The 122,095-nt window shown below is 39.2% G+C and overlaps 10 protein-coding genes across 12 annotated transcripts; 7 read left to right on the top strand and 3 right to left on the bottom strand.

Moving 5' to 3' along the window:
* The first annotated feature begins 17,796 nt into the window (after positions 1-17,796).
* Positions 17,797-19,732, top strand: LOC146636122 (macrophage mannose receptor 1-like). The gene is made up of 4 exons (XM_085350721.1): positions 17,797-17,869; positions 18,035-18,427; positions 18,567-18,923; positions 19,386-19,732. The coding sequence occupies exons 1-4, from the start codon at positions 17,797-17,799 to the stop codon at positions 19,730-19,732; spliced, it is 1,170 nt and encodes a 389-aa protein (XP_085206847.1).
* Positions 19,733-28,108: 8,376 nt separating this feature from the next.
* LOC146636121 (macrophage mannose receptor 1-like) lies at positions 28,109-29,895 on the top strand. The gene is made up of 4 exons (XM_085350720.1): positions 28,109-28,181; positions 28,550-28,936; positions 29,074-29,424; positions 29,549-29,895. Exons 1-4 carry the CDS (start codon positions 28,109-28,111, stop codon positions 29,893-29,895), a joined length of 1,158 nt encoding a protein of 385 aa, XP_085206846.1.
* A 12,696-nt stretch (positions 29,896-42,591) lies between these two features.
* LOC146636120 (C-type mannose receptor 2-like) lies at positions 42,592-44,419 on the top strand. 2 transcript variants are annotated; one of them, XM_085350719.1, is made up of 4 exons: positions 42,592-42,625; positions 43,004-43,393; positions 43,547-43,888; positions 44,073-44,419. In XM_085350719.1, the coding sequence occupies exons 1-4, from the start codon at positions 42,592-42,594 to the stop codon at positions 44,417-44,419; spliced, it is 1,113 nt and encodes a 370-aa protein (XP_085206845.1). The 2 variants fall into 2 exon arrangements, with proteins under 2 accessions (XP_085206845.1, XP_085206844.1); XM_085350718.1 differs by having other exon boundaries at positions 43,535-43,888.
* A 9,211-nt stretch (positions 44,420-53,630) lies between these two features.
* Positions 53,631-63,619, top strand: LOC146636119 (protein mono-ADP-ribosyltransferase PARP14-like). Its single transcript, XM_085350717.1, has 15 exons — positions 53,631-53,822; positions 55,376-55,539; positions 56,177-58,246; positions 58,781-59,017; positions 59,100-59,324; positions 59,473-59,539; positions 59,830-59,973; positions 60,096-60,155; positions 60,254-60,427; positions 60,612-60,750; positions 60,853-60,908; positions 61,847-62,542; positions 62,715-62,848; positions 62,935-63,112; positions 63,219-63,619. The coding sequence occupies exons 1-15, from the start codon at positions 53,648-53,650 to the stop codon at positions 63,497-63,499; spliced, it is 4,800 nt and encodes a 1,599-aa protein (XP_085206843.1). The 5' UTR covers positions 53,631-53,647; the 3' UTR covers positions 63,500-63,619.
* A 524-nt stretch (positions 63,620-64,143) lies between these two features.
* On the bottom strand, positions 64,144-66,150 carry LOC146636118 (complement C1q-like protein 2). The gene is made up of 3 exons (XM_085350270.1): positions 65,775-66,150; positions 64,633-64,761; positions 64,144-64,427 (listed from the first exon to the last, which is right to left on the bottom strand). Exons 1-3 carry the CDS (start codon positions 66,148-66,150, stop codon positions 64,144-64,146), a joined length of 789 nt encoding a protein of 262 aa, XP_085206396.1.
* On the top strand, positions 65,006-72,822 carry LOC146636117 (kelch-like protein 33). Its single transcript, XM_085349461.1, has 4 exons — positions 65,006-68,592; positions 68,672-69,620; positions 69,722-69,892; positions 70,641-72,822. Exons 1-4 carry the CDS (start codon positions 67,773-67,775, stop codon positions 71,158-71,160), a joined length of 2,460 nt encoding a protein of 819 aa, XP_085205587.1. The 5' UTR covers positions 65,006-67,772; the 3' UTR covers positions 71,161-72,822.
* A 6,109-nt stretch (positions 72,823-78,931) lies between these two features.
* Positions 78,932-83,105, bottom strand: LOC146636116 (kelch-like protein 33). Its single transcript, XM_085349458.1, has 4 exons — positions 81,773-83,105; positions 80,368-81,304; positions 80,112-80,279; positions 78,932-79,978 (listed from the first exon to the last, which is right to left on the bottom strand). The coding sequence occupies exons 1-4, from the start codon at positions 82,836-82,838 to the stop codon at positions 79,456-79,458; spliced, it is 2,694 nt and encodes an 897-aa protein (XP_085205584.1). The 5' UTR covers positions 82,839-83,105; the 3' UTR covers positions 78,932-79,455.
* A 5,269-nt stretch (positions 83,106-88,374) lies between these two features.
* Positions 88,375-101,464, bottom strand: LOC146636115 (uncharacterized). The gene is made up of 7 exons (XM_085349457.1): positions 101,228-101,464; positions 99,369-99,473; positions 98,795-98,884; positions 98,465-98,539; positions 91,776-91,846; positions 91,520-91,691; positions 88,375-89,817 (listed from the first exon to the last, which is right to left on the bottom strand). Exons 2-7 carry the CDS (start codon positions 99,435-99,437, stop codon positions 89,608-89,610), a joined length of 687 nt encoding a protein of 228 aa, XP_085205583.1. The 5' UTR covers positions 99,438-99,473; positions 101,228-101,464; the 3' UTR covers positions 88,375-89,607.
* A 5,895-nt stretch (positions 101,465-107,359) lies between these two features.
* On the top strand, positions 107,360-110,796 carry LOC146636114 (FH1/FH2 domain-containing protein 1). Its single transcript, XM_085350716.1, has 9 exons — positions 107,360-107,827; positions 107,958-108,098; positions 108,235-108,417; positions 109,076-109,195; positions 109,271-109,432; positions 109,554-109,804; positions 110,167-110,395; positions 110,488-110,596; positions 110,768-110,796. Exons 1-9 carry the CDS (start codon positions 107,360-107,362, stop codon positions 110,794-110,796), a joined length of 1,692 nt encoding a protein of 563 aa, XP_085206842.1.
* Positions 110,797-113,840: 3,044 nt separating this feature from the next.
* Positions 113,841-120,541, top strand: hnrnpcb (heterogeneous nuclear ribonucleoprotein C b). Of its 2 annotated transcripts, XM_085349455.1 has the most exons (9): positions 113,841-113,849; positions 116,400-116,445; positions 117,076-117,347; positions 118,108-118,180; positions 118,268-118,315; positions 118,445-118,611; positions 118,702-118,815; positions 119,189-119,340; positions 120,291-120,541. In XM_085349455.1, exons 2-9 carry the CDS (start codon positions 116,441-116,443, stop codon positions 120,378-120,380), a joined length of 921 nt encoding a protein of 306 aa, XP_085205581.1. In that variant the 5' UTR covers positions 113,841-113,849; positions 116,400-116,440; the 3' UTR covers positions 120,381-120,541. The 2 variants fall into 2 exon arrangements, with proteins under 2 accessions (XP_085205581.1, XP_085205582.1); XM_085349456.1 differs by lacking the exon at positions 113,841-113,849 and having other exon boundaries at positions 116,408-116,445; positions 118,445-118,615; positions 118,676-118,815.
* Positions 120,542-122,095: the final 1,554 nt, after the last annotated feature.

Below are 122,095 nucleotides of genomic sequence, written 5' to 3'. Positions count from 1 at the left end.
ATAGAAATAGCAATTGAATAAATATAAATAAAGTATTTTAATATTTTTAATCTTTAATATTTACCATATGATATAAATCAATCTCACTGAGAATTCAGGACAATTCATGGCAGAAAAGACTTAAAACTACTCTTTTTTTCATAATTATGTATTTGAAGCGACATGTTGTAAACGGATCATTTGCGTCTGTGAGGACAAATAAACTGAGTTGCAGGTGTAACAGTCTACACTACTTACAGTAGTCCTCTGAGCACCTATTTCTACACAGATTAGCATATTAATATTTATTTTAAATCATTAGGAAACCAATTGCACTGTGTTTTCAAATAACATTTAAAATTAGCCAACACAAAACTCTCCAACAGACACACAGAGTGAACTGAAACAGAGTTCATGACAACATCTTTTCTAGTGTTTTATCACGTTTTCCACCAATAGAAACCTTCCACTTGTGGTTCATTCATGGCAAGCTTTCACCTGGGGTGAGAGTTGAATATTTCAGCAGTGAAGCTCCAAGATTTAAAGCCACCACATCTACAGCAACAACAAAGGAGTTGAAAAAGCAACAAATAGCAGCGTCAACCACAGACCTCTCTAAAGACAAATATGAGCTATTAAAAAGAAAGTCATCATTTAAATCAATGTATTTAATTGTTATTTTACTGTAGTGTAGTTCAGAAACCAAAACAAATTCGAAAGTATTCACATAGACTATGACAGCCAAACAGTACCATCTAGTGGCTTTACAGGTTCACACCAGAGTAAACATGTATTACATTTCTAATGCGTGTACAGATGTGACTGTTACACTTTATCCACAGCAAATAATACACGATGCTAATGTGATTTTACAGGTTTCTACTACAGACCATGTTAGGAAACACGAATATTTAAGTCCTTCCCCAACTCACCTATGGTGGGCTTTTTAAAATGTAAAATGAGTGCTAAAGAAACCTGTGCATGAAGATAGAAGTGAAATGTTTGGTGTAAGTAACCAGGTCAAACCAGATCTTTTATAGGATGTGAGCTGGAAAGAGTAGGAGTTTGGTTGTTCAACCATTTGCAGAAATTTAAAGTAATTCGAGAAGTGTGAAATTACCTTTAAATTGTGTATGTGCATATATGACATGTGATTTATAATGTTATGATTATTTGTGAAAACTCATGTTCTTTGTCTCATAGGCCAGTTTGAATTGAGAAGGCTTTGCTTGAGAGTGTGTAAAGGTGGACTGTGGGATGTGGGAGAGATTAGTGGGTTGCAGTTTTGGAAGTTGATGTGTGAAAGATTGTCCAATAAACTAATGTTGTTGTCTGTTCAGAGTGATGTCTGCTGTTTTCCACACCACACCTCTCTGCGTAACAATGGTGCCAGAAGTGGGATTAATTATGTCTGTGAATTAAAGATGAAAACAGGCTAAAAGAAAGGAGTAGGATGTAGAAAAATCTGTGAGACAAGGATAAGCTCCCTTGCTGACATGGAAGAAGGAGAAGGTGGAAAACAGCTGAGCCAGATGGCTGATGAGGATGATTTTGAACCAGCGGTACGACCTAAGCAAATAACAGTTGGGGTTGTGAGTAAAGAACTTTCTGAACCTGATCTCTTTGATGAAATTTGAGAATTTATGTGATGATCCAAAAGAACAGAAACAATACTGTTAATAAAAACATTAAACAGCTGAGCGATAATTAGAGATGGACCGATCCGATTTTAGTATTGGTATCGGTCTGATACTGACCTAAATTACTGGATCGGATATCGGAGAGAAATAAAAAATGTAATCTAATCCATTAAATATCACAAAAGCGCCTCACAAAACTTGCGTCATAGCGTAACCCAGCTCATGAGCTTAGCAGTATGCGTCTGGTGATAGAGCGGCTGTGGCATGCCAGACCTGTCAGCGGTCTGGTTGAGCATTTGGAGCCTCGTTTCCAAACCGGCATTTCATCTTGGAGGAAGTTATCCCAGAGAGAAGTAAAGCAAGTGTGTAAGTTCATCTCTGAATGTTTGTAAAGCATTCCCACGATAAGCTTAACAACCGATATATGGAGCGACTGCCTCTCTCTCCCTCCCTCTCCATGAAACTGCTTAATGATCAGCTGATCGGCTTTTCTGTCGTGAGTCCATCTCTCTTCTTTGTTTTTGGCCCACTTTGCGCCAGAAAGAGGAAACCAGCAGCTGAACAACAGCAGCACGTTTAACCTTGATAAGCTGCTGTTAGAATTTATTTAATATTACTTTCTACACCAGGATCTTTTTCTACGTAGCTGACGGCTGGTAACTGTGCAGGGGCGGATCTAGCACAGTTTAGCCAGGGGGGCCGATAGGGCATGAACAGGGAAAAGGGGGCACAAAGACATACTTTTCTTTCTAATTGTCATGTCTAGCTTTTAATAAATAATTATCTGAATCTTACAACCAAAGTTGTCATCTGATGTAAAATGTATAGAAGTCCATTACTGTATAACTATTAAGTCAAATTTATAATCTAGAAAGCTACAGTACTTTTTCCTTTGCAATTCTGTTGAAGAAAGATGTTGAATCTATTTAATTATTGTAGAACAATGATTGACTTCTGTGCATTTTTTTTACACGCGCTTTAAATTGAAGTCGATTCCGTCAATTAAGCATTATGAGGGTGCACTGAAAATAATGTTATTTTGGCTCTGTAGTTATTATTTCAATTAGCTATATAAATTTTACAAAAAAAATACAAATTCAGTGCTATTACTCTAAAATAGCAGTTTTTCTTGTAGTGCATTACTTGAGGATTGTTTGTAATTATGTGTCCTCAGTTTTGTATGTAAATTGAATCATTCGATCCAAGTAATATTCACTAAACCAATTCATTGGCTTAATTAGTTGATATTTCCAAGTAAAATGTAATGGAGTGACATCAGTGAATATGGCCACCTTCTCTGCATTCGGAGCATGACGTCAAAGCCCCTCCCCACATTTGAGCGGTCTTTCTTCAGACATACCATGGTCCACATTTCGACGGTTGGCAGACTTGACGGAAACGGGAAGAAGTGGAACCATGAATGTAATTTTTAAGCAGAACAAACTTTGTACGTTCCTGTTGGCTCACCTACTTAAGTCAGTTTCTCCGCACTGAAAGCAGCTGCGCTAGCAAATAGTGTATTTTCCTGCTAGACTTGCTGACTAACTTTCCTGGCAGGAGGTATGTCCAGAATTTCCCACAGCACTTTACAGCTTAGATGGCCACCTAAACAACACACGCCTGCTGCCTTAACTAACGTCTTTGTGAATAAAACGACCACGGTCCAGTTTAAAATAATTGCTGCACCGCTGCCATGAGGTGTATTTTGAAAAAAAAAAAAGCCTATAGATAACCTTTTTTCTTTTTTTTTCTTTTTTTTTTTTTTACAGAACATAGGACCTTCTGACTGCTAATTTGAACTCAATCAAATTAGTAACAATTAGGTTTAACTTGTCACATAATTGCTTTGTGTGGCAGTTTGGTTTAATTTTGAGATGGTCAATTTGTCTGTTTAAGGTGCCACAACATGAGATGGATGTGTAAGATATGTAGCTTTGAGTCAGAGAAGAGGTTGGGATTGTTAAAACACTACAGACTAAAGCATGGAAATGGTGGTCGCAGCCAGTCAGTCCCTTGTCTTCACACTGATTGCCCTTGCTCGTTTAAAACATTTAATGCCCTTAAGACCCATTTGTCTCGACACCATGTGAAGATGGTCACACAAAGTGGACCTCTTTCATTTACTTGTCTACTTTGCGGCTCTGTTTTTTTTAATTCAGAGAAGCAGTTTTTTGAGCATCTTAACAACCACTTAAGGAAGTTTGAAGTAGTTGCATGTGTTTTCAAAAACTGCAACTTCAGTACAAATATTTATTCCACCTTTGCTACACATAGACACAGAAAACACCAGTCACACACCCTTGAGGATTTTAAAACTGAAGTATTAAAAAGCAAACCTAATGAACCCATGTTTGCTCAGGATGAGACCTGTGTGGAAGCGAGCTTAGAGCTTTGGGATGGGGAACCACAGGAGTTGTTTCAAGATATGAAAGAGAAATTTGGCCATCTATTTTTAAAGTTAGAAAGCATGTTCAATGTTCCAAACAAATGCATTGATGAAATAGTAGATGAGCTTCAGTTTATATCCACCTCTGCATCTGGTCCACTTTTAAGAGATGTGGTGGTGTCCACCTTGAAAAGCCATAATTGTGATCTGGATCCAGCCATTATCTCAGATTTAGTGAAAAATCTTTGTGAGACACACCCTATAAGTACTGCCTTGGGGACAGGTGGCCCTTTCACAACTTATTACAAGAGAAGAGAGTTTATGAAGAAGCATTTTTCAGTTGTTGGAGAACACATACTTGATATTAAAAAAAAAAGGGCAAAACCTTCCAGTATGTCCCAATATTGCCCTCCTTGGTGCAGGTCCTAAGTAAGTCTTTTCAAGAAAACACATTTGAAGGTGAAAAAAAAACTGAAAATGACTTTAAGTACCAGACATTTCGTGATGGATCTCACTATCAAAACAACAAGTTTTTCTCTGTAGAGGAGAACAGAGTGAGTCTCATCCTGTACGTTGATGACTTTGAGGTATGTAATCCTCTTGGGACATCTCGAAAAAAGCACAAAGTCACAGCTGTCTATTGGGTGTTGGGAAACATTCCGGTGCAGTTACGTTCCACATTGACATCAATCTACCTTGCAATTCTGTGTAAGGCTGAAGACACCAAGCAGTTTGGATTCCAGCGAGTTTTAGAGCCACTGTTAACAGATATCCAAAGCTTGGAGAAAGATGGTCTTTTTGTTCCAGCGTTAGGGAAAGCCAATAAAGGGACTGTGGTCAGTGTGGTGGCAGATAATTTGGGGGCGCACTCTGTGGCAGGATTTGTCGAAAGCTTTGCAGGGTCATACATCTGCCGGTTTGTGTTGGGGAGCGATCCAAGTTTCAGTCCAATGAAGTGAGATCTGGGTCTTTTCATCAAAGAACCAAAGATCAACATACACTGCATGTACAGACAGCTGTGTCTAGTCCAGATCACCCTCATTGTTATGGTGTAAAAAAACAGTGTGCATTGTCAGAAAATCTTGAGCATTTTCATGTTACATCTGGTTACCTTCCAGATGTTTTACATGATCTGCTGGGGGGCATTGTTCCAGTGGAACTGGCTTTGGCATTTGATAACTTGATCAAGAAAAAATATTTTTCTCTCATGGAACTGAATGATGCCATTTCCAATTTCCCATACAAGTGGAGTGATAAAACAAATCGCCCTCATGTCATTCCTGCTAACTTTTCGACTCGAAAATCAGTAGGGGGCAACGCACATGAAAATTGGTGCTTATTACGTCTTTTGCCTCTGATTATAGGTTTAAAAGTACCCCAAAAAGAGCCTGTATGGCAGATGCTGATGACACTGAAAGACATTGTGGACCTTGTCATGTCTCGAGCCCATACTGAAGAAAGCATTTGCTATCTTGACAGCATCATTTCAGAACACCGAAGCAGATTCCTTGATGTTTTCCCCCAACATAAGCTCATTCCCAAGCACCATTTCCTTGAGCACTATCCTCAGCTCATTCGGGAATTTGGCCCCCTAGCTGCCCTCTGGACAATGAGATTCGAGGCCAAACACAGCTTTTTCAAGAAGGTGGTAAGACACACTGGTTGTTTCAGGAATATTTTGCTGTCCCTTGCAAATAAGCACCAGCTCATGGTTGGATATCATCAATCACATTCTGTCAAACCATCACTTGCAGTCACAAAAATAACAGAGGTCTCTTTAGATGTGCTTAAGGATGATCTAAAAGACCTGGTGAAATGCAGATTCCCTGCTGTTACAGCTGTGCATGTTGCCAATAATGTGTGCAGTTTAGGCACCAACTATGCAGTGGGAATGTTGTTGTGTTGTGGTTCCACTGCAGGACTGCCTGACTTTTCTGAAGTGTTACAAATAATGGTGATTTGTAACAAACTGACTTTTTTCGTGAGACAACAAAATACATGGTACAATGAACACCTGAGGAGTTATGAGCTGGAGAACACAGGGAGTGTGCAGTTACTTGAGCAAAGAGAGCTTAAACATTTTTATCCTTTACTTCATACACCCTTGCAGGAAGACGCCTGACAACTTTAAAGCACCACATTTGCCTATCCTTTTGAAATGTGAGGAGAGAAGCTTGTGAATAAATGTCTGTATTTCTCTTCTGTTGTTGCAGCTTCTTCCTGTTGATATGGCACCCTCAGCGAAACTGCGGATCATTTTTGGGGAGGTTGATGTCCACAAATTACTTTTACCTGCAGGCATCCCAAGCACACTTCAGGACCTCAATGATGTTCTTCGAGAGACATTTGATATTACAGGACCATTCACTGTTATGTACCAGGACATGGATTTCGACAGTCAGTTCTTCACTTTGACCTCGATTGAGGAAGTACAAGATAAAGCTAACCTCAAAGTAGTAAAAACTGAACCAGTAATTTTGAGTCTCACTACTGTGGACATGTCAGAAGTCGAATCTCCAGTTCCACTATCTAAAGAAGCAAGCTCCTCCTCATCTGTATGCGACACAATCCTGTTGTCCTCCCCAGATGAGAGTGGACCATCCTACAGGTCTAAGCCATGGCCATTTAAGTTTGAAAAACCAGACTTCTCTTATGATATAGACCTTGCACTGGAAGCAGGAAAGCAAGCTTATGAAAATGATGGCACACTTTTGAACAACCCAAGCGTAACTAGTAGCATTCTTGAGAAGCTTGCAGAGACTATATTTGGCTTCACAGCATATCCAACTGGTGTCCAGATTTTAGCTGTTGCTGAAGCCTTGGTAGCAAAATACCCATGCCTCAAAGAGCCAGGGTCTTTTAATGGCCTTATATGGTTGGCAACAGAGGATAAAGTATAAAATGGGCAACTACAGGGCAAAGTTAAGAGGTCGCCAATTAGCCATTCCAGAGCTCGAGGTGAACACACTGAAGAGACGATGCTCCAGTGAAGAGGGTTCACTTAAAGGCTTTAAAAGGGCAAAAAAAGCTGAAGTCAACTATCTGCAAGCACTGCCATTCGGTGAGACTGAGGAAACCTTAGAGATGGAGAGACTAGATTTGCTGAAGGAAATGAAGAAGAAGAACAATGAGAGGGCAATTAATGAGAAAATGGAGAAGTCTTTCGCTATGAGAAGAAAAGAGGTTGTCAAGGATTGCCCCGCAATCCAAGACCTCTTAGAGAGGTGGCCTTCTCTGTTCTGTGAAAATCAGGTAAATCCAGTTCTTGTTCATGCAGCAACTAAGTGTATGTGAGATCTCATGAGTCATCTTTGACATGATTTTGTGTTTTATCTCTCATTTCAGATCAAAGAGGAGTTTAAGCAAATAACCACAATTCATCTGGAGCGAACGTTTTTGTCCAGATTGGACGGGTACACCACCAAACTCCTGGAGATATTTCGAAGGAAGGGCGGGACTGCAGGGACCAAAATAAAACCAATGTTGGACTCACTGAATAAGGTAAAATTTTTAATTATTTTAATTACATAATCTAATGGAAAAGATGAGGTCATACACACTGAGAATGTATCACTCTTATTTAAAGGACAAGTTTGTTATTTTACACTTAAAGCTTTGTTTTCAGATTGTTTATGATGAAATCAGACGATTTTGATTGAAATTTGGACACATGCTGCTGGCCCGAGCTTTTTTGGTTTCTGTGGTAGCACACCCCCACCTCCACAATTATTACTTATTATTATATATTATAATTATTAATTACTTAGAAATAGCCCGAGTAAAGATTACAAGCACTTTCTGTGTGGAAAAAGTTGCCTAGCTTTTTTTAAGTAAATGTCACTCCAATTTTTTTTCAGTGTGGGGGGTGGTTCCCTTTTTTCTTTTTGCTGGGAGTTGATAACCCTATTAGTTAGGTTGTTTAATATTTCCACTAAGTACTCTTTAAAATACCAGAATAGGGAGGATGGTGCAGGTTTAAGTTTATTAGATTGGTCAGTTTTGCTGAACTATGAAATAATTTGGGTGCAGTGTATTTTTTACATACAGGTATAACAGAATAGCTTTTGTTTTGTTTTGTTTTTTAAACTTGAGTATGAACTTATACAAAATGCAGCAAGATATTTAAAAGATATTTAAAAAAACATTTTATTGATTATGAAATACGCTATATCGGCAGTTATCCAAATATATGTTATCGGTATCGGACATAAAAAAGTGGTATCGTGCCATGTCTAGTGTGGGGATGAACAAAAGTATTTTACCAGCACAATATAATCTGCAGTGTGATCATTGCTTTAACAATGTAACAGATAGCTTTAAGATGGCCTTAAGATGTTTATGCATACTGTTATCATATTAACCTTGTATTCCAGATGCAGTTATAACTATTTTATACATATTGCATATCTGTGCTTATTTTGAGTTGATGTTCAGTTCATTAAGGGTTTTAAGCTTCACTGGCGTGACTGTCCAGGTGATACATGCTGAGGGAAACTAGAACATAGAAGGAATTGCAATACATGCTTACAAAACACTTATATCAGGTCATTTTTATTATCGTTTATAAGTTCATATTCTTGTATTAAGCCTTTAGTAGAGGTTCTGGATTAAAACATTTATTTAGTAGATGACATATACATAGTTTCAGTTCGGTTATTACATATATGAGAGTGGCTTCTGTCTCTCTGTCTGGTGAGAGGTCAGGAGCTAGTCGGCGAGGTGAAATAGGGTGCAATTGTGGTTAGCACACAGACATACACACACACACTCAGTTAGAGAGAATAATTTATAGGTGAGAGGTTAGTTATGTTTGCTCACAACTGCGAAAGAGGAACAATTTCTTGTTGTCTCTGCAAAAAGAGGAATAGTTTCTTGCAGGATGTGTGTCTGGTGTTCTAGACGAGAAGTGGAAGTCAGAAGGGAAAGGAAGCACCTGGCGTGGAGACGGAGACAATGTTCTTTGTAATTGTGTTAAAAGTCATTGTGGTTTTGATCTGACCTATGTATGAAATGGATCTGACGTTGAGGGGGCGTCATTAAATTCAAGCCCTGATGGTATAAAATATCTGTTTATGCTTTGATTAAGTCGGAGATCAGCCCTGTCGGCGAACTGAGCTGGTCCCCCCACGCGTGTATTTCATTAAAGTCAATTGTTTGACCAAGTTCTGGACCATGGTTGTTTGTACTCTCCTTCCTCAATATTTGAACCTTAACACTAGCGATAGTAAACCAAAGTTGCAACATGATGTATATTCTGAACTTCATCAGCCTTCTGTCCAGAGGGACGTTTCTACAACAGCAGCTTTCCCAAAGCAAGAGACTGAGACTCAGCTATCAGCTTTGCAGCTACCTCATAGAATCGCTTCTCCATCTCAACCACTCCATGCACAGCCTCAGCTGCATGTTGTACAAACTGCTCTGGTACAGAGAGCAGAAAACCTTCATGTAGGTGAACCAAAAATACCTGACTTCAAGGAAGGTTAGGATCTTGAAAGTTTCTTTGTACAATTAGATGGCAAAGCTTAAAACCACCATAGGTGAGATTGAGGACTTAGTACTGAAGCTGCAGCTGATCCCACATGATGTGGGGTGAGAGACAGAGTGCAGCATATCTGAATACTGATGCTGGCAAGCTGCATCCTGTTGTCTCCATAATTTAGATTACTTTATAAAAATGCATTTTCATGGACATTTTCATGGGTTTGGTCTTCTTTTCATGTTTATTGATTTATTTTAGACTGTTTATCTGTCCTTGATGTCTCTACATTTCAAGTGTTACAGTGCAGAAAAAATACCTAATACTTAAAGTGCAGCTCAATGTAAAAAAAAAAGAAAAAAAGAAAAAGAAACTAAACAAAATATAACAAAAAATTTCAAACGTTTAACTGTAATGTTACATCACCTCACCGCTCTTAGTTTATGCTTATGTGAAACAGTTTAACAGAAGCAGATTACACCTGGTGTTTGTTTAAGGAAAGCAGAAGCAGAGCTAATATTCATGAAGTCATTTAGAGTAACCTGATAAAATACTCAAGTTTGAAATGAGAGTGCTGAAAGTAGAGAGCTGACAGTCTTGCACATTCAGAGCATGATCTTCATCTCCCATTTCCAGCACAGAATTTATTACAACTGAAAGCAGAATTAGAGTTAGAAACTCAATCTAATTTCCATCAATGTACAAATTATTTAAAATTACTCAAGTTTTTATGTATATAAAAGTGCAAAGAAATACTTTTAATTTATCATTTTGATTTGATAGTCCAATATCCGGGCAGCACGGTGGCACGGTGGTTAGCACTGTTGCCGCACAGCAAGAAGGTCCTGAGTTCAATTCCAACATCAGGCCGGGGTCTTTCTGTGTGGAGTTTGCATGTTCTCCCCGTGTTTGCGTGGGTTCCCTCCGGGTACTCCGGCTTCCTCCCACTGTCCAAAGACATGCAGCTTGCGGGGATAGGTTAGTTGGAAAATCCAAATTGTCACTAGGTGTGAATGTGCGAATGAATGAATGTGAGTGTGAATGGTTGTCTGTCCCTGTGTGTTAGCCCTGCAACAGACTGGCGACCTGTCCAGGGTGTACCCCGCCTCTCGCCCTATGACAGCTGGGATAGGTTCCAGCGCCCCCCGCAACCCTGAAAAGGATAAGCGGAAGCGAATGGATGGAGTCCAATATCCCCCTTTAACATTACATGTTTTGTTAAACAATATATGAATAATAATAAAATAAATGCAAGCAGCCTCACACACACACACAGCTGGAATATCCTCCAGGCTGGCCTGCAAGTCTGAGTTGGATAAGTTTTTAAGAGGATGGATGTTATCTACTCATTTTATGTAATGTTCATGCTCTCCCTGTGCCTCACTCCCAGATTAAGATAATGGATGAAGTTATTAAGCAGCATAAATAAGGAAGACGTGTTTATATGTTTTTGCTTCTTGGACTGTTAGCAGTGCAGCGGTTTCTGCACCTTTTTTCCTGTTTCCTCATCATGTAAATGACACCTTTTATGAGTCTTGTATAAAATTCCTCCCCCATCTGTGAGTCAGTCTGTCAGAGGAAACAGATGCACTTTTTAAAATTTAATATTCAAATCCTGACCTGGACAAAGAGAGCTCTCTTTGAGTGTATTTTAATATTTACTTGAGAGCTGTCCTCATGAACACATCGAATAGAGAATAATTTATCACATGTAAGTTTAAAACATTTAATATTATTACATATTTGTGGTACAGAGGTGATGTGTAATGCACATTTGTGTATTCAAAAAAGAAAAAAAAAACATATATTATACATAATTATTACTAATATTAATCAAAGTACCAAGAGATTTCAAGATAAGTAACATTAATGGTTCAATCAGCTTGTTCATGAGCTGCTGAATTATTAAAAAAAACATTAACGTCGATTCTGGTTTATAATGGTTCACATATATTTCATATTCCCTACCATCTTGTCTTTCTTTCTTGGAATAAAGTGAATCGAAGAAGTTCTGTTCAAATCTTTGTTTCCTTGCGCAATAAAATATCACTTTCATCTGTCAGATCAAAGATGGAGTCTGTATCTGCTTATTCTGATGGGTAAGTGGATTGTTTTACCAAATATACTGTTTAAAATTTAAAATGAACACAGATCAATGCTGATTCATTAAACTTTTGCAGTATTTTTTCCAGAATATATACTGAATACAGATCATTGTTTATCTGACCAAGATTTTTCTATCATCTAATTTTTGTATTATTTTAGGTCAGTGTTGCTTCTTTACATGCCGCCTGTATGAGTACCACTGCACAGCTGCTAACATAGCCGCTAGCGTAGCCTAGCATATTCACTAAGCTCTTGTTCTGCTCTGTTTTTATTTATTAAGCTAATGCTAAGATTGAATGTTATCGCATGTGAATTGGCATTTAGCGGGGTTGTGTGATTCAGTAGGAGGAGACAGACGTCCTGCTGGCGTGTCAGAGATGTCCCTTCTGCTGGTGTGCTGGAGTTATGTGTTCACGTGGGAGCACGTGGAGAAGGTGACTGTGAGTGCTGCTGCCGCGGCCGGCTGGTAGCTTTGATCCAGTTTCCCCGCTATCCCCTTGAACTGCCTGGAGGTGGGAGTACTGTTATTTGCATGTGCTTTTTATTTTACTGCTTGGCAACAAGTGAAGCGACCGTATTGTTTTAGGTCCCAACGCACCCGAGCCATGACTCAGGCCTGCAACGAGGGGTTTGCTAGCAGACAGACTGTAGCACTTGAGGTGTGTGTGTGTTGGTGAGAGTGCGTGTGGGCCCACAATATTATTTGATTATTTTGTTTCTGTTGAAGTAGATACCTTACCATTGTTTAACAAACTTTATCTATTTTACTTATTTTCTTTTGTGTTGTTAATTAATCATTCACTAAAGTGGAGTTAACTTTATAATTGACCTGCTTGTGTGTGATTTATTTCCATATAGTGTAGTTTTATTGCATATTTTATACCATAAGCATTAAAAATCAGTAGAAAAGTAACAACAGGAACCCAGGGCCCCTCTCATTAGAACGTGGGACGGGTGTTACATTACGTTACTATTCTATGTGCTTCATTTGATCTTAATTATCTACATTATATGTTTTCTTAAGTTCATTCCTAAAGGCAAATCAACTTGAATGTTCTCCATGTCTCCGTGCTTTATCACACCTAATTTGACTGGTCTGATAGTTTAATCAATGTGTGTTTGGGTGATCACAAAAAAATTTAAGTTAATACTGCAAATATACACAATCTAAGGTATTACAGTTATCAAGGATGGTTAAGTTTGTTTTAATAGGGAGAGAGTAAGCCTGTTCTATACTCCTGTCTGGCTCTTCCATGAACATGATATTCCAGTTCTAACTTTTGTTCTTTCTTCTTAATTTAAGCTTCCAGATTCATTGCCTGTGGTACTGACACATAGTCAGTGCTCCCGTGTGCCAGGCACTGTTACGTGCAGTCACACAGTGGCACTGCTCTTCTGAACAGCACACTACTCACAACTCAGAGTGCCGGTCGTCCCCCCTGACCAAACAATGTGATTGGTCACTTGCAATGTTGAACCTGGAACAACATTTTCATGATGATCTGGGAACAACACCAACACGACGATATCAGATCATCCATTAACACATAGTGAGTGAGAAAGGTGACTGGAAAGAAAAAACTCAATGCATCATGGGAATCCCTGGCAGCCTACGTCTATTGCAGCATAACTAAGGGAGGATTCAGGGTCACCTGGTCCAGCCCTAACTATATGCTTTACCTAAAAGGAAAGTTTTAAGCCTAATCTTAAAAGCAGAACGTGAAGTGCTCTAATAGGGTGATATGGTACTACAAGGTCATTAAGATAAGATGGGGCCTGATTATTTAAGACCTTGTATGTGAGGAGCAGGATTTTGAATTCAATTCTGGATTTAACAGGAAGCCAATGAAGGGAAGCCAAAACAGGAGAAATCTGCTCTCTCTTTCTAGTCCCTGTCAGGACTCTTGCTGCAGCATTTTGGATTAGCTGAAGGCTTTTCAGCGAGTTTTTTGGACATCCTGATAATAATGAATTACAGTCGTCCAGCCTGGAAGTAATAAATGCATGAACTAGTTTTTCAGCGTCACTCTGAGACAGGATATTTCTAATGATGCTGCCTAAGGGAAGCATGTATAATGTAAACAGAGTTGGTCCTAGCACTGAACCCTGTGGAAACCATAAAGCAGAGAACTTTCTAAACCTGATGTATTTGATGAAATTGGGGAATTTATGTGAACTGTCCTTGATGTCTCTGCATTTCATTGTGGACCATTGCTATATTTCATTGTTGAATCTATGATTTCTGTGCTCTAAGGGAGAGTTAGTTTTATCTGTTTTGTTTTCAGTTTTCAGTTCAGTCATGTTTAATATTTACTCTTCTTACCTTCATTGTGTCCCCGTGTCTCAGCAATTAACAGAAAACTAACAGTCACTGAATATTGTATGATGAAATTAACCTGGAACATTTTGCAACCATAAATGGGAAAGATTTATTTATAGTTTTACATTTTTTTTCCTGTTCCTGCTCTTGCTCATTCAATGTTCAACAGTGCAGTGTTATATTTCTGTTTCCACAGCATTACATAAAATCCCCATTTCATCCTCGAAATATAGACTGGATCATTCTGGTGGAATATGTTAATATTCAAATGTTGACCTTTGGCAAACAAGATCTCTGTGTTAGTGTCACATACAATCTTCTTTTGACAGCAGTCTTTACGAACACACTGAGGAAAGACATCAAGGAGAGAACTAACCAGATGTAAGTTTAAAGTTTTTTAAGTCATTTAATCTATGTGCATATGCACAGGTCGAGTGTAGATGATGTCGTTACTGAGTATTTCTGACAGTGTTTCTATTTTTCTGGTTTTTAAATTTTGCGACCAAATATAAAAACTAAAATATTTTACATGAGTAATTTTTTAGTGCAGCAGAGCACTTAAATTTGTCCACGACACTCATCTAGTATGGAAGCTGTCCAGAAGACAAGAGCTAAAATTTGGGACTGATTGTGGATAAAGTTTCACTCATGATTAGCACAAAAACACAGGATCAGACCAAATCACAAAATGAGTCTGCACTGCTTTAACCAAACAAAATTTCTTCTTGAAAAACTTAAAAGTCACTGAAATATATCACACAATATAAGACGCATACAAGTGTATTAAGTGGACATGAACTTGTGTTTTTGAATGACCTGGCATTTGGCACTAATTTACAAGCATTTAGCTGCACATCTTTATTCTTTCCCTCTGTCCTCCCTTTTTATTCCTCTACATTACGCCGGGTGACTTGTGTACTGTAAAGTGTGGAGTCAGTTTAAAGTATTTCAGTTATTTTTATATTACTGCTTTAAGATTAAGAATATTGCTGTCTATATGTCAGCTCAAATATATCTGACATAAAAGATGCTGTAGAGTTTCTTTCTTTTAATTCTAACTGGCAAAGGGATTTTCTCTATTCATCAGCTTTATTTCAGCTGGTTTCATGAAACCATTTAGACTACTGACACTATTTATGAACCCTGTGGCTCAAGCCGCTCAGTTCTGATCAGTTTGATTGTATGATTTATCAGATTCTTTCTCCTATCAGCAACATTAGGTCAGTGTTTCTTCTTCATGTCTCACCTGTACCACTTTATTAAAGACAAGAAGTCAATTCAATACAAATCTTTTTATATATATATCACAACAACAATTTCCTCACAGCCCTTTATATTGTAAGGTTAAGACCCTACAATAATAAAAATGAAATGAAAACAGAGAAAACGAACATTTGCAGACCTTGCCAAAACGTTTGACATGGAAGACATGACACTCCACACAGCATAAAGTTGAAGCCTGGACTGGACTTCACGACAAACAGATAGAAACATGACAAGCCACTGGTCTCTGCCAGGCGTCAAATTATTATTTTTAAGTAGTTAGGAAAGTTTGGAGTCATAATCTTTGGTTTATCTGGGGCCAGCAGCCTAAGCAGAGAAGAGCAGACTTGCCTCTCCCCAGCCACCTAATCCAGCTCTCTTTTCACCTCGATGTTTTGGTACAGTGTCCACATCACTGCAGCCACAGCACCAATCTGTTCATAGATCACTCTCTGCCCTCACTCATCAACAAAATACTTAAACTCCTCCACTTGGGGTAATAAGTCATCGCACTCTGGGAATGCTGGTGAAGAGTTGTGAGCTGAAGATCTTGACAGTTGAGACCATGTCAGGCACCTGTCTTTGTGCCTGACATGCTCGTCCTGTGATGTTTGTCATCACATCTGTGTTATACCTGTGTCACTGGTGTATTTTCTCGGCGGTGTGGGTCACTTCAGCTCAGTTTTCTCTGTTTTTTCTTTTTTATATGAGGTATTCAGATTTGATAAGACGAATGGAATACTTAGAATGTTTTATATCTTGGAATGTAGCAACCCGCCCCTCCATGTGTTACAGTGCTGAACAAAATATCTAATACTGGAAGTGCAGTTCAATGTAAAAAAACAACAAAAAACCCAAAACTAAAAAAAACTAAACAAAACATTTCAAACGTTTAACTGTAATGTTACATCACCTCACCGCTCTTAGTTTATGCTTATGTGAAACAGTTTAACAGAAGCAGATTACACCTGGTGTTTGTTTAAGGAAAACAGAAGCAGAGCTAATATTCATGAAGTCATTTAGAGTAACCTGATAAAATACTCAAGTCTGTTTGCCTTACACATTCAGAGCATGATCTTCATCTCCCATTTCCAGCACAAAATGTATTATAAAAGCAAATTGAAGTTACAAACTCTGTCTAATTTCCATCAATGTACACATTATTTAAAATTACTCAGGTTTTTTATGTATATAAAAGTGCAGTGTAAACAAGACTACTTTAATTGATCATTTTGATTTGATAGTCCAATATCCCACCTTAACATTACATTTTTTTAAACAATATATGAATAATAATAATAAAATAAGTGTAATCAGCCTCACACAGACACGCAGCTGGAATATCCTCCAGGCTGGCCTGCAAGTCTGAGTTGGAGAAGTGTTTAAGAGGATGGATGTTATCTACTCATTTTATGTAATGTCCATGCTCTCCCTGTGCCTCACTCCCAGATTAAGATAATGGATGAAGTTATTAGCAACATAAATAAGGAAGACGTGTTTATATGTTTTTGCTTCTTGGACTGTTAGCAGTGCAGCAGTTTCTGCACCTTTTTTCCTGTTTCCTCATCGTGTAAATGACACCTTTTAAATCCCCCCCATCTGTGAGTCAGTCTGTCAGAGGAAACAGATGCACTTTTTAAAATGTAATATTCAAATCCTGACCTGGACAAAGAGAGCTCTCTTTTAGTGTATTTTAATATTTACTTGAGAGCTGTCCTCATAAACACACCGAATAGAGAATAATTTATCACATGTAAGTTTAAAACCTTGATGTAATGTACATTTGTGTATTCAAAAAAGAAAAAAAATGGTATTGGGTCATTTTTTATTCATTTGTGTTCTAGTTTCAGTTTAGCTCAATTTCTAGGTTGCTGTTAGTACTTTGTTTCTTAATTTCTTTGTGTCGTCTTCTCCTGTGTTAAAGTTGTTGTTTATTGAGTGTTATTGGTCATGTCTTTTGACTGCCTGGTTAATGTTGTCAAGTTCGTGTCACGCCTGCGTCTTGTCATGTTTTCCTGTTTATTTTGAAAGTCCAGTTTTCATGTCTTTATGTTTTGGTTTACAGTTCCTGTACAGCATTATGTTCATCCTAGTCAGCTGAATCCTCTTGTGTTTCTCTACCTCCCCTGATCACCTCATTTTTATTTAAGTCCTTTGTCTCTTACTGTTCTTTGTCAGATCGTCTGTTATCCTCACCACAGATTTCATAGTTTTCCCTCATTGTTTCACTGTGTTTCATAGCACTTTCATAGTTCTTTCACAGAGTGCCATAGTCCTTTAGTTTACACAGTGTTCTTAGTCCCCTTAGTTTTCCCAGTTCCAGTGTGTCTCTAGAGTTTTTCTCATGCCATCAGCCACAGTAAAGGCTCGCTTTATTTTTTGGGAAGTTAGTTCTGTCTCCACCATGTCTGCTTTTGGGTCGATCTCATCTACACACCGTGACAAGATTTCAAGATGAGTAACATAAATGGTTTAATCAGCCTGTTCATGAGCTGCTGTATTATTATCTATTCTGGTTTATAATGGTTCACATTTATTTCATATTTCCTACCATCTTGTCTTGATCCATCTTTTCTTTCCTGACATAAAGTGTGCATCAAAGAAGTTCTGTTTAAATCTTTGTTTCATGAGCAATAAAATATCACTTTCATCTGTCAGATCAAAGATGCAGTGGAGTCTGTATCTGCTTATTCTGATGGGTAAGTGGATTGTTTCACCAAATATACAGTTTTTAATTTAAAATGAACACAGATTAATGTTGATTTATTAAACATTTGCAATATTTTACCAGAATATTCACTGAATATAGATCATTGTTTATCTGACCAAGATTTTTCTATCATCTAATTTTTGTATTATTTCAGGTCAGTGTTGCTTCTTTACATGCTGCCTGTATGAGTACCACTTTATTAAAGAAAACAAGAGCTGGTCTGAAGCACAGAGATACTGCAGAGAGAAATATACAGACCTGGCCAAAGTGTTTGACATGACAGACATGAGCAGACTCCGTAACTCCGCACAGAATCAAGGAGAAGCCTGGATTGGACTGAACAACAACACAGGTGGAAACAGGACGTGGCATTGGTCTCTGCCAGGAGTGGAATACATTCATAATGACAGCAGCTGGAATCAGAGTGGAAGAACTGATACTGTTAAAGAACTGCCTGGGAACTGCGGGAGGAAAAGATACAATAATGGAGATAAAAAGCTGGCAGATGTTTCATGTGACATTACTATGTGGTTCATCTGCTACGATGGTGAGGAGATGTGAATACTACTAAACGTTATTATAGTATCATGATATTAAGTAATCACATAATTGTCATTTCAGAAAAAAAGTTTCAGGATACAAATAATTGAAGGATGTCATTGTGTTTTATTCTGTTGGTTTCACAGGAATGAAGAAAGACAATAAAACATTCCATTTGATTGAAACATTTATGAACTGGACACAGGCTCAGAGCTACTGCAGATCAAATCACACTGACTTGGCCAGTGGATTCGATCAGGTAGATGGAGAAGAAATGAAGACCCTGGTTACGGCTAAGCACTCTCAGTTTAGCGCATGGGTCGGTCTGTTCAGAGACAGCTGGAGGTGGTCAGATGGGAGTGATTCCTCTTTCAGATACTGGGATATGGAGTTATTCAATGATGAACAAAGCAACAAGACATGTGCTATGACTCTGTTAAACAGATCAGGAAAATGGAGCTCTGATGAATGTGGCAAAGAAAAACCCTTCTTCTGTTATGATGGTGAGTTTGTACAAACGTTTTCTCTGTTTTCCAAAATGAAATACCGCTGTCATTACTAGGGATGGGTATCATTTAGGTTTTATCCGATACCAGTACCAAACCGGTACTTTTGAAATGGTGCCGGTGCTTAAACGGTGCTTAAAGAATGGAGAACACACACTTTGTCCAAAAACCTCTCATGTTCAGCTGTTTTTTTGTAAAAAGATAACAATGTTAGCCTTTTCTAGAAAAGGCTAATATTGTTTTTCTAGAATTTTTTCTTGTTGTTTGTTGTTGTTTCATTGTTTTTCTAGAAAAGAAGACTTTTCTAGAAAATTCTCAGGAAGATATGTATAAGTGTAAACCTGGTCATCTATAATTTTCTTCTGCAGTTAACTTTTCTAATTTTAATTTTGGAATAAATTGAAAATAAAAGGAAAATAACTGAAACTGAACTTTAACTTCTCTTTTTAACTATTACAGATAAATTGATCCTGATCAAAGAAAACAAGACCTGGGAAAAAGCCTTGAATTACTGTGAAAACAACTACAAGGGGCTGGTTTCTATCACCAACCCTGAGGTGCAGGGATGGGTCCAGGAAACAGCCAAGGATGCTGACAGTCCCTACGTTTGGATCGGACTGAGCTACAGATGCACTCTGGGATTATGGTTGTGGGTCAGTGACTACGTAGTCTGCTATGACAAGTGGGCCACAGAGGGGAAGACTGAAGGGTGTGACATGTCTGCAGGCGTGGACAGAGGAGGACAGCATGAGTGGTTCAGTCACAGGAATAATGAGACGTATAATTTTATTTGTTCCAAACAGTAAGTTTTAAACTTAAACTCACTTGCTGCTGGGTTAACCTGAATCTTACAGCTACTGGGTTGCCAAAGTAATCCCTGCATTTAATCTATGTCCAGTTAAAATCAAGAATGTACTCAGCTTTATAACCTGGTAAAAGAAATATATTGTTGTGTTTTTTTTATGTGCAAAGATATTTACTCAGTCGTTTTATGAACACAATGTCTCCAAGTTGTGTAGTTTTTGTAAATTTAAGTTTTCCCTGTGGATCAATGAAACCTAGCGGACATTTAAAAACACAGAATAGTTTGTTTCAGATTGATTAAATGTAGATAAAAATACTAAAACGATAAAGTAGATAATAAGTAGAGTGATTATTGAAATACTCTGAAATGTAAATACTGCTAAATTAAAAGGAAAATATAAATTAACAAAAGAGGAAGTGATGTGGACGTGAAGACACATCATTGGGTAGAAAGGTCTATCATGGTCCCCGAGTCTTTGACTGTCTTTAGATTTTCTCTACGTTTGTGTTTTTGCTGAACTTTGGATTATGGTTGTGTTTTCTGGGTTGTTGATATTTAACTTCCTGTTATTTCCTTTTTATTTCCTTTATAAATGATACAAATATCTTTGAGATTATTTGATGTCTTTAATTCTGAGCTTCTGTTCAAAGATCTTCAGATTCTTTCTGTGTTTTATGACGTCTTCGTGGTTTTAGGTTTGTTGATCTCCTTTTGTGCTTCATTCTGTTCTTCAGTCTCATGTTTGTCTTCTGTCTCTGTCAAGTTCATGTCTTTGAGTCTTGGTCTCAGTGTTTGTTATTTCCTGTTTTATTTTGATATCCTGTTGTGACTCGTGTTTTGTGTTTAGTTCTACTTCCCCTGGCTCATCCTCTGTCATTAGTTTCAGCTGTCCTGACCTGTTTCCTCTCCCCTCATTATCTGCTGTGTATTATTGTCTCAGTCTCTGCTTGTCCTTTTGTGGTTGTTTTGGAAGAGTTATTGTTTTGGATTATTTGTGGCTGATCTGTGGTGATTTTCTATCTTATGAAAACTTATCATTAAAGATCCTTAAGTTTATATCAGTCTCCCGAGTCCTGCATTTGGGTCCACATCCTGTCTGCCACACACGGTTTTGACAAAGTCACAGAATCCAGTATACTGCTGATCGATGTATAGCTGCGTTAATTACTTGCCTGCAGGTGGCTGCAAGGAGTGACTGATGACTATTAAGGCCTTTCAGCATGAAATAGTGCATTTATAAATGTATATAAATATAAATGTTTTCTGTAATTTGTTGAATAATTGTGTGAGTCAGCGTATAAAATAAGTAAAATGTTAAATACCTGCTAGACTGAAAAAAGTCTGCTCTAATGATAACCAGGGTGCAGAGGAATGATCAGGAAAGCAAAATAAATCTGTGGTTTTGTATTAACTGTGAGTGCTGAATGAGGTGTAATAATGTGAGACTGCACAGTTTATCTGAAAACTATTGATGACAAAGTGAATTTTACTTATTTACAGAAGACCTTTGGGTAGAGCAGGACAAAGAACGAGTAAGAAGGCTCGTCACATCCCAGACATGAATTGCTCATTTCTCCTCTGTCAAGTGCCCACTCATCTTTAGATATTCAATCTCTGTGTTTACATAAAATCCATGTTATCTAGCCAGGCCCTATGATCCTCTCCATCTCCAACCATTGTCTTGATCCTGGTGAGTAGCTGAAAAATTTCACCAGCTTCCTCAGTCGCCTTGGTATCCGCCCCTGGGCAGGGCCGTCAGATCTTCAATAGCTCCACTTGCCTGGAGGTGATTTGAGGTAACCAGGCTGGAGAGATTTAAGGCCTATGCTGACGTTCCTCCTCGGCCAGTTTGTCAACTACTTTAATGTTCAATGTTCTGTTTGCCAAGTCCCACTTTTACCTCCAAATTAAGCTCATGTCTTGGACCTTGAATAATCTACCTTTCCTCTAAAAATCTCTCCATGCCTCACCTGCCTGCCCTTCTTCCATCACACTCCCTACGGAAATCAAGTCAGCCAACTCACACTGTCTAACTCACCTGGACTCACGCCGCCTCTCCCTCCAAGCATCTTTCACTCTGCCTGCGAGTATACATCTGTGATCACCTTCTCTAGGGCTCATTTTTTGTCACTATTCAAACACTGCTCAACTCTCTCCTCAGTGTGATCACTGAACGTAACCAGCCACGCTCCAGTTACTCTTCCAAGCCCAATTTTCCCCACTCAGCCCCCACGACCACGTTAATATGCTACGCCAAGCCCCTGTTCAGGGCCGTGCAGAGAGGTTTAAAGGGGCGGGTGCTCAAAGTTAAAAAGGGGCACATTGAACCAGGCTGAATAACAACAACACACATTCATCAAGAATCTAATATGGGAAGGGCAGGGCTGTGTTGATCTGAGACTGTAGACATTAAAAAGTCCATAGGAGAGATGGTAGCTGATTAAACAAGTGTCATGAGATAATAACAAAATGCAAAGATTGGTGACATCTAATAGGCTCTGCCTATTCCCGAATAAAACCATTTCATCAGCAGTTTGGCTCCCTGGTCTGAAATCTACGTAAGAAATAAACAATACATATATGTGTATAATTATAGAAGTTATTGTATTATATATAAACATACCCGTCCACTGGTTAATTACATAATCACGTGAAGGAAGGGGCTTCATGGCACAAGCAATCTCCCAAACTATTATAAGATCATGCTCAACATTGTTAATATAGCAGAGAACACACAATGGCACATGTTTCAACAAGGGTGGTTTATTCATCTAAAGGATTTATTATGAAAATAGACATAACACAACCCCCTCCCCCTCCAAAAAAAGCCTGATATCAATCTAAGTTGTACATTCAAGCTGCTCTTTATATTATGGGCCATCAGAGGTCACCAAAGAGGACTGTTTTGACAAGTAATGAACTGTTTTTCTATACATGTTTCAGAAAGCTTAATGTGGCCATGACTACTAAAAGCCTTACCGTTACGCCTATCCATTGAATAGATAGTTTCCATTAAACACAACAAGTGGATGCTACACACTGATGATGTCACGACAATAAAATAATAAAGAGAGCACAATCATTCATGATCAAGCAACAATAATTTGAATTGGGAAAATGTTCCTTCTCAAGTTACTTCTGTTTCCAGTGTTCACATTGACTATGACAGTCAAACAGTGCCATCTAGTGGCTATATAGGTTAGCAGCAGAGTAAACGTGTATTACATTTCTAATGCGACTACAGATTTGACTCTTACACTTTATCTACAGCAAATACACATAACACACAACACTAATGTTATTTTACAGATATCTACTACAGACCACCACAGCGTCTTTAAAGGTTTAGAAGGAAACAATGGAAGTCTAATGAATGCTGATGTAGAAGCCAACAGACAGTTTATTCTCTATGCTTCATGCACATTTGCTGCTGTGAGAGAGGTCAGGAGAGAGCAGTCAGATTGTTGGAGCTGACTGAAAATCGAACAGGACTTTTTGGGACTGTGCTGAAACGTGTTTAACTGTGAGGCTGATAAGGCCAAGGTTATTGTACTGAACTAAAACTATAATCAAAACCTGGAATTGAAGAAAACAAACAAAAAACTAAAATAAAAATAAAAATTGACTTTTGAAAAAAAAAAAAACTTATTGAAACAATTTTATAAAGAATAGAAAAATTATCTATCCATCCACACATCAGCTCCCACGTGTTCCCACTTATTTCTCACTTGCACTTCCTACTTGGGTGTGCGGGCTAGAGTCGAGGCGACAGGCAGATTACATCATATCTGAGTATTGATGCTGACAAGCTGCATCCTGTTGTCTCCATAATTTAAATTTCTTTATAAAAATACTTTGTACATAGTAAAATATAAAATGTATAAATAAAATTGAATTCATGGAATGGAATGTACGTGTACATTTTCATGGGTTTTGATCTTCTTTTAATGCAAATCATTTTATTTTATGTCCTTGACGTCTCTGCATTTCATAGGGAACCAGTCCTATATTGTATTTTTGAATCTGCCATTTCTGTGCTGTAAGAGACACTTAGTTTTATCTGTTTCGTTTTCAGTTTTGAGTTTAGTATTTACTGTTCTTACCTCCTTTGTGTCCTCGTGTCTCATCATTTAACAGAAAACTCTAACAGTGTCACTGAACATTGAATTTAACCTGGAGCATTTAACTATAAATGGGAAAGATTTATGTGTAGTTATACATTTTCTTTCCTCTTCCTGCTCTTGCTCGTTCGATATTCAACAGTGATTGTTATATTTCTGTTTTCCACATGATTACATAAAATCCCTGTTTCATATCTGACATACACACTGGATCATTCTGCTGGAATATTTCAATATTCAAATCCTGACCTTTGGCAAACAAGATCTCTGTGTTAGTGTCGCATACAACCTGCTTTTGACAGCAGTCTTTACGAACACACTGAGGAGAGACATCAAGGAGAGAACTAACCAGATGTAAGTTTAAACTTTCTTAAGTAATATGCACAGATCGAGTGTAGATGATGTCATTACATTTCTGACAGTGTTTCTATTTTTTGGTCTTAATATGATTCAAACATTAAAATTAATGAATTTATATTCTTTGACCACATATAAAAACTAAAATATTTTACATGAGTAATTTCTTTAGTACAACTGAGCACTTATATTTTTCCACTACCCTCAGCTAATATGGACGACTAAAAAAGCTAAAATTTGGGACTGATTGTGGATAAAGTTTCACTCATGATTAGCACAAAAACACAGGATCAGAAAAAATCACAAAGGGAGTCTGCACTGCTTTAACAAAAAAGAAAAAACAAAAAAAAGAACTTTTCAAAGGATTATCTTTATATTTAACCATCATGTGCAAGTATGAAAAACTGAAATATTAGAGGAACATTAAACTGGCATTTGGCACTAATTTACAAGCATTTAGCTGCAGCTCTTTTCTATTCTTTCCCTCTGTCCTCCTCCTTTCTTTATTTCTATGTTATTCAATTCAATTCAATTCAATTCAATTTTATTTATATAGCGCCAAATCACAACAAAAGTCGCCTCAAGGCGCTTCATAGATACAGAGAAAAACCCAACAATCATATGACCCCCTATGAGCAAGCACTTTGGCGACAGTGGGAAGGAAAAACTCCCTTTTAACAGGAAGAAACCTCCGGCAGAACCAGGCTCAGGGAGGGGCGGGGCCATCTGCTGCGACCGGTTGGGATGAGAGAAGGAAGACAGGATAAAAGACATGCTGTGGAAGAGAGACAGAGGTTAATAACAGATATGATTCAATGCAGAGAGGTCTGTTAAAACATAGTGAGTGAGAAAGGTGACTGGAAAGGAAAAACTCAATGCATCATGGGAATCCCCGGCAGCCTAAGTCTATTGCAGCATAACTAAGGGAGGATTCAGGGTCACCTGGTCCAGCCCTAACTATATGCTTTATCAAAAAGGAAAGTTTTAAGCCTAATCTGAAAAGTAGAGATAGTGTCTGTCTCCCGAATCCAAACTGGAAGCTGGTTCCATAGAAGAGGGGCCTGAAAACTGAAGGCTCTCCCTCCCATTCTACTTTTAAATACTCTAGGAACAACAAGTAGGCCTGCAGAGCGAGAGCAAAGTGCTCTAATAGGGTGATATGGTACTACAAGGTCATTGAGATAAGATGGGGCCTGATTATTTAAGACCTTGTATGTGAGGAGCAGGATTTTGAATTCAATTCTGGATTTAACAGGAAGCCAATGAAGGGAAGCCAAAACAGGAGAAATCTGCTCTCTCTTTCTAGTCCCTGTCAGGACTCTTGCTGCAGCATTTTGGATTAGCTGAAGGCTTTTCAGCGAGTTTTTTGGACATCCTGATAATAATGAGTTACAGTAGTCCAGCCTGGAAGTAATAAATGTTATGTTGGGCGACTTATGTACTGTAATGTGTGGAGAGACTTTAAAGTATTTCAGTTATTTTATATTACCTTATATTACCTTATCAAATAAAAACAGGGCCTAATTTGGAAAAAAATAGATTAAAATAAATATGTTTCTGTGTTGATTGTTTTGATTGTGGTTTACATATTTCAGTCTGACATACACTGTTCATGCAGCACAGAAAAGAGTTGTTATCAAACTGTCTCTATGTCAGCTCAAATATATCTGATATAAAAGATGCTGTGGAGTTTATTTCTATTTATTCTGACTGGTGGTTCATGGTCCATGCCCCCAGTTCTACTTTTGTAACACTTCTGGAGTCGTTACAGTAAACTAGGACCAGTTAGGTTCGACTACTAGAGTAGTAATGAGTGTGGCGTGTAATAAAGACCACAGACCTGAAAATAAGTTTAAATTGCCGGCTTGTTATTTTGTAAAGACAGTTGACACACACACTACATAACACAGTGGTTTGGGAACCACTGTGAACAACCTGATTGGGTGTGGCTGGTCACAGGAGTCACGCTGCAGCGTGCCCTTTCACAATAAGACTCTGAACACATATTTTAGCCATTTAACCTGAATTAACATAAAAACACCATGAATTAGCAAGTTTTTAACCTTTTAATATGTTTTTAAACAAATGAAGTCCTATACCATGAATTATATCATTGCTGATGTTTTTAAATTAATTTTTTAACCATTATGATCTATTTATTGACTATTTATCACCTGTAATATATTTCTTATGACTGTTTTTACTAACAGGCTAACCAGGGTTACATTTATTCCTTTTTTTAACGTATCAGCTCTATTTCAGCTGGTTTCATGAAAACATTTAGACTACTGAGACTATTTATGAATCTTGTGGCTCATTTATGGCCCCATTTGATGAATTGAGTTCATGATTTATCAGATTGCTGACAATCAGATTGCCTTAATTAGCAAAATTATTGAAAGCAATGTCTTCAGTTGTAGGTCAGTGCTGCTTGTTTATGTGTGCTGAACATTACACAGACCTGAGTGTTTGACAGGACAGACATGATCAGACTTTGTAACTACACACAGAATCAAGGAGAAGCCTGGATTGGACTGTACAACAACAACAACAGCAAATACTGTAATGTAGCATCACATCTCTTGGTGTGTGCTTTTATATAGCAGTTCAACAAAAGCAGATTGCACCTGGTGTGTGTTTACAGAAAACAGAAGTTCAACTAATATTCACAGTTTTTCAGACAAATTTGGTATAAAAAAAATATGAAGTGTGATAACCTGACAGTATCAAAGTCTATATGCACAATGAGAGTCACCTTTTCATTGAGCATGATATTTGTTTCCCACTCACGGCACAGGATGTGTTTACAACTAAAAGCAGAAGTAGACTTAGAATCTCATCTAATTTGCATCAATACACAAATGTATTAAAATTACTCAAGTTTTGAAAACAGACACTTTTTATATAATAAAATATATAATAAAATGGAAATAAACATAAGCAGCCTCTCACACAAACAGCTGGAATAAGCTCCAGGCTGAGTTGGACAAGTGGTTAAGAGGATGGATGGTAACATTATATATTATGAGCACTGTTTATGTTTTTGATTCAATAATCTTCAATTAGTTGATCGGCTGTAGCTGAGTAACTGAAAGTGGTCAAACCTAGAGTTTAAGTTATTGTTATAAACATCATATTATGTCATGGGGGTCATCTCTATGGGGCTGATAACATCCAGAGCAAGTGTATATAAAGTATTATTGTACCTAGACAGACTTGTTTGCTCAGTAAAAAGTTACTTTTATGTGGAGTTTGGATTAAAAATGAGTAGATATCTTACTAGCTGCAGCTGAAGCTGTGATATATTCTCATTATTGAGTAGATCAAGTTCTCCCTGTGCCTCACACCCAGTTTAAGATAATGGATGAAGTTATTGAGCAACACAAATAAGGACGACATGTTTATATGCCTTTTGTTGATCTACGTATTTTATATTCTTTACATTATTTACATTTGATCTTTTACATTGTGTATAATGTCTATTGATTGTATTGTTTATTTTAATATTTGTGTGCAGCGCTTTGTGACTGCCTGTCTGTGAAAAGCACTTAATAAATAAACTTTACTTACTTACTTACTTTTATGTTCTTGCTTCTTGGACAGCTAGCAGTGCAGTGCTTTTTTGCCATGTTTTCCTGATTGCTCATAAACATCTTTGAATCGTATTTGTAAATGACTCCTTTCAATTCAATTCAATCATTCTTTCAGCTAAAACAGTCACACGCTCGTATTTTAATATTCAAATCCTGTCTAGGACAAAAAGAGCTCTCTTTACTGTAGAGAATAAATTATAACATGTAAGTTTACCTGTGATATTTCCTATCATCATATATTAATCAATTTTTTTCTTTCCTGACATAAAGTGTGCATCGAAGAAGTTTTGTTCAAGTCTTTGTTTCATGAGCAATAAAACATCACTTTCATCTGTCAGATCAAAGATGCAGTGGAGTCTGTATCTGCTTATTCTGATGGGTAAGTGGATTGTTTCACCAAATATACTATATAATATAATATAATGATAATTCATTAAAGATTTGCAATATTTCTACCAATACATTCACTGAATATAGATCCATCTTTATCAAGAAAAGCTTTTATCCATCATCTAATTTTGATATGATGATGGGATGATTAGTTTCTTGTATCAGCACTTTTTTTCTTTTGCTGTTTATAAGTCAGTCTGTCTTCTTGACATGTTAGCTGGATAATAATCATTTTACTGAAGAAGCTCCTAGAAAGGAATTCAACGATATGTTTGACTGATTTATTTGACAGTTTCAACCTGTAATGTTTGATTTCTTCATTCAGACTTTTATGTATATCATTTGTCTGTATTTCAGGTCAGTGTTGCCTCTTTACATGCCGCCTGTATGAGTACCACTTTATTGCAGAAAACAAGAGCTGGTATGAAGCACAGAGATACTGCAGAGAGAAATATACAGACCTGGCCAAAGTGTTTGACATGACAGACATGAGCAGACTCTGTAACTCCACACAGAATCAAGGAGAAGCCTGGATTGGACTGAACAACAACACAGGTGGAAACAGGACGTGGCATTGGTCTCTGCCAGGAGTGGAATACATTCATAATGACAGCAGCTGGAATCAGAATGGAAGAGCTGGTTCTGAGCAGCCTGGAAACTGTGGGAGGAAAAGATTCGATAATGGAGATAAAAAGCTGGCAGATGTTTCATGTTCCCATCCTAGATGGTTCATCTGCTATGATGGTGAGGAGATAATTTTAAATGATATTATAGTATTGTGATTTAAAAACATAAAGAAATCAAATAATTGTGATTTCAGAAAAACGACGTAGAGTTTCAGGAGGCAAATAACTGAGTGTGTTTTTCTGTTGGTTTCACAGAAATGAAGAAAGACAATAAAACATTCCATTTGATAAAAACACAAATGAACTGGACACAGGCTCAGAGCTACTGCAGATACCATCACACTGACTTGGCCAGTGGACTTGATCAGGTAGATGGAGAAGAAATGAAGGCTCTGTTTAACGACAATACCTTTGGCGCATGGGTCGGTCTGTTCAGAGACAGCTGGAGGTGGTCAGATGGGAGTGATTTCTCTTTCAGATACTGGGATATGGAGTTATTCAATGATGAACAAAGCAACAAGACATGTGCTATGACTCTGTTAAACAGATCAGGAAAATGGAGCTCTGATGAATGTGGCAAAGAAAAACCCTTCTTCTGTTATGATGGTGAGTTTGTACAAACGTTTTCTCTGTTTTCCAAAATGAAATCCCGCTGTCATTACTGAGAAGATTCATTATGATGTGTTTGTGTAGTCATTATTGTCTGTTGTACATTTAGTTTTTATAGCAGATAAATTGATCCTGATCAAAAAAAACAAGACCTGGGAAAAAGCCTTGAATTACTGTGAAAACAACTACAAGGGGCTGGTTTCTATCACCAACCCTGAGGTGCAGGGATGGGTCCAGGAAACAGCCAAGGATGCTGACAGTCCCTACGTTTGGATCGGACTGAGCTACAGATGCACTCTGGGATTATGGTTGTGGGTCAGTGACTACGTAGTCTGCTATGACAAGTGGGCCACAGAGGGGAAGACTGAAGGGTGTGACATGTCTGTAGGCGTGGACAGAGGAGGACAGCATGAGTGGTTCAGTCACAGGAATAATGAGACGTATAATTTTATTTGTTCCAAACAGTAAGTTTTAAACTTAAACTCACTTGCTGCTGGGTTAACCTGAATCTTACAGCTACTGGGTTGCCAAAGTAATCCCTGCATTTAATCTATGTCCAGTTAAAATCAAGAATGTACTCAGCTTTATAACCTGGTAAAAGAAATATATTGTTGTTTTTTTTATGTGCAAAGATATTTACTCAGTCGTTTTATGAACACAATGTCTCCAAGTTGTGTAGTTTTTGTAAATTTAAATTTTCCCTGTGGATCAATGAAACCTAGCGGACATTTAAAGACACAGAACAGTTTGTTTCAGATTGATTAAATGTAGATAAAAATACTAAAATGATAAAGTAGATAATAAGTAGAGTGATTATTGAAATACTCTGAAATGTAAATACTGCTAAATTAAAAGGAAAATATAAAGAGGAAGTGATGTGGACGTGAAGACACATCATTGGGTGGAAAGGTCTGTTATTGTCCCCGAGTCTTTGACTGTCTTTAGATTTTCTCTACGTTTGTGTTTTTGCTGAACTTTGGATTATGGTTGTTTTTTCTGGGTTGTTGATATTTAACTTCCTGTTATTTCCTTTTTATTTCCTTTATAAATGATACAAATGTCTTTGAGATTATTTGATGTCTTTAATTCTGAGCTTCTGTTCCAAAGATCTTCAGATTCTTTCTGTGTTTTGTGGGTTTATGACGTCCTCGTGGTTTTAGGTTTGTTGATCTCCTTTTGTGCTCCATTCTGTTCTTCAGTCTCATGTTTGTCTTCTGTCTCTGTCAACTTCATATCTTTGAGTCTTGGTCTCAGTGTTTATTTCCTGTTTTATTTTGATATGTTGTTGTGACTCGTGTTTTGTGTTTAGTTCTACTTCCCCTGTCTCATCCTCTGTGATTAGTTTCAGCTGTCCTGACCTGTTTCCTCTCCTCTCATTATCTGCTGTGTATTATTGTCTCAGTCTCTCCTTGTCCTTTGTTTCGTGCTCTCGCATAACTGTGTTTCTCCTCCTTTGTGGTTGTTTTGGAAGAGTTATTGTTTTGAATTGTCTGTGCCTGATCTGTGGTGGTTTTGTATCTTGTAGAAGTTCATCATTAAAGATGCTTAAGTTTATATCAGTTTCCCGAGTCCTGCATTTGGGTCCACATCCTGTCTGACACAGTTTTTGATAAAGTCACAGAATCCAGAGTACTGCTGATTGATCTACATCTGCATTTGCATTATATGTTAGCCTGTAGTTGCCAATAAATAGTGCCTTTGATGACTATTTACCTCTTATGGCATGGCTATTCAACTAAAAGGTTAGTTGGGACAGATTTTCAGATATTGGGCCAGATATTTTTTTTGCAGCCAGTAAGCAGCAGATCATGATCAATTTCAAACCCACACAACTGTATTGAAAAACAAGTAATTTTTTATTCAAACCTTCTTTTTTTTTTTTGCACATTTCAAATAATAACAAAAAACATTTTGATAATTCCCTTTCAAATTAAAATAAATATTTTGCTGACCACTCATTTTTCATGGGTTAGGGTTAGGGTAGGCCATGGATGGAGCACCCCGTCACAAGTATACAACGACCAGGACAGAGAGCCGAGGGATCGAACCAGGACAAGGTTATTATCGTTAACAAAAACTAACGAAATAACGAAAACTAGAAGTGAAAAAACATTTTTGTTAACGGAAATAAAAATGAAAACAAGCACTTTGCAAAAAAAGGAAAACTAACTAAAACTGTAATGAGTGTTCACAAAACTGTCTAAAATTAACTGAATTTAAATGTGTTTAGTTTTCGTTGATGTGTGTGTGTCATACAATAATCTATGGTGAAAATGAAGTGTGGTTTCCAGGTGTTTTTCTTGCTGTGTCTCATTATGCCAGCAGGTACGTTAGTCGAGTCGTCTGTGTTGCTGCTCCGTCCTCGCACAGAATCCTCTCAGCAAAAGTCAGGAGAAATCGCTAGAGTCCAAGTTGGGATTTCTTTGAATATGACTGTGTTTTAGATAAAGCAAGTGTCTTGTAGTGGAAAGAGAAAAATTATGTGGGACATTTCTAAAGGGAAAAAAATCCCACAAACCTTAAAGTGCACTTGAAAAGCTCGGACAAGAAGGCTAACCTAGCTTACCCGTTAAATGCTGACTGTTAACTGCGACCTATTGCATTAACTTTTTACTATTCCTTCATTCTTGGTGTTCTCTATCATGCGGCACTGGGTCTGCTATAATCTATGTGCTGCAGTCCATTTTATTAGTGGCTTTCTACTGTGAACATTGTCTGCTGTTCTTATTATATTTGATATTAATGCTCTTAACTGTATTATTTTATTGTTTTTTTGTAAAGCACTTTGGTATGCCTAGGCTTTTAATGTGCTCTATAAATAAAGGTTGTTGTTGTTGTTGTTGTACCTTGAGAAGGTAAGGGAGCACACTCAACCCTCATCCCCAGAAACAGAAGCTAACCCCAGGCAGGCAGCGTGATGCATCCTGAGACAACTCCACAAAAAACATTAATGCAGTGCTTCCAGCAGCGACCTGATGGCTGCTGGTTGGTCAATTCGCAGGAACATCACAAGCGAGAGGAAGCGTTAGAGAAGATGTTTATTGAGACTGGGATATCTACACAACTGTGTGAGTCAGTTGCCTTCAAAAAGTTTAGCAATTCACTTGAACAAAAATTATGAACACCCGGTGTTGCAAGAGTTAGTAGTCTCATTGGGGCCAAGATATATCGTTTATAGTTGCCTGGTATCAGTGGTTGTTCATCTGCCCTAATTTTATTTTATTTTTTTAAAGAACCCATAGGTGGGAATGTGAGTTGTCTGTCTCTGCATGTTAGCCCTGCGACAGACAGGCGACCTGTCCAGGGTGCAGGGTATGGTAGCTGGAATAGCAACATACCCACGGATAAGCAGAAGAGCATGACTGGTATGATGAAACTGGGATTTTGTTACACTTAATTATTGCAAAAACGACTAAAACTATAACTGAAACTAATCAAAACTAAACTGAAACTAAGGATTTTCAAAAATTAAAAACTAAACTAAACTAGCAAACAAATGGTAAAAACTTATTAAAACTGATATAAAATTGAAAATCTGAAGTCAAAACTAAATAAAAATAAAAACTAATGAAAATTGCAAAACTATTAAAACCCTGAACGGGCAACCTTGCGGTTACAGATGAGCTTCCCAACCCCCCGAGCCACGGTCGCCCCTGCTGCTAGACTGAAAAAAGTCTGCTCTGATGATGACCAGGCTGCAAATGAAATGATCAGAAAACCAAAATAGATCTTGGGGCTTGTATCAACTGTGAGTGCTGAGTGTGATGTCATAACGTGGGAAATGTTCTGTTAGACTGCACAGCATATCTGAAAACTATTGGCGACGAAGTGAATTTTACTTATTTAGAGAAGACCTTTGGGTAGACCAGAAGAAAGAAGGAGTAAGAAGACTGACACTTCCTACATGCAGTGAAGCAGAACAGCTTTAAGATTATAAATGTTTTGGGTTTTTTTTGGTTTTTTTGGTTTTTTTCACAAAAAAAAAAAAAAAAAAAAGTTAGTTCTTGTTGTCGCGTTGTTAACATTGGTTCCCCTCTCGTGCTGTGTTTTCTCTCGTGAGTTATATTCTTGGATTTCTCAGTTTAGTTTCTTATTGTTTTGTATTCCTTCCAAGCCTGCATTAAAGCAGAGTTTTTGAGTTCAAAAAAAAAAAAAAAAAAAAGATTATAAATGGGTGTGGGTCACACTCAGCCAAGATTTCGGGTGAGCTCATTGTGAATCCTAGCCCCACCCTATCATGTGATTTCCTGAGGTCAGGTGGCCCAGGATGTGAGTGGGCGTTAAGGCGTCTGAGAAGGGATCTCAAAACTGGATTATAGATGGCAGAGAGTTGGTGTCGTAAACCCCCGCCTCTGTTCAAAGATGGTCGCTCACAGTGGACATAGATGGCTTCTTTCACTCCTCTTTCAAACCATCTGTCCTCTCTGTCCAAAATGTGAACATTGGCATGTTCGAAAGAGTGACCTTTGACCTTTAGATGCAGATGGACCCGTGGAGGTGGCTCTTTTATGCTGTGCCATGTGTTTATGAAGTAGCTGTTTGGTCTCTCCAATGTAGAGGTCTGGGCATTCCTCGCTACACTGTACAGCATACACCACATTGTTAAGTTTGTGTTTTGGCGTTTTGTCTTTAGGATGAACCAGTTTTTCTCTGAGTGTGTTGCTGGTTCTGAAGTAAACTGGGAAGTCACACTTAGAGAAAACTCTCCTGACTCAAAGAAAATTAATTTTAGCAAAATGCCTTTTAAACCAGCGACACAGAATACTTTTTCATCAAAATTGTTTGTCAATCATACTCTACTTAATACACGATCACATTCTTACTGAATCCTATAGCTTAAATGTCAGAGAGTCAGAGATCAGTGTGTCCTGTGTGATCTCATTCACTCACAAAAAACCCCCTCATACACACTAGGTTTATTTTTCCTTTGAAGCAGGCTAACCCCCTGACAGCCTCCAATTTCAGCCCGCCTCCTTTATCTCCCCTTCATAGAGAATGGCTCAAATCATTACCAAACAGCTACTGCCACTAGTCAGGTCCACTCAAGTCAGTTGGCAGCTGGACTTGAGTGGACTGCCAAATGGCTGTGACATATATCTTACACAAAACACAAAAGGATGCAATAATTGATATGGAAAATAATGCCAAGCCAATGTTTACTGGGAGAGTCTCCCAATTATTCCACACATTCTACAATATCTCTGTCTCTGCTAACATATTGATCAAATTTATATTTTCATTCATTTTTTCAAGAAAGAATAAAGTCACCAGCAAAAGCACACAAAGAACAGAGTGATTTAGGCTCTATAAATCACATGTAACACTGGAGGTTGAGCCTTTCACTTCACTTCTGGCCGGAGAGATCTCAGTCTCCATGGCACTGCCTGACAGTCTGTGTGCCTTACACAAACATAGTTAGAATTTCACTGAGCATGATATTTGTTTCCACAGCACAGAATTTGTTTATGAGCAAAAGCAGAAGTAGAGTTAGATACTCAGTCTAGCGTGCCTCGATACACAAATGTATTCAAATGACTAAAATGTTGAAAGCAGAGACTTTATCCTGGTCATCCAACAGTCCTGCATCATTTCACTAAGCATAAATTATGGAGGGCCAGGGGTGACAAAATGAATTCATTAAATATGCTAGTAAATAATTAATTGAATGTTTCATTCATTCGTTTAAATTGAAATTAATTAAATAAATATTTCAGTAATGACTTTTTGTCCATTGGTTTAATTTAAAACATGTAATAAATTATTTATGTATTTATTAACTTATTTATTTATTGTCCAGTTTATTAACTCATTCACTGCCATTGACGTCTATAGACGTCAATTACGTTTTTCAATGGGAGGGGCTAGAATACAACCTCGGGCAGCTTGTCAGTGAATTTTATTTTTTCATATATTTGTAAATAAATTGTTTTGATAAAACATAACCTTTCTCAGTGTTATTTCTGTTTTATAGAAGTGAAGAACTATTTTATATGTTAGAGGTGTCACAAAGCAAGAAATATTAGTGTCAAAGGCACTTTTCTGCTTGAAATGTATTTTTCACAAAAAGCTCGTTTTCTCCCTTTTTTTGGTCAAAACAGGCATTTTTGGTGGAACCCACCTCTCTTCTACAGATGATTACTAAAGAATGGAAAATGGTAGAAACAAGCTTTTTTTTTTGGATGAAAGAAGAAAGTCTGTTCTTCATTTTGGTAGGTTCAGCGTTTATATGATCATAACACACAGTTTTCTGTGGCTCTTCAAAAATGAGTAAAAATGCTCAAAAACCCTGGCAGTGGGGAGTTACCTGATTTGAAAATGGCTGGCAGTGAATGAGTTAATTAATGATAGGGATAAACTGATCAGATATAAAGTATCGGTATCGGTCTGATCCTGAATTAAATTACTGGATCAGATATTTGAGAGAAAAACAAAAAAGTAATCCGATCCATTAAATATCCCAAAAGCACCTCATAAAACGTGCGACATGGCGTAACCTTAGCAGTTGGAGCAGTATACTTAGATTAAGAGTTCTTTCCAAAATTTTAAATAAAAAGATCAGTATCGCTGAACTGTGAAATATTTTTGGGTGCAGTGCATTTTTCGCATACAAGAATAATAGAATAGCCTCAGTGTTTTGTTTTTTAAAAAGCAGCAAGACATTGAAAAACAGTTTTATTGATTATTAAATGGATCGACTATAGCGGATTCATATCAGTATCGGCAGATGTCCAAATTTATGATATTGGTATCGGATTAACTGTGCCTCACACCCAGTTTAAGATAATGGATGAATGTTTATATGTTCTGGCTTGGTGAACAGCTAGCAGCATAGTGTTTTCTGCCCCTTTTTCCTGTTTACTCATAATGACGCCTTTCATAACTGGAACATACAAATCCCTTCATCAGTGGATCATTCATTCAGGGGAAAGTCACACTCTTGTACTTTGATATTCAAATCCGATAGACTACAAAGAGAGCTCCCTTTTAGTGTATATCAATATTTACTTGAGAGCTGTCTTCATGAAGACATCAAATAGAAAAAAAATGTCTCATGTAATTTTAAAACTTGTAATATAATTTCATGTTTGTGGTACAGAGGTGATGTGTAGAGAATATTTGAGATAGTTTTTCTCTTTGTACTCAGAAAAAAAATATTAGATTTATGTTACGCAACTCTTATTGAAAAGAGGAACTAGCATAAAATGTTTATCAGCTTGTTCATGAGCTGCTGAAATAATAAAAATGAATGATTGTGTCTAGGGCAACACGGTGGTTAGCTCTGTTGCCTCACAGCAGGAAGGCCTTGAGTTCAATTCCACCATCAGGCCAGGGTCTTTCTGTGTGGAGTTTGCATGTTCTTACCGTGTTTGCGTGGGTAGGTTAATTGGAATCTCTAAACTTCCCACAGGTGTGAGTGTCAATGTGTTGTTAATGTGTTGCGACAGACTGGCAACATGTCTCTCATCCTAAGACAGCTGGAATAGGCTCCAGCCCTCCCGCGACCCTCGAAAGGATAGGTGGCAGAGAATGAATGGATGAATTCATATCAAGGAATAATAATGTCCTTGTCCTAATCATGTTTATGAGATGATTAGGTTCTCCTCTTGGATTCACTGAGTCTTCTCATGTCTGACAGTTTTAACCTGTACTGTTTAATTTCTTTAATCAGGCTTTTATGTATGTCATATTTCTGTTTTTCAGGTCAGTGTTGTTGTCAGTGTTGTCCGGTCTGTCAGAGACAGCTGGGGGTGGTCAGATGGGAGTGATTTCTCTTTCAGATACTGGGATGATATAACATGATATACCAAGTTCTGACTGTGGGGTTTCTGAAAAGAACTAAAACGAACGGCTCTGCTATAATTTCTGACATAATGAAGACAGAAAACAGCAGTGACGTTTCTGAACGCCAGTGAAGTTACTGAAGTTGGGCTAGCTGGTATATAATGATGTGCTACATGATCGCTAGCGACACAGCTATGTTAGCATAATATAAACACAGTGAAGATGGAGGCTGAACGCTAACCTTTTTCCACTCAATAAAAGTTAACGTGAGGGTTCCTGATGGTTAGGACCAAACTTCAGCCAGGAGAACGACTCAGATGGTCCATCCGCAATACCAGGTTAGTCATTAATATACTGCTGCATGGGCTGGGCTGTAGTTACATTGCAAAAACTAAGCTTTAAAATGATTAGTGGTAATAAAAACCGAGAGAGACCGACAGTGATCACTGACTGTTTTAGGGGCTTGTTGAGATTAAATAGAATAAGATACAAAGCATTAAAACATGTTAAAAACACAACAGCCTAATTAAAAGCAGGGTAGTTTGGGCCCGGAAGCAGGTTTCATCACGTCATCACAAAAGATCAGGTGGTGATGTTAACTTGAAGCATTTTCGTGTACAACTTTTGTCTAAGTGCTGAGTGTTGCATTCAGTAAAAATGATAAATAGGAAAGATGTATTTCCATTTTCTTTTCTCTTTATGCTCTAAATAAATTTTTCTTTGTTGATCTATTTCATTGTGGGTTGTTATTCAGCTTGAGTCTGTCTGGACATCCTCCCCACTGGGAGTAACATGATGACGAGTGTTCCTCCTCTCGCATCCACACAGCCCACTGCCTCAAATGTCCCAACAGCTCCATTTGCTCTCTTCCTCTCGATATGCCTGCAAATATGACGAGAAACACCTGCAGTCAGAAGGAGAAGGACAAGTCCTGAATTGGAGGGTGAGAGAGAGAACCACAACCACACACACACACTATTGACGCTAAATTGTTTGGGTATTTATTTCCTTTTTTTGTCAAGTGCTGATGGCAGTTTTATTTTTGCCTCAGAAATAAAGACAATAAAACACTGTATTTGACTGAAACATTTAAGTGGACACAGTCTCAGACCTACTGCAGAGACAGTCACACTGACCATACTGCTGGACGACACCAGCGAGATGAAGATCTAGATGACCTTCACAGCTGGTGAAGCCAGCACACAAAGATGACCCAAAAAGAAGCAGATTCAAAACAGAGGCTTGGAGTGACATGAACTTTATTTACAAAGACATGATTTAAACGTGAGAGACAAATATTAATAAACATGGGCAGGGGGCTATATACACGGTTGATACAGGAGTATGAGCACAAAAACTATGAACATGAATGAGGGGCTATATACAAGTGTGTGACCTAGGTGCTGGGACTAAGAAAAAGACTATATACAAGGACCTGAGAATAACACTATAAATAATAACATGAGCTAGGTAGGCAAAGACATGAACTTGGCAAAAAAAGGAAATCAGAGCTAGAGCATGGGGGCCGAGTGGAATAAGGGACCTGACGAATAAACAGGGATAAGAAAAAGGTGGTAGTGAGAAACATTGTTTACAGGTGCATGAGATGGGGAGGAGTGGCTGCAGAGCTCCGGGTGAGTATCGGAATGATCCTGCTGGAATTCAGAGTTCCAGGAGGTGAAGCAGGGAGGTGAGAGCGAGAATGGAGTCTAGATTCTAATCTATTAACAGTTTAATAGAAGCAGGCTTTACCTGAAGTTTTTTTTTTTTTCTTTCAGGAAACAAGTTGAACTAATAATAATAACTTGCCTGACAGTATCATATTAAAGTCCACATGCACAATGAAAGTCTCCTTTTCACTGAGCATGATATTTCTTTCCCACTCACAGCAAAGAATTTCTTTGCAACTAAAAGCAGAAGTGTTAGGTGACGGCTGTGTGCGGACAGGGATAGGACCCAAGATGCAGACTCCAGAGACAAACTTAAACCAAAACAGCTTTAATGCTGAACGCAAACATAACATAACAGGAAAAAACTCAAAATAAACTATCACCGGTGGACTGGCAAACACACAGCAAAATAAACGGTAGATCGCGACACGGACACAAAGAAACACAGGGCTTAAATACACAGAGGGAGCAATCAGGGAATGAGTAACAGGAGGGAAACACAGCTGGGACAAATCAGAACTGACGAGACCAAAGAAGCGTAAAGTGAACACACCGAGATAAGACAGAGACCTTCAAAGTAAAACAGGAAACACATAACACAGACTGAACAAAGACACAGACTCACATGCAGGCAGTACAGAGGGAACAGAGACGTGGGACCAGGGCAGACACAGACACTGACTGGACACGGGGATATAGGAACTAAGGTTACACAGAGACGCGAACTAGACAAGGGGATACAGCTGACAGGGGAGACAGAACAACTAGAGAAGACAGACATAAACCAAAGACTAGAAAGTATAAATAATATAATAAACTCAAAAACCCCGGGGTCAATGACCCAGGCATCCTAACAAGAAGTAGAGTTAGAAACTCAGCCTAATTTGCATCAATACACAAATTTATTAACATTACTCAACTTTTGAAACCAGAGACCTTTTATGCATATGAAAGTGTAGGATAATCACAAATGTGTGGAAATAAATGTAACCAGCCTCTCACACAAACAGCTGGAACAACCTCTGAGTCAAACCCAGAGTTAGATTATTGTTATATACACCTTCTTTTTTTTTACTGGCTTATACAGAAGTAAGAAGACGTCTACAGATTGTTGATGCTGTACAGCCAACAATGTGTGTTCAGACAGTTTGTAGTTTATGATTTATACTCATTTGTTAGAGCTGAATAAAAATCTAAGAGGACTTTTTGGAACTTTGCTGAAACAAGTTTAACTGTAAGGTTGATGGAACCAAACTTATTATACTGAACTAAGAGTAAAATTTAAACCTAGATGTGAAAACAATATATAGTTAAGTAGAATAAAAATAAAAACTGGAGTTTGAAAAAAATAAGTCAAATACAGTGAAACATTTTATTTGATTAGGAATGCTAAAATAAAATATAGTTTAGTATTGTTTGGAAAAAAAATTATTACAACTTGTCTGAAAGGCAGTGAAAGTACATGCACTCATTTTGCCTCTGCATGCCGTCCATACAAAACAAGAAAATCCACTCTGGAAACAAACTAAAATTAAACTGAATTCAAAGCAAAAAGTAAAAATGAAATAATCATTTATAAAACTAATTATACAAATCAGAACTATAATAACAGAGTCACTGACAGTTGTATGATGAGGTAAACCTGAAGCATTTTTATGTGCAACTCTAGTCTCACTGTGTTGCATTTATTATCAACTATAAATGGAAAAGATATATTTACATTTTCTTTCTCCTTCCTGCTCTTGCTCGTTCGACAGACAACAGTGCAGTGTTATATTTATGTTTTCAACAGCATCACATCCCCGTTTCATATCTGATATATACACTGGATCCTTCTGGTGAAAATTTTTAATATTCAAATGTTGACCTTTGGGAAATAAGATCTCTGTGTTAGTGTAGCCCATAACATTTACTCGACAGCAGTTTTCATGAACACACTGAGGAGAGACATCAAGGAGAGAACTAACCAGATGTAAGTTAAATTTTATTTATTTTCTTTTTTTGTCATTTTATCTTTGTACATAAGCACAGGTCGAATGTAGATGATGTCATTACTCAGTTTTTTTTTTTAATTATTTGACGTAAATATTTGAATTAATCAATTTATATTTTGCGACCAAATATAAAAAGAAAAATATTTAACATTAGTAACGTTTCAGTACAGTCTAGCACTGACATTTTTCCACTACGCTCGTCTAGTATGAAAATTATCCAGACTACAAAAGCTAAAATTTGGGACTGATTGTGGGTAAAGGTTCACTCATGATTAGCCCAAAAACTCAATATCAGGCTGAACCACAACATGCACTTCTTTAACCAAACAAAACTTTTCAAAGGATTATCTTTATATTTAACCATCATGTGTAAGTATTAAAAACTTCACAGTCAATGAAATATAACACACAATATAAAGCACATACAAGTAAATTACTAAATGCATATGAACTTGTGTTTTTCAATGACCTGGCATTGGGCACTAATTTACAAGCATTTAGCTGCAACTCTTCATTCATCTTTCCCTCTGTCCTCCTCCTTTCTTTATTCCTCTACATTACACTGGGCGACTTGTTTAATGTAATGTGTGGAAAGAGTTTAAAGTATTTCAGTTCACTTTGTATCATAATAAATTCATGATTTGGAGTTTGTATGAATATGTTTCTGCATTGATCCTTTTGATTGTGGTTTGCATATTTCAGCCTGACATGCACTGTTCATGCAGCACATAAGAGTTACCAAACTGGCTCTATGTCAGCTCAAATATGTCTGATATAAAAGATGCTGCGGAGTTTATTAATTATTTATTTTTTTTATCAGCTCAATTTCATCTGGTTTAATGAAAATATTTGGACTCCTGACACTCTTTATGAACCCTGTGGCTCAAACAGCACAGCATTCATGAGTTTGAGTTTATGGCTGTCAAACTTCTATCTGATTGATTCAGAACTTGTAAAATCTATATAATTTCCACAATGAAAGTCACCTTTTCACTGAGCATGACATTTGTTTCCTACTCACAGCACAGAATTTGTTTACAACTAAAAGCAGAAGTAGAGTTAAAAACTCAGCTTAATTTGTATCAATACACACATTTATTAAAATTACTGAAGTTTGGAAAATGGAGACTTTTTTATATAAAAGTGTAGCGTAATCAGAAATACTTGGAAATAAACATAACCAGCCTCTCACACAAACAGCTGTAATAATCTACAGGCTGGCCTGCACGTCAGAGCAGGATAAGTGGTTAAGAGGATGGATCCATCTTAACATTATATATTATAAGAACTTTATGTTTTTTATGTAATAATCTTCATTTAGTTGATAACCTGTAGCAAGTACTTGAGTAACTGTAAAGTGGTTACTATTGTTATAAACACCTGCTTCATGGGGCTGATAACATCCAAAGCGTGTGTATATTAAACGTTGTTGAACCTGAAAAGACTTGTTTCGTCAATTAAATACTGTCAGTTTGAGAGGTTTGGATTAAAAATGATTAGATGTCTGAGTAACTGCAGCTGAAACAGTGATGTCATGATTCATAATGGTTCACACTATTTTTCCTTATCAGGCTTCTTCTCATATATATTTCATATTTCCTACCATGATATATTGATCCATCTTTTCTTTCCTGACATAAAGTTTGCATCAAAGACGTTCTGTTTAAATCTTTGTTTCCTTGAGTAATAAAACATCACTTTCATCTGTCAGATCAAAGATGCAGTGGAGTCTGTATCTGCTTATTCTGATGGGTAAGTGGATTGTTTCACCCGATGTACTGTTTTAAATTTAAAATGAACACAGATTAATGTTGGTTCATTAAACATTTGCAATATTTCTACCAATGTATTCACTGAATATAGATTCATGTTTATCTGGCAAACCTTTTCTCCATCATCTAAATTAGTTTCTTGCATCAACACATTTCTTTCAGTTTTTGGGGGTCAGTTTCTTGTTGACATGTCAGCTGTATACGTATCATTTTAGTGAAGAAGCTCAAAGATATTTAAAATGATTCGACCAAAATGTTTGACAAATCATTGCAGTCATTCTCATTTATATGACAGTTTTAACCTGAAAAGTTTAATTTGCTAATCAGATTTTTATTTTATCATATTTCTGTATATTAGGTCAGTGTTGCTTCTTTACATGCTGCCTGTATGAGTACCACTTTATTGAAGAAAACAAGAGCTGGTCTGAAGCACAGGGATACTGCAGAGAGAAATATACAGACCTGGCCAAAGTGTTTGACATGACAGACATGAGCAGACTCCGTAACTCCGCACAGAATCAAGGAGAAGCCTGGATTGGACTGAACAACACAGGTGGAAACAGGATGTGGCGTTGGTCTCTGCCAGGAGTGGAATACATTCATAATGACAGCAGCTGGAATCAGAGTGGAAGAACTGATACTGTTAAAGAACCGCCTGGGAACTGTGGGAGGAAAAGATACGATAATGGAGATAAAAAGCTGGCAGATGTTTCATGTGACATTACTATGTGGTTCATCTGCTACAATGGTGAGGAGATGTGAATACTACTAAACGTTATTATAGTATCATGATATTAATAAGTAATCACATAATTGTCATTTCAGAAAAAAGTTTCAGGAGACAAATAATTGAAGGATTTCATTGTGTTTTATTCTGTTGGTTTTACAGGAATGAAGAAAGACAATAAAACATTCCATTTGATTCAAGAGCCAAACAAAATTTGGACACAGGCTCAGAGCTACTGCAGATCACATCACACTGACTTGGCCAGTGGACTCGATCAGGTAGATGGAGAAGAAATGAAGGCCCTGTTTAACAACTATACCTTTAGCGCATGGGTCGGTCTGTTCAGAGACAGCTGGAGGTGGTCAGATGGGAGTGATTTCTCTTTCAGATACTGGGATATGCAGTTATTCAATGATAAACAAAGCAACAAGAAATGTGCTATGACTCTGTTAAACAGATCAGGAAACTGGAGCTCTGATGAATGTGACACAAAAAAATCCTTCTTCTGTTATGATGGTGAGTTTTACAATAAGTATATTTTTACAATGCTAAAAATACTATCAATACGAAGTATTTTTTCTACTTATTTTTTGTTTTTCATAATATAAAAAGAAGTAGTGACTGTAAAATAGCCACAGCACTCCTTGCTCTGTCTCCTTTTTTAATACCAATACTCATTGAAGTTATTTATTTTTAACAGATAATTTGATCCTGATCAAAGAAAACAAGACCTGGGAGGAGGCCCTGTATTACTGCAGAGAGAAGTACAATGACCTGGTGTCCATTACTAACTCCAATGAACAGAACTGGATCCAGGAGAAAGTCAAGCAGGCCAACTCTACCTACGTATGGCTGGGACTGCGCTACACCTGCACTCTAGGTTTCTGGTTCTGGGTCACTGATGAGGTAGTTAAATATAAAAACTGGGACTCTGACGGAACGACTGATGGCTGTGACATGTCTGGAGCCATGAATAGAGGAAGCCCACATAAGTGGTCCAAACAAGCTGATAATAAAATGTTTAATTTCATCTGTTCTAAGAAGTAAAATCCTCTCTGATTCTTGATCAAAAGGGTTTGCATTTATTTCCTTTGTGTTTGGGGTGTGTTGATTTTTAAAAAGTTTCTTCAAAAGCATTCTGGGAAATGTGGATTCAAGTAGTTTTGGTGGGAGTTTGTATGGTTTGTATTTTGTACCTCACAATATCTAAAGCTGCTTGAGGTGACTGTTGTTGTAATTTTTTGCTTGGTAAGTAAAAATGGATTGAATCATATTTTTATATTTTTATAAAATATTGCTGGTAGTTTTTTCTTTGTCTGTTTTTAAAAATATAATTTTAGACTTCAAAAATGTTAACTTTTTCACTTCTTTTACTTCAATGTCATTTTTAATAATTCATCTTGGCACTAGCAGCTCAAACCCCAAATTACTGTATTGATTCAGTAATAATTGAGGTAAAACCATAATTACAGTTGAGAAGCTGTAATTGTGATTTACTCGACATGAAAGAAAAGCTAAATATCAAATTAATATAGATTAAGTAGCTTAAAAGATCCAATTTCATAAGGACTTCCATTTCTACATGGAAACGGTTTTATGTAAATGCTATAATGTATAATATTATGAAGTTTAATATTAGTTAGTATATGTTGCATTAAGGTAAAATCCCAAGGTAAAGTTCCTCATCCTTGTACAGTGCACAGTGGTACCTCACACCTGCTGCTTATTGTCTTCATCAGCTCACTGGTATTTAAGAACCCGATGATTGCACCAGACTGTGTGCATGAGTGATGAGCAGGCTCTTTCTTCTTCTTGTTCTCTTTCAAATTGCAGTTTTTCTGCTGTGAGTAGTTCAGACTGAGTCTGGTAAAACAAGGCTTTGTGAAGCTCTGAACCTTGTTGAACCACTGTGTGAAAAGTTGATTGAAGCTTCAGTTATTACACTCTTGGGGGACATCTACTGGTGACAGTAGTTGTTGTACAGCCAAATGAAGCCTTACAAATGTGATTGAAATATTTTATAAAATTGTAAGAAACAGAAACTTGCAAACATTATTCAAATGTCCTGATTTCATTTGATATGTCTTTGGTGTTTGTATCTCATTTTAAATACTGCCTGAATATGTTAATCTATAAAATAATGAGGAATAAAACATGTTAAAAAGAGAGTGTGAAATCGATCTGTTGATTGTAAATTTCAGGAGAGAGGAAAGATGTATCCTTACAATCCAGTGAGCCAGTAGGTGTGATTGATGTTCTTTTTTAGAAACTCCACACAGATAATGTCAGTTTCATCATCATCATCATCATCATCATCATCATCGTTTATTATATAGCGCCAGACAGACCAAAGTGCTGAACAACACAAAAACAAAGAAAAGCAAAGCATAGTATAAAATAATAGGAGGGACTTAAAAGCCAGGGAATAAAACGGGTTTTCAATCCGGACTTAGAGAGCTGCACTGAAGACACTTGTCTGATATGAAAGGGAAGGTTGTTCCAAAGCATCGGAGCTGCAATTGAGAAAGCTCGATCTCCTCTGAGTTTCAGCCGCGACTTAGGGACTGACAACAGCAATTGATCAGCTAAACGGAGAGAGTGAGTAGGAACATGAGGCTTCAACAAATCAGATAAATAAACAGGGGCCAAACCATTTAAAATTTTTAAAACCAATAAAGGACTTTAAAACGGATCCTAAAAACAATAGGAAGCCAATGTAGTGAAGCCAGAACCGGAGTGATACGGTCAAATTTCCTTCTACGAGTTAAAAAAAGTGCTGCCGCATTTTGCATTAATTGCAAGCATGACAGGGTGCCTAACCCAACCCCAATTAAAAGGGAATTGCAATAGTCCAAACGTGAGGTAATAAAGGCATGAATAACAGTTTCCAAATTACGTTTGGAAAGTAAAGACTTGACCTTCGATAGGTGTCTGAGGTGATAAAAAGACGATTTATCCACCCCATTTACATGACCATCAAAGGTAAGTGCAGAATCAAAATTCACACCAAGATTTACGATTGAACTTTTCAGATGGGAGGTCAAAACACCAATGTCAGCATCTGGAGAAACAATAGAGCAATGTGGGCTAAATAAAATTTCTTCCGTTTTATTATCATTAAAATTTAAACAGTTATTTGCCATCCACAGTTTAACGTCACTGAGACAGTCAAGTGATGATTGACAGGGAGAATATCCAGGTAGCTAAAAGCTAAATAAAGCTGATAATCATCTGCACACGCAACAGCAAAAGCAAATGGCCAAGTTCACATAAACAGAGTGAGTTAAGCACTTTAATGACCTATTACCAGCTGGCTGTACCTTTTTTAATGTTCAGAGAGTTTCTGGTTGTGGAGGAGGGCTCGCTAAGGTTTTTAAGACACGTTTGGACTTGAAACAGCTGTTCCCATCAACTCGCTACACAAGCTTTTTTGATATTTAATGGATCGGATTACATTTTTTATTTCTCTCCGATATCCGATCCAGTAATTTAGGTCAGTATCGGACTGATACAGATACGTAATATCGGATCGGTCCATCTCTAGTCAGAACTGCTGCAGATATCTTCACACTGACTCAACCAGTCAGGCAAAGAATTTGGCTCGCTGATGAGTGTGTGGATCAGCCTGTTCAAAGACACCTGAAGGTGGTCAAATGAGAGTAATTTCTCTTTGAGAGAAATTGATGAACTGATTAGAACAAAGCAACAAGATATGTGGTATGACTATTTTAAAGAGATTAGCAAAATTGACTTTTGATGCTTGTAAGAAGACAAAATCTTTGCTCCAGTATGGTGGTAAGTTTGTACAAAGATTTTTCTCAGTTTCTCCAAATGGAGCACCACTGGCATCACTGAGAAGATTCATCATATTGCATTTGAACAGTCATTTGTACATTTATGTTGAAAAAGCAGAACAATTTTAATCTAATCTGGAAGACAAGATGTATATTGTTCAAGAAATATGAACCTACAGAGGACTGAATTTAAAGACAGCCTAAAAATCTAAATGAAAATGATCAAGCAGGCTAGCAAGTATTTAAATGCAGTGTATTTAGATATTCACAAAGGTGGAAAATAACGAATTACATTTACTTGTGTTACTGTAATTGAGTAGTTTTTTTGTGTATTTGTACTTTTTAAAGTCATTTTTCAAGTCGGTAATTTTACTTTTACTTAAGTATATTTTTTAAAAAGTATTGTACTTCACTACATTTTCAATCACACCCGTTACTGAGTAAATTAAAAGAACAAACAAACAAAAAAAAACCCAACATTGCGCTTCGGAAATACTGCAGGGAATGATGGGTAGTAGAACAAATTAGCGTTGGGTCACGATAAAGATGGAGTCTGACATCGGTGGTACGGATCCAGCGAAAAAAGAAACCCCATCGAATTCTGCTGACCCTGAACTCGAAGAAACCGATGTGACCCCCTGGCCGTATTTAAGGGACCATTTTGGCTTCAAGTGCAAGAAAGGCAACAGCTTTATTATGCAGTGCAAGCTGTGTTTGCCCAGAGAGACCGAGTTAGCAGCTTTTAGAAATTCCACATCAAACCTGCGCAAGCATGTAGAGGTAAGTTAAATGAAACTTGTACTTTTATTTTAGCAAAAAAGGCTGTGCTCAAGTTAATCACATTAAGTTAAGACATAAGCTGTTATTGGGCACGTTGTTGTCCACGCAACTTAAATTTTTTTTTACTTGATTGGTAAATTGCCAAAAGAAAATGTGTTTACTTTTCCTGTTTGTTAATAATAATAATTTATTTAAAAAAAATTTGTTAAATTAGACAGAAGACAGAAGTGGCTACTTTCTTACTTGACCCACATATGTTCACACTGCAGGCAAAAGAATAACATGTGCTATGTGCAGAGGTGTTTTTTCTCTGTTCTCAAATTAAATCTCCCTGTTGGAGCTCAGTCTGGGGGGAGTTATTTTTTTCTCCTTATCTTTCCTCATGTTGTGCATTCTCCATCGTTATACCTCTCTGACCTGTCTTCCCCATGCAATGTTTGTGTAATGTATGTATGGTCGGAGGGTAAGATGGCTCTGGCAAAGGTCGGCAGCCTTAACCCAATTTCCTTCGGGGTCAACCTTCAGGATTAATAAAGTTTTATTGAATTGAATTGAATTGAATTGCTCCTCAAAATTAACAGAGCAGGGCCAAGTTTAAAAAATTAGAACACATTTTTATAGCAGCTGCCGTACAGCTCAATTCAGTACTTGTTCTCTTATTTGACAGTTTAGAACACATTCACATGTAAAAGAATTAAATGGTTTTGACAGTTTGGTTGGTTGGTTTGGTGACCATTATCCATTTTGATGTATAGACTTGCAGTTTAACCGCCACTGCACTTTAATTTGTAAAGATTTTCTTTTAATTAAAAAACAACTACTTTGAGATTTATCCCATTGTCTGTTTTGCACTACTCAGAAGAGGCTGTCCTCCTGCTGACAAAAAAGTAACTATGTAACTTTTACTCTGAGTAAATTTTAAATGAGCTACTAGGTAATTTTACTTGTACTTGAGTAAAATATTTTAGTACTCTTTCCACCTCTGGATATTCATCATAAGATAATTGGGCACTAAAGCTGTAGCTTCACTGAATCTACTTGCTGACTCTGTAAACAGTGTTGATTTGCTGGTGAAAATGTTGATTGTCAGTTTAGAGATTTATACTAAATGCCCAGAACACTAAGAAGTTCTAAATTTTTTTTTAAAAAAATTATCCTTTAGTAAAACAGGTACACATCAGGAGTTTGAATTTTACCAGACCTGAAGACGGTGTAACTGCAAAAATAATAGCTCGCATATTTCTAGCTATGATCAGCACCATGCACAAGAACCACAGTCAGATCGGAAGAATGGACGCATTTATCTAAAGTGACATAAAGACAGCTGTGATGTCTGAAACAAAAGAAGCAACCAGTCATTTATAGATTAACTGACTGGATGGGGTTATTGCACCAAACAGCGACAGTTATTATAGAATTCTTCATTCAACAATCATTTCCAAAGGACCAGCTTCTACATATATTACACACATATATTGTAGCATGTGTGCATAATCACAAGTTTTCATAAAACATGAACTATCCACCCTTCAGAACGTCAACTTTCAGACATTGTGCTTTAGCAAACTGATTGACAGCATTGCTCAAATCCAAACTGTTGGGGGTAAAGTCATCCTTTTTTCCTCCCTCCTCTCCTTAGCATCGCTTCATTTCCTGCTGGTCATAAGATGCTACTGTGCTGACTAGCTATTCTATGAGATGCTTGCCAAAAAACAGACTTTTTTTGGTGCTGGGTATTTCAAAAATAAAGGTCCATTAAAGGCAGTGATGTGAAACACTACAGGCCTCAGCAAAGATCACACAGTAATCCAAGAGCTGTAGCTCACAAGTTTCAGCCAGTGAGCGAAGCAACAGAAGCAGCAGAAGTGAGGCAGGAAAGTGCAGTGTAACCACCTCATGAACCAGCAAAAGTGTTAGTCTTCAGTTTCATCATCATCTCTGTAAATACAGAAGGAACCTGCAACAGAAGATGGAGGATACAGAGTCAGAGGAACATATGGACAACAAGGAACCGGTACCAGAGCCAAGATACAGAGATCAAGCACAGCATGTTTACATATATACAAATGTGCTCGTGCAAGATGGGTGAAGGTAGGGTGCATTTAACAAAAGGTGAGCTGTTTATTGAGGCTTATGTCAAAAGTACAAAACCAAGGAAAATTACAAAATAAAAAGAGAAACTACCAAAACTAGACAACATTGACACAAGAGGACACAGGTGAAGTACATGAACACTGACAAACGACAGAGAGAAACATAGACAATATATACATAGAGGGGTAATTAAGAAAATAGGAAACACCGGGGAACACAGCTGAAACTCATCAGGGAAACAAGTCTGTGGAAAGTGAAAATGAACACTGAGTGCACAGTACAAAGATTACCAAAATAAATCAGAAAGCAGGAGGACATTGGACTAAAACACACTAACTTGACACAGAAAATAAAACAAACACAAATGGCTGTTTGTTAGAGACACACAGGACAAAACAAAGGAAGGTTAAAGGAAGCAGGATGGAAAATAACTCAATGGAAAAATAACATAAACACATGAATAGTGTTAAATATCAATGTGTCACCATAGTCCCGTCCCACACGGCTCACCCTTGCGTCCGCGAGCGATTGGGGCAACCACACCCTAGGTTAATTCTGCTTACTCTTTTCAGTCGCTATCCACAACAGCCAATTAGTTTACTCGGCTTATTTACTTAATACATCCCCAATTTAGTTGCTCTAACGCACTGGGACGGATCACACACCGCCTCTTTGTCTACTGCAGCAAATTGACCTGAGTACTCGAACAACTTAGCGAACAGGCAGTTTAGATAAGCTCCAATATGCACACTTTAGATTAAAGGTGGTGCTTAGCTTTTTAAGATGACCCGGGTCGCTGTTCGCTTCGCTGGTCGAACTCCAAACCACCCAATCTGTCTTGCTAATCCCGGACAAGCCGCAAATTGTTAAATATCAACACTTCACTGAATTCTTTTGATTCCTTAGAGGCATCCGATGGGAGACAACACACTGCTCAGTAGACTATTTCAAACTTTACTCTCTTACACAATTACTTCTAGAAGGGAGATGCGTCCTGCATGTTACGTTGCAGCAGACCTCAAAATATTGACGGACACTTGACAATTTTATTACTGGTCACCCGATTCTAGTCTAAACAACAGTGTTTCAGTAAGTTTCCACTAAAAGATGGTTCCCTGTTATCTGGGGAGTACAAAATACAAACATAATACGTAATACAAACTGACACATGAACAGAAAGGGAAACTAACATGGAAACAAAAACTGACTGCGTTCAGGGGCCGGTAGGGAGGACATACCAAGATATGACCAAGACAGCCTGGGCATGAAAAGAAACAAAATGAGAAACATTGTTGACTAAACTAGGAATGACCGAGAAATAATACAAGATACTGTAGAAATACAAAGAAATCCCATCATAAATCCCAAACTAAAAAGATTCAAAAGTCCAAAAACAAAACAGTGTGTCAAAGACCCAGAGCCATGACATTCAGCTCTGGAGAGCTAGAGCAAACTAATGCTTGCATGCGTTCCCTGCCTTGTGACTGATACTGCCCCAAACCAATATGGACATGCTAAACTGGAGACCAACATCAGAATGTTGAGTGCATTTTAGCTATATAAGTAATCTGCAACTTTGAAAATGTGTTGTAGAGTTTGTTGCAGTGCTCACCAGACAGTATTAAGTATATGAGTTAAGAGAATAGTCTGTGTTCTCATGTGGTTTGATGAGCACAGCACTAGAGGCAGCCTGTCAACAATGTCATGTTCAGGAATAATCATATATTGATTGCAAATGTTATGGGAAAGCTGAGTGTGAGTGTTAAGTGTGCATTTTGGGTTACGACCAATGAATTCAGCAGTCATTTTTTTATTACTCTAAGTTAGGGGTAGGTAATTTTATGTTAATTTGTTTTATTTCATTTGCAAATGTTTTAACGTGGAATGATGTTAATTTAATGTGATTCTAAAGTAAATATGTTGAATAATGAGGGAATGAGTGAAGTGCATTCAGCCTCCTGTGGCACTGCTTCCTGAACCCACTGTTGCAGAGCTTTCTCTTCACTGAGTCTGCTTGCTTGCTCTCCAAATAATGTGGATTTTATGTTAAAATCCTAGTGTGTTTTCAGTTCACAGACACTAAATCCCTGGGACACCTTGAAGTTATTCATTGTTTCAAAAAATTAACCAATGTATCCTGTAACACAGTCAAGAGCTTGAGTTATTTTTCTTATTAATCTAAGTTACGGGTATGTGACGATGTAATAATCCACAATTTTGGTCAAATTGGCTACACAGTGCTCCCTAACCTGTGTGCCACTTGATGAAGGCCCAGATATCCCCATGGCACCAGTAACATTTGCTCTCTGCAGTGACTTCCCTTGTGTGCTCCTAGCCTGTTTCTTGGATTACATTTGCCATGATGTGTTTTGTTTTTATTAAGTCTGCCTGTGGATTCTCAATTTATGCTTCTCATCCATCCATCTTCCTCTGTTTTTCCAATCATAAACAGAAGAAGATGGATTGTCATAGAGGTTATTAGAAAGAAATATATTTTCACCGGTCTGATAGTTTAACAAAGGACATCAAAGGACATTTGAAGTGTATTCTTTTTCCATTGTCACTCACCTCTCCCACACAACTGTGAACACATCTCTGAACACCTGATAGCACTTCAGGATTATTATATTTCTTCTGTGTCAGACTCTACATTTTGTGCATCTCTCAACCTAAATGAACACCATCCTTAATATGATAAAGAGATGTTTCCACCGTTGCTTCACAGATATACATTTTTGGGTTGTCAACAAAAGTCCTCGGGAAAAAATGTTGTTTTGTTTTAAATTTTTGAACAGTTAACCAACAGTTAACCACTTTCCCTGAAATTTTACATTACCAAAGTCATTTGTGGAGTTATCGCACCACAAAGCATCCTATATTTATTCAAATAAAAGTAACCCGTGAGAATTATTGTGTTTGACTCAGAGCACACTAAATTATGACAGTCACTCAGATGAGCAAGCAAGCCCTGTTTCTCCTGATTCTGATAGGTTAGCAGATCAGATCTACAGGCATTTTTTTTGTCTCTGTGTGTTCAGTACCTCACCTCTTTCACAATGGCCGTGAAGATGAAGGCTTCCTTAAGGCTTTAACTCACTGCAGAGCCTGAGTTTGATCAGGACAGAAAAATAATAGTTAAAAAAGTTTTAAAAAACTGTTTGTTTGCCATGTCTTTAGTTTTATGCACACACACACACACACACACACACGCGGAATAATAAAGACGTCTCAGTTTAGCAAAAACACTAAATGCAATTTTCTTTTATAAATTTGGTCAGAAACGGAACTTCATCTGTGCAACAAAGAAAGAAGGAAGGACAAAACATCGTATGCTGAAGCACAAAAGTGGAGGAAAGTTTTCCTCAAACTACACACTGAGTAGAGTAATTACCCTTTATTTCAGTATTTCCCAGAGCGATATTTGAGGCTATTGTTGGATTTAATTTCTTTAAATAATACAGTTCTCCAGTGAGGAAGGAGGAAACGATGCCGTTCACGGCTGGTGACGTCTAAGAAGCTTTGACAGTATGGGCTGGGCTGTTGAGCCTCTGACTGCTGGAAGCTTTCGCTCCAGGTGTGAGTTTGTTTAGTCTTTCCAGTTCACATTATGGGGGACATTTACAAGTATCCCGTTTTCTTCGAGTGTTCCAAACTGAGCGCAGAGCAAAGGAAGAGGATAGAAAACTATTTCCATATTCGTCGCAAATCGGGCGGCGGTGAGTGCGGCTCGGTGACGGACGTGAACGACAAAGTTTACAGCGTCGCGTTTAAGGAGCGAGATGGTAAGTCAAGTGAACTGATTTGAATAAGAGTCTTTTTTGATCTCTTAATGTGAAAACTATTTTGATGGCATGAAAATGAAAGTATGGAAAGCGAAAGTAAGCATGAAAACAGTTTATATTAATCGATTATTGTCCATCATTTTTTGTATGTTTTAATGAATGTGAACAGTTTGAATACGACAGAGTATTTTTACTGTGTATTTATTTTTTAAAGTACATTTTTTTAAAGTATCTGTCACTGCGTCACTGTGGCCATTTAGAAAAACAAGAGAGCATAGTTTCACTTTCACTCTTCTTGTTATATTGAAAGAAAAAACATCCAAAACTCTGCGTAAAGATATTAGAATAATTACAACTAAAACTCCAAGAAAGAACATTAGCCTACTGAAAAACAACCAAACAAACGAGCTGTCATTCTAATTAAAAGTAAAGCAGATGTGGTACGGGCCCTACAACAACCACGTGACAAGCTTCAGAATCAGAATACTTTATTGATCCCTGGGGGAAATTATTTTTTGTTACAGTGCTCCATTATAAACCAACATTAAGACAAGACAAGACAGACAATACGCTAACTAAGAATAGTACAATATATACATATATATACATACATACATAAGTCACTCATAAATAAATAGTTGGAAAAGAAACATGTGTAGTTGTAGCAGTAAACAGTGTGTTAAGTGGATGCGTTGTACAGGGAAATGGCCACAGGCAGGAATGATTTCCTGTGTCGTTCAGTGGTGCTTTTCGGTAATCTCAGTCTCTCACTGAACGTGCTCCTGTGACTGACCAGCATGTCATGGAGTGGGTGGGAGGTGTTACAACATTGCTGGCCTTACGGATTAGTTTATTAAGTCTGTTGGCATCTGCGACCCTCAGCCTGCTCCCCCAGCATGCAACAGCATAGAGGATCGCACTGGCCACAACAGACTCATAGAAAATCCTCAGCATTTTCTGGCATATGTTGAAGGACCTCAGTCGCCTCAAAAAATAGAGACGACTCTGGCCCTTCCTGTAAAGTGCTGTGGTGTTTTTAGCCCAGTCCAGGGGAAAGTAAGGAAACGGCACACCATGTGATCTGGAGACTTATCCAACTGATGCTGATGCCGGGGGTCCAAAAACAGATCCTTGAAACCCTCATGACTGAGAAGCTGAAACTTCTTGTTTTTTAGCTCTACACTGCAGAATAACTAAATTTATTTTGAAGCATCATGTTTTCTCCATTGTGTATATGAAATATCATTCCTGTTATAAAGGTAGTGAAATAGAGGCATGCAGTGGCACCCTGCTCTTTACTGTACTCAAGTCAAGTGAAAATCCTTGAACCTGAAAGGTTTATGTGCAGTAACAAAAGCAAATGTCACCACCTGTCTGTGCTAATCACATTTATACACATAGATTCACCTGTAGCGAAAAGAGTGAGTCTGTTAGCATGCCGCTGACTGGGTATCTCATGTTAACACACATTTCATATGCAATCAAAATGTAGCGGTAAAAAATAAATAAATAAAAGCTGGGCTTTAAAGACAATGTCTTCTTTTCTGTTTCAGCTCAACAAAGAGTCCTGCAAAAATCTCGGCATGAGTTCAACTTTCCAGATTGTACTCTGGTTCTGACTTTGAGAGACAGCCCAGGACCTCCCATCTCTTCTCCCACATCCTCCTCGTCTCCAGGCCAGCCAGTTAGCCCCAAACTGGATGTAAGCTCTTCACAGGTCAGCTCTGTAATGTGTTATTGCTCTGTAAATGCAACACTATATAACTGAAAACAAAGGAAAAAAGAAAGTGATCAACTCTTTTTGTTGGTTAGACACTGAAAAAGTTTGTTTGTTGATTAAAAAAGACAACCCAGCTGTATAAAACTTGCCAAATGAGTAAAAACAAAATGATGCAGAGGTTAAGCATAGATAAGCAACATTAGCATGTTATTTATCTTATTGCAAGAATGGCGCAAAGACACTCAGAAGCAAGTGTGAAAAGATGACTTATGACGACAGAGTCACAGAAACAAAGACCACATAAATATATATACACATATATATATACACACAAAGGAATGAGATTCCACAAGGGGTAAACAGCAGAGTTGCTAGAAAAAAAAGCTCAATAAACTCTGAAAATAAAACATAAAAGAAACATAAAGTGACACTATTGTAATGGATTGGAATTACATATCACCCCAGCAACCATTGTGAAAGAACAGAAGATGGTTTAGTGTATTTTTCCAGTCTTGAAAACCTCAAATAATATTAATCTTTAAGACTTAAACAAATTAAAACTCTTAATGAAGGTAAAATGTGGAAATATATCTTTTTATTATTAACAACCATTATTTGGCATATCTTTCTGCAGAATCAGCAGTCATCTCCTGCATCAAGCCTGACACTCAGTGGTGAAGAATACGAACCATCTATTGATAGCTATCTCCTCCGTTACTTAAGTGAATGTCCAAAGGCTGGAAAAGAACTGGAGACAGAGCTTTTCTCTGTGGGCTGCAGTGCTCAGCTTTTCCCAGATAAGGTTTTAGTCAGAAGAGATCAACCATGTGCTGCAGATGTTAACTGGAAAGCTGAGGTAGACAAGGTTTTTGATGGCTACCTGTCCCACTATGAGGTGGATGCTCGCAATGTCAAAGCTTTGCTCCAGTCCTTGAACTCTCCAAAGACAACAGATGAGGTGAAGGTGTACAGCGAGCTTGGGTTGACAGTGGTGGTTGGGAGACAGTCTAAGGTGAACGCCAAGTTATTGGAAGTCAAGGGCATAAGAGGTAAACTTGGATCAGCATCAGGTGAGAGTGAGAAGCAAAACAGTATTCGTCGACTGGGTGAGGCCAAACTCTGTCTCCTCTGGAGAGAGATTGAGCAAAGTTTGGGAGAACATTTTCCAGAGGTGAAAGCCACACAGGGTGACGAAGGTCAGCTGACTTTGGCAGGTACTGTGGAGGAGATTCTTAAGGCTGGACAGCTAGTATCCGATAAGGAGAAATTGGTGTTAGATCGCACAGTTTCTGACAAGAGCCCACATTTTTTCAGCTTCCTCAGAAAGGTGTATGGAGGGCCAAGGGTGCTAGGTGATTTTTTAGGTGTCGGTGACAAGGTGGAAATAGAGTTAAGAGACACAGAGCTACTTTTCTTTGCACTGTCAGCTGGTAAACTTGATGATGCGGAAAAAAACCTGCAAGAAAAATTCAAGGATGTCAGGTTTGAAGTTCCGAACTGCTCCATTGTGCCACTGGAGCTTCGGGAAAAACTTAATTCCAAGACAAATAAGATGAATCAAGGGCAGTGTAGGGCTCAAGTTGTGTTTACCTCAGACAGCATTGTGTACTTAGTGGGCCACAGCAAAGAGGTTGAAGAGCTGAGCGACATTGTCACACAGTTTATTTTGGACCAGGCAAGTGTAGAAGGACATGTCGCTCTCCCTTTCCCAGAGTTGCTAGAACTCTTACCAGACCTGTTGCAGCTGTTTAAGTGTGACTCTTCAGAGGTTACCTTACGTCCTTTAACATCTTCCTCTAGACCAGTGGTGCTACTGGAAGGCCCATCTGGAAAAGTGACTGAGTTTAGGAATAAGCTGGGTCCACTTCTTCAGTCCCTTGTTAGGGACAGAGTCAGCATTAGCATGCCAGGGGCAGTAAGGTTTTTTGAAGGTCTCGCTGGACGAAATACTCTCCTAAGTGTTGGTCAATCCTACAAGTGTCTCATACAGCTTGAAGAACAGAATCATGTTAGTAGAAAAAATTCAGGAGTTACCAAATACAACCTTTGCGATGGGCTCCAGGTGTTGGTCTGTCAGGGTGACATCACCACACAATGGGCTGATGCTCTGGTGAATGCTGCTAATGAAGATCTGGAACATGGTGGTGGTGTGGCTGCAGCACTGAGTAAAGCAGGTGGCCCTCAGGTGCAGATAGAGTGCAGAGCCATGGTGAAGCAAATTGGAAAAATCCCTACAGGTGATGTGGTACTGACCACCGGCGGAAACCTGAAATGCAAGAAACTGCTGCATGCAGTTGGGCCTGTTAATGGAAAATGTGGTGGCAAAGAGAGAATGCTACTGGAAAAGACTGTCAGCTCTGCTCTGAATTTAGCAGAAATGAAGAAGTTTACATCCATAGCCATGCCCTGTATCAGCTCGGGTTTGTTCTGTGTTCCACTTACTGTGTGCGCTGAGGCTATTGCAACTGCTGTTAAAGAGTTTGGCAGTCAGGGAGGTCGAAGTCTGAGCAAAATCATCCTAATAGATAAGAAAGAAGAGGTGGTGAGGGCCATGCGGGATGCGTGTGACAGAATTCTTCGAGGGACAAGTACCGAACTCCAGCCAAATGCATCTGGCCCAAATACAGCGGGACAAGCCACTGCTGGCTCTACTGGGTGCTGCGTCCAAGTGGAGATCGTTCAGGGAACACTAGAGAACCAACAGGTAAAATACTAGTGAGCACAATTGAATATTTCTATATAAAGGTTGAATATACAGTTCTGCAGTAGTACTAGGGGTTTATTTACACCTACATATATCAGCTAATATTAGCCATTTGCTAAAATGCTGGTCTCAGTATTAATAAAGACTAAAAATATGACATGAAAATTTGAAAAGTAAACAAGAGATGAGAGAAACAGGGTTGCACCACATTACAAGTATTAATGTTGCAAAGTTGAGCCACAGAAGGCGCTCAGTAATGTCCCTGTTGCCTAAATGTTTGTGGAGCATCACAAATATAACCAGCTGATCCACGTAGAGTTGTGAGGCAGAATAAAGCAAGATTATTAGTAACTGCATTTTCATATTATTTTATTAAGGGCTCACAAATAACTACACATTAACCAATGTCATGGAAATTTGTATTTGTTTCGTGTATGAAAGGAAGAAGTTATTGGCTGATTTATTAGATTTTTAAATTAATTGACATGATGATCAAGATCTTTAAAACTGAATAAAATTTGCTTTTGATTTAAGGTTGATGTCCTCGTATCTCCTATGGTTGCCCATGATCCTGTTTCTTCTCGTGTTGGAAGTGGGCTGTCAAAAGTGATTGGGCCTCAGATGATTGCAAAGTTTCATCAGGAAGCAGGAGGTGTGACACTGCCTGGTGAAATAGTGTTGGTGGAGAACTTACCTCCTCTGCAATGCAAAGCAGTGGTCTTCCTCAACCTAATTTCCTGGGACAACAATCAAAATGGAACAGCAGTCCAGGTGAATTAAGAGGGAATTCTGTGTGCTGTTATAGGTTTTTGTGACTCAGATTTACAACCCTAATGATAAATTAATCTTCCAGGTGCTGAGACAGGGAATCAGAAAAATTCTAGCATCCTGTCAGATCAGAGGTTTTAGTTCAGTTGCCTTTCCTGTGCTTGGGACGGGTGCTGTCCTACAATTTCCTCACAGCGTGGCATCCAGGGTTCTTCTGGAGGAGGTTGGTGAATTTGAAAAGAACAGAATCAACAGTCCACCTTTCCTGGTGCGTGTTGTGATTCATCCCAGTGACAAAGATTCAAGCAAGGTAAAGGCCATTTAATTACAGTCCTTTGTTTCAAAAATAAAAATAAAAATGTTTAGCTACTAAATGTGTTGGTCAGTGGACAACCTTTTACTACCAAGAAGAAATACAACTGACTACTGAAAGAGCATCACTTTGTTTTTATCTGCAGGCCTTCCAGTCTGTGCAGGGAAATCTGCATCTCAGAGGATTCACAAATGATATTAACCCAGATCAAGGTTGGGAGGTTTTCATTTTGAATTTTAAAATAATTAAAAACATGCGTAAATTTCTTCTTTAGAAATTAAATGAATTCATCCTTAAGACCACATTAATTATCTGATTCCAAAGAGGCAGGAAAACACCACATAAGTGTAACACACTTATGTATAAATAGATAATTTTATTATTTTTTAGTTTTTTACAATATTTTATCTGGAGGCAGAAAGTTGTTTATTGCTTTATAACAATTTGTGAAAATTGTGACTATTTACTGTATCATATTTAACCATGACTCTTTCTTATTTAGAGTCCTTTTACCGCCATGTCTCTCTGTCTGATCATGAGGTCACAGCCATGTTGGGTGCGGTCAAGGTTCAGATGCTCCGTGGAGACATCTTAAATGGGGGCACCGATGTCATTGTCAATACGACTGATTTCTCTCACTCTTCTGGTATAATCTAAATGTTGTATTTATTACTGAACAAAAAATGTGAAAACAGGACCACAAGAGTTTTGTTTATATTTTGCTTAAACTGAAAATGACTCTAGGTTTATACCTAACTGTGTCTGCAGGTGTCTCCAAAGCCATTGTGACAGCAGCAGGGCCATCAGTCCAAGCAGAGTTAGCTCAAAGTAAGTCTTAGGAATAACACTAAACACTAAACATCTTTATAGATTTGTGTTTTTGATTGATTAATCTTTCTTTTTTCTTTCTTTCTTTCTTTGGGAAGGAATTCCATCAGAGTGGATGGTCACCACAGGGCCTGGAATGCTGGGATGCAAGGAAATCATCCACGTTGGCTTTAACTGCGATCCTCAGTTGATTCGCAAGTACTGCAAAAAGATACTGGTGCACTGTGAGAACAAAGGCTACAACTCTGTGTCCTTCCCAGCCATCAATACGGGTTAGTACTCCATACCTGTGTGTATGCTGATATATGTATATGAGTCTGCAAGTGGAAGTGTTTATTTCTGCATCTTATTAGCAGCAAATTAGTGCCCACTGAAAAAATGTAGAGCATATAATCAATTATTGTAACATTGTATAATGCACATTATTTTCTCAATAACTGTCTTATATCCTATCAGGAGTGGGGGGTATGTCCTATGATAAAGCTTGTAAAGCCATGCTGGATGGGATAGCTGCAGCTATTGCAAAGATGAAACCAAGTTCTCTCTCACTCATTCGCATTGTCATCATGGAACAACCAGTCTTCCAGGCTTTCAGGTTTGAAACAAAACATCTTCACAACATGAGAGTACATTATACCATAAGCATTGTTTTCCCAATCATATTTCATCGTTTAAATCACCCGCTTTGTGTTTGCAGAAAAGAGCTGGAGAATCGCTTTGGACAAATAACTCCTTGCCGCATCAGTCTGAGAGGTTTGTTGTAATTTAAAATTTTGGAAAGTTTCCTTCTGCACTCCCCTTGAACATTAATGAAGATTTCTTTGTTAAACCAGGACTCTAATGAAAAATTAAAAACTATTCAATGAGCATTAGAAATCTTTGACAATTGCCAGTTACAAAAATTAACTGACAATTACAGCTGTCAGCAGTTTTCATGAATCTAGTACATCTCAGAAACTTTCTAAAGAAATTCATGTAATAAGTATTCAAGTTTAAATGCAATTTTTCTTTCAGATGTGAGAATAACTCAAGTAACATTCCTTTGATTCATAGCGAGCTAATGTCATAGGTTATATATAAAAGTTGGACTTAGTTACTTTGACAGTACTGACTGGGTTCCAGACTCAGCCTCAATGTTAGTGTTTTGGCACTGTCCATGTTGGGTTTAAGAGCCAAGAATGACCATATTTAGCTCAGAGGTTAAGTAATAAGTATGCTTATGAAGTAATTAATGTTAAGTACCAGGATAAGAAATACTAGAATTTCACCCACTGATATCTTGAAATAGCTCTACAGCTACCACACAGCAATTCTCACGTTTTGTCAACAAATTCGCCAAAAGAAGCCACCATGACAGGAATGAAGGCCCAGTTCAGAGATTTAAGCTGGTGGTGATGAAACCTTGTAGACAGGACTGTAGACAAAGTTTCCACAATCTATAGATGTTTCTGGTATTAAACAGCAATATTGTAGCCTGCTAGCTTGCACTCATTAGCAAAAACATTAGCATTAGTAACCTGTGCTTTAGGAATATTGAAAATTTAAAGCAACTTCACAGCAGTCTATCTACCTTATTTGATCCTGAACTGCAGTCACAAAATGAGTAATAGTGACCCTAGAGCAGAAGCTGATACTCACTGGGTATTTTCCACTGCCCATTTATTTGCTTTTTTTTTTTTTTCATTTTCTAGAAAAAGCCAAACAAAAGCTCAAGAAGTGGCAAAAGAAACAATCAAATTTCTTCTCTTCAATGGGACCACAAGAAAAAACCTTTGCCTCCTCTAAACCTCAGCAAGCTATGATACGTGTAATAAGCTGTGATCCATACATCACTAAGACCATCCAAAGTGAGCTGGAGAGGATCCTGCAGAAGCACCTGATAAAGAGGGAAGTAGACGTGCAGGAATTTTCAGCGCTTGAGCCCATGGAGCTCGAGGCTGTGCAGGCAAAAATCAGAGTCTTTGGAATAAGCCTGGAGCACAAGAAACATCAACAGAACGCTGGAAATACGGTCAGACCAGAAGCAAGAGCTCAGACGGGGTCAGGAAAAGACGTCTATGTGCTGGAAGGCCTAAAAGAGGACGTTTTGAGTGTCACTGAACTCATAGGCAGAGCAACCCAAGAAGCACTTTTTAAAGACTTTCAAGATAAAGAAGAAGCAATAACAGCTCTAAATGTGCAGTGGTCTTTGAAGGGCATAAATGGAGCCTGGCAGGAGGTGAGTCTGCGTGACAACTACATGTTGGAGTATGCTCATACGCGGGACAAAATCTTTGTTGACATAGATGCGCCAGATGGCTCAAGAGTGACCGTAAACCTGAAGACACAAGAAGCCACAAATGGGGTGACAGGAATGACATACAAGCTAAAAAGGATTGAGTCTGGAGGTTTGTCACATTTTCTAGGTTCTCTTTTTTTGTTTTGTTTTGTTTTGTTTTAACCATAGTCACCTGTGTTAAGACCATTCCCTTTTGTGATGTAGAAACTTTGCCTCACTACTTATTTCAGGAAAGTATCTTGCCTTAACCATATGGTTCATTTGTTTGGTTTTTACTTTAGCATTGGAGATGCCAGTTAAATGGGATCCTATGCAGGAAGAATTGTTCATGAAGGTAGAACTGCAGCCTACCTCACAGGAATACTGGGAAATAGCCCAGGGTTTCCTGAAAACAGCCAAATTCAACATTTGCAAAGTGAGTATTCTTACAAGAAATCATGCTTGCTAAGATATTTTAACATAAAACATGAGGCAGTTGACTAATTTGTTTTCTGACCTCAGATTGAGCGTGTGCAAAACCTCTACCTGTGGAACGCCTACAGTGTGTGTAAGCAGCGTATATTTGCCAAGAATGGACAAGCAGAGCTAGGTGAGAAGACGCTCTACCATGGCACGACAGCAGAGTCATGCCAATGCATTGAACGGGACCGATTTGACAGGGGTCACGCAGGAAAACATGGTAAGGCATCTTTTATAATATGTCATTTAAATCCCTCAGCAAGAAAGGACATGCTCCTAAAATGTATCCTAATTTTTGTTGGGTTTTTTGTGTGATTTCATTACAGCTGCAAAGTATGGAAAAGGAGTTTACTTTGCTGTCAATGCAGCATATTCAGCTAACGGATTTTCCCCAGCAGACAAATCAGGCTTAAAGAGGATGTATGTTGTTCGTGTCCTGACTGGCCGTTACACGGTCGGTAAGAGCAGCATGATTTCACCTCCTTCTCGAGGCTCAGATCCCACTGACTGCTACGACAGTCTGGTGGACAACCAGCAGCAGCCCAGCATGTTTGTGATCTTCCATGATGACCAGGCCTACCCAGAATACCTCATTACCTTCAAGTGAGAAGGACTGAGGGAAGTCATGCATCAACACTGTGGGGTCAAAGAAATGTACTATACTGTAAATGTTTCTACTCTGAGTCAATGTTAGATCTTGTTATTTAGATTTTGTCTTAAGCAATGTATCCCGGTAATACAGATGTAGTAGTTATTTAAAGTGAATAAGATTTCATCTCAGCTAACTGCGTATTTGAGAGATTTTTAAGAACGGTTGTGAGTCATAACTTTGCCTCATTTGCTCCCAGCAGCCATTAAGTTTCTACAGTATGTAGTTCTTGTGATGTGAAAAATAACTCCCTCTTCTTTTGTTCTTTTTTTTATTACAAATGTTCCTGAATAGAACCGTTTATTTTAAATAAAAGACTAAGTTTTAATTCGCATAGATACCATAGCATAGACAATTGTGGGGTTTTTTTTGCATTTCCCACAATAATTACATAATTACTTAGAAATAGGTAAGGATTAAGAACATAAAAAAATACTGTATTTATAAGACTGGGGAGGGGGGGGGGGGTTCATGGTTATTAAAACATCTTTATTAGATGGAGTACATCTTTGTCAACCACACAAAAAAACAAATACAACATTTTCAGAAGAGAAAATAAAGTGTACAAAAAATGACACGTCACATTTTTGTCTGATGCCACTTCACATTGGAAAAAGCAAAAATCCAGTGAATGTGCAGTACTTATTTCCATTATCACTGATCTGTCGGTTATCCCAAAGACGAACATTGACCTTGTCTCCAACTTGTAGCATTAAGACTGCACTGTTTGAGCCACTGATGGGATGAGCCCGACTGTGACCATACCATGATACAATCTGGTTTCCATTGTGGTACAGACTGCCACCACTGGTTCCAGTGTTTCCTCCCCACCAGAAAGAAGAAAAGGTGAAATAATAGACTCCTTGAACTGGTGCTGTAAAATACCCTGCATCGAAAAACAACCAGAAAGTAACAGCAATTAATCCAATAATGCTCCTGCTGAATAGAACAAACTGAACAGAAATACTTTTTAGAGATTATAAAATTCTCAGCAGCAGAACAGGGGGAAGGCACATGCACACACACACACACACACACACACACACACACACACACACACACACACACACACAGCCACACTGGTTTCTAACCTGTTACTGGACTGTAGTGTCCTCCGACGTTGTACAGAACATGTCTGTACACCAGAGGGTAAAGAAAATTTGCTGGCCCAATAGTGCCTTCTGTGGGTAAAGCAGCAGAAAATGCAACCTGACGTTGTCCTAAAAACACCAGAAAATATATTTTAGCTTGTTTCCTCCAAATGAATAAATAAATAAAAGTAACAATAACAATAATAATCAGTTTTCAAATTATTTAATATTTTTATTATTATACTATAATGTTGCCACCATTCTTAAATGTTATAGAGCTAGAATTGTTTAAACACACAGTGACACCTTTTCTTTTTGTTGTTAGTACAACAGCAGTGAAGCTCACAAGAACTGAAACTTTACTAGAATAATAATAACATCTGTATTTCACCAGATCTGGTTTGAGCCTTGGTTCGATTAATTCTGAGCTTTAGTATTTAGCCAGTATTTATTCAGCAGAAAACAGTCACCTTTCACCTCAACTAAGTATGAATTCAATAATATCAGAGAGAGATGAGACAAAAAGAGAAGAAAAAGTTTAATGCGTTAGGGCATATAAACATGTGGGGAATTAAACAAGGGGAGTGGAAAAGAATTGGAGATCCTCCAGCAGCCTGAGCACTAAGCTTTATAAAAAAGGAAAGTATTAAACCTAATCTAGAAGAGAGAAGTAGACAGTGTACTATACCTGACACCTGAAACACAAATTAGAAGCTGGTTGAATAAGAGACAGGCCTGAGAGCTGAACGCGCTGCCTCCCATTCTACTCACAAACTCAGAACCATAAGTTAGTCTGCAGCCTGAGACTAAGTACTCTGTTCGGACAATATTGTGCCGTGAGTTCCTTGTGACAGGATTTCAAATTTGATTCTGGGTTTTACAGACATCAAATGAAGAGAAGCTAAAATAGAAGAAATCTGTCTGTAGGCACCAAACATGTGAACCTCCCTAATGCTTAATATTTCGCCTGCAATAAATTAAATTTAGTATTATAACTAAAATGCTTTTGTAACAACAATCATCAAAAATGAGTAATAAAAGACTATTTTGTAAAATAGACTTCATGAAAAGTTACATGGCACAATGACTGCAAAGTTCATTACTTTTATTCATTCATTCAGTTAATTTTTACCAAATATTACCTTCATACATTGTCCTGAGCTCAGTCAGTGTGCTGTTAAGTGCAGCCACCTTCTTCTCACTGGCTTCCAGCTTTCTGTTTGTTTCTTCAAGAGCCCTCACAGTGGCTTTCTGTCGTTCTTCTAGAGCCCCCAGTTCCTTCAGCACCATATAGATGTTGGGTTCACATAGATGGTCAGTTGTTTTGCTTACTGTCCGAGGGGCTGTTGTTTCAGACCCTGGGTCAGCTGACACGTCGTTATTGTTCTCGGCCTTAGTATCTTCATATGACAGCTCAGTGATCAGGTTCTGATTGATTTCATTCTGATCACCCGTTTCCTCACATTCAGATAAACCAGCAAGTAAACAAATAAGAATAATTACTGTTAATCTCTCCATTTTCCAGGTTAGATGGTATTTCTCCGATTTGTGTGTTTCACTGATGACCACGGTGTAAAGAACCTATTTATAAAAGGGTCTGGGTTAATTATTAGAAATAAAGTGATGAAAAACATCATATAATCTTATGATGATGGAATAAACTTTAACCTTTTTCCTTATTGCCAGTTTGTTATTCAGGACTTTTATGAGTTAAATAAAGCATTGGAAATGGAATATACATTTATCACACTCACCAGATTACAAACAGAAAACGTGACTTTATCTTTGACCTGCTTTTTATCTGCACGTGGAATGGGAATAGGGTTGTAGGAGAAACAAGGGGTTGGGTAAAAGTAATTTAAGAGATATAGAAACTATGATAACAGCATGACCACGTTTTAGCTCCTCTTTGTTTTTGCTTATCCCCATGTAAAATATTAACTATTGAAAATGTTTTTTTTCTTGTGTATGTGTTGTTTGATACTGCAAATCAATTTCCCATTGGGGACAATAAAGTTACTATTGATTATTGACCACTGATATTGGTGTGTCTTAGATATAAAAACGATGTACCGCATAGATTGGTGACATTTGTTCATGAAAGTACATTTAGTTTTCAGCCATAGACTGGTTGGATGTTTATACCACTTGACATCTGTGTCTGTCCAGGGTTAAGATTAGAGTTGAGTTTTGTTTTGTACAGTCATCACAGCCCAAAGCTTACACCCAAAGCCTAACTCTAACTCTAGATATGGCACTTTTAAGATGGCAGATCTTTTATATAATTCTTTATGATACCTTTTTGCAAGGGTATTTATTTATTTAATATAGGAGTGGTAACCATCAACCAACCTTAAAACCACCAGATTCACATTGTATCTATTTTAATGTTTTGAATTACAAAACATTGCAAATTTAAGCAGTTTTACTTAAGACTCAAAATTTTAATACATAGCATTTAGAGAATTATGCTGCACCAGCAATGCTGTGGAAATCTAAGACTAGTATCTCTTACTACTGTCTACTAAAGAGATTATGATAACAAATCGAATAAGTCAATAGTGCGCATCTGTTTTAATGTTACTTATTATTAGTACTCTATGCATCCCCCTGTCAATTACGTGATGTTAATTCAGGTCTGTGCAGTATTGTACAATTTTCCCACTGCAATTAGATCTCCCAGAGATTATGCCATCAAATCCTTCCTCCTCATTGTGTATCAATCCCTATTTCTAAGAAAAAAAGTTCCATTACTGCAAGTAACTGGAGAACTGTAAAATATTTTCTCTTTAATAATCACTAATAGAACCTAACTATATTTAAGGCCAATTGCTGTCATTCAGTTTAATACCTGTTTAATGTGAAATGTTTGTAGCAGAAAAAAACTCTATTCTCCTTATTCTGAATCAGTACAAACCATGTGAAGCCTCACTTGAAATTAAACCTATGTGACCCAGTAGCTATAAATAGCTGCTTGTTTATGCAGAAAGTGAACTTGAGACCAAGACAGAGAACGACAGGGGGGATTTAAATAGGAAGTAGCAAAAATCATTAGAACAGTATTTTTTTTTTTTGCTGGATGGCATAAGTAACTGAAAAGACAAAAGTAGCTATTGCTCAAAAAGAAAATAACCAATGACATGGAGTTTACAAGGCGTTACTTGCCAATGGAGTGGGAAGAACGGTGGAGGAGAGAGAAGGAGAGAAGGAAAAGAGTTGTTGAAGAAGGTGGTGAAGGTATAGAACAGGACAACCGGGAGCTACGAAGAATTGTTGCTTACAATGATTCGAGAATGGGCTTGACAAGTAGGAGTGACAAAAAAGAGACTCGAGATGGAATGAACGGTACTAGTCAGGAGGGAATTGCGGAGCACATAAGCGCTGAAAGCTTGGGAGCTGAAGAGAATAAAGTCCAGGCATGCCACAACAAAACCTACCCTAAAGAGGTGTTTGTAGCTCTGAAAGAATTCTTGGATTCATCTCTTCTTACAGACCTGACATTGACAACTGAAAATCAGAAAAGCTTCCAAGTGCACTCCCTTATCTTGGCTGCTGTCAGTGGCTTCTTTCTGGAAAGACTACAGGATAAAAGTGAGGAGAAATCTGACAATAGTGAGGACAAAGATGGAGTCCAGAGGTGGTCAATGCAATTGAGTTCAGAGGTTGACCATATTGGGCTTCAGGCTGTTGTTGAGTTTGCCTACACTGGGCTTGTGTCATCTTTGAACAATGATAATATGGCCCGGATCAAAGCTGCAGCTCAAGTTCTTGCAATTCCAAGACTTGTGGACATCTGCAAAAACAAGGAAAGAAAGGAGAACAGTGAATGTTTCAAGAAAGAAGCACAAACCATCTCTGCTCTAGAACAAATAAAAACTACTCTTCGGTCCATTGAACAGTTGTGGGCAGATAGAGTGGGGTGTGATGTCATTTTGGACGTGGATGGAACTTTTTTCCATGGTTAGTACAACTGCTTTTGATATCCTAATGAATGCATCATAGTGGTCAAAGTTTAAGCTTTTCTTTTGTCTCTCTTCAGTCCACAGAATTGTTTTGGCAGTAAGCAGTGATTACTTCCGTGGCATGTTCACAAGTGGAATGAGGGAATCCCATCAGAGTTGCGTTGCCCTTCCTTTCCTGTCTACATCTGAATTAGAGGCTCTTATTGGCTACTCATACAGTGGGATCCTTTTACTTAGCTGGGACTCTGTTTTTGAGATTACCTGCATGGCGCTTCAGCTTCAATTCCAATCTGCTCTATCAATTTGCCTCAACTTTATGAAAAAAGAGATCCAGGCAAGCTCCTGCCTGGATGTGGCATCTTTTGCTGAAGCATATGAAATATCAGATCTTCTTGAGGAGGCCAATGACTTTGTGTTGAGGAACTTTATGGAAGTATCAGGCACAACAAAGTTTCAGGACCTACAAGCAGAAAAGCTTTTAAGCTTCCTTCGCTGCGATGGCCTTTGTGTACCTTCAGAGTTGGCTGTATTTCGAGCCGTAATCTCATGGATTGAGGCTGATCCCGAAGAAAGATTGGCCCATGCAGGCTTACTCATGACTGGAGTTCGCTTCCCCCTCATGACCTTTCGAGAGTTCAGAGAGGTTAGAGCCATTAATCTACGCATGGAGTGCTTTGGCAACAAAGAGGTGGAACTTTATGGTTCAGCACTTAAAGAATTTGGTTTCAGCCTTCCAAAGTCCCAGGATCACTGGCGGATCAGGCGACCAAAAGATACTCTAGTTCTGGTTGGAGGAGACCAACTGAATCCAGATGTTGGTCAGCGCATACCGAGCAGGGAAGTGTGGTTTGCAAACTCCCTACGCAGTGGCACAGGGTTGGTGAAGGACGTTGAGTGGAGGAGATTAACTGAGATTCCAGATAAACCAAAGTTTAGGCATGGAGTTGCCGTAATGGATGGGAAGCTGTATGTGATTGGAGGGTGCTTCTTTTATGCAAAGGATGACATTATGAAAACTGCCTACAGGTAAATAAAAACTATTAGTCCATGAATATACATCTTCTTACATTCACAAAAACAGATTGTTACATATATCACATTTTATTTTTTTATCGCACTCATGCTAGTTATGACCCAGTGAATGATTGCTGGAAGAGGCTGGCAGACATGCAGGAGTTCAGAAGTAACCTCTCAGTCGTGGTACGTGAATCGCACCTTTATGCCATTGGTGGAGATAAAGACATCAACACCAACGTAGACAGTGTTGAGATGTACAACCCAGACACTGACTCCTGGAGGTAAAATTAGTTATTTAAAATGAAACAGAATCTTGAATAATGGATGATGGATATTTTAGCTGGGCTTGAATAATATATCTGTTTTTGAATTGTGGACATACCAATCAGCCAACAAAGTTAAAAGACTGAGGCAATATGAAAAGAGTCAAGTTTTATAATAGTTATAATGGATAGAAGTTTTTCATGCTTTACCCTTAAATTCAAATGCAGTACCATGGTTTCCACAGCAGATGTCAGTCTTGCCCTTGAATTATAGTATGCACCAAAAAATGGGTTTTTCACACTACTGTAATCCCAGAAATGTCTCATGTTTTAAAGAAATTCGTATTTTGCTGTTCTGGTTTCACCAGGTGGAAAGTTACACAGGTATGGTGGTGCATCTTAAACAGAAATGCAAGTTAAAGAAAGCAAAACAACATAAATATTGTCTATTACATCATTACAGCATTCAGTTATAGCATTTGTGAGTTAAAGAATGAAATCTAAACATTCAGACTTTAATGAGGATTCATCCAAGTTGCTGCCTTCACCTCGTCCAAAGTCATGCTGTCATCACAGAAATGTAAACTGGAAGGTTCATGTGTTTATATTTCACATGATTTCTGATAAAATTGTTTTGTTAAAGTTACATATATGTCAAGTAATGCCATTTTGTGGTATATTGGATTCAAGGCAGATAAAAAAAAAAAAAAATTTTCCTTACAACTGTCCATCTGGACATGACTGCCTGGCTTCTCTTGTTTCACAGCTTTGTCCAACCGCTGGACCTGGCTCTGAGTGGGCATGCTGCTGCTATCATTAATGGAGAGATTTTCATATCTGGAGGTTTCAACTGCAAATATGAGTGCCTTGTTTCCACATGTCTGTACCACCCAGAGAGGGGAACCATCTACCTGGCAGACATGACCTATGATAGAGCCCAGCATTGCATGGAAGTCCTACAGAGTCATCTATATGTTGCCGGTGGAGTCTGTAACCTAAGGAAGTTTTACACTGATCAACTAGTTTGTGAGGTATATGATACTGTGGCTGATTGCTGGACTACTTTTGCGTCACTGCCCATGCCCCATGTTGGTGCAGCCTCCATTGTTATGGAGGAGAAGATCTATGTACTGGGAGGGTATTGCCAAGATGACTACAGTGAGTCTGCACTGGTCCACCGCTTTGATCCCATCATGCAGAGATGGGAGACCATGGGCAAATTGCCTGGAGCTGTTACAGACATCCGAGCTTGTCTGATGCACCTGCCCCAGCACCTCAGACAGTAACTGTTTTATTGAAATGATACACTCCTCAACTAGGCAGTCTGTTTAAACACTGAAATTACTGCAATAATAGAAGTAAAATATTCAAATGTGGATATCTAAGGCCTCAGTCACTCAGGCCTACAGACCAGTCAGCAAACCTTTTGATAACCATAAGTTGCTTGGAAAAAATATGTATTCTCCAACCAGTTGGTGAGTGGTTGCTGGAGGTTGCTGACAGTTGCAAAGAGGATGCTGCACTAAGGCTGTTCCTTATGACTATTTTGGTTAAAACCAGTTTATCCCAGTCAACCATGGTTTGGATGGAAGATGTTGAGTTGTTTGCATGTATTGTTTAGTTTGCAGAGCAGTAGTAAGACTTGAAGTGCAATGAAAACCAGAAGCAGTGACCATTTGTTTAAGTGAAAAATACACCTTATTGGTTAAACCAACACATTTCAAAAGGCACAAATTTTACTTTGAAGGCAAGTGTTCCCTAATTGAGGTATGTGTTGGAGCTTTCATGGTTTCACTATCATACAAAGAGCAGTTGGAGAGTGTTTGCAGATAAGTCAGCATCTTTGATATAAAACTATAAGAAATACAGATAATCTGCTACTGATCAAAGTAATTGCAAGAAAGTTTTTAGTACAGCACCTCATATCTCTTTGTGACCAAATTTCCCTTGCAGCTGCCAGTAGCCTCAAGCAACAATTTCAACAGGCAGTCTTTTTCCCTAGCAGCTTGCAATTATTAGGGGTTCACTGACTGGTGTTTTTCAATCAGTTTTAAAGTGACTGCCATCAACCTTCATGAACAACTTACGAGTCATAATTGCAACCAGTGGTACCAGAAGGTTGCCAGTATCTAGTATCAGCATCTAGGCCTGTGTGTGTGAATAAGAATAATATATATGTAAGTGGTAAGAAAATAGATGGAGTTTATCATTTTGAAATGAATGACTACTTTGACCACAGGCTAATCGTAATAGCTAATTCTTAATAACTGTTAACTCTCACTTGGTGCAGTATTCGTGTTTCAGGTTTTCCACATCAGGTTGTCATGTTCTAGGTTCTTTATGTTTAGCTCACCTAGTTTAGGTTATAGCTTAGTTGTGCCTTTGCCTTTTGTTTTTGTACTGTTTTACCAGCCTTCAATAAACAGCTCGCCCTTTGTTAAAATCAAGTTTAATTTTCACGTGTCCTCACTTTGGTCCACCTCCTCACTCCACACAGTCTGCTTCTGCAGATAGTGACAGTGCCCAAACTTGACTGGTAGTGTAAATATGATAGTTTCTCTCTCTCTCTGATGGGGGGCTGTCAAGTTAGAATAAGCAAAAATTAAGTGATACAGAGTTGATGAAAGCATTACAACCTAAACTTTTAGATCTGAAGAATTTTCATTGGCACCACATGACAGTGACATTTTGAATGATAAATGATCTGGTTTCATATTCTTACAGGCTTAGCTATTCAAATCTTTCCAGGAAATGACCATGTGCTTTCCAAACCATCCCTATCTGAGTCCAAACAGATCAAACTATCTGAGAGTCTAAGATCATTCCTTCTGTGAGATTCTAAATGTTTATGTAACAGCTGAATGCAAGACAGTGAATTATATTTTTGTTTGGTATAAACTTCCACTACTAGGGAAAGATATAATGCTTAGTTGCCTTAAGGTTAATGCTGTTGTGATTTGAAGTTATATAGTACAAATAAAATTGAATTGCTGCCGCCTATAGTGCTGTGTTATTGCCTGGGCTTGGGCTTTGACTCAGCTTGAAAGCTTTGGTTTTTCCATTTGTGTTTCAACTTACTATATGATTACTATTAAAAAGTTTTGACTCCAATATGTGATGATTCCTAATGTTTTTATAAAAAAAACAATTAAACCTCCTGTACTCACAATGAATCCATGAATGTAAAATGTTGCTAAAGTGTAAAATGCTGAAACCTTTTGGTTATCCTTTCATGCCAACCTGCGATATGGGAAGAAACAGTAGGACGATCTAAGTTAAATACACAAAAAATGTTCAAAATTGCTTTAAAAAAGAGAGTTGAACCTGGCCCTTTTAGATTTAAATTTGACCAAAGTTAACCAAATTCGACCTGTACAACCAAACAGATTTCTCATCGAAAGCAGATGCCGATTTAGTATCGTACAAAATAATAATAGTTGATAAGAAGAAAGAAGAGGGGCAAATCCATGACAAAAAGGAAACACTGAAACATTTTTCACATGGCTAAACCAGAAAAACCAGCTCTCCACAGGATGATGTTGAACCAATAGATTTGCCGGTGATATCCAGTCCTCCAAATTCCCAGGCGCTCATCTGGAAATGCCGATTCTTCAGCAAGATGGCCCCTGAAGTGTAGCTGTGATAGTCAGTGTCATGAAGGTGAACTGGTGAACTATAAAGGACTGCTTGTGGTAAACAGAATTTCTTTTTTTCTCTAAATCATTTATGGAGAAAAAAAAAACCACTAGTAAAAGGCATAATATATTAATCAAACTGGTCCAAAGTCCTTAAAAAGTTTATTGTAGAAAATGTTGCTTCCAACATTGCTGTAGTTCTTTGATATTTCTTTTATGAACTTGTCAAGCAATGAAAATGTCAAGCAACACAAAGCAGATCATTTTATATTTAATCAGACAACCTTTTCATGACAACAAGCACAGCATACACATTAGTGTAAGCGTTACTAACGTATTATAATTAATTAGTAAATATGAATATTAGTTTAGAAGAATTGATTTTTGTGGGAGATGTGTGGAAGTTTGCTTCTGTGCAAAGCAAGCAGAGGTAAGTGTAATTTTGAGTTATGATTTCAAAAGTTTTGGTTATCATCTTAAAATTTTGAGTTCTCTAGCATATCGAGACACTGTGTGGAGAGATAGTCTCGATATGCTAGAGAACCCAGGTTACACCATAACCGTACGTTACTAATTTAGTGCCATGAAATTCTAGGGTTTCAGCTTTATCTATTTTAAGTAATAAGAAACAAACTAAGACGGGACTAAAAAAAACCTCGTAGTTCTTCAGGTGATTGTTGTTGTGATTCTTGTTTGTTGAGCCAGGATGTGGACAGAAAGGCGACACGGACATCAGTGAGTGGATGAAGGCAAAAGAGAAGTATTTGTATTTGAATCACAGTCTGGGGTTTGAAATCCACAACTCAGCTGCTTCACAACATGAATGTGGCGACCAATTGAACAGATTTTTTCATTGGATAAACACATTCAATGCTGGACCCATTTATCGCTTTCCGAATGCTATATTTTGCATAATACAGTACTTTTCTTTTCTACTCCCCTGGAGCATTTAAAGCGCTTTATGCAACATGCCACATTCACCCAACCACTGCTTTTTATATTTGGCATGATCAAACCACCAACCCTCCAATTAGCAGATGACCCTGCATGATGCTCTACAGTCTGAGCTACAGCCAGGCTGGCTGGACAGAAAGAAAACAATATATTTCCTTTATTCTGTTGCAGGAATCTTCACAGCACCAGTGAATGGTCTCTGCTCAGTTGCAGTAGTTCCAACTACTCTACTACTCTCACACTCACACAGCAGGTGCTATTCTTGTGAAGAATAATGTCAGTCAAATTTCAACATATGACAGCCCTTCAGCAGACGGCACTGGCAGCAGCAGCAATGCAGTAGCTCTGCTGGTTGCAGTTGATTGGGTGCACGTAGAATTGTGGGGTCAATACAGCGGTGTATAATAACCTAAACAGCCACAAAACCTGTTTTTTGTTTGTTTGTTTGTTTTACTCTTTCATGGTTTATGCATTGTCTTAAAATGTTAAAGCAGCATTAGTCATCAAATCTCTTTATCTCTGTGTAAACTTCTAATGATCTGACCTAATATTACCTCAGCACTTACCTGAATATGTGCACTTATATTCAGAGATGGGCAGTAACGCGTTACTTGTAACGCGTTACTGTAATCTGATTACTTTTTTCAAGTAACGAGTAAAGTAAGGGATTACTATTGCAAAATCGGTAATTAGATTACCGTTACTTTCCCGTAGGAACGCTGCATTACTGCGTTACTAAAACCGTGATTTTTTTTGCGAGAATGTCTCATGACAGTGACGTAAGCAAGTGCGACGTTGGTGACAGCAGCTGTGTGCAGATCAACAATGGATAATATATCGAGTGCGGGAGAGAGTATGAGCGTGCAGCGTTTAAAGCGTGGAAGTACTGACCTTACTTTGAGTTTGATTCCATAAAAAGTGACAAAAACATTAGCGTCCATCGTGCGTGGGAAGAAAACTTCTTTTTACAGCGAAAAAAACCCCTAAACTTCCGAGCAAGCACCGAGTAGCTACGACGTGATGGGAAACTCACAGAGACACTCGCGCGGATTCTTCAACTGACCGCAGCACACCTACACCAGGGTAACCCTCCGCCTACCCTGCTCCTGCTTTACAGGTGAAAATAGAGCAAAAGGACCGCTGAGTCTTTGACTTTATTTATTTTCTGCTGTGTTTTACTTGCATCTGTTTGAAAGAGTGAGTGAAAACACAAAAAATATTTTATTTTATGTGCTGGAATGTGTAGAAAATAGGTTTAAATGTTAAACTAATTTATTCAAGTCAGAGAATGTTGCATATAATTAAATGTTTTGCTTGATGCATAAAGTTAAAAGATTAAAACTGATAAAACAAGTTAAAAAAAGAGACTTTTCCATTTGATTACATTTTGTATGATGGATTATGTAGAAAAAGTAGAATTGGGCTGAAAGATCTATCACTTTATCACCTCTTCAGGTTGTAAATCGTGTTTTTAAAAAGTAACTAAGTAACTAAGTAACTAAGTAATTAATTACTTTTGAAAATAAGTAATCAGTAAAGTAACGGGATTACTTTTTGGGGGGAGTAATCAGTAATTAATTACTGATTACTTTTTTCAAGTAACTTGACCAACACTGCTTATATTATTAAAGGAGGCAAACAAAGGAGGCAAAAGCGTGGCTGCAGGGCGGGTCCACTAGCTCGGCTAAAGAAACAGCCATTTAAGCCACCGCTTCCGAGTATTTTCCTCTCCAACGTCAGGTCCATAACCAACAAAATCGACGAACTGAGATTACAAATTGCAGTCAATAAGTGTGTACGGGACAGCAGCATAATATTACTCACAGAGACTTGGCTGCAGCCATCAATTCCGGACTCGGCTATTGAGCTAGCAGGCCGCACGGTTCACCGTCACGACAGGAACGGCCACTCCGGTAAGATCAAAGGAGGGGGTTTATGCATCTACACCAATGACAGCTGGTGCAAAAACACAAAGACTGTAGACAGCCACTGTTCCCCGGATTTGGAATACTTGACTGTGAAGTGCAGACCCGTCTACATACCTCGCGAGTTTACTGTTGTCATGGTAACGGCCGTGTATGTACCACCCGATGCTAATGCTAACTCTGCCATGGAGGAGCTGCACAAGACAATAAGCAACCAGCAGAACTCCCATCCAAACGCAGTGCACATTATAGCTGGGGACTTCAACCATGCTGATTTAAGGTCAGTATTCCCCAGATTTGAACAGCATATTAAATGTGCAACGAGGGGGAAAAACACATTGGATAAAGCCTACACGGACTGGAGCGTGTTCGAACATCAGGACCTTGAAGAGCACACAACATCAGTGCTCTCATATATTAACTTCTGTGTCAACAGTGTCACTGTGGACAAACGTCTCCGGGTGTATTCCAACCAGAAACCCTGGATGACTAAAGAGGTCCAGGTCCTGCTGAAGCAACGTGACGCCGCTTTTAGATCCGGTGATGGTATGCAGTACAGTGCAGCCAGATCTCAGTTGAAAAGAGGCATCAGAGAGGCCAAGGCAGCGTACAAGAGAAGGATCGAAGACCACTTCACCACCAACAACTCACGACAGGTATGGCAGGGAGTTCAGCACTTAACCAACTACAAACCTGGCAATACCACGTTGACTGAGGGTAACGCGGAGCTTGCAGAGGAGCTGAACCACTTCTTCGCACGCTTTGAGGTGAAGGGACCAGAGGCAGCAGCAGAAAAAACATCGGACAGCAGCAGCCCAAGCCTCATAGTGCAGGAATATGAGGTGAGGCGCACACTGAGGGCAGTGAACCCCAGGAAGGCCACCGGACCAGATGGGGTAACCGCAAAGGTCCTAAAAGAGTGTGCAGACCAGCTGGCTGGGGTCTTCACTAAGATCTTCAACACTTCACTGTCCCAGTCCTGCATCCCGCCGTGCCTAAAGTCAGCCACAATTGTCCCACTGCCAAAGCGTACTAACATTAGCAGCCTCAACGACTACCGACCAGTTGCTCTAACACCTGTTATAATGAAGTGCTTTGAGAAACTGGTCCGACGTCACATCATGTCCTGCCTGCCACCCACACTCAACCCGCTCCAGTTTGCATACAGAGCTAACAGATCAACTGAAGATGCCATTGCTACAACGCTCCACACCACCATCTCTCACCTGGAAGTGCAGGGCCGTTACGCCAGGCTGCTCTTTGTTGACTTTAGCTCTGCTTTCAATACGATACTCCCGGACAGACTAATAGATAAACTGCTGGAAATTGGACTTCCTTCCACCACCTGCCGCTGGATCAGAGACTTCCTCTCAGACCGTGTACAGAGAGTTAGAGTGGGGCCTCATCTTTCCTCAGCCCTCAGCCTCAACACCGGCTCTCCACAAGGCTGTGTACTGAGTCCCCTACTGTACACTCTGTACACACATGACTGTGTTAGTTCCCACCCAGACAACACAGTCATCAAGTTTGCAGATGATACCACTGTGGTGGGGCTCATCTCAGGGGGAGATGAGACTGCATACAGAGCTGAAGTTCAGAGGCTGTCAGATTGGTGTGCAGACAACAACCTGGACCTCAATACCACCAAAACAAAAGAACTGGTAGTTGACTTCAGAAGGAGGAAGTCCGAGCTGCAGCCTGTCAGCATCAACGGGGAGTGCGTGGAAAGGGTCTCCAGTTTCAAGTTTCTGGGTGTGCACATAGACACAGACCTCCAATGGAGCTCTAACACCTCTGCGGTCTTAAAGAAGGCCCAACAGCGTCTCCACTTTCTGAGAATCCTCAGAAAAATGGACCTGAAGAAGGAGCTGCTGACCGTCTTCTACCGCTGCTCCATTGAAAGTGTGCTGACATATTGCATCGGTGTGTGGTTCTCCAGCTGCACCACAGCACACAGAAAGGCACTCCAGAGGGTCATCAACATGGCCCAAAAAATCATTGGACATCCTCTTCCCTCCCTGAAGGACCTGTACAGCACTCGCTGTCTCAAGAGGGCACGCAGCATCCTACGGGACTGCACACACCCAGGACACCGGGTGTTTAAGCTGCTGCCGTCTGGCAGGAGGTTCAGGCTGCTGAGGTCCCGAACAAATAGACTCAAGGACAGCTTTTACAACAGGGCAATAGCCCTGATCAATGTAAATAGCTGACCTGACTGGATACCTCCCTGGACTTTTTAGGGGGAGGTAACAATGTTTAAAACGATAACAATAATATTTATATTTATAACAAGGTGCAATAATAATTAATGTGCAATAATAACAGTGTGCAATACACATACACTTATTCTTCTTTTTTATACTAAGTTAATATACTGTGTTGTGTTGTTTGTTACGTTGTGATGTGTCATATCGTGTCGTGTTGTGTTATATGTAGTGCCGACGTAGGACAGTTTTTCCAATTTCATTGTACTACTGTACTATGTATGACTGTGCAATGACAATAAAGAGTTATCTTATCTTATCTTAAAGGACTCAGTTCATTGTTGTTTATTTTCAAGTAGAATTTAATGCAAATATAAATTGAGAAACTTCTTCAGAATAATAAATGCAAAACAACCTTTTTGTGTACAGTTTTTACAGTGACAGCTGTTTTCACCAGCATCCCACCACAAAGTTTGGTAACGACAAGAGGGGAGGCAGAGAGCTCCCTCATGTGATCGTACCTTGCTATTGCATTCTGCTGTGGAAAATTTAAACCTTGTGTTGTATAACCAAAGAAAATCGGATGCCAAAGTGAACACTAAATATCTGACACACACACACACACACACACACACACACACACACACACACACACTATATGAAAATAAAAAAAATTCAGATAGATATTTTGACAAAAACTTTCAGAAAACTGAAAAACATATTGTTTAATTTAAATTATTAACAGTTCCAGTTCATTTCCTTTACGCTGTTCAGCTCAAAGTATCTCTCCTTAATTCATATACTTTATAATGATATATTCTCCTCTTGTGATTATAAATAATAATGAGATTTATTACCATGTCTTATAGTCGCAAATGCATTGGCAAACACAGCAGACATGCACGGATATCATTGTTTGGCCTGGGCATCTTTCCCATGTTCTCCCATTTCTGTGTGGCAGGATCATAGCGGTGCACCACCTTAGTGTCGGTGTAGTCCTCCTGACTGTATCCACCCAGCACATAAAACCTTCCCTCCAAAACAGCACTTCCTGCTCCAACATGCGGCACTGGCAGAGATGCAAAGGCAGTCCAGCAGTTAGCCACTGGACTGTACACTTCACAAGGTAGCTGATCAACAATAGTCATGGTATTATCAGTGGTTACTCCACCTGCCACGTAAAGATATTCACCCAAGAACTCCATACAGTGATGAGCTCGAGGTGAAGCCATATTTGCCAGGTAGGTGCTTCCTGTTTCTGGATGGTACAGAAAGAGGGATGCAACACAGAGGTAATCATTATTTTCCCCTCCTGTTATGAAGATCTGTCCTTGGGTAACTTTTGCTACATGACCGCTCAGAGGCAGATCCAAGGGTGAGGTGAAACTGAAAAAGAAAAGATGAGTGATTTGTGACAGCAAACTACAATATTTTGAAAAGTTTTGAATCATTTTAAACAGCTTATTTAGGAGAAATGTAATGACATGGTAATGAACAATGAATGCTCTGCCCAACCTACCTCCAAGAATTTGTAGATGGGCAGTATCTTTCAACACTATCTATAGGATCGGTCTCACTGTGTCCGCCGATGGCATATATCTTTTCATTAAGTACAACCACTGAAAATGAGCATCTTTTTTCTTGCATTTCAGCCAGAAACTCCCAGCTGTTTTCACAAGGGTCATACCTACAGGTGGTGAAATTATGCACATATAAGAAACAGTTAAGTATATGTTATTATTGCTTTTGGAGGGTTGACAATGAACCGCTCTTACCTGTAAACATTATTAAGGGTGTCACCAATGCCATAATACTTCTTGCCTCCCAACACATACAATCGTCCTTTTAGGACAGCCACCTCATGCCCGAATCTTGCTGGCTCAGGCATCTCTCCCAGCTTTCTCCACTCCAATGCCTTTTTTACCCCTATGTGATTCCTGAGGGAATTCCCAAACCAAAGTTCTCTGCTGATGCTGCGGCTGCTCAGGTCTTCCGAAATCTGGTCACCTCCAATCAGAACGAGACTCTCTTTTGGCATATAGATGCGGAACTGATGCTGTGCACTCTCACTGGAGCAGAAATCTTCAAAGATTTCCTTATACAGCTCTGCCATGTTGGGATTACACCACATGGTCTGAGATCGCACTTCCTTGAATTCCTTGAATGTCATCAAGGGAAACTGGACAGTTTTCATAAGTTCATGAGCTAGTCTGAGCCTTATCCTGGGCTTTGCTTGGATCCAAGCTGCCACGGCTTTGAATATAACAAGTTCAGATGGAACATAAAGTGAGTTACTGTTTAGGTACATCAAGAGCTTTTTAGCTGACAGGTCCGTAAACTTTGAGGTGCATGCCACCATCTGGAAATGCCGGAGGACAAAATCATCAGCAAATTCAAGAAGCTGTGGTATTTCATAGGCCTCAGCAAAAGATACCACATCCAGACAAGTTTGAGGATTAATTTCTTGACACAGGAAATTGTAGCACAAGGAAAGTGCAGGTTGGTACTGAAGCTGGAGAGCAGTGCTGGTGATCTCAAAGATGCACTGCCAGCTCATAGGTAGAGCGCCACTGTAAGAGCAGCCAATTAGAACTTCTAATTCTGATGCCAAAAGGAAGGGAAGGGTCACAAAAGGCTGATGGGACTCCTTCATCCCTGAGGTGAACATGCCACGGAAGTAATCACTGCTTACAGCCAAGATAACTCTGTGGACTAGATGAAAGACATCAATGAGTAAATATCTCTAACATATCCAGGTCACATGCTTGTTTTATAATGTACTTCATTAAAGATGAAGCCTATAAAGGCCCAACGTATGTTTACTACACACTTTGTGCAGAATGTAAATCCAGATTTATTTGATGGTCAAATGTTCCACAATATGGAAATCTGGACCACCCAGTAGTCGCCTTGCAAAAAAACAGAAATATGAACAACCTGAAAACTTATTTGGCAGAACTATAGATGCATCTTAAGAAAATGTATATTTGATGGTAAAATTCTCAATACACATTTATCTAATATTGAATATAGTCACTTTTGCAATGAATGAAGTGATGTTAAATTTGATTGAGGACCTACTTGTGGATGAAAGAAAATGTATCACAACACAGAAATTTACTTGAGCAAATAGGTAAAAGTTAAAGTGGGCATCCAGACAGCATTAAATGGTCTACTCACCATGAAGCAATCCACCACAAGCTTCCAGAGTCACATCACATCCCACTCTGTCCATCCACAGCTGTTGGATGGACTGAAGGCTGATCGTCATTTGTTGTGCAGTACAAATACTTTCCCTTTTCTTATCCCCTCCAGTTTTTGTGGACTTCTCTTCTTCCTCAGTGCAGAGATCGAGAACCCTTGGTGCACCCAGTGTTTGAGCAGCAGCCTTTATCTTGTCCAGATTATCCTTGTTTAAGAATGGTATTTGTCCAGTGTAGGCAAACTCCACAATCGCCTCTAACCCAACATGCTCTACCTCAGGACCAAGAGAGATTGACCACGGGTGAACTCTAACACATGTGTCATCGTCTTTTCTTTCATCAGCTCTTTTGTTTCCTGCTTTGCTTCTTTTTAGATTATCACAGGTAAGTGAACTGACAGCAGCCAGCACTGGGGAGTGCACACAGAAACGCATCCCATCCTCTGTCCTCAAAGTAAGGTCGGTGAGAACGGATGAACTCCTGAATTCATTCAAGGTGAGAAAAACATGTATGGGGTAATCATCTTTGAAATATGTCTTTATGTCATCTTCATCACTAAAATCCCCATCTTCATCCACTGAAGGTTCTGTTTCCTTATCATCTGTAGAAGCTTCCTCTTCTTCTTCACGATCTTCTTTAGTGACCCAAGATTCTGTGACAGTTTCTTCTTCATCTGTCAATATTTCACCGTTGAATTCTCCATTCCACTCCAGAGTAGTCTGAGTTTCAGAGATATCTTCATTTCTGTGTTTGTTAAAATATTTATCTTCAGAAACTGTGAAATCAGAACCTTCTGTTTCTGAACCACTTTCTCCTTTGTCATCTTCAGTTTCCTCTGCATCCCTCACCTCCGGTTTTGCCTGCACTTCTTCATCTTGATTTCCTCCTGCTTCATTTTCTTCCTCATTCACATCATCTTCCTTGCTGTCAGCATCCTCACCATTCTCTTCCACCCCTTCTTCTTCTTCTTCTTCTTTATTACACACCTCTGCTTTAATCCAGCATCTTATCCTGTCCCACAATCGTCTCCTTCTCTTCTCCATCACTCTCTTCCATACATCCTACTGCTTCTCAAGGCAGGAATTAGCAACTGCCAGAGTGTCCAGTAGACCTATAATCTTCACAGCTACTTTAATCTTTCAGATTTGCACCTCAGGAATCAAAGAGACTGCAGATCACTTACTTCTTGAGCTGGACTTCGCACTGTGAAACAGCTCAGACCTTACCTCATCTGCAGACAAGAGCTGTGTTGTTCATCTCCTGCCTCTCTCTCCCCTCTTGCATGTGGCGTTGAGTGGCGTGAGAGTGCATGATTCCTCATATAACCAAATAAGCTCCTGTATACAGTGTAATATATCACTAGGTGGTGGAAATTCTAGACATCATGAGGCTTCAGGCAGACACCCAACAAAAGTCTGAAAATGGCACGGTTATGTTTTTATTTACCATATTGTCAAATATTGTCACATTTTTTTCCAATTTTGTCCTCATTTTATTCCTTATATCTGATATATCTCCAAAGGATGTGCAGTTTATTGTTGTGGTCTTAAATGAAGGACTTTGCAGTCTATTAGTCTAGGGATTGTGTTCAACAGTTCTAAAAGGCAAACTGGAAGAAGCAAAAGCAAGTAATAAACAAGGCAATGACTTGGAGGCAGCTGAATCTCTGCCCATCTGAGTCTATCAACCTCGACATCTCGGGAAGCCTTGGCAGGCTTATTCATTCTGAGGCATATGACTTGGGGATAAATTTTAAATGCCTAGAGGGTCATCAGTGAGATCACATTGCTCCTCCACATCCAAGTACAGAGGAATGTGGGTCAAGGCGCAAGAGGGAGGAGGAGGCCAAGAGGGCATAAAAACAAACAACACCTGTTGACTTGAAGGCTTTTGTGCTAACAGAGAAAGCAAACAGCTGGGTCACACTGTGTAACCTTGACTTTGAAAATAGCATTCATACATATGCTCTCTCCTTGCATTACCACATTTTTAGAAATGTAACTGGATTGGCCTGCGCCAGCTATTTGTGAATTTGTCCCGTCACAGTGCTAGGTAGTGTTTAGTTTTGACTAACCAATGAAATCCAAGAAATCTCTAAGCTGGAAACAAGTTTCTTCAAGTCAGTTGAAAACATTTGTCAAATCAGAGGCAATTAGACAGGAAGTCCCAGTTTTAGAAGATCTGTCAATATATTAGCTGCTAGAATTTTATAAAGATATTTTAAAATCTTCTTTGCCGTATTACTAAATGGTCTTCAGAGTTAAGCAGGTTCTAAACGTCTAGTTATAATTTAGTGGAGCATAAATCTCAGAAGGTAAGCAAACCTAATCACAAGTACCTTTTTATTTCCTTTTTTTAATCAGGTTGACACTGAAGAAAATACGGTGTCAAGGTTTGGGATGTAGTGGGGTATATTTTGTTTTAGGACTAATTGTATTCATGCCATTCATACAAAAGTTTAGAACCACACCTCTTTGTCTTTCATTTCAGATATTTTCAGTCCCATTGCCAAAGGTGTGCAAAATCAGGCCTCCAGTCTGTCTCTACTGCCTTTATTTATTTGTGAAAGAATGGGGCATTCTAAAGAGCCCCTTGAACTCCAATATGATACTGTGATAGGATGCTGCTGATGCAGGAAGACAGTTTATGAAATTTCTGTCCTACTACACTCAACAAAAATATAAACGCAACACCTTTGTTACTGCTCCCATTCCCCATGGGATGGACGTAGAGACCTAAAATTCATTCCAGATACACAATATAACCATCCCTCCCAAACAGTGGTCACAAATCAGTCCAAATGTGTGGTAGTGGGCACATCTGCTATATTGAGATAATCCATCCCACCTCACAGGTGTGCCACATCAGGATGCTGATCTGACATCATGAGTAGTGCACAGGTGTACCTCAGACTGCCCACAACAAAAGGCCACCCTGGAATGTGCAGTTTTGTCTCACAGCAAAATGCCACAGATGCCACAAGCAATGAGGGAGCGTGCAATTGGCATGCTGACAGCAGGAATGTCAACCAGATCTGTCGCCCGTGCATTGAATGTTCATTTCTCAACCACAAGCCGTCTCCACAGGCGTTTCAGAGAATATGGCAGCACATCCAACCGGCCTCACAACCGCAGACCTCGTGTAACCACACCAGCCCAGGACCTCCACATCCAGCAGGTTCACCTCCAAGATCGTCTGAGACCAGCCACCCAGACAGCTGCTGGAACAATTGGTTTGCACAACCAAACAATTTCTGCACAAACTGTCAGAAACCGTCTCAGGGACGCTCAACTGCATGCCCGTCGTCCTCATCGGGGTCTTGACCTGACTCCAGCTCGTCGCCGTAACAGACTTGTGTGGGCAAATGCTCACATTCGATGGCGTCTGGCACGTTGGAGAGGTGTGCGCTTCACGGATGAATCATGGTTCACATTGTTCAGGGCAGATGGCAGCTGAGAATGTCCCAGTTCTTGCATGGCCAGCATACTCACCGGACATGTCACCCATTGAGCATGTTCGGGATGTGCTTGACCGGCGTATACGACAGCGTGTACCAGTTCCCACGAATATCCAACAACCTCGCACAGCCATTGAAGTGGAGTGGACCAACATTCCACAGGCCACAATTGACAATCTGATAGACTCCATGCGACGATGTGTTGCACTGCATGAGGCAAATGGTGATCACACCAGATACTGACCGGTTCTGGGTCCCCAGACCCCCAATAGCGCAAAAAACAATTCCACACATTCCAGGGTGGCCTTTTGTTGTGGGCAGTCTGAGGTACACCTGTGCACTACTCATGATGTCAGATCAGCATCCTGATGTGGCACACCTGTGAGGTGGGATGGATTATCTCAATATGGCAGATGTGCCCACTACCACACATTTGGACTGATTTGTGACCACTGTTTGGGAGGGATGGTTATATTGTGTATCTGGAATGAATTTTAGGTCTCTACGTCCATCCCATGGGGAATGGGAGCAGTAACAAAGGTGTTGCGTTTATATTTTTGTTGAGTGTAAATATTCCACCATCAGCTTTAAGTGGATTATTGTAAAGTAGAAGTGTTTGGGCTCCACAGCAACTCATTCACAAGTTTAGTGTACAAAGTCACAAACACTTGGCTGACTCAGTCACTGCAGACCTCCAACCCTCCTCTGGCATTAACATCAGCATAAAAACTGTCCACGGAGAACTTCATGGCATGGGTTTCCACAACCAAGAAGCTCCTGTACGTGTAATGTATAAGTCCATAAAGTGTACCATTTTAATCTGATAAGGAAACTGCAGCAAAAACGGCTAGGTGCATTTATTCTCATTTGACAAAACATTTTGATCCGATCTTTGTCTGTACAGCAGTGTTGATCTCGTTCATGCTAGCTGCTGTTTTTGTCTCTGTTTTGTTTAAATGTGTTTAAGCTCAATATCACTGGTTGAAGATCTTTTATCTTTAAAATCAAAACCCTGCTTCATACATCCTCTAAGATCAATGGATGTTTTGTTCACACTGTGGGTTCCTAATAAAAATCTACTGACATGCTTTGAAGTTTCGGGACTGTGAGTAGGTGTTTTGGAAATGAAACTGGTGGGCAACAGATCGCTTAAAAAAAAAAAACACTCCTACCTGAGGACACGGTGACTTTGACTTCACATGTGAGGCATCACACGAACACATGCCTACTGTGCATTCACACGCAGAAGGATTTAAACAAGCAGGCAAGTGATTAAGGCCCCTTTTCAACTGCACTCAAAAGAGCACTTGAGTGCTTAAACATTTCTTCACACTGAATGTGTGCTTGTAAGCATTCAACTGTCTGTAAGATGTTTTTTTAATGCTTTAATACACCCTAAAAACATCTCCATTCAGGAACAACCTGTACAGATATTTGCCATTGTATATACATTCACGGCAGATACGGATACACTTCTGTATCTACATTATTACCTACAGTTTAGCTTTGGGCAGCTGCTCACAATCTTACTTATGAAAAGTCTGTTTCCTCTGCAGCAGTTCTGATTGTTACCATGGCAATGCAAGCAGTGAGAGGAGGAGGAGGAGTGAAGAGCGCTAACCTCGTTATTGGACCCCCCCCTCCCCCCTTCAGGCCCTTTTGTCAAGAGCAGCTACACTGCTGGGACATGAGGGTTGCATTCTTCTTTTTCGGCTCAACGGAGTGAGAGGCACAAGTAGTTCAAGCACCGAGCACTGTCATCTTTTGTCAGAGTGCCTATTCTGTAACTCTGCATGGTCTAAGAAAAAATAAATCAGAAACAATAACTCAACATTTTGCAAAAATGTCATGTGACTGACCTGCAACTTGTACAGCTCTCTCTCATTTAGTGTCACCTGGGATGAGCTCCAGGATCACCATGGATGGGTGGGAAAATATACATATTTGCATTGATAAGATCCTGCAAGATAAGATCAATGCAAGTGTAATCTAGATCACAGAGTGGGACAGAAATGAGTGAAGTGAAATATATATATATAAAAAAAAGTTAAAGTCATAGCGGTTGACCTAAAGTGTTGCTGAGGCTTTTGGAGGTTTACAGATAATCCTATGTGTAACCACCTAAAACTGAATTTTGGACATGAAAATGCAGAAAGTGTGGGCAAAATTGTTGGTACCAGAAGATCAGTGTAGTCAGTTTGTAGTCAGAGTTTTACTCAACAATCCAGTTTAAACCAGCTTTGGTTCCTTCAAAATGCAGTTTCCAAACCATTTGCTATAGTCTAAAAATGGAAATGTAAGGCAGTCTCGAAAAGAGAGATTTTAGACTATTATTGACTTATTTTATTAACTTAACTGCAATGATAAGCAATGGCAGGCACAAAGTCCAGAACTGGAAAACCCTTATCTACTATCTGGATATCCTGACTACACCGGACACAGTAAAAAAAGAAACCGCTGATGTTCCCAGAGGACCCCATTATACCCACCATGTCCTGCCTGGCAAACAGAACTGTACCACAAAGTTGACGTTAAACTGATATCGACTTTGTCAGTGTTGTCATTAGCTGCCGTTTTCGCTAACTCGTGCACCTCTTGATTTTTGTAACCTGGTGTGTTATTCTACTTCCTGCCACCCGGTTAAAGACAGCATGATATGATGTCCCTGTGTTCGTGTTCTTGTTGGTCCAGGTTCAACACTGCAAGTGACCAGTGACATAGCTGTGATGTCATAGTTTTGCAATGTGGAAACACCATCACAACACACACCAAACCCTAACCCTGACTGCCATCCTATTTTTTCTTGAGAGTCCATCGGCAGGTTTTTTCCACGATGCAAAACTATGACATCATAACAATGCAATTGGTCACTTGCCATGTTGAACCTGGACCAGCATTTACTACAATAATCTAAAAACAACGCCCAATACGGGGATATGAGATACAATTGCGTTGGTTTTTACTATTTTACATTTGAAGATGTATGAGTGCTAATGGTAGTAGCTATAACAAAGACATAAGTCAGCAGTTTAGCCTCATTTCTGCAACCTGCTTGGTTTTAAAGTGGTAGTGGAGAAAAAAAGAAAGAAAGAAAGGCTTTTGTTGTCAAAATACAATCTAGCTTTATTGAATTTCTGGGCCCCATGAAACAGAGATAAACACATATAGAAATAAGATGTAAGACTACAACATGACAACAAACTAGGAGAGAAAAATCTCTAAAACTAACCAGTTAACACAGTGCAACCTGATATTAACCTAAAATGATCATTTTTCTACAGGCAAGCAAGCATCAGTAGTGTGACGTGTGGAAGAAGAAAAAACAACCCTAACTTCAAAACACATACAAAACAACATAAAATGAAATGTACAGTACAAACATAGCCAAAAGATGGCGTTTTCTAGATATTCCAGCTTGAAATAAACAGCATGACTGATTGTCAAGCTTAGTCCTCTTAAATCATAATTTACATAAGCATTCTTAAATATGAATGTAAGACTGTGAAATAGTGTCCAAACTCCTGTAACACACTGCCACCAAAGCTCGTTTTATTTTGAGGTCTGCGGCGCGTAAATTAATACATGTAATTTATTCGTTATAACAGATGTGCTGTAGATCATACACGATGGGAGCTGTATCAGATCTCTCCTGGTAATGCTTTTTAAATTGGGTCACGCTCTACTTTGGAACCATCGAGTCCCTGCATTCACAAACTGTACTCCTCAGAGGAAGAAAAGGGGACGGGGGGCCACGAAGGTGTCGACAGTGCCAAGGACATAGGAGACGTACTCGAACAGCAGTTAAGATGCCGCGGTACAAACAGAGGGATTGCATAGTTCGGCAGCATTGTCTTTCGCAGGTTTTCCTACCGAGCCTCCTAGTTTCCTTTTTAAAAGTACCTGCACAGCCATAAACAGCCATAAAACCTTGCCCCCCCCCCCCCTGTGTCACTCCAGTGGCTTGTTAGAATAAGGAGCGAGATGAGAGGTCTATTTTTACAAACGAGGGGGTGAGGAAAAGTGAGACGGAAGGTGAGATTTTATGAGACAGAGGCAGGAGCTGAGTTTGTGTTGTGTTCACTGTGAGCACATTCTCGATCAAAATGCGCCGCGTTATGAAAGTTTCTCAGTGCCTTTTTGGTTTCGAGGGACGACCTTCGCTTAAAGTCAAGATATTTAAAGAAAGGAGGAAAAGAAACATTGAACACAAATTCAGTATTGCTAATCTATTATTATCTTCAAGTCTTTCTACTCGTTTATAAAGAAATTACGCTATCCACTACATTATATGAGTCGGTAGAACTTTCTGTCATTTCTGGAATGAAACTAATATCCTGAAGCAGGCATGGCGGGGGTCAAGCACTGGCCCACGGAAGGAGGAAAGACACGATAAAAACAATGAGAGAAACAGAGAGAGGTAATGACAGGAGGAGGATAAGAGGAAGAGAGAAGGACGACGGCCACAGAGACGTCAGTTTGGAGCCTCGGGTCACCTCATCAGGACTCTTCTGCTTCTCCACGTTTGGCCTGCAAATGATCAGTGGCCTGACCTGTGATATGCTCTCCTGAAAGGCAGACGCAGGAGAGAACTGAGATAGACCTCAATTTCTCTGTTTGTACTTCATTTTTAGACCCTAAATGAGCAGAGTAACTAATTAAAGCAACAGGGAAGTAATAGTATGAACCTGGAAAATTCTGTGCATTCAGTGAGTCAGAAAGTATTTGGATAATGACACTTTTCAGGGGGCAATTTTCTCTCTCTGTACACCACATAGTAGATTTAAAATCAAACAATCAATATTCAAGACTTTCAACTTTAATTCAAGGGGTTTAACAAAAGTACTGTATTAACTGCTTTACCATTTCTATAAAGATTAAGCCATATTCAAAGCAGTGTTGCCAACTTAGCGACTTTGTCACTATATTTAGCGAGTTTTCAGACCCCTTAGCGACTTTTTTTCTAAAGAAAGTCGCTAAAAAAACACGTGAAAGCGCGTATTGCTTTTACTCTCAACAAGCAGCGGGTGCTGTAACGCAGTCAGTCCTCCTTTACTCTTTTACTCTTATGCTGTTTTGTGGATCACAAGGTTTAAAACTACTTATAAACACACACACACACAAAGTAACTCCACCAGAGTGCCTATTTCGGGTCACTTTTGCCGGTCCAAGCCCGGGTAAAGGAGCAGGGTTGGAATTGTGACATTAAAAAAAAACAATAATTGCTAAAAGAAATTTAATTTGTAGTTCTAAATAAACTCTAAATGCATTTAGGACGTTTTTACTCACTTTATGTCTCTTCCACGATGTTATTTCTCTCTCCAACAACATAGGTTACAATTAGATTAGCATGATCAATTATGCAAATTAGGCGATGACGTCATTTAGCGACTTCTAGCGACTTTTAGGACAACCAATAGCGATTTTCCTTACTGAGGAGTTGGCAACACTGATTCAAAGGCTCAAGTATAATTGGACAACTGACTGACAAGCAGCTCGTTATTTCATGACAAATAAAGCAGACATAATAGCTGAATTTTTGTGAATTTCAAATATGAATGAATAATTGATACCAATAGCAGAAGGCCTGAAGGACCACAGAAGATGACTAAAAGTGCAAGATGGCAGGATTATTTCAATGGTTAAGAGAAAAAACATCCCAACATCTAAACAAGTCGAGAACACTCTCAAGCAGGAAGGTGTATCATTGGGTCTCCAATCAAAAGATGCTTTTGTTAATGGAAACAGATGTTTACAATGAGGTGCAAACCACTGGTTACAGGCTCAAGCCTCAGAAAACATGTGAAAGAGCCAAGTGTACATATGTTTGGACAGACAAAATCAAGACTGACTTTTATCACAATGATGGACGAGAAGGGGAAAAGTTAGTATGTCAAGCACGGTGGAGGCAGTGTTATGACATGGATACACTGTCCATGTCGTGTTTATTGATGATGTGACTGCTGATAGAAGAGGACAACGAATTCTGAAGTGCAGAGGGGGTTATACTCTCTGCTCAGATTCAACCAAATGCTGCAAGCTTGATTGGATGATACAAAGCAGGCTGCAAAAGTTTTTCATGGCAAAGAAATAGAATTTTCTACGGTGACCTGATGTCAACCGAGTGAAACACTCTTTTGGAGTATTCAACTAAATGCATAAAATTAATGCAAATTTGAATAAAAACCTCTTGAATTAAAGCTGAAGGTCTGCACCACAATCACATCTTGATTGCTTGATTTTGATTTGTTTTTATTTATTTCTTCTTACCTCGAGTATGGTTCTGCTGTGTGCTCTGTCAGGACTAAGCCTCAGATTCCATCGATGGGATCTATGGCTTCGCCCGCCATCATCCTCGCTCTCCGTGGTGTCTTGTCGCGCTACTCGAGGACGTTTCCGTCTCCGTGAGCTGATTCGCTGGAGAGAACCAGGCTCCTGGAGTCTGAACAAATTGAGTCAAAGGCACAAGGTCAGATACAGTAAGGTACAGCGCAGCACACTGTGTGAATATGAACGTGTCGGTGACCTGCAGTCTGTATCCTCTATATCCGCATCTGCGTCACTCTCCCCCTGAGGGTCAGATAACACACACTCCTCCTGCAATGGAGCGAAAAAGACAAGAAAAAATATATAATAACCAACAGAAACACAGAGGAATGTGTTAGCAGCCATTAAGCTGGGGTAAAATATGACAAATACAAAAGTGTTTTCAATTTTTTGAGTTTTTAAAATGAAAGAAACCCATAAATCCCAGTGACTCATCACAGACCAACACAGTTTGTGAAACCAAATACCACTTGATGATGGCATTTGTCTGTGTGAGTGTGCTAATGCGTCACTTTTTATATTACCACCATTGTTATTAAGCATGAATCAGCTCACACCTCTATCCATAACGTAATGAAGTCAGAGAGTATTTATATCCCAACAGTACCAGTCTTTTTACCTCTTTCTGTCACAGACAGACAGACAGACAGACAGACAGACAGACAGATAGATAGATAGATAGATAGATAGATAGATAGATAGATAGATAGATAGATAGATAGATAGATAGATACTGAATAACGGGGATAACTCAAAAATCATTGATTTGTCTAAAGGTTCCTATTCCAGAACACAAAATATATCACTGAATACTAAACTGTATATTATAGTAACAAGAACTACTGCCACTCTGTACTGAAAATATAAGTTTAGCATTTAAAAAAAAAACAAAAAAACAATGAGCTATTAACATAATGTGCTGTGTGTTTTTATCTCTGGCCAAAAAATGCAGTTCCTGTAATGGCCACTTGAGGCTGAATCCAAAAGCAAGTCACCACAGCGCCCTATGTTAAAATGGCTAATTTTGCAACACAACTATAAATTGTTACAGCCTGCTACCAAAAAAAAAATCTCCCTTTTCAAGACTGCCTTACATTTCCATTTTTTAAATATAACTCATGGGTTTAAATTATAGCAAGGCTTACAGTTTCCATTGACTGAGGGTGTGGCCTCAAATGAGCAGGTGGGTGCAGACACAACTATCCGGTTGTTCAGTGATGACGTGACGAATCCTACTTCCGGGCCTAAAGTAGTCTGTGTTTAATATGGCTTTTGTGTTGTTAACATGTTTAATGTTATGTATTTTCTTATATTTAATCTCAAAAAGCTCCTAAAACAGTCAGTGATCACTGTTGACCTCCCTCGGCTTTTATTACCGCTAATCATTTATTTAAGCTCAGTTTTTAAAACCTTAAGATGTAACTACAGCCCAGCCCATGCAGCAGTATATGAATGACTAACCTCGTATTGTGGATGGATTATCTCAGTTGTTCTCCTGGCTGAAGTTTGGTCCTTTAACAGCATCCTGCCATGCGATTACATTTGTTCCTGACCACCGAGAACAGTCACGTTAACTTTTATCGAGTGGAAAAAAACGTTAGCTTGTTTATATTATGCTAACATAGCTGTGTCGCTAGCGGTCACGTAGCACATCATTATATACCAGCTAGCTCAACTTCAGTAACCCTACAAACGTCACTGCTGTTTAGTTTTCTGTCTTCATTTATGCTGGAAGTGATAACAGAGCTGTACGTTTTAATTTGTTTCCAAATCCCCGCAGTCAGGACATGCTATATTGTATTTAGATAGAAGCTAGCGAGCTAACTCCCTGCTAACTTCTAACTCCGTTAAATGTCATAAATTCCGTTTTCACGGATGCCTGGATGCTAAACTCAATTGTTACACCTGGTAGTGCAGAACGCTGATCATTTTATTAATACAGATGAAAGACTTTAGACAGTTTTTCAACTCTCAGTAATGCCATAGTGATCGTTTGATATATGGACCTGCAGCGGAGTTTAGGTCCAGACACGGCTAGTGACGTCAGACTGAACAATCGGATAGCAGCTAGCTGCATGACAGGGATATAGCAATGATTTTCGTACAACACAGTACTGCAATATTTTGTGATTTTTTTTAAGAATACCAAATATTGATAACTTTTTAAAATATAAACAGCATAGACAAACTAACGTTTTTAGCATTTAAAAAATCACTTTCGTGGGGCCCCACTTTGCGTGGGGCTGCATGGCGTCAACGCAGTTAGCTTGTTCACTCATTAGCACCATGCAGCCCCACACACAAGGTGATCCACGATAACTCCCTAACAGAGATTTGCAGCGTTAATGTGGTTATGGTGTTGATGTAATTTTAACGAGATTAACGCTGACAGCACAGCATGTTAGAACAGCTGCACTCTGCTAAACAAGCTACCTAGTTCAGGCTAGTTTTAGGTTCAGGCTACAGTAAACAGATAAAGGCATTTTATTAAATGATTTCATTATATTTGACTTGTTTGGTAAATTGCTCATGCTTCCCCTTATCTTGGATATTGTTTCATGTAAGGGTAGCTAGCATTATCACCATCAATTCAGGAAAACTGTATCACAAATCAAATCACCCACCTCACTGATTAAAATATTTGCGGTGCTTATTTCCATTTCGATACGTATAAGCCAATTATACAGAGTTGTGCAAAAGTCTGGAGTCCCTCCTAATTTAAATTTTTTGCTTTAAAGAGCCAGAATTTTTATTTTATTTTTTAAAGTGGTCTTGAGCAACAGTACTCCAGCCTTTCTGGAGCTCTTCCACAGTTTTTCTTTGGTTTTTCCCCTCTTTCTGTCAGTCCAGTGGCTGACACTTTGGTATTCGCAGCCTGTCACAAAACACAAAACTTGTACTCATTTGTGAAATCTGTGCAAGATGCCAGAGGAAATAAACTATTTGTGCACCAAAAAGGGTATTCCCAAAGAGCTATTACCCAAAAACCTGGCAAAACGCTGGATGTCCTTTAAAAAAAATCTGTGGAAGACAAGTAGAGGACAGAAGAAGTGTCAGGCCTAAAAATCTAACCACAGCAAGAGCCAAACTGAAAAACAATAGCAACCGGTCCGCTGGAGTGAGGAATCCAATTTTTGTTTGTTTGTTTGTTTTTGAGGAAGTCAGGAGAGAGGAACATAAGGATTTTTGTTTGTTTGTTTGTTTGTTTTGTTTTAACATTTTATTGCTATGTCTGGTTTTATTACTATGTGCATATTAGGGCTGCCACGATTAGTCGACTAGTCACGATTACGTCGACTATCAAAATCGTCGACGACTGATTTAATAGTCGACGCGTCGTTTGAAGCTTTGTAAGATCACAAAAGACGCAGGAATAAGTAGTAGGATTTAAGAGTGTAATAACGGACTGAAACAGAAGATGGCAGCACTGCATGTACAAGGATGCCAGCTGCCGTTAAACCCCGAAGAAGAAGAAGCTGTGTCCCAGAATTCATAGCGCAGCCCAGCTCAGTTTCCAACAATGGCGGCAGCTAGTTAGTTTTAATGCTACTCTTATCAGAATCAGAATCAGAATACTTTATTGATCCCTGGGGGAAATTATTTTTGTTACAGTGCTCCATTTTAAACCAACATTAAGACAAGACAGACAATACGCTAACTAAGAATAGTACAATATATACATATATATACATACATACATACATAAGTCACTTATAAATAAATATTTGGAAAAGAAACATGTGTAGTTGTAGCAGCAAACAGTGTGTTAAGTGGATGCGTTGTACAGGGAGATGGCCACAGGCAGGAATGATTTCCTGTGTCGTTCAGTGGTGCTTTTCGGTGCTTTTATTATTCTTTCTGGGTCACAAAATACACGTTTAACATATTTTCAGGCGAGAATGTAGCTGTGTAAACATCAAATATCTGCTCAGTTTATCAAGACACCACATATTTTCAAAAGCGCTCCGACGTTTTCGGAGACGTCTGTTACCCACTAGCTTGATAGCGAGCCGGGGGCTAGGCTCACTAGCGCCGTGAAGAACACCGGACTCCCGGCAAATCGTTTTCAAACCCACCGCCGTCTTTCGCTACTCAGGTTAAACATGATATATAAGTCACTTAGATAACTCGTTATGTTATTGTTTGGCTTTTTTTAGTACCGTAATTGTCGGGCTATAAGCCGCTACTTTTTGCACAAGCTTTGAACCCTGCGGCTTTTAGTCAGGTGCGGCTTTTCTATGGATTGTCCATGATTTTTGTCATATCGTAAGACGATTTGTTTTGTGTGTTCCGCTGTTGTACGGCACTACGTTGCCTGGCGGAAGGATCGGGGTTCAAGAGTGGTATGTTAGTCACATGTCCGTCCGCCAGGCAACGTAGTGCCGTACGAAGTAGCGCGAAAAACAAACTTCAAAGTAGCGCTACGCATTCAGCGGGAGGCGTGGATGATGAGCGGCGATAAACTTGCGAAAAGCAAGTTATGCTCAACTCCACCGGTGGATTCTGACAGCGTGGAAAAGTGTGAAAGCATCCACGATCACCAACGGATTTTGAAGGGCTGGACTGCTGCATGATGGAGAGGAGGACACCGCCACGGCCCTTCTGAGGGTGTTCGACTCTGACACTGACAACAAGGATTTCTTTGGTTTTGAAAGTGACAACGAAGGAGAGAAGCGGAGAGTGGATGACGAAGCCATCCTGAGCCTGTTTGTATCCGACACTGGAGAAGAGGACTTTGGTGGTTTTAGTGCGCAGGAAGAAGAGAAAGATGGTGGTGAATGACTGACTTTTCTTCTTGTTAAAGCTGTGTCACTGCACCTGAGCCTAAAAGGTAGTCCGAATCTATTTTTTCTGGTGTGCTGTAGGCTACTGTTATGTACTACATGTGCAAATATGTACCCATAACTTGTTTTTCAAAATATTAATAAAAGTGATGTCTCCAAACAGCCATCTCTTTCCTGACAATTCCCTTTGTGCATATTCTCTTACATATGATAAGTCAACATTGAAACACCTGCGGCTTTTAGTCAGGTGCGGCTAATGTATGTACAAAACAGGATTTTCCCCTGATTTTAGCTTGTGCGGCTAATATTCAGGTGCGCTTTGTAGTCCGGGAAATACGGTATTTTATTTGTTCCTGGGTAAATCGGTTTGGCTGAGATTAAAGTTATAGTTTTCACACAGCTGAATAAACGTCAAGCAGACAGCATATTTGCACTGCACAAGACATAATGTGGATTGCACAACACTGGTCACTATATTCTTCATTTCCAGTTAATATTTGTACAGCTGCTGTTATTGTGTGTATATATATATTTATTTATTTATATTTCTTCATACATTCTTATATAGTTCTATACTGTGTATTGTGTATTTTGTTGCACAGTTATTTTATTTTCAACTTTAATTTATATATTTTATCTTATTCTTTTCCAGTTAAATTTACCCTTCATTCTAATTTGTGTTGTACAGTTATTTCATTTTTAACCTTAATTTTTTATATTTTATTCCTTCCTAGTTAAATTTACACTTTTTAATTTTTCATATTTATTTCCTATCTTATTCATAGCCTTTTCCTTTTTTTTTTTCTTTAGGTCACGAGCAGTTGTCTAAGCATTTCACTACATATCGTACTGTGTATGACTGTGTACGTGACAAATAAAATTTGAATTTGTAAAATTTGAATTTGATTATCAGTGTGAGATGCTCGAGAATTTACTCCGGTGTCCTGTTATATTTTAGATAGCAAGGAGTTTATTAAACTCCACCAAAACAAAAATTTCATTAAAATTTAATAAACTATCACCTTGTCTTTATTGTTAGCACAGACCGTAAACACTTAAAGCTGTAAGCTAATGATAGTTATATAAGAGCAGATGCTGCTGGTGCAATAAGCTGTACGTTTTACGTCCAATGGATGATGATCTGATTAGTCGACTAATCGCAAAAATAATCGGTGACTAGACGACTATCAAAATAATCGTTTGTGGCAGCCCTAGTGCATATTAGTATTGTACAGCACTTTGGTCTACCAGGTGTGTTTTTAAAGTGCTATTTAAATAAATGATGATGATGATAAGTGAGCGTGTATGAAGCACGGTGGAGGCTCCATCATGGCTTGGTGTTGCATTTCAGCCAATGGTGTTGGAGATTTTGATCTAGGACAAAGAAGAACTTTGAATGTCCTTCAAGAAGCCTGGAGAACTATTCAAAAATTAATTAAAGAAAGATTGTCTAAGAGATTTCAAGCTGCGTTGAAAAATAAAGGTCGTACCAAATATTGACTTTCAAGCTCTGTTTTTGATTTATATGCTGTATTTACCTGTAAGTTTGTGCATGTTAAGATAAGATAAGATAGAAATAGATAATTCTATTCTAATAGAATAGAATAAAATAAAATACTATATACAGTAGAATAAAATAGAATAAAATATACAATAGTATAAAAATAGAACACAAATTCTATATACAACTGAGTAAAAATACAACTTTGTCAGAAAAGTTTCAGTATTTGCCTCAAAATATGACAAAATATAGAGATGTTAGGGCTGGCTCAAGACTTTTGCACAGTGCTGTATATCAGTTAGCAATAAATGGTCCAACCCTAGTTTTAAGAGACTGAAAATCCTTTTTGAAAATGTCTATCTGTGGCATGAGCATCAATCATCTGGCCTAAGTGAACCCTGGTATTACTCATGTACTGCTCACAAGCTGGAATCTTAAAAGCCTATAAAAATGCCAGCTGCCTGCCAGGAAATCAACACAAATATCAAAAAGTCTTATAACGTGTTACATATCTGGACTCCACACACAGCGCTCTGCAACAGCATTAAGTAGCTGCACACAGAGCACTGTCATAAAGACACGCACACATATGCTACACATTACCTCTGTGCCGTATCCCTCAGAGTACCTGGTTACCATCACTTTGTTTTTTCCACAGCGTTCACACAGCCGCGTGTCCTGAGAACAGAAAGCAGGAAGAGAGACAGACCTACTGATTAGATTCACATCTCGAAAAAAAACAAAACGAAAAGCTAACACGTGATTCGTCGATATCTGTGAACAGGTACTTTAAAATAAAACAGGGCAGCGACAAAGATGCAGAGAGGTCGTCGGGCAGCATTTAGAGCCTGATTACAGATGAAGAAACACTCTCAGATCTGAGCGGGTTGAGCGACGGCCACAGACACTTAAGTGGAAAGCCTGAGCACTCACCGGCGTAGGCGTGTGTGCTTCTGAATAAAGTGTACAGGGACCGGCCTCGCACAGACACGCTACATCTACCTCTCTGCAGCTCACCCCCATCTAAGACAGAGAGACAAAGACAGGGAGGATAAACAACTGTGATCTGCTGACTTGATGAAGCTTCTGGTCCCTTTTATCCTTAGACAGCAGCATAATGACAGAGATATAGGGAAGGAGTAAGAAGCTTGTACAAACTTACATAAGGTACAGCTATATCACTGTCACATGACCTGGGATGAGCCTGGCTGTTGGATATCATTGGCAAAAGTTTTCATATCTCTGTCAACGGCTCAGAGGAGAGATTTCTGGCTTTTGACATTATCTGCCTACTCACTTAAAAATGCTTGACTGCCAAGTGCTGAACACTAGAGTTATTAAAAGGAAAAAAAATAACACAATTAAGTCAAAAAGTTGGGCTATTACGTGTTCAGCAACTGGACCTGTGGGTTCCTTCGGTTACATTTTGTGTCAACTGCAGCCTACTTTAGAGCCACATGCAGATCTAAGAGGTACGCCGGTAGCAGGTATAAATAAACAGCCTCACCTCACAGTCATTGTCGGACGTCTCTCCGAAGGTAAAGAGGCCGTGGGAGTCGGATTCCCTCCGCAACATGACCTCTGACCTGGCTCACGCACTCACATAGATTTGCTGAGACGCACAAACAGCACACAGTCAGGTTCAAAGTTTGTCATCACTTAACCGTGAACACCTTGTACTCGGTGTCTTCTTCTGATGCTGATACTTAGCAATGTGCTGAAAACAACAGAGTGACTAAAAGTAGTTACCCTATTCCTGATTTCTTAGGGTTTGTTTTTTGCATATTTGTCACGCTTACATGTTTCAGAGCATCAAACTAATTCTAATATTAGACAAAGAGAACCAGAATAAATACAAAATGTATCCGTTGCAACAAGTCGTCCTGAAGCAGCAAAGCAGCCCTGACCATCACACGACCACCACCATGTCTGACTGTTGGTATAATGTTGTTTCATGAATTGCTGTGTTAGTTTTTTGCAGATGTAATGGGACTCAAACTTTCTAAAAAGTTCAGCTTCTGTCTCATCAGTCCACAGAATATTTTCTCGGAACTCTTGAGGATCAGCAAAATATTTTTGGTAAATGTGAGACCTGCCTTTGTGTTCTTTTTGCTCTGCAGTGGTTTTCTCCTTGACCTCTCCCATGCAGTCTGATTTTTACCCATTCTCTTTCTTATTGTTGAATCATGAACTCTGACCTTAACTGAAGCAGGTGAGGCCTGCGGTTCTTTAATGTTGTTCTGCGGTCTTTTGTGACTTCCTGGTTGAGTCGTCCGGGTGATCTTGGAGTAATTTTGGTAAGCCACTCCTGGGAAGGTTCACCAGTGTTCCACTGTTCTCGAGTCCCAAAACCTTAAAAATGGCTTTGTAACTGTTTCCAGACTGACAGATGTCAATGACTTTGTTTATCAGCTGTTTCTTTAGATCAGGACATGATGTGTTGCTTTTTGAGATCTGAGCCTGCTTCATTTTGTCAGACATCTTCTATTGAAGTGATTTCTTGATTCGCCAGGTCTGGCAGTAGCTAATGAACCTGAACATGATTTAACAAAGCGGGGCAATTAGTTTTGCACACAGGGGTTGGATAGCTTTATTTTTACTTTCATAAATAAAGTCATCATTTAAAAAACTCATTTTTTTTATTTTAATCAGTTATCGCTGTGTAATGTTAAAATGTGTTTGATGATCTAAAAGAAGTAAGCATGACAAATAAGGGGAAAAAATCAGAAAGAGAGTACATGCATTTTCACAGCACTGCAGATATTATAAAAGTATGAGCAACATCAGTAGCAACATTAGACATTTATATATTTTCCAGCTAAAAATACAAGCACAAATCACTTAAATGTTCTTCTGTTTTTAGCATGTATTTGTTCAATGAGGACCTGTAATTAAATGACTTTTTTTCTTTAAAAAAACAGTAATAAATCAGTCATAGCTGGGTCAACTAACAGCCTGGAAAACCGTGAAGTGTTGTGCTTTGAGTGAATCAGTGAGGGGATAAATGCGTTATTTGGCTACAAACTTGGTGTTACAGGGGTGTGCAAATATGACGCGGTCTTTACTACGCAAACCGCGAGCTTGTGCTATCAGAGATGTGTCATCACGGCACCTCACTGTAAAATCCGTTCAGCAGTGTCCGCACTCCCATTACGTAATAGCACAGCAATCAACGTTAGGGAGCCGGGGAACTTTTCCCATAAAGATACGGGGAAACACGCCGTCTGCGTTTAAAGGTTTTAATTTTTTAACAAACAAGAATTCAAACATCAGCTACAATTTTCAATTAAAAACATTACGAAATAAACTAAATGAATTACAAGTAAAAAGCAGTAATTTAGAAAAGAACTGAGTGACCCGTCTCACCTCAAACGCATCCTGTCCAAAATCGCGGAATAAAGCCATGGACGGTGGTCGTAGTTGTGGTCGTAGTTGTGTAGTATTTAGAGGATGAGCAGCAGGACGCGGCGGTGTTTGTCATTGTGGCGCGGGGAAGCCATGAGCTCGCGCTGCTTGTGAGTATTTGACATTGTAGCAAATCCTCCGTGTGATGTCAGCGCCAGCGATGACGGGCAGCTACGGTCCGGGAAGCGCGTGCTCACTGGGAAACCGAATGTTCGGGAGCGCGGAGAAGCAACGGCACATAACAGGGATTTCCGTCCGGTGTTTTCAAAATAAATGCCTTTGAAGCTAACCATTGCGTGCCTTTTTTGTACCACTCATACATTTGAAAATGATGAATCTGTGGACGGAATACTAAAAAACAGGTGTGAACGTTTCCTGAGACAAAACGTAAATCCAGTTGTTGAAAAAAAATGGTTTCAAAATATTACAAAGTATAACTTGAGAACCCCCCTGAAAATTGAATTTTTAGTAAAAACTAAATTACACTTAAAATATAAATAACAAGATAGGTATTATTGGATTTTTCAAAAAATCTGATGACGTTTCACAAATAGTTTTTACTATCCATAAGTCACAAATTCTTTTTTCGATGTCTTAAAATTTCAACTAACTCGAACCTGTGAGAAAGAGTGGCCTACATGAGAACTTAGTCCACTCTTAAACACTAGAAAGAAAGAAAGAAAGAAAGAAAGAAAGAAAGAAAGAAAGAAAGAAAGAAACAAACAAACAAACAAACAAACAAACAAACAAACAAACAAAAGTGGGATTTATTTTTAAGGCTACAGTGTTTATTCATACTATTTGTATTTATCTGTGGTAGTTTTATTTGTACATATTAACCGGTATCTATGTATGGACAGCAGAGAAAGAATTTCATTGCACAGAGAAATGCTTTTCTTTGTACACATGACAATACACATTTTGAATCTTGAATCTCCTAACGGTTCCACAGACATGATTCTGGGCACTGCTCTGCTATGGGTACTCTGTCCTCACTCAGGGACCTTAACTGTCCAGTCACATTCTTTCCTCCAATAAAACACCCATTTCTTGTGAGTTAGTATATGAGCTCATGTTATATATATCCAATAATTCAGTGCTCTTAAAACATGACCTGATTCAAATGAAGGTTTTTTATATTGCACTTTTCTACAGTACTGGAGCACTCAATGCACTGTATACAACATGCCTCATTCACCCATCATACAAGCACTTTTTTGTATGCCTAAGTGCTTTCCATCTAACAATCATACTCCTCAATACACACTACTCAACTCAGGGTTCAGTATCTTGCCCAAGGATATTTGGCATGTGGACTGGAGCAGCCAGGGATTGAACCATCAGTCTTCCAGCTAGCAGATGACCTGCTCTACCTGCAGCATCATATGATAACAAGGTGATCATTTTGAAACAGGTGTTTTGATGCCAGAAAGAAGTAGAAAGGACCACGGTGGTTAAATAAAATAATAATTATAAGCTCACGGTCTTAAATCTGGATTTTTGGTCAAATTGCACATTTCTGTTTTTGAAACAAGGACATGTCCACAGGTATGCAGACATGTGAATATGGATGCAATTTTGTGTGTGTATGTTGATGCTTTTATCTACATGTAAGAACCATTTCACACCACTGAAAACTGAGCTTCTGATAAAAACACCTTCCAGAATTTAGATTTTTAACTCCTCCATTTACAGGTGAGCAAGGAAAGGGGCAAAAGTGTGCACCTGTGTCTCCTTTCCTGATGTCAGATGGTGCTCTGTGTTACTATTTATAGGATTTTCATTGGCCGACATCTCTACACAATGAGCTGTTGTCACATGCTACTCTGCCATGCCCTTGACAGCACATGAGGTTGTTTTCTGACATTTTCATGTGGATGGGAGATATTTAAAAAACAAACAAACAAAAAAAAAACAACAGAAAAAAAAATACAGAAAAATCTTTGTTTTAAAAAATACTTGTTTGTCCGTACAGCAGTCCCTCGCTATAACATGGTTCACTTTTCACGGCCTCGCTGTTTCGCAGATTTTTTTTGCATGCTTTTTTTTTAAAGCGCATTGTGTTCTGCGTCCTGATTGGCTGCACACCATTGTCAGTCAATCTCGTGCCGTGTCTCCCGTACTGTACAGAATGCTTTCAACTTGTCAAATTTACATAAATCTTCGATCTCTAGCAGTGTGATTCTGAAGTGCTGTACTGTACGTTTTATCCCCAACAAACACAAGAATGTTGACGAAACGTTTTGCACGGTCAAAGGCATCTATGGTAGCATCCAAAAGGCAGAGGACAATGCTAACCATAGCACAGGCAGTTGGACTTCTGGACATGCTAAAGGAAGGTAGAAGTTACTGTATTTTTCAGACTGTAAGGCACGCCGGATTATAAGGTGCATTAAGTAAAACAAAACAGTCAGAAAAGTCAAACTTTACTCAAGTCATTCTTCTTGCTTTCTCCACTTCCATACGACTGATTCATTAGTGTTGAATTCTCTCACAGCTGCTCTATTCTCATGTTCTGGACCTGAAAACAGGGTTTGATCTTTGGTTTCATTCCATAATACTGGACTTATTTTTCTACGGTTTGAACTTTGAGAGTGTTTAAATACGAGAGAAAAGTGTGAAAATGTTCATGCCTGTCTGAGAAAAGTGTATAACGTGTGCAGTGAGGGTTTTTACAGCCTTAAAACATCTATAATAATTGTAAAAAAAAAAAAAAGTTGGCTACTTCGCGGATTTCACCTATCACAGGTTGTCATTGGAACGTAACTCGCGCAATAAACGAGGGACCACTGTACTCTGTAACAATGATAAGATATGATACTAAACTGCCAGAATATTTTAATCCATATTGTTCTCTACCTCTGGCTGGGTTGTCACACCCTGGTTTTGTGAGCCGACAATACATCAGGTCCAGTGAAAGGAGAAAATGTACCATCACTGGTCACAAGTCCCGCATTGTTGCAATGAATGTGTGCTAGAAAGAAGTGTGGCACACTGGTATGTAATTGTCTTCAGAAAAATAAGACCTTCAGTTGCTTGGCGAAAGATGGTGCACATTCAAAGGCATGTGTTGAGTGGTTTGAATGTAATTCAAGGTCTTTTTTTAGCTTGTTCTAGAGAATCTTTGGCATGAAGCTGAAAGCACATGCCCAGTTCCTCTTAGATTCAGGTTCAGGATACTTTATTTGTACCTGCAGGTAGATTTGGTTTGCAGTGGATGAGTCATCAATCCTCACATGCACATTTTTCAAGACAACACAGAAAACACAGAGCCCCTTCAACATCATCTACATTTTGTTCATTTAAATGATAGCTGCTGAAAAAAGCTACTTTTACATAGTTTAGATTTTATTGTTCTGCATTTGGGTTAATGCATTTATGGACATAATAATAATAATAATAATAATAATAAATAATACTGTATCTGGATCAGTAAAACAGCTAAACGCTATCATTGCATTCTTTCTAGAAAACTGTGACATGGTCACTGATATATGCATCTTTATTATCTAACTAAATTGATAAGTCCTAGTTCTAAGTGACCTTGTAAATGAAATATTTAAAGCTCTAATTCCTGACCCCCCACTTCTCAAAAACATCAAACTGGGTACGATTATGGGTAGTTTTTATCCTGATCTTTATCTTGGCACAGGGTTACAGTCAGCAGTTGTGCCGGGACAGACAGAGAAGCAGTTGAAAAGAGATGCATACAGTCACATATACAAACACGACAACACAAATATACAGAGGGAGACATGGAAGTTCCCACTCATTTTAATCAAAAGAACTCACCCGGAAATGCCATTCCCAAGGGGGATCTGTCTGTTTTTGTACAGATGTCACATGATAACTAAAATATTGTTAGGTTAGGGCAGCTGACATTATGTCTGGTAACTGGGTAAGAGTCAACCTAATTCAGCCTTTAACTGCAAGTATGAACATGTTTTAGTGAACACACACCTCACTATCGGTACTAACAGATTTTTTTCTTAAAGCCCTTAACAGAAATGGTCTCAGTGGAGACGTGGCTGTAAAGTAGTCATTCTTAAGGAAGGAAAAATGGAGAAAAGGCTAAGGTATGCAGAACTACACAAGAACTGCACTGATGAGTGATGAATTCAAGTGTAAAATATTTGGTTGATATCAGTATATAAGGAGGAGGCTCTGTCATGGTTTGGAGCTGAATTTCAGCCAGTGGTGTTGGAGATCTGTCAAAACGATTTTTCATGTGTAAAAGTACCACCAGGTTTTTATCCACCATTAAATTCCACCTGAAATGCATTTGCTGCCTTGTTCTGCATTACAATGATCCAAACATACTGCCAATGCAGTAAAAGCATGCCTAGATAGAAAAAAAACACAGTGGAAGTCAGTCATGGATCGGCCTCCCCAGAGCCCGGACCTCAACAGCACTGAAGCAGTGCGGGGTCATTTAAAGGGGGCCAGCATGCAAAGAAGAGCTTTGTCTTAGCCTGAAGAACTATTCCTGAAGACTACCAAAAATTTCCCAGAGAGAATTCAGGCAGTGTTGAAAAATAAAGGTGGTCGTACCAAATATTGACTTTCATGCTCATTAGAAATGTACAAACTCTGTTTTTGCCTTAGATACTGTATTTCCATATATTTTTATATGTATTTCAATTCAATTCAAGAACTTGTTCCACCTATTTCCCCCTTTTCCAAAATGTAAATATGAAGGGTGGTCTGAGACTGTTGCAGTACTGTATATGCTAAATGAGCTTAACCATTGCAAATAGACCTCATTTTAGCCAAAATGTCCCTTGAGCCCTACTGCTGCTTGTAGACAGCAGGCCCACTGAACAAGATAAAGTGTAATTAGGAGAGGCTTAATGGCCTTGGGAGGGATCCGCATTAGAGCTGCACGTCGACCATGCAAACGACTCCCTAGAACACAACTGTGTATTTTGTATTTTGAAATGCTACGATATTAACGATTATAACTTGCAATCTTACAGCAGTGTTTTTGCAGTTATGCTCACTGAACTCTGTTTTTTAAAGTCATTAATTTGTTTTCATTAAGGATTTATTTTCTGTTATGAGATGCTGTTGTACCCATGAATATTTTCTCCATTTTAGCACAAGGTTTAAGCAAAGGATTTACAAGCATGCATGGAATAATGGTGCGTCATTGTGTGCTTTGGCCTAATGTCGTGCAGTTACTGTTTGCTGATTTGTTGTCCACAAAGTTGCATGTAAAATGAAAGCAGGTCAACATTTGGTCAGTTGCACTCTTTTATGTGCTCATAGGGGAGAAGGGGAGGCAAAAGAGGAGGGGATATCACAGATCTTCAGAGGCAGATAGAGAGGTTCTGTATACACAAGTAGCAATACAAACAGGAGATCCAGGCTCGATAAGAAAATTAAGGGAAAGGGTGCAACTCAAATAAGCCGAAATTGATACACCAACGGACGAACGAGTCTCTCTCGCTTCCTCATGAAAGCGCCCTCGTTGTCACTTGGAGAACAACAGAGGAAGATGAATGTCGAGGGACGGCTACAGAGGCACATCATTTGGATATTCAGACAGGCATTCTTTGGATTTTCTCATCAGATTTGGATACAGGACTAAATACAACCTGTCAAAAATTGTAAGAATTTTCCTTTGTCTGAGGCTGTGAGCTTCTGGCACCCAGGCAAGATACCGGTGGACTTTTGGATCAAACACGGCTTGTCATTTTAGATGCGAGGGACAAACGCTACACCCTAAGGCAATTGCAGGTTACGGTGCAGCGAGAACACCCAGAGGTGGTTGAAAAATTGTGACTTGGGTGTGTGAGTTATGCACTTCTGTGGTGGACAAGTGAGGCAGAGCATCCACAGACATTCAGATGGATACAGAGTGTTTGTGAGGTGGTTGTTGAATGCATGGTGAGAAGACAAGGAAGGATTTAAGTTTTGCTTTATGTGAAAGATCAAGACGTGTGGAAGAACCTTATTCCTTTTTTTTCTAATATAAAAAAGAAGTTTTCACTTTGGAGTAGCCTTTTATTAAGCAGGAAAAAGTAAGTATAGGTCGCCACGGTAATGGTATTGGATTTTTACTTTTGAGTTACAGGCAGCTTTGAAGGAACAATGAAGGAGCTGGAACAATCCAAAGAGCTGACCTGGGATTTTGACCAATCCTGGAGTTCATTGCTAACACCAGCTGCACGCCTCTGTCTCAACACCTTGGATTTTTCCGACCTCTGGGATGAGGAAGACAGCACAGAGGATGAGGGAACCCTAACAACTATCAAATCATCAATTTGTCTCCGAGCACCTCCGGCGCCCCCTCCTCTTCCTCCCCCACCTCCCCCTCCTCCTTCTCTCGCCTCACCTTTGCCCTCAGCTTCACCTAAAGATGGTACTGTTAAGTCTCGCACTTTGAAGCTTCACTGGAGGGAGCTGCAGAATCTGGCACCGCTCCCCAGGATGACACGCTTTGGGACTCAGACCATTTGGGCCAGACTCGAGCCGGTGAATTTGGATAAAAACCATCTGGAGTACTTGTTTAAGTCTAAAGCCAATAGCAGCAGTCTGAACATTGTTTCAGGGCGGCAGGTGAGACTGATGACAGAGACATCCTTTTGTTCATTCATCCATGTAATTCTGGTTTTCAAATAGCTACAAACTGATGTGCATTATATAGATTAAAATGCCTTAAATCCTTTTTTATTCCCCCTCAACACAGAAGCAGCCATCAATATCGGTGTTGGGAGTGAAGCGCAGCAACATCATAACTATTGCCCTGAGCAGCTTGCCCCCTCCGCGCCTCCTCCCCCCTGCTATCTACAGCATGGACAGCTGTGTGTTAGAAAGAGAGGACATTCAGGTACAGTAAAGGGTAAATCGCCCAGATTTCGAGCTAAAGCATTTTTGTTTGATGAACTACCCAGCAATACCCAGGTAAAATAAAAGGGTTACAAACTAGGTCTAAGATAATCTGTTCTACGCTCATTCCAAAACAGCGTCTTCAGGCACTGATCCCGACTGAAGAGGAACTCTGCCTGATCAAAGAGGCCAAGGCCCAGAACCCTAATGCCTCTCTGGCACCGGCTGAGCTTTGCCTCCTCACTTTGGGGGAAATCCCACACTTGAGCACCAGGCTTCAGCTTTGGGCCTTTGCTCTGGATTACGACTCCTTGGAGAGGGTAAATAAAAATCCAATAATTTCCCACTCACAGATCATTACATAATGAAGCTTTGCCAAGACCCCTTGGTGTCACATTTTTATGCACTCCATCAAACATTTAAGATATTCCCATAGACTTCAGTAAGTCTATAAATAGTCTGGTTTTATCAGTGTTCCTGGATGCATAACAGTGATAACCAAAGAACAGAGACAGAAGCTTGTTGCAGATGGAAGAAGCTTGCATAAAAGTTGCCTAAAAAGGAGCAGCCAAGGCAAGCTCCTCTCGTTGTTTTTCTATGGCACGCCACCACTCCCACCCATGTGCAGTTTTCATTGCTTGTATTCATGCAGTATCATGGTACACTTTGAACAACACACAATATGTCAGATAATAACACATAAAATGTAATCAAACATGATAAACTACACTTTAGTGCACAGTTTGGAGAACCGCAAATAATGTCTTGCAAAGTTGAATGAAAGTGCAGGACAAGAGATGCTGCTGTATAAGGACACTGCACTTATACAAACTAACACAGGTTCTGCAGGGCAAAAACACCACTGTGATGACTTCTCCTAATACATCACCTGACTAAAAATAAAAGATGGATGTGATGGCTCAACTATTCTATATGAACCACCAAAACGCCCTCTAAATGTATACTCCTCTTAAAAAGGAAATTGCTGAGCCTCTCTTCCATCTGAAGTTGGGCATGGAACAACTGGCAGCCAGCCAGACCTTCAAGTACATCCTGGCGACAGTGCTAGCGATCGGTAACTTTCTCAACGGATGTAAGGTGAGTGCATTCCGACGCAAGCTTGATTTTGTCCATCTTTCCATTATTTCTTGCAACACATTGTTTTATCCCAAGGCCCGTGGTTTTGAGCTGAGTTACCTGGGGAAGCTGTCTCAGGTAAGGGACACACACACTCGCCAGCCCCTGCTGCACCACGTCTGCGTGTTACTGCTGCAGCTCTATCCAGAATCCTCTGACCTCTACTCGGACATCACCGCGGTTACTAAAGGTGGAAAGGTGTGTGGCTGCATCTGTGGATTTGCATTTGTCCAACACAGCTGATTCATTCTGAAGATCACTTATAGAGTCAGTTAAACCAGCAAACTGTGGAAAGCACAAAACCTTCTCTTCTTTACAGTGTGACTACTCCCAAGTCCAGTCTAACTTTACCCAGCTGGAGAGCCTGTGCAAAGCATCATGGGAGCAGGTGAAGCTGCTGAATAAAGCCGACGAAAAGAGGAAAGGAGGAAAGGGGGAAAAGATGAAAGGGATAGGTGATGAGGCCCTGGCCCCGGACGGTTCGCTCCGTCACAGGCTTCCGAAGATTCTGAAAGAGTGTGAGGAAAGGCTGAAAGTCCTAAGAGCCGTCCATCGTAGGGTTATCAACAGGTACTCTAATCATATTTTAAATGATATTTGTTAGCAAACAAAGCATTTTCCATCTCAGTCCTTACTCACACAGGCCAAGCACTTTTTCAAGTTTCACTGCTACTTCCTGAGCCGTGGGGACTATTTGTACAGAAGTTTTCCATACAAAGTGTACACATCCACAGCAGTCTGCTAGCAATACAAGGAAAAGCACAAGGAAGTTTTCATTGCAGCATCTTAAGCTTCTTTGTGATAAATTTTATCTGAAAGTTCTCTAGCAATTGGTGGTTTCCAGGAGGCCATGGATCTGCCAGTGGGTATGGCAGACTGACTGACTCCTTACTCAACAAGTCTTTGCTTACACCGTTTTTACTTTTTTCTAGGTTCCACTCTTTTCTCCTGTTCCTTGGCTACTCCCGGGCCATGGTGAGGGACACCAAACCGGAGGACTTCTGCAAAACCATCAGTAACTTTTCCCTGGAGTACAGGACCATGCAACAGGCTATCCTACTGCAGAGAGAAAGAGAGCGGGAGCGACAGAAAAATGCGACCGAAAGCTCGGGTCCAAACACCCCTGTAGGAAAAAGAAAAAATCAACAAACTCCATCAAAGGTTATTACACTAAATTAATTTATACAAAAATATTATAGTCAATTTGGGGGGTATGAGGGCACTATTTTATTAATCCATTCATACTCCTCCAGGACAATGATGAGCAGGGTAGGCTGGAGGAGGTACTGAGAACACCCGAGTCCATGTCAAGATTGGATGTTACTTTGCCTCGAAACAGGAAGAGGATGGCTGACCTCCAAGGTACTTTATATAATATGCTCATTCCATTTTTTGTATATATATATGTACATGTATATGTATACCCCCCCCCCCCAACAGCCCTTTTGAATGTCTCCCTACTTCTGAGGTCTCAAGGTTGGCCAGTATGATTGTCACGTGTCACAAATGAATTCCTTTTTGTTTACCTCACAGGTGCATTTTCTCGGAAAATGAAGTGGTGACCCTGCTGACATATGCAGAAGCAATGTGTGATTGTTATTAATGGCATTGTTGTTATACTGCAGCTTTACATTTAGAGCACTATACCAGTAAGAGATTGACAAGCGCATGAGATTTCACATGCTATTCAATGTTAATGAATAAAATGGTTTTGGTAAAATAATGGTTTTGATCAAATACATAAAAATATATTCATTTCTATCTCTGTCTTAATGGAAGTAATTCAAATAAACTACAACTTCAACAATCAATTGGATCAAATCTATTGTGTATGTAACATTAACTGAATTTTTCATATTAGCTCCTTAATAAAAAATAAATAAAAGTAAAGACTCAAAATAGAGACTGGCAAGCGTGTCTGTTTTTAGGACTTAACCCCTGCTGCTCTCAACCAGTAAAACACTACAGTTGTGCCTCGGTTTCGGGTTAAAACAAAGCACAGCCATCAATGTTTTAGAGCCACAAACTAGCAGTGTCGTACGTACCGTCGGGTAGTCAATTGATTAGCATACATGAATGTCGTCATCAATGAGCGGCAACGGCAGTGGCAAGAGCACGAAACCTATCAGCGAAGAGATTAAACAGACACGGGCTCAGGATATCCAATCAGGAACTAGGATTCGGAAGCGGGCGTGGCCTTCCCCTGTCGCCAGTGCGAGTCGACGCCATTTCGTGTCCACTGGGTTCAAGGTGATACGTTGAGCCAGCAGCGCTGTAAGCGGATCTTTACCCGTGCAAGTAGAAAGAGCGTTGAATTGTTCTCATTTTTAGTGTTAAACTCCTGGTGAGTATTTTTAAATGAGAGATTTTTTTTTTACCTTTTTACATTTTTTTGTTTTTGTCCTGACTTTGAACCGTCTTTGGGACTTTTTGTTTTTATTTTTAATGTGTTTTTTCCCCTCCTGGCTGGTATTCCTGAGACTGTGTTGGCTGTAGTGACGTACATTTTGAAATGGCACAAACTGCACAGAAACTAGTTTTAAGTAGCTTCCACAACAACATATAGGCTTATATATCTTTTTATTATTATTATTATTATTTGTTTTTATTTTTTCGAATACGACATTTTAAAGGCTTGATTTTTGTAGGGATGCCGTGTAAAACTATGATTTATTTGCGTGTGCTCTAATTTCTATGAAGATAAAATATGGAAGGATTTTCTGGACAGTTTTGCCAGAAAGAAAATAAAAGTGTCGCCGTTTTTCTGGGAATATGTTTTTAAATTTTGCATTTTATTCTGGTCCTGTGTTTTGCCTCCACTTGAAACTTGTTATGCGGTCGTTTACAACGAGTCCTAACGACGTATTTTTCCGTTTTCTGTGTGATTTTGGCGGTGCTGAGGCGGTGTGTTTGCCGCAGCTGATCTCAGGAGTCCTGTTATTTTGCAGGCGAGATGTTTTCCCTCTGTGAGAAGCGGGGGCGTTTTTGGAGGAACATTAAAGCAACAGTGCTTTTATGTATCGCACGTTCATGGACGGGGGAGGGAGGGGGGGATGTAACACTGGCACTACAGAATTATGCATTTGGTAATTTTGATATAATTACTCATTTTTTGTGTTTTAACAATCTTGGCAATGTACTCTGAGCTGTGCAGCTGCTTAGACCTGAAGTGCTCAAGTGGGCCTGCTGTAAGGCAGGCTTATAGACCTATGTGGGGGGTTTTTTTAGCCTTTCATTGGATTTAAAGCTTTATGAATTAATATTTATATACTAATAAACAAACTTATAATCAATTATGCAACATTTTACAGTGGAAAGTCAATGAAGTCTACTTTTTTTTTTTTTTTTTTTTTTTTTTTTTTTGACCCACCTTGCTCTACCCAACTTCCACGGTCCCCAAGTGGGTGTGGTCTGCAGTGAAGTGGCCTTAAGCAGGGGTGTTGTTCTGACCCCTACATGGAGGGCAGGCAGGAGGCCAAAATAAAGCACCCACCACCCTTTTCGCAGACCACTGATTCCTTTGTGGGTCAGTTTACATTAACATAGAAGCTCAGATAGCAAAATTGGTTTTTTTTGTGTTATAAATGATAGAGTTCAGTGAAGAGATGCAGATTTAAAATGTCAATTTCTCCTTCAGAATCCCTGGTGTTAAAGGTAGTATAACAGCTAATCCAGGTTTATCGTTCTGTAGAATGAAAAAAAGTTAAATGTAATAAAGTTGAAGTCCTACTGAACTCACTATCATGTAATTATTTTTAAATTTCAGGATTTTTCCAGAAGGTATAAAGTAAAAACACTCTTTGGTAGGTACATTTTTTTTAATGCAGTACTCATAATCACCTCTAGGGGCACTTGCACTCCAATTTGATAAACACCGGTTTCACAATATTACCAGATCTGTTAAGAATAAAATCTTCATCTTTATTCTAGCTGTACTAAATGGACAGAACTGTACTGTACATCTACAGGAGCTGCTCAGTCATGGTAACCCAGGCCATGAAGCTCCTGGTGCACAGTGTTTGTGCTGATGTTAATGCAAGAGGAGATTTGCAGCTCTGCAGTAATTTGCTGAGCAGGGGTTTTGTGACCTTTAAGCATCGGCGACCCCGGTCTGTAACTTTACAACATCGGGCACGCTACTACTTCAAAATGCTTCCATCTTGCAATAACACCACTTAAAGGTGATCGTGGAATATCTAAGATCGAGGAAACCTCATCAGAAGTCCAGTACGTCTGTACTACCTAAAGTGCATATAGTTAAACAGTCATGAGCTGTAATAAGTATCTTTATTGTAGATGTGATTTTTAAAATGTCTAATCATATTTTTCCATTAGTGTTTTTAAATTTTGGTTTAAGAAGAAATTCCTTGGAAAACTTGACTTCTCATATTCCCGGATCTCTTGTCACCGCAGTGTGATGTAGAGCTCACAACTTATCCTAAATAAGTGATGAGCCGCTTTTGTAGCGTTCATGTTTTTTGCCCTGACGTTTTCTCCCCTGCTTGTTGTGATGACAGCATCAGAACAGTCTAGAAACCTTCTTTTCTAATTTCTACCTTTTTTTTTGTTTCCCCCGTTTAGTTTTTGAAGCCACTTTTTTCAGCAGCAGCAAATCGTAAGTTGGTCTACACTTTTTTGTTTTTTCACCTCAACTTTTGCATCATTTTTTTTAATATATTACTCCACTTTCACCCCTTTTTGGCATTAGTCTATTTTCTACCTCACCCACCACCCCCTTTTTTCCTTTTTTGTTTAAAAGTAGAGAGTAGTTCGGGGGGCTTTGGGTGCTGTAAAAGAAGAGAAATCAGCCACTTAATTTTCAAACTGTTTGGCCCTAATGGCCTCATAAATGCGCCTCCCAGTTTGTGATAATCAGATGCATCATGCTGTTGATTGTGAGTGGCCCAGTTTGTGTTGGAGCTGATTGCTGGATAACACCTCTTCAAATCTTCCCACATAAAGTGCTTAGATGAAGGAAAAGCACCGACAGAGACCAAAAAGAGGACTGTTTCTCCTTCTTTGGAGTGATTTTTTTTCCCCTGTTCTTTTTGTTGTGAGTGTGCATGTTAATTGACAAATTAAAAAGTGCTCCATTACTTACGTAAACACAAAGTTGCCTGCTCTTTAAGAGGCAATTATCTGTCCCTAAAGTGGCTTTTTACTGCAGCATGCAAGGGAAATAACCTTAATGAGTGACTAATTCAGTAATCACTAAACACAGATTTTTTTTTCTGCCCCTTTTTTTCTTTTTTTTTAAATTCAGATATTTTTTTAACAAGTTCCATTTCACCTTTTCACCTCCATCATCTCTGATCTGATTTGGAAAACAAATCAAAAGAACCTCTGGTGACGACCACGTCGCCACTTTCTGCTCCCTGAATGTGTATTAAAAAAACCTCTAGCAGAGCTGCTCTTGTCATTTTGTCTCGTCTGTCTTCAAGCATGAATCCTGAGAGCTGCAGTGTGTTGTCACAGTTGAAGCACAAACACAAATCCAACACTCAGAGGGAAGCTGAACAGTGAACAGGTTTTTTATGGAGTTGTAAAATGAGGCCCAGATGAGGCAGTGGATAAGAAAAGTTCCACAGAGGTGTGTTGAGCCATTAATGAGTGACTATAATAAGCAGTTGTTCCTGAATAATGAGCCCCCACATGTTGAATTTAGAATTAAATCACAAGGGGACCACAAACTATCATGCAATTGAATAGAACTGGAAACGTAACAGGCCTGCAGTGAATGCTAGTTAAAGGAAGTGAACACAAATGGCTCCAAATATCATTACACATAAAAGACAAACAAGGTCCTCCAATTGATGGGCATGTGCCCAAAGATTTGAAAATTGCAAAATTGGTGTTTGCAAGATATTTGCCTGTTTCAGTCCAAACACAAGCTTCCCATCCACATGCCTATAACATACAAGGGTTTAATGTTCCTTTCTCCATCTTGTGTGTAAATATAACTTGACTGGTTGTGTTTAGCATCAGACATTCAGATCACACTAGAGTGCACGTGTGCCTTGATATTCTTGCCTAAACCCCCCACAAAGCTTTAGAAACATAAGCTAAAGAGGCCACAGTTGTCCCCGGCACCTCCTGAACACGCCCCATGTTGTAGACGTCCTGTCAGCTCGCCAAACAGTAGACGCATCCTGGCCAAAATCATGCAGTGGCAAGCAGCGCTTTCAGCTGTGGCCGGAATGCTGTAAACTGTAATCCTCTGCTAGGAGTCACCAGCCAGAGCGGGGAGAGGCTGCTGGGCGCCGTTGTTTTGGCAGCTGAGGCGTGACTTTGCAGTAGCTGAAGTGGTGGATAATGAGATGAATGACTCTGGGGACTGAGCAAAGAAGATCATTTCCCGCATGCTGGGGTTTAAAGTGTACTACAGAATTGTGACCAGAATAAAATAAAGACTTCTTATGAAATCACCCTTTTCCTGTAGTGTCGCTTTGACACTGCATTCAGGGACTTGTCCCCCTCTCCTGCAGTGTTACATAACTTTGCAGTATTGGCCACTGGTGAGACAGCAATCCAGCAACAGTGTGGCAAGACTGTACTAATTAAAATCAACGCTGGTACGCCACTGACTGCATGCATACACTGTGCGTTTATGCAGAACAGCAACAGGAGAAGCTTCCAAAACTGCACCGATGCAAGTGAAACATGACGTGATGCAAAACTTTCATGTCAGCAGAGCCGTCAGAGGGGACTCTAACATGTGGCAGCCAACATGGCGGATTGTTACTGGCATACACCGAAAGAAGGGGATCGTACCTGCAGACTCGCGAAGTGCACATGACGCAAACTTCCTGGTGTGCGACGATCCAATTTTGATGCAGTCGGCACTTCAGAGGTTGCTGTGTTTATTAAGCTGTACAACACATTTTATAAGCTTTGTCCAGCTGCTGTAATGCAAAGAAAATCATTTTAGCTTCTTCACCCTCTGTGGAGGATGAAGGTTACTGGATTTGCTCACGAGTGAATATGCTTGTTTTTGTCATAACAATTTATCCCACAGGTTTTTAAAATATTTTAACACCTTTTTCCATTTTAATCCCCTTTTTTGGCCAAATATGAGGAAAAATCCTATCTTTTGGAGGTGTAGCAAAAATCCCCCCCACAGTCTCCATGTTTCATAGCTTCTCCACGATCCTCTTCTCTCCAACAGACACAGACAGGCAGACCTCCACCGACCCGAGTACAGACACAATGGAGTGAGTGCTGGCTGCTTCATGACCCGATCACACTGTCTACTCTGTCTAGTATCTATTTTTAGATGCTCTTGATAGTGCAAACTTGCAGTTAGTGTGTAAGGGGTAAGAAGCACAACTTAAAGTTCCTTGTGCGTAACAGTAATTGCAGTGGCATTCTCATATGATTATAATGAGGCTATTATGTAATTAGAGATAAATGAACTCAGTTTGATTAAAGAGAATTAATACCTGTATTCACAATGACGAAGCATGTGAAGCTTTTCATACACAAAATGCCAAAAATTAGTTGGAACGGCTGCTGGTTTTAACATTTTAGAAGTCAGGTTTTCATCTTTGGATGTTTTATAAACTATTAGATCAAAAGAAATTCATCAATAATCAATTCACTGACTATCATTCTGAATTCTCAAAGGCAGTGTGATTCAAGTCATACCGTTAAAGAACTTGAAGGTTCAACACTCACACTGACCTTTGAGCAGAGATTATCATTAAACTTTAGTACAAGACAAATCTATATCACACCTTCTTGTTTCTCTAAACACTGCTGACCTCCACATGCTGACCTGCTTTTCTTTCCCCACTGCTATCTTCACCCATGCACTCACCCTTCTCTTTCTGTCTCCCTGCCAGTTGGTCATCATCCTCCTCCTCCAGCCTGATGGCCAGCAGCAACGTGACCAACAAGACCGACCCCCACTCCCTCAACTCCCGCGTCTTCATCGGCAACCTCAACACCCTGCTGGTCACCAAGGCCGATGTGGAGGCGATCTTCTCCAAGTACGGCAAGATCTTCGGCTGCTCCGTCCACAAGGGCTACGCCTTCGTCCAGTACTCCAACGAGAGGAACGCCAGGGCCGCCGTGGCCGGGGAGGACGGCCGCATGATCGTTGGACAGGTGCTAGGTGAGATGGAGGAAAAAAACAGCATGTTAAGGTATTGCTTGGTAATGTCACTGAAGAATAAAGCAAGTTAACCAATAATATAATACTATTTGCACTACATTAAAGACTTTTGGAAGTGTTAGATAGTATATTTTGTTACCATATTTTGTGATCTAGGTATGCCTCCTTCTGTGCAGCGTATATGTGATATAGGTAAAGTTGTGGCAGTAGCTTTATATTTACTGCACTGAAAGCAAAATCAGTCTTTCTAATTTGGCAGGAAAGCAAATGAATACATTTTCCAACCTCCTATTTTTCTAATCACGAGTGCATTTAGAAAATTGTATGGAGACACAAAGTATAGGCTGTAAATATGTTCACTCCCTGACTTGTATCTGTTACAATGTGCAGTTTATTTGCTCACCTACAGATTAAAATCTGGGACGTCCTTCCCATTTCACAGTTTAAACACATGCTGCTGCCCTCTAGTGTTACAATCAAGTAAAATGAAGTAAAGAAAGAGGAGAGTTGCTTCATATCCACTCTGAACAAGAGCAGAGGAGCCTCTCTGTTGTTCAGGCAAATAAAAATAAATGTGAGGACTTATTTGCCGATACAGTCTGTTAGAGGTAAAACCTGCACTAGTCTGACAAAAATAACATACCAGATGGCGATGTGGTGTGATGTGTTTGATGAAATTTCACACATTCTCTCCCATAGCGTTTTTCTTTCCTTTATTTCTAGTCCATCCTACCTTACCTCGATGTTTCTCCTCCTACAGACATCAATCTGGCAGGTGAACCGAAGCCTCATAGATCGAAGACAGTGAAGCGATCTGCAGGAGACATGTACAGGTGTGTGCATGCTGCTTTGCTCTCAGTCACAGTGCAGCAGCTTTAGCACATTGCTGGCTAATCTTTCTGTCCCCTCTCTTTTCACAGTTCATCTTTTGATTTGGACTACGACTTCCAAAGAGATTACTATGACAGGTAAGCAGTTTATTCTTTACACATGTAAGAATAATCTGCCTGCTGCTCAGCACATTTTTGGCCAGCTGGGGGGTTGTAAAGCAGCTTGCAGAGCCAGTAAGCTCAACACTTTGATGCTCTCCTTCTCAGAATGTACTCCTACCAGTCCCGGGTGCCTCCTCCTCCTCCCCCTCTGTCCCGCGCGGTCATCCCCTCCAAACGTCCCAGGGTGAGCCTGAGCAGCGGAGGGAGCCGGCGAACCAAGACCAGCTTCTCCTCCTCCTCCTCCAAGAGCAGCCAGAGAACTTCACATACAAGTAGGTTCCTCACAGAGTCATCCATGCCGTCTTTACTGGTGACTTCCAAAGGTCATCTCAGTAGTGGCTTATCCCATACTTCCCCTACAGTGAAGGCAGATGATCTACAGACCATAAAAAGGGAGCTTACACAGATCAAACACAAGGTGGACTACCTGTTGGAGAGCTTAGACCACATGGAGAAGGACCACAGCAAGAAATCAGGTGGGTCCTGCTTTGATTTTAGGGCTGCCAGGAATCACGTCAACAGCCTAAAAACCTCCAAGAATACATTTACAAACAGACACGTGTACGTGATTATTTACTTGTCAGGTTGGCATTAGCTAATACCAGTTCAAGCAAAGTCCACTTCTTCCAAAAGAGAAGATGTCATTTTTTTTCACAAATATATTCTCTGTGACTCACGCTGCACAAAGATGAGTCATGGAGGTGCTTATGCAAATGTTAAATATACATTTCATGCACCCAGCGCCATCAATTATATAAACGTTCCAGGTATGGAGCAGACTGGCAGAAACAGAAAAATCAGCTTTTTATTTGAGTGTTTTTGTGTGTTTTCTTTCCACCGTCTACTCAGAGATGAAAAGCTCCAAACCTGAGCCAGGTGAAGTGTCTCCTCTCCACTCATCTACCTCCAGCAAGAAGGAAGACAGTCTGAAGAGGGGCAAAGAGAGCCGGGAGCTGAATGACTCAGAGGAGGAGGGAGACCTGCTGGAGGATGAAGATGAGGTGAGGACAGGGGGAAAAGGAAAGGAGGACATCAGCAGCTGTTTTAAACAAGTTGTTGTATGCACATAGTTTGTTTTCAGCTATTATTCAACAGGCGAATTTAGTGCAAAGAACCTAACATGATTTATTTTTAAAACCATAAATCCAAAAAAGTTGGGATGATGTTAAAATATAAATAAAATTATTTCCAAAAACCATAAAACAATATTTCTTTCATAGTAGAGCAAAGGAAATATCAGATGTTTAAAGCTGGACATTTTACTGTTTTGTGAAAAATAGAAGCTCATTTTACCGGTCCGTGAGTCGTTTGGTACCGGGCCAGGAGAGTTGAGGCTCAGGTGTGAAATGTATGGTTTTCAGGGTTTTTATCGGTTTTCAGCGTTATTTTGTTATCGTTTTAATCGTTAACTCGGTTTTCCTGGGTCTTTTCACGTGTGTTATGAATAAGTCTTCTTTTTTTTCGGTACCGGTACTAGTTTTATTTTGTTGTATTTATCCGCGACACCTTAAAGGCCGGTCCGTGAAAATATTTTCGGGCATAAACCGGTCCGTGGCGCAAAAAAGGTTGGAGACCACTGATCTACAGAGCATAACGTCATCAAAAGATTCAGAGCATAAGGCCAAAGACCAGTATTGATCTTCGGGCCCTGAGGCAGCACTGCATTAAAAACAGACATGACTGTGTCATGGAAATCACTGCATGGGCTCAGAAACACTTTTAGAGATGTGGAAAAGCTTCATAAGTGCTGAAAGGTATACAGATGAAGTCTTTGTCGGCAGAGGCCTTGCATACGTTGTAGATATATATTGATCATAATCATTGCATTTGATAGTTATACTTACATTTTACACACCGTCCCAACTACTGTGGAGTTTGGGCTTCATTTGCTTGATCCATGTGTCAAATACTGACGTTAACCTTTGTCCTGTGTGTGTGTCCCTGTGTGCAGACGAAAAGCAGAGGGAGAGAGGACGATGATGATGATGAAGGTGAGCAGGAGGAAGGAGAAGACGATAGTGCTAACGGAGATGAATCCTGAATGTGAAACACACACACTCACATTTCTCCACACCAGACTTGTACGCAGTGGTCATGTCTGCTGAACTGACTGGACAGTTATTTACATCATATGGTAGCTATCACTCCTCTCATGTACAAATTCACAGATATGAGAAGTACTTGTTTCAGAATTTTCTTTCAAGTCGGGAAGGTAAATATACTCTTTTTTTTTTTATTTGACTTTTTATATGAACATGTTTCTGCTTCTTTCACATAAACAGCAAACTCAGCCGAGCTTAACTGTAACGTTTTATGTGTTTGAACGATTTGTCACAACGGATTAAAGAACTGATTGAAAAATCGAGTCCCTTACCAGCTATTAGCTAGCTAGCTCAAGTGCCGCGGTTTGAACTAGTGTGTAGTCTTTAATGTTGGTGGGCTCCTGCTAGACGTTTTAACATTTAAAATGTATTGCTGATCCAGCTGCTGCACAGCTGCCTCCTAACCAGCAGGTGGCAGTGTGTCCCAATAAGTGGCCCACACAAAGGCCACAAAGAGTACTTCTTTTGTTCTCAGAAAATCTTGGACTTCTGCTTGTCGGATAATGCCACAAGCATGTGCTCGTTTGTGGCCACACAGATCCTCACTGGTCCTGAAATAGTCTTGTGTGCTGCGGAGGTGTGATGACCTTTACTGACCTTGACTTGTGTAATGCAGTGATGCTCCATGTTTGTTTGTGTCCGTCTCTTCTGTTTCCTGTTTCATCTGACTGCACTGGTAAAAGTGAATAAACATGTTTTCCAGTGTGGAGCCTCTGTGAGCCTTTCATCCAGTCCAGATGCACACAGTCGCTGTGGCATTCAGGTGGGGCTAAATCAATGAACTGAACTGAGAAACTGTGCGTTATGCAACAGTGTGCTGAGTTGACAGGTTGAGGCTTCAGTGAGCAGGATTTTTATAACTAATTTGGTATTTTCTCATATACCTCCAGGTCCATGTAGTTAGTTTTAGCTCTAAAATTTCTACAAAGGTTTGTTAACAGCTGTGCACACTGACCCTTCACATCACACAAGACTTGTGACTCAGCTGGTCGAGCGGCTTGTCTACCAATTAGAAAGAAAGCAGATTGATCGCGGGCTCCTGTACTCTTCAGGCTGCATGCCAAAGTGTCTTTTGGGCAAGATGCAGAAGCCCGAGTTGCTCCTGATGCATCCATTGGAGTGAGTGTGTGAACGTGAAAGTGCTGTATGAATACTGTATTTTTCGCACTATACAGCGCACTTAAAATTAAATTTTCTCAAAAATATACAGCTTACAATCCGGTGCGCCTTATGTTTGAATTCTGGTTGTGCTTACTGACCTCAAAACGATTTTATGTGGTACACAGCGCTCAAAAATCTGTCAAAAAATGTTTTAGTGCGACTTTGGTAATCTACGAAGCCGCATCGCTTGATGGATTGTTGGAGCATTATGGCTACTGTAGTCAGGAGCCTCGCGGAGTAATCTGGGTCCAAAACGCCGTCCGCTTCAGGTCCCAAAATCAAACGATCACTGCGGCATCACTGAGTTAAAAACTGTCTAAATTCTTTCATCTTTAATAAAATGATCAGCGTTGCTGCTTTACCAGGTGTAACGATTAAGTTTAATATCCAGGCAGAATGTATTAAATTTAACTGAGTTAGAAGTCAGCAGGAAGTTAGCTCACTTGTTTCCACCTAAACATGCTATATCATGTTTAGGTGGAAAATAAATCAA

This window comes from Diplotaxodon limnothrissa, linkage group LG3 (genome assembly GCF_057381915.1).
Source record: "Diplotaxodon limnothrissa isolate DT_005_m linkage group LG3, D_limnothrissa_male_GT1.1, whole genome shotgun sequence".
NCBI lineage: Eukaryota > Metazoa > Chordata > Actinopteri > Cichliformes > Cichlidae > Diplotaxodon > Diplotaxodon limnothrissa.
The sequence above is the reverse complement of the archived record's forward strand: the minus strand, read 5'-3'. Positions and strand labels throughout refer to the sequence as shown.

Excerpts from the sequence above, each read along its gene's own strand:
- LOC146636122 (XM_085350721.1), top strand. The coding sequence starts at position 17,797 with ATGAGCAATAAAATATCACTTTCATCTGTCAGATCAAAGATGCAGTGG. Across the intron at positions 17,870-18,034 it reads GTATCTGCTTATTCTGATGG|GTCAGTGTTGCTTCTTTACA; the intron begins GTAAGTGGATTG and ends GTATTATTTCAG. Across the intron at positions 18,428-18,566 it reads GTGGTTCATCTGCTACGATG|GAATGAAGAAAGACAATAAA; the intron begins GTGAGGAGATGT and ends TTGGTTTCACAG.
- LOC146636121 (XM_085350720.1), top strand. The coding sequence starts at position 28,109 with ATGAGCAATAAAACATCACTTTCATCTGTCAGATCAAAGATGCAGTGG. Across the intron at positions 28,182-28,549 it reads GTATCTGCTTATTCTGATGG|GTCAGTGTTGCCTCTTTACA; the intron begins GTAAGTGGATTG and ends TCTGTATTTCAG. Across the intron at positions 29,425-29,548 it reads ACCCTTCTTCTGTTATGATG|ATAAATTGATCCTGATCAAA; the intron begins GTGAGTTTGTAC and ends TTTTTATAGCAG.
- LOC146636120 (XM_085350718.1), top strand. The coding sequence starts at position 42,592 with ATGCAGTGGAGTCTGTATCTGCTTATTCTGATGG. Across the intron at positions 42,626-43,003 it reads GTATCTGCTTATTCTGATGG|GTCAGTGTTGCTTCTTTACA; the intron begins GTAAGTGGATTG and ends TCTGTATATTAG. Across the intron at positions 43,394-43,534 it reads GTGGTTCATCTGCTACAATG|GAATGAAGAAAGACAATAAA; the intron begins GTGAGGAGATGT and ends TTGGTTTTACAG.
- LOC146636119 (XM_085350717.1), top strand. The coding sequence starts at position 53,648 with ATGGGGGACATTTACAAGTATCCCGTTTTCTTCGAGTGTTCCAAACTG. Across the intron at positions 59,018-59,099 it reads AAAATGGAACAGCAGTCCAG|GTGCTGAGACAGGGAATCAG; the intron begins GTGAATTAAGAG and ends TTAATCTTCCAG. Across the intron at positions 62,849-62,934 it reads CCAAATTCAACATTTGCAAA|ATTGAGCGTGTGCAAAACCT; the intron begins GTGAGTATTCTT and ends TTCTGACCTCAG.
- LOC146636118 (XM_085350270.1), bottom strand. The coding sequence starts at position 66,150 with ATGGAGAGATTAACAGTAATTATTCTTATTTGTTTACTTGCTGGTTTA. Across the intron at positions 64,762-65,774 it reads GCTCAGGACAATGTATGAAG|GACAACGTCAGGTTGCATTT; the intron begins GTAATATTTGGT and ends TGGTGTTTTTAG. Across the intron at positions 64,428-64,632 it reads ACACTACAGTCCAGTAACAG|GGTATTTTACAGCACCAGTT; the intron begins GTTAGAAACCAG and ends TTTTCGATGCAG.
- LOC146636117 (XM_085349461.1), top strand. The coding sequence starts at position 67,773 with ATGGAGTTTACAAGGCGTTACTTGCCAATGGAGTGGGAAGAACGGTGG. Across the intron at positions 69,621-69,721 it reads ATTATGAAAACTGCCTACAG|TTATGACCCAGTGAATGATT; the intron begins GTAAATAAAAAC and ends CACTCATGCTAG. Across the intron at positions 69,893-70,640 it reads CCAGACACTGACTCCTGGAG|CTTTGTCCAACCGCTGGACC; the intron begins GTAAAATTAGTT and ends CTTGTTTCACAG.
- LOC146636116 (XM_085349458.1), bottom strand. The coding sequence starts at position 82,838 with ATGGAGAAGAGAAGGAGACGATTGTGGGACAGGATAAGATGCTGGATT. Across the intron at positions 80,280-80,367 it reads ACCCTTAATAATGTTTACAG|GTATGACCCTTGTGAAAACA; the intron begins GTAAGAGCGGTT and ends CACCACCTGTAG. Across the intron at positions 79,979-80,111 it reads CCATCTACAAATTCTTGGAG|TTTCACCTCACCCTTGGATC; the intron begins GTAGGTTGGGCA and ends TTTCTTTTTCAG.
- LOC146636115 (XM_085349457.1), bottom strand. The coding sequence starts at position 99,437 with ATGTTGCGGAGGGAATCCGACTCCCACGGCCTCTTTACCTTCGGAGAG. Across the intron at positions 98,540-98,794 it reads AAGCACACACGCCTACGCCG|GACACGCGGCTGTGTGAACG; the intron begins GTGAGTGCTCAG and ends TTCTGTTCTCAG. Across the intron at positions 91,692-91,775 it reads ATAGAGGATACAGACTGCAG|ACTCCAGGAGCCTGGTTCTC; the intron begins GTCACCGACACG and ends CAATTTGTTCAG.
- LOC146636114 (XM_085350716.1), top strand. The coding sequence starts at position 107,360 with ATGAAGGAGCTGGAACAATCCAAAGAGCTGACCTGGGATTTTGACCAA. Across the intron at positions 107,828-107,957 it reads ACATTGTTTCAGGGCGGCAG|AAGCAGCCATCAATATCGGT; the intron begins GTGAGACTGATG and ends CCCTCAACACAG. Across the intron at positions 108,099-108,234 it reads TAGAAAGAGAGGACATTCAG|CGTCTTCAGGCACTGATCCC; the intron begins GTACAGTAAAGG and ends ATTCCAAAACAG.
- hnrnpcb (XM_085349456.1), top strand. Across the intron at positions 118,181-118,267 it reads TCTGCAGGAGACATGTACAG|TTCATCTTTTGATTTGGACT; the intron begins GTGTGTGCATGC and ends CTCTTTTCACAG. Across the intron at positions 118,616-118,675 it reads AGAACTTCACATACAAGTAG|TGGCTTATCCCATACTTCCC; the intron begins GTTCCTCACAGA and ends TCATCTCAGTAG.